Here is a 105,364-nt window from a genome sequence, read left to right on the forward strand (position 1 = left end):
CATGATGTTGACAAATCAAGAAACATGTCTTGTAACCCAAAGAGATGAACCAAGCACCTCTAACTACAGCACCAATACCAAAGGGATTTGGAGTTTTTGCCATGCGCTTGTCACTGACAGAACAGCTTCAGGGTCAGAAGAATCCATTAGTAAGTTGTTTTAGTAACATTTTTTCATAGCCTACTGTAAGTTTTACATATCACAATAGGCCCCAAGTCAACAATTTGCTAATAATGAATATAATCAAAATTAACTGTATACTTCAAACAAACATTGCTATAGGCCTATTTATTTTTCATGCCAGTGATTTTTTAATAGTTGTATTAACTTAAGTATTTTAATGCACATATCAAAATACTTAATTTGTTTTGTTCTGGTGTTTGCAGATACTAGTATCACAGACGAAGTAGAAAACTACCTGTCTTCTTCCACTGCTGGACACAATTTGAGCCCCATGACTTTGTGGAAGGACAGTAAATATCCACGTTTGCAACAGCTGGCAGTCAAATATTTGTCAATACCATCTGGCTCTGTGGCATCAGAGAGGTTATTCTCCACTGCTGGAACTATTTTGACAGATAGAAGAAATAGGCTGATTCCAGAAAACCTCAATATGCTAGTATTTTTGAATAAAAATTTGAATATCTAAACTCTTCCAACCAACAGTGGACTCTCAAGCTACATTATATTTGAGTTATTTTACAAGTTGAGGTGTAAAAAAATTTAGAGTGTGTTATTTGTGTGCATTTTAAAGAAAAATAATTATTATATGTACAACTACATATCCTAGTGCAGTAATACATAAAAATCTGATTACAGCATTTCAATAAAAAGGCATTCAAGTAGGAATATTTAGTAAAAGACTTTGTTTTTTATTTCAACTTTACGCAAAAACTGATAATCGGTAATCGTAATCGGTAATTGCAATTATTGGTGTAATAATCGGTAATCGGTAATCGTAATCGGCAAAGTATAATCGGTGCATCACTAGTTATAACCTTTATCAGTTCATCTGCGTTGCCGCGGTGTACCACTTATAAAAATGTAGTCAGCGCGAGTTGGCATCATTCATGTTTGGTTGTTGCTTGGAGTATAGAGCGCACACACATAGTTGAATATTGATATATCGCCGATTGCATGCAACGCACTTTCTCTGTCAAGTGCCGAGTTAACTACATTTGATGGCCCGCACTCTTTCATGGTGTGTACTACGAATATAGTTATGCGTTATGCCTTATGCGTTAGTTCAAGCTCACATTCACATTCACATTTTGTTTTTCTATTTGAAGTTGAAGAAAGGTTTTTGTTGCACGACATTAATTTAAATTGTTCAACGTGCTCTTGTACACTCCATTTTTAAATAAACGTACTTTCCATGAATGGGTTTTGATTTTATGAATAACTATACCTAACAAAATTTTTTTTTCAGTGTAAACGTTGCAACCCTACTTTTCAAACATGATTTTAGTATAAAACGTGTGACAATTATGCGATAAAACACGGTACTGCCAAAATGGATTCAATCACCCAGCACCTGAATGACAGCTATCAGGATTTACATGCCAAATGGATGGAAACACCCAGCATCTGCATGCTAGCAATCATGAGTTACATCAAAATGAAAGCTAACTCCTAGCATCGGGACTCAATCAGGAGTTACATGCGACTGCTACAAAACTTGGACATCATTTATAACGATCATAACACTATAATGTGGCTGTATTTACGTGTGTAATGCCTTTGATGTACAGGAAATCTTTAGCTATTAGGCTATTACTATGAAGCCATGCACGTTACTGCTGTTCCAACAGTGTTTGCTAATAGATTTAAATTTCTTAAAGCTTATATCCCTGCTCACATGGTTGGAAAAAACATGTTTGAAATTAAAAGTGTCCATTTTAAACAAAAGTATAAGATTATAGTTATCCCAATGTTAACAATTATATGGATGATTGTTTTGTATGAAACACATTATATTGATGATTGTTTTGTATAAAATAAATCAGGATGGTTGCATGAAGTACGATAAAAAATCATTTTTAATATATGTAATGTATCTAAAAACATAATTTTACAGTTACCATATAAAAATAATTTTTCTATAAGCAATAACAGAGAATAATTGTGCATTAGCTATTTAAAATAATCAGCTTCTTACCTTACAAATGTTCTTGGTCTTGTTTATACAACCAACTTAAGGATAAAACAAGAAGACGCTAGCCATAAAAAAATATTTCACAGTAATTTTAACCCAAATTTGTGCTGAGGACCTTGACAAGACACTGACAGCACCACACAGCCATTTACAAATGTCAATACGAAATATATACAAATGTAATAAACCAGAAACATACCATATTCACCGGCAGAAGGGTCGCAACTTTAAACTAGGGCATTTCACTGTAGGAGTCACCTCGAATATAATTCGCACCATATACCTGTATCCAGTAGAATACAAATCAAGTCTTTATGGCCCATGTCCCAGCTTATTACAGCGTAAAAAACACTGCACTGAAGTTGACCCTTGGTGCTTCAGTCCTCTGTCTTACCCCGCTCCATTCTTTATGGCACTTCACCCACCCTCCCCAGGCACTACCTAACAAAAAAAAATCTATTTTAATGCCTATGTTTCCCTTCCAGTGTATTGTTTAATTTTTTTTTCTGCCCCATTCCCCAAGAGAGATAAGACAGCATGCTATTTTCTTGTCAGTTCTTTTAATAAAAACAAGCATGCCCTTTACAACAGTTTTGTCATGAATGAAACAATGTTTGGGCACAGTTGCGTCACAAAAACCTGTTGAGATAGAATTATGATGATTGTATAGTGTGTCAGTTCACGGACGTTTAGAATGATGAGAGGGAGGGAACATAAAAACACTCTCTCACACACACACACACACACACACACACACACACACATGCACGCAGTCGTATACATGTATGTGCACACCCTCCCCTCTTGCTGGTTACCCTTCTCGTTGAGCAGCAGCGCTGCGGCAGACGGCCAGACCACTCACTGGCGGCCGAGCAGCAGCAGTGCAATGGCCAAGTCCACGCACTGCCCAGATAGCTTAATTAAACATATTTATTAAAAACCAAAAAAAAAGGCTAGTTATTTATGCACACAGTCAACCACAACAGTGCAATGTTTTTTTTTTTTTTTTACCCAAAATGAATAAACTTGTGTATGGATCGCAGTACATGTTATTAAAAAAAAAAATCTGCATAAAATGTGCTACCCATACGCAGGTAAATATGGTATCTCAGCTGGTGAAAATAAAACTGGATGCTAATCGATGCTGTTTTCTTGATTACATCAGTGCTGTAAACAAATAAGTTTTTTTTTAAATTGTTGCACAACTTTCTGAAAGACTATTATTACAAATTTACCTTTGCAACACAATCTTAAAACATTGTGCCAACAACACTGGTAAAGGATTTTGGGTAAAAGCACTCTCAGTTTGCAGGCTGGGGGGAATGTGCCTTGCAGAGAATTTTTAATACTGATTCTGTAGCGTTTTAAAATTAAATATAAACTAAAAGTACGATACAAATAATCTAAGATTGAAAAAGAACAGAAGTTAACATTGAATGGCATCATGTTGGCAAGTACCTAACGTACTGTCACAGCACTCAGGAGGCCTGAGCACGCTGCACGCACTCCTTGCTGCAGAACGGCCGGTCCTGCTTCACGACCATCTTGCCCCCCAGCAGCGACCTGCGACAGGCGTGGCAGCAGAAGCACTCTGCCGTCGCGTGCCAGTTCAGTTCCTTCAAGGTCACCCGCTGGTCTCCAGCAGCAATCATCTTCTCGCACGTGCGGCACCTCTGCAACCGACCGTTGACTCGGCAAGTTTTACAATTGGCCAAGTGTCCGTTGTAAGTTTCCCTGGTTCTCGGTTTGGTTCCAAGTCATAAAAATTGGTTTTTGATTAACATCTACACAATTTACAGTCACACCAAAGATACAGTATGTTCTTAAATATGACTTATCACTTTATCAGCACCGCACTTTACAACAATTGCTGCTTTCTCGTCCGACTAGGAGATTGGAACAGCACTGTACCAACATTCTGTGGTGGGGCAATAAATAGTAATATGTACATATAAAACACTTTGTTAGCTGGCTTACTATTTAAGGTAGGCACACAATAAATTATTTGTGAAAAATGTAAATTTGTTCACAAGAAATTATTAAAAAAATGTGAGGGAGTCCTTCAGTACTCACAGTGATGTGTAAACATCTACACTCGGTAACGAGCAAAATTTATGTGTTCTCATGTTGCAAATAAACTTATTATACAAAACTCAGACACTAAATTTAATATAGAAATCTTAAAAAAAAAAAAACACAGAGCATGATAAATATTCAATAATTATTCATTTAGGGAAAAACTGTAAAACTTTCCTTCTTTAACTATAATTCCTTTTAACAGGATAGTACTACTGATTTCTCAGGGCTAGCTGACTATCAGATGAACCGAATGCATTGAATGTAATTGCCTCAATGCTGAACATGTCACATTTCCTCCTAGACAGATTATCATTTACTGTGTTTTTAGAGGTTGTATTTCTTTAGGCACACTGAGGATGAAACTGTAGTATGCACCAGAAATGCAATGAAGCAAGCACACGCATTACACAATGGAAATTTGACACATTGGAAGTCCAATGTGCACGCATGCAGAAACTGCTATAGCCATGAGCCGAAGTCGTCAAGAAAGTAGACCCATGTGTGGCAACATGCACCAGTGCATATTAAGCGAATGTCATATATTATTAACATGCCCAAGTCAACTTTATGGTACTAAAACTTTAAAAATACCTATAATTTATAAGATAGTAAAACTGTTTTGGGTGAGGGGAGGCTATGATTGTAAAAATTAATGCTTGAATGGAGGTATAACCAGTAATAGTAAAGCTGGAGGATGTCTATAACTATTAATAAAGTGAATAGATCGACAACATATAAGAAATACATATAGTGGGTGGTATAGCCAATAGTAAAGGAGGAGGGAGAAGTAAGGCAGGTGACATATGTGACAGGGAAGGGGGTGTATGTTAATGTATCTTCCTCAGTAAAAGTGGTGGGTGTCAGTATGCTCTTAGTCCCTGTGGAGGAATGAATTATTAATTTTACCCGTTCTGGGTCGAACCCAGAACTCAAGACTTTATGAAGTATAAAAGAACTGTGTTACTTAATTTTTTTGATGTTCGAAAATATTTTTTTAAATTTTTTTCCTTAATTTTTTGGTAAAAATTAAATTGGGGTGTCTAATTAAACCCTTGGTATCAGGTTTAATTTACACATCATGGTAAAAGTCATTCAAGATGGCGGCCGTGACGTCACAAATAAAATGTGGCGGCCGGTGGATAACCCTCACCCTGCACTGCAGCCTGAAGCCTGTCCTGGACTCCATTCCTTACTACTCTCCATTTTGTTGTAAGAATATGCAGGCCATGCTTAAAATGTTTTAATAAATCACAGATATGGAATTACACTATTAAAAAAAACTCGCACAACGAAAACACATTCTTCACCCTTTTCGCAGTAGCAGCAGCAGTAGCCAACTGACCTTCCCGTGCTTCTCCTGATAGCAGTCCAAGCACACCGGCTGCTCGTCCTTGAGAATGTAGTTCATCCCGCCCAGAGGCACGTCGCACTCGTAGCAGCAGAAGTGCTTCACGTGGAATGCTTTACCTTCCGCCATTGTGTACTCCTTCACAAATATTAACTGAAACAATGATAATAAAACATTCCAAATAGAAACAGTGAAATATAAAATGTAGAAATGTAGAATTTTTCATCTACAAAAAAAGTATGCCATACTTCTCAAAACAAATTTACTAATAAAATATAATTGAGAAAATTAAATTTTAAACAAAAAGTGGTATATTAAATCAAAGATTTATAATCTAAACATCACAGGAATACACTTATGAATTTAGACTGAACAACAAATCTATTATTTGATTACAAATCCCTTTAGATAAAAACTAAAATACTAATTCTGATACTCAAAGGTTAAGTAAAATGAACAACTGGAAATAAAACCACATCAAACATAAGAAGAGCTTGCAATGTTTCAAATCAACACTGCTAAATACTATCTCAATTGACTTCAGTACATATTTTTTGACATGAACATGGGATAAGGAAAAAAAATTCTTAATTCTGGTAGCTTTTACAATGATTACGGATAATTAACGGTTGATGAAACGAGAATTCCAAAATTTAGCAAAAACTATTCTCCCCCCCCCCCCCCCCCTAAAAAAGTGGCAAGATACACTTACACCAAACTGTTCAAGACAGTTCTTGAAACAAACAAAAAAAGATTCACTGCCCGAACCAATAAATGACTATCTAATGTGTGTGCATGTGTGCGTGCGTGCATAATGAAAATGATTGTCAAGCATAATAATCAGCAGTGATTCATGATGATAATGCCAGTGACCCAAGTCCCTGGAGGTATATCAGCAGATTGCTTAGGACCACATGCCAAAGCTTGTGTCCAGTAATTTCTAAATAAATCGAGGAAGAAGTATGGCATGGCTTGGACCAATAATTATAAAAAATAGTCTACTAATTAACTGAAGTGAGCTGATGATCCACTGAGTGACATGCAAAGTGCTGGTTCAACAGTCAAGCGACAACCAACAATACCTGGCAAAGCCCTGCCCCAGGACACATCCTTCTAGAATATTCTGTAAGGATACAAGCACTGGATATCAGCACTGGATATCACGCAAATTCTAACATCCTAACATTAGCGCAATAAATTTAAAATTGCAAATAAAGGCCAAGAAAATTTTTTTTGTTAAAACAAACATAGCCATTAGGTTAGTACTTTAGAAAAAATTTCATTTGTTAGTTTCTTGGTTTGTTTCACAAAAAAATTATTCTTAACATAAATATCAATTTTGAAAAATTAATTTTAATCAAAAAGATTTGCATAAAATAGATTTACTATTAAAATACACATCAAACACACTAAAAAAAAAAGGCATTATGAGACCACCTCCCAATAAATTTTTTTTGGGTAAATACCTTGTAATATTAATTTGTTTATGTAATAATTATTTCTTTTAACATGTTAAAACTAGACATCTGCGAATTGTGATTTTTCAGTTCGAATCAAATTCGAATCAAATTTCAAAAAAATTCACGAGTTTCGAATTTTTTTCGAATCGAATTTGGGAATATTTTTTAAAATAACATAGATCATTAAAAATTTTTAACATACCATTTTTGAAAAACTTGTCACATAATTCACAGTTTAAATCAAGCAACTAAAATTAAAGTGAGACTATTTTGAAGAAGCATAACCAGATTCTCAAAAATTTAAAAAAAAAAATTAAAAATTATATGTCTATAGCACTAACATAAATCACTTCGCAAATCATTTGAAATTGTCATGGAGAAAGGTGAGTTCATCGACATGGTGCGGCAACAACAATTCTCTGCGGCTGGTAACTATGTTGCCTGCTGTAGAGAAAACTCTCTCACTTGCCACCTTGTATAGCATGTTTGACTTTCAAGGATCAAAATATTAATAAAAATATCACAGCATAAGAAAGTGGTACAAAAGAAAAAAAACAAATTTAATGTTTTTATCGCGTAAGCATAGCACATTTTATTCTAAAATCAAGTTTATAATTAGGGGTGAGACCGTGGGTTCACTCTTAGCTGAGTTTTGAAATAAACAAACACCGTCGTATCACTGCGCCGCGTCAGCAAGTGATAGGCTGAATTCATCTTGTGCGCCAAGCACTAGTTGCAACACACAAACTTCAGTACAGTCGGTGCTAATAAAATAACGGAGAAGTAATAGAACAGGAAGCACCGTAGCACTTTGTTCAGCGTAGGTGGTTCATTTTCGAAGAAAAAACTATGCACTTTATGCTTCACAAAATCATCACAAGTTTTGATAACAGGATACTCAAGTTTCCTTTTCTTCGCGGGAGTTGTTAATGTCCCAGTGTCCTGTAATTCTTTCCTTGCACGAAGCACATTGCTCTTCGAAACACTCGTAAATTCCGCAGTTAAACTCGCGATATCGTTCACACGACAATCCGGATATTTGTCTAAAAATGTTTTAAAAACATTCAACATAATAGTTTTCTGTGCACTTTTCAAAGGCTTTCCCATTCTGTGCTTTACAAAACCTTGTCCGGCGTCAGCCATAACAAACAGTGCAAATCCGAAATACAACTGTTGCGCCGGGCATCAACTGTACACTGTACACACGGCGTCTGCTAACATAATTGTAAGTAAATACTTGCTGACAAATTAAACTGTATTGTATATTAATGGTGAAACACCATAATGCTATATAACAACAATTGTTATAAAAAAGGCAGTGTAAAAATACTTACAAATGGTACGTAACCAAGGGACTATTTCTTGCGCACGAATAATGTGCGCGGCGGCCGGCAGCCAATGAAAATGTTTGTTTACAAGAGACTTTGTTTATTCCAAAACTCATGTAAGAGTGAACGGAGAATACTATTAAGCAAAAAAAAAAAAAAAAAATGTAAAGTAATCCATAAAAACAAAACCTATTCATGGAAAGTACGTTTATTTAAAAAGTAGACTTTGCGAAAGCAAGCTAAATAATTTAAATTAATGAGTGATGCATAGGGCCTGGAATTTTTCGCGATCGCGAATTTTGCATGAAAACGCGAAAAGTAAGTACATTCGCGAAAACCACAACATTTCTATATTACACTGCGAATATATCCCCGAAAAGTACCATTACAGTAGAATCCCGCTGATGCGAGCCCCCTCTGATGCGTCCATTCCGTTTATATGACTGTTTTTTGAGAAAACATGAAAAATTTGAGCAGAGAAAGTCGAAAATTTGAGTAAAATCGGCTGAAAAACAAGTCTGTTACACTTTGTTGGGCTCTATGTGTTCACGTTTATCTTGGCGAGAGCTGTACTGTAAGCAGCCAGGCATACAAAAGATGTCTAAAAATAGATACCACCCCTCTAGACTGTCCACACGGCAGTGTCTAGACGAGCTCGGCGCCTCCACTATCGCACAAAAAGCGCACAAAAAGCCGTCTCAGCTGTCATGTTATCTTACCCGCCCGGCGGCTTGACGTCATACGTGACGCGACGCTTACCTCTCCCATCCCCTGCTAATTCTTCAAGGCTCATCCCTCCCAGAGCCACAAACCATGTAAAACCCCCCCCCCCCCCCCCCAACCTCCTTATCTAACATTTCAACACATTCCCTCCCTTATTTCAACCTTCTGCGTGAGAAACTGTCAGCGTGTTTTTTTTCTCCTTTTTTTACGCTGCGAAGGGATGTGGAAAAGATAATTGCTTGAGCTGTCAAAATAAACATCGCTGACGGCAAGGGCAGGAGCGCATCCTGTCGGTCGGTCGCTGTGATTATCTACTCCAAAAACATGTCACAGCATTTCAGGATAGCATTGTTCTTATTTCTTTCGTTTATAGCCGAATGTTTTCTACTTGATCCACACAAGGTTAAAGTATCCTTTAACCCAAGTCTTGTGTTTCAGCATAATTACCTTATTTTTACATAAGCCGTGTTCGTGTATGGTTTTGATGCTCAAAATTGATCTGGGGTATAGTTCACACTAAGTTTCTTCTCATTTGTGCGCTGGGGTTTGTTCAAGTGGCAACCCCGTGTTCCTCCACTCCATTAAATACGAGCGTATCAGTATCAGAAACATGGGTTTTATTGTACTGACAATAGCACAGTGATGTGCAAATTTTGCAACTGTAAAGTTTAATGGGATAGAAAATATTTCATTGACAAACACCTAAAGTGGGCTAAGCATGTGGCATTGGCAGAAAAAAAAAAAAAAAAAAAAAAAAAAAGGGTAGTTGCCAACGTCTATAGCAACGTGTCTGTTTTGTGTAACTGTTTTGGATTTAATTGGCTGTTATTATGCATATTAGCCTATTCCTAGTATACATGGATTGTTTATTAAATATGTAAACTATTATATTCAATAACTGCACAATTTAGTCAACATTTAAAATACCGGTAAAATTTCCATTGCATAACGAAAATACCGACTTTAAACCACCGCTTTTCTAATTTGAAAGTACCGCTTTTTGCATACTGAAAACACCGAAATTTTCCAGGCCCTAGTGATGCAATAAAACCATTTTATTCAATGTAAAACAAAAACAAAAGAAACCCGTAACAAGAACGTGATTTTTAACTATACGCATAACGATCGTGCGGGTTAACTCGGTTACTGACAGAGCGCGCGCGTGCATGCAGTCTGCGAGCTATCGATATCAATTTTTGACTATGTGCGCACGCTCTATACAGGAATACAGGAATCAACACAACCAAACTGGCGCTGCTTACGTTTTTATAAGCGGTATAAAGCGACTCCCGAGACGTTAAAGATGAAGTTTATAACTTTTAAAAACGTCTTTAAAACACGATTTACACATAAGATTACTTTGTAATAGGATTAATTAAGTTAGTAAGCAGTTTTATCAGAACGAACGGCATAAACTGCGTTAAGCAATAGGCGCGTTGTAAACAACGGGAATTCATTGCATTACATCAAATGAGGTTAAAACGGGACAGAAATAAAATTGTTCAAATAACGTGAAAACGTAAATAACGGTAACGTAAATAAGGGGTTTCGATGTATAATTTTTTGTAAGTGAAAGATTTAATCGTCTTTTATATTTCTTTTAAAAATGGGGGAGGGAGATGTCTTATATTAGTGTACCAGGGCCAGATTTTGCAAGTTGAATTATTGTAAAATGAATTCATTCGAATTTACGAATCGAAGATCAAAAAAATCGAACTCAAATTCGGAAATTTCGAATACTCGCAGAACCCTAGTTAAAACACTACTACTAGATGTTATATGGCCACCAACTTTAAACGCTTTCATAAAACAAAATAAGTGTAAATTAAATAAAACTTCAAGCGAATTACCAAACATAAAGTATCTAGTAGTAATGTTTTAACATGTTAAAAGAAATAATTATTACATACACAAATTAATATTACGAGGTATCTACCCAAAATAATTTTATATATATATTGGGTGGATACCTTGTAATATTAATTTGTTTATGTAATATATATATATATATATATATATATATATATATATATATATATATATATCCATTCTAGAGATGTTAAAAATACTCACAATTCCGTACTAATATTTTATTTTTTAATTAATAAAGCTCTTTTAACTTGTTTTAAGTTTCTACCATACTATAATTAAGGTGTACTATGGTATGTAAGTAAGTGAACTTATAAAAGCACTATGATTAATACCATTCCACTCGTAAATCACGTCATGGCCACTAAACAACGTGTGCATTGCGAGAGTCAGCTGGGCAGTGTGTGCAGTGGGGAGGAAATTCTCTGCCGACGCGAGCAGCCGAAAGTTACAAGCAGAGCCACGCAGTGCACTGGAGCAGTGTATTCGGCAGTCCGTGGGGATGCCCCGAAAACTCCCCCAAACAAGCCTGAACGAGAGTGGTCGAGAACTACGAGCACAGCCTAGCAGTGGACTGGTGACAAGATTTAAAAAACACTGTTGTACACAATGAACTCAGCTGTTGAGCCCAATCAAGCTGCAGCTATTAGCTTCACTCGGCTTAACTTTCCGCTCTTCACACTCTGTTTTTAACATGCCGGTGATATCTACTTAAATTTATTTCAGTTACATTATTAAGAAAATATTATGCATGTTACAAGTATTTACACAGATCTAGATGCATTTATAAAGTACCTCATCACAAGCGAAGCAGCGAGGAATGTGAAGCAGATCCGCGTAGTGGCGACCACAATATATGAAGCCTTTGTGGAAGAAGTACATCAAGTCCACCAACAGTTCCTGTGAAACAAATAAAAAATAATTGAGATAAGGCATCCCTTCAAAAAAATACAAAGCACAGTTAATGATAAATTTTATCTTACCTCCGAATCAAAGCTAAACTAGGGCACGTATTTAAGTTGCCTTTTATAAAAATTAACAAATTTCGTGTAAAATAAATTTCAGAACAATCTCTCACTTAGCACGTCTTCAAATTGTGCGAATTCATTTCGCATTATGTTAATTTTACTGCCCCAGTCTTGAATAGCACGTCTGTAAACTTCAGTTGGCATGAAATTGCCACAGGCAAAAAAAAAAAAAAAAACGCATGACGCCACGAAGTCTGCTTCAACTCGGTAAACAACAGATGTGCCGTGGCATACAGTTAGCCATACGAGGGGGGACGCGCAGGTCTGACTATGCTATCGTCTGTTGTACAAACATCAGCTATGGCAAGTTCAGTTGCGGCTATTGGGTGAAAAGGACCAAATGTTTTTACGTCTGTGCGTATGCTGCCAGGCCTTACCTTACCGTTGTCGCCTGGCCAAAACCGGGCCGTGATGAACTTTAGTCTAGCCAGTGGCAGTGAACTAACACTCAAACAATACAAAGCAATGTCTGTCAATTCGTCTGCCGGTAACAGTACATGCGCAAACACCTGCAGTTGGAATCATGATTTCTAAATAAGAGCATAATGCATCGTGTTCAAGTATTTGAGACAAAACTAAAAGTACTATGGCGTGCAGAATGTCATGAAGGTCACAGTTATGTTGATTGCACTTTAGTATTAAGCAAGTTAACTGTGCGCACAATCGAAAATAAGGACTCTACAAACGTTCATATAAGTCTGATGCTGTTGGTTGTACTAGCGAGAATATATTTGACATTATATACTGGAACAGAAAATTAACAGATGATTTACATGGAAAAGGTTGTTAAATGAATGGTGCAATGAAAAAAAATACTGGTCAGACAGGATTGGTGTGAACCAAGCAGTAATGTGTGAATAAGCACTTTAATTTTTGAAAAATTAAAATGTAAATATCCTGACAGTAAAGTATGGTTTGGAATGTTCATGGAAAGGTACGCGACGTGAGTTGAAGGTAACGCCCGAGCAGGCAAGCCAACCAGCCGATTAACAAGTACATAACCACCTATCTCCCGTTTTGCAGTGTAATTTTTGTCATACAAAGTATTTGATGGTAGGCTTATAAAAATAAATGGTGCAACATATTCATCATTGAGTGTTATTCTACGCATTTCCCTACATATTTTGGAACACATTAAGTAAATTAGCCTTGCTATTTATTGAGAATAATGCTTCAGAATACACAATTATGAATAACATGGAACATTTTTTTGGAAAGCATTAGTCATGCTAAGTGAGGGATTGGTGTATTTGTTTATGGATAAAAAAAGTTAAATAACAATTACAGTAACAATAAAATTGTATTATAAAATTAATTTGTAGCAAACTGAAACTGATGGTATTCAAGAAGAAGCAGATATCATCTCAAGATCTCTAAACACATAACTGTTTAGAAGGCTTTTGCAAATCTTGTTTTTATATTTTAATTTAATTTTAAAAATTGAATGACTTCCCTAACTGAATTTAAGCATAGGTAAAGTGAAACTTTTTTATTGTACTTAACTGTAGAAAAAAAAGTGACACAAAATAAAAATTTTTAATCGTCATCTGCAGTTTATAATGTGTACTCTTCAAACCAAGAATGATATTACTTACAGACAAATCAACAATTTTAATACTCAAGATAAAAACATTAAAACTTTTTGAAAATCAATTTACTGTTGAAAAAAAACCTGTGTGCTGTCCATTAAGAAATAATTTATAATTTCTAACCTAAATCCTTCAAACATTCTAGCTTTATCTGTCTAATCTCTTACATTTATTGCTTTGTCACTGTTATTACTTAACAACTATGTTCACACAATACAGTGCTGAACTGATTTTTTTTATATGTTAAAACTTTTTGTATACTGTCTGAATAATGTTTGTGTTTGTATGTGTGTTGTATATGTTTGTTTGTTGTACGTATAATGTACGTATCTAACTAAAAAATTCTTCAACTGTTAGTAGGTGTTATCTTTAAAAGATTTGTGCAATGGGAGTGCATGACTTGATTTAAGTTTTTGGACATACGCCATTGCTAAGAACTTTTTCTGTTTGAAGAAAAACTAATAAATAAAATAAATAAATAAAAATACTCAAAAAAAAAGGTAAAACTATTGTGTTTGTTTGTCTTTTCGTTTTGTCATGTTTTTTGTCTCGCTTCAACTGTTGTGCTGAATTATTTTGGGTTTCAATATTTTTGTGTTGTCATCATTTGTGGGGACTTTTTCGTTCTCTTAGTACATTTTTCTTTGTTTTTCTTTGTTTGTTTGCTGACCATATTCCTGTTTCGGAATATTTTGTGGTGTTCATATCCTTGTTGACAACAGCAATTGTTTGCTTAATTTTGTGTGTTTTTGTCCTTTTTTTTTTTGAGTATTTTTATTTATTTATTTTATTTATTAGTTTTTCTTCAAACAGAAAAAGTTCTTAGCAATGGCGTATGTCCAAAAACTTACATCAAGTCATGTTAGTAGGTGTGTTATAAATAAATATATAAATTAAATAATTTCTTGAGATTCGACTGCCAAAATCACGAGGTTAAAAGGTGGCAAGTAAAGTATTTTTGGTAAAAGAATTAATCTCCAAAGAAAATTACGCGAGAGGTACGTACCTAAGCTAGAAATAACTTAAACAATTAGTTATGAAGGGCGTTTTTGCCATTTTTAGAAATTGGTCCAAAAAGGTAGTGAAACGGGAGTAAGTTAGTTTTTATAGTACATAGTAAATATATACTCCAAGAAAATTACGCAGGGGTTAAGAAACAAAACAAGAATAGCATACATTACGTCATGATTTATTAACATATTTTTTACCCTTATATTTTTTTTTTATATTTGACCACAAAAGACAATGTTTTCTTTTACTATTAAAGTCACATCTCTACAGCTACTCAAGTGATATGTAAGTTATTTGGTATGATATATAAACATACAAAATCAACCAACTCTATTTTACACTTGCTAAATTCTAATTCTAAAGGGGTCGAAAATTTGAAAGTATGGTTTAAAAATGAAAATTAATATTTATTGATACCATTTAATATAGTTTAAGATATTGGCAATAATTAATAAACAATCTTAAACTACCTTCTTGTATTCTACGTTTTTTGAGATATTACCTCTTAAGTTGATCAAAGGTGAATATTAATATATATATATATATATATATATATATATATATATATATATATATATATATATATATATATATATATATATATATGTGTATATATATATATATATATATATATATATCAGTAAAGACAATTTTAATTTAAATTTATTACAAAAAGTTTAGATTTCACATCTGTGGTAAAAAAAAATGGGATGAGTTGGTTTTATTTAGATTCTAGATACCGCCATATTTACTAAATCTATAGCTATGAATTTTCACATAGGCATTACTAAGGAAATAAAGTAGAGGGGCAAAATTTTTTAAATTTTTTTCTTTAATTAATACTAAGCATAGCTACTAATCAACTAATTCATAAGATAAGAAATGTGAACCTGAATACTACTTAAGAAATAAAATTGCAATTATTGTTTATTAAATTGTAATATATGTATCTGTTATAAAGTGAAATTATTTAAATATTCTGAGCATAGCTATACTAATAGTAACTTAAATAAATGCAAGTGTAAAGCTAAACGATGGCATAATCTTAATTAAAATGAAACAGCTGTGTGTTTCACAATGTTTTAAATTGGCTACCTCATAAAATGAAAAGGCTATAAGTGTGATTTCATCAAGGTAAAATATATGTATCCTAGAAAACACTAAAATGGCAATTATAAAACCGGATAATTAAACTATACTAAAAATAAACAGGCTTACACATAACCACTTAAAAAAAATATCATTCTGAAACATTTTGTTATGACCTAACCATTTATTCTGTCTATTTCTTTAGTGAAAAGATTTTGAATTAATCACATGCTATTCAGTAACACGCTAAAATTGAGCTAGCGAAGCCATGGCTTATAAGCTTACGGTGAAAATCACCTTATATGTATTTACCGTGTTTTATCGCATAATCGTCACACATTTTATAGTAAAATCAAGTTTGAAAAGTAGGGGCGCGACGTTTATGCAAGAAAAAAATTTTCAGTTAGGTAAAGTTATTCATAAAAACAAACCCATTCATGGAAAGTACGTTTATTTAAAAAGTGAAGCATAAAAGAGCACGCCAAAAAATTTAAAGTAATAAGTCGTGCTACAATAACCTTTCTTCAACTTTAAATAGAAAAACAATATCTGTGACCCGAATGCGAGCCTGAACGAATGCATAACTATCGTCGTAGTACACACTTACCACGAAAGAGTGTGGGCCAACAGATGTAGTAAACTCGGCACTCGACAGAGAGCGCGCATTGCATGCAATCGGCGAGCTATCGATATTAGACTACGTGTGCGTGCTCTATACGGGAAGCAATATACATAATCAAACACGAATGATGCCAACTAGTGCTTGCTACATTTTTGTAAATGGTACACCGCGGCGACGCAAATGAATGGATAAAGGTTATAAAGGTTATAACGTTTAAAACAATCTTTAAAAAGAAAATTTACACATCAGACAACTTCGTATTTCCGTTAATTAAATAAGTGGTAATATCCGAATAAATATTAGATTTCTACTTTAAAATACATTGTTTTATACAGCAAAAATACCCACACAAAGCGCTCGGAATCTAATAGCGGGACCAATAACATCATGCGATGTTTACATGAGAGGTTTTTTTATACAAGTTTCGACGCCCTAAAATATAGGTGCGACAATTATGCGCGTGCAACGATTATGCGATAAAAGAGGGTAAGTGACATTTGAGGCCTTCTTATACTATTGTTTTATAGAGCCTCTTTTTAAATACTATGCTATAATTTGGTTGAGGTAGTTCCCTGTTCAAAGTCAATTCTTACTATATGATCTTTAAATATTTCAAAAATAATCTTTATATATTTTAAACTCAGTTGTTTCTAACAGAAGTATAATGTTTACTTCCAAATAAAACAATTTTGATTTAATACAAACTCTTTCATAAACTGGTTTTCACTCAAATTATTTCTTATGGAAATGGAAAATAAGCTTTTCAAATTTTATGTCAGTTAACTTCTTGTTCCAACCAAAAAAATGATGTCTAGTGAAACTTTACACAAAAAAGTATACAGACTTATCCTTTATCTTAATAAATACCACAAAGAAAACAACAGCACGCCAAAAAAAGGTACTTTGAAAGTAATTTAAAATAAATCTATGAAGAAACACGTGAGCTGTGACCTTGCAGGTGTGGCAGACGAAGCACTGAGGGTGCCAGGGCGTAGCGCCGGCGCGCTCTGCAAACACGGCCACGTCCCCGGGGTTCAGGCCCTCCTGGCACTCCGGGCACGGCTGGCACGGCTGGCACGGCTGGCACGGCTCCCGCCCACACCGGTCCAGGGCTGCCACCTCCGCCCCGGCTCGCTGCATCACGTGGGCCAGCCGCGGCATGCCGTCGCTGCCCACGGCCCCCGAGCGAGCCACCTCCCCACTCCGTGGCAGCGCGCTCTCTTGGACGGCGTGGCACGGCCCCCCCTGGGGCGGAGTCTCCTCCGGCCGAGCCAGGTACACTCCGGGCACAACGGCGTTCCCTTCTCCATCCACACCGCCCAGGTAAGCCACATTTGAAGGAAGAATCAAAGGATCAAAATTGTTCGTATTGGTTTGAGGATACGGAGCACCGACATTGTGGTTTGATATATCCGAATGATCATTGGTTCTGTTGTTTTGAGCAATTCTACTCGGGCGATTATCTGTGTAAAGTTGGGCTTGTTGTGGAAACTGTGGCTGGCCGATCTCCGAGGCAGCCATGCCGCTGGGGAACTTGGACGCGGCGATGATGCCCTGCTGGCTCTGGGCTTCCCCCGCTCTGCCGACTGCTCGCTGGGAAAACAACGGGTTTGCTCCACTTGACGTTTCACATGAATGCTGGACTTGATGAGGAAACGTGCTGGTCAACACACATCCCTGGTGACGGGTACCGGCGGCAGAACAATCCCGCCCGTCGCCGGTCTGCGCTTTCTGCTGGCGTGTCTCCTGACTCCCAGCGAGCGATGCTTCCAACTGGCTCGACACATCACACGCTTGCTTGTGAGGGACAATTGTGTGGCCGGCTTCCAGCGGCTTCCAATGAGGCACGAAGGCACTTGGCATTTTAAGATTATGTATGGCTGTTGACAAAGAGTTTTCAGTCATCAGGGGTGGAGGAGGGGGGAAGTTGGCGTCGTGGCTGGGAGCGCTGGGGTGAAAGGGGCGTGGGGCAGTGTTGAAGGAAGGCGGGAGAATGTGAAGATGTGCAGGCTTTGACACCTGAAGTGCTGAGGCTGACATGGCACCGGCCACTGGGACAGCTTCAGAGCCACTAGTCTGGTGTGGTACAGCATTGTGCAGTAGGTATTCCCGATATAGTACAGGCACCTGCACAAAAAATAATCTGTAGTAAACAAATAGATATAAACAGTACTAACTCTGAGTATCAGCCTTTAAGTTCACTAGTTGGAGTTCTGAGACATTAAAGTCGACCCGAGTCAGAATTGGCAGTCACAGTCACCAAAACCAAAATATGCGCAGAATGAAAGTAAAATATGTAAGGCATCTGAAATGAAAGACTTGAAATATGATGAACCAACATTTAATTACTGTGAGGCAAACTGATTCACAAATAACATCACCAGCATGTTTTAACTTGGGCCACTAAAGGTAAAAATTACAAAGTGCTGCAGCACATATATACCATAGAAACTATAGAAAAAACTGATATGCAAGGTTGATTAAAGCCATATTTGAAGATATAAAATGTTTGGTGCATACTAGCAAATATAAAATTTTTAATTTACAATCAAGGCTAGAAGGCCTGATAAAAGGCAATGATAAAACCAATGCAATAAAATTCATTGATATCCACATTACAGGCGCAACTGTCCTTGCGTGTATAAATTTAACCTACACAAATCAGCAACAAGGCCTAAGATTACTAAAAATTTTAAAAATTTAAAAGGTTTTCTTCAAAGTTGAAAGACTCGTGAACAATGAGTAAGTTCACCATGACGGGTGTCAATAATGCACCTCCACCATCAATATCCCCAAACTTACCACATGACAGTGTCAAACACACCAATTGGCCAACCTTTGTCATAGTCGTTAGATACCTTTTGGCACGTCCAAAAAATTTAGTGATTGTTTTTTCACATGCATTTACTTCATCACTAGTTAACACTGAACTTGTAGGTTACTATTAACATTTCATCTATCTCATAATACCCACTGTTTCAATTCTCAGAAAAATTTTATCAAAATTCTCTTCAACAATCTGAATTTTCTTTAATTTATCTCAATACTCCTAGCATTAACCTTAACATGCAATCAGTTACCTCATTTTGATTTTTGACAATTTCATTTTGTATGCCATTCTGCACCTAATTTGTGAGAACAAGATTTTCCTGATTGTCGACAACATTTTGTTTACAGGTTTCTTGCCTAGTCTGCATGTATCCCTTCAATACTATTTTCTCATTGCTCAGCTTGTGTACCCTAACCTTATATGACTTACTAACTGCTTGTTTTACAATTAAAAAATTACAAGCAATATCCTCTCGCATTTCAATTAGCCCTTCTAAATTGTGTTTACTAACTCCTGGGTATTTTGCACAATTTCCTGCTTAAGTTATTGTGTAATTTCTCTGTACATGACTTTGAACATTTTAATTATTCCTTGATTTTAACCCCCCCCCCCCCCCCCCCCCCCCACCCCTCCACCACCATACTTTTAGTTTGAGTATCACTAGAAAGATGTTCCATGTTGCCCAACAGTTCAGGGTGACATGGAAAATCTCTCGTTTCCATCTCGCTAACATTCGTATCTTCTGAGTGGTCGGTATTTTCTGTACTTTCAGGAAAACCCAGCAGATTTCTCCTTCTGGACTGTTCAGAATGAGTCCTAAACATTTTTGTGGCTTTTGGCCTGGAAGAAACATTAAGTAATGATAATCTGTATTCATAATGAGTTGAAACTCTCTGATTTTAATAAATAGCTTGTATTTTCTAATTTTCTTTTATTATTCAAAGAACCCAAGCCAGTATCTGAACACTATCTTTACTCAAAGAAGTTTTAATATGTTTAGTAATTTAAGTCCAATCTAATGGATAGTTCATACCATGTAGAGAAAAGGGTTTATCATGCACACATAGTAAAGAACACATACCTACAGTGTTGATTTACATATTTCATAAAGAACAAATAGACCAAATAGTCCAATAAAATAAACTGTAAGTTGTACTAAAGTGAGTGGCTTGAAAGGAAGTCAGCTGGCCAGTGTATCGAGGACTTGCTGCCTCGCGGCTGGTATCATCCAAGCATCACAACAAAATACTTGAGCCTACAAGGAGACCAATAGTACGTACATATTAAGCTTTCAAAGCTTCGCAACTACGTATTACCATCCACAGACAACCTACAGTTTATCTTTGAAAACAAGTTTCTTTGGTTACTCTGGCTAGCATTTCATGCAAAACCATAACTGGTATAAAATATCGTTTTATAAAAATGAGTACCTGCTTACTTTTTTTTTGCTTTACAATAATAGTTTAGATACCACACCATAAGTGGAGGAGACACATACCTTCGTAACTTTACCTTGGCCAACAACATTGTTCCTTAGATTGTTGAGATACTGCATTAACCTGGAAAGAAAACCATGTTATACTCAATTAAAAATTAAGTATTGTACCAATATACGCAACATATGATATTAAGGCTAAGATCCTGAGTTTCTCGCGAGCGGGCAAAGACACGCGTAGTTATCTTTGTCCTCAACAGAGCGCATTAGCAGTACTGTTGAACGATGTAGCGACGCGCGGAAAAAGGAGGGGGGTGGGCAAGAGGACGCTGTTCTCAGAATTCTTATCGCCCAGCGGGGTGTCATGTTTACGACCGGTCTGGGAGAGGGGGGTGGGGAAGGGTGTACTCTTCCTCGGCTAGCATTAGATTTCCAATCCCTTTGCCTCTCTGTCCCTTTCCCATACACCCATCCAAGACTACTCGATCCTCAACAAAGCGCAAGAGAATAAATATTACTATTTTTGGTACATTTCAGTTAGAAACCCGTACGTAACCGAGTGCAACCCAAGGTAATTATAATAAATATTAATTTGGTGCACTACACATATACAATATACAAATTGTACGTTTTACTGCGGTGATTATGTGGCCAAAACTATCAAGATTTGGTCTCTTTTCCAAGAACGCTCGTTCACAACTAACCGCTACATTCAAATAAGTTGGCCAGTAATGTAGTTTTCCTGCCCCCGTAAAAAATATAATAATAATTTTTAACTGTGTACTACAAAGGTTTTGCGCTCCTACAAATTTTATTTCTTTACACATTTTGTCACGGGTGTGTGCGTATGTGTATTACACAAACAGTTGAACGTTGACCATCTAATAGCATGACGTTATGTTGCAAAGCGGTATTATTTGCTATATTTGATATCTCATTAGGACTGTATTTTTCTTTGCAACTATATATATACAGGTGAACTTTTTATACTATCGGAGAATATTTTGTAGCTGAATATCTGTCTTCAAAATATTGCAGGTTATTGCATTAATTTTAGTGTTTTAAATGTATTATGTTTTTAAGCATGTATACATGAGGCTAGAGCTAGAAAAATGTTTGGTTTCCGTTTTTAGCTGACCTGCAGCTTATGGCTTTTGATTACACTTCCTTTTTTTATATGTGATGTTTAAAAACGATGTTATTTGTAAATGTCCTGGCATTCGTACTTCTTGTAAAAAAACATAATCATATTTTCGAAAAATAAGCTATCATTTAGTAATTTATTATTGCAATATAAATACGTGTGTATGCCAGTCGCGTCTGGCGAAATGAGGAGCTCCTTCACGCTATCCCTACTGGTGACGTCAAGCATCACTGGTAGTTCGTCTTTTATGTATGAACTGGAAGTCAAAGAGGCTCGAAATAAACATCAGTTGTAACTAATAATAATAATAATTTAACTCTGAAAGGGCCACATACTCGAAGAATCGCCTTCTCTACGCAATCAAACGTGTTGGAAGTAAAATATCTAAGGAGTAGGCTACACGTCATAGGTTGTATAAGAATATTTCGGAGGGAGCTAACCAAAGGATATTTTATCAAGCATACAGATAAAGTGATATTTTAAGAGTAGTAATTTCCCCCCCCCCCCCCCCCCAACAACACCCACAAACTGACGGATTTATTGACACATCCTTACATAAAAAAACACTGCTCCAGAATCTGCACCTGAATCGTCTTAGTGGGGAAAAGGTGTACATAAATTACGATCACTGACTGAGGTTATACAGAAGGTAATCAACCAGAGTAAGTGATTAGGAGCAAGGAATACTAATCCAATAAATATGCCATTGATATAATTTAATGATAATTTTTACTCACGTTTTAGAATTTGATATTGCTGAATAGCAAATTTACATTTTAAAATATTGTAACAATGAAAAATTGTGAACCAATAAATATTTTTTGCTGAGTGTATAATTTGATTATGTCTTAAGACAAATAGAAACTAGATATTATGAGTACAAAATATTTGTAAGTAATAAAAATTTACATAATAAAATACTTACATTAATACAAAATACAAATATTTTTCTTAGATATACAAGTATAACTTCAATTCATTTTCGACCAACGAACATAAAGTTATGCTTTGGGCCCTGATAATAAATAATACCTACATAATTACATTTTCACTTTTCACCAAAAGTACATGAGGTACAAAAGTCAACAAACCTTAAAACACAATAAAAATATACCCGGTATACATTATATTTTAATACAAACACCAATACAATACTAATTTTAACTGAACATTTTTTGGAGGTATGCATAATTTTATTAAAATTAATCAGAAAGTAATGCAGTTACATGTTTACAACCTTGCGTACTTCACTTGCCTTTGACGAATCTGGATATGTTCAATGTTTAGCCAGCCGAAAAGGATGTTTGGATTTTATTTTTAAACACATGTGAAATTAGTCCTTTCTTTTAACACTTCATCGCTGTCACGTGAATTTAAGGCATCTTACATTATTATTGTACTTTTGTTTTGTAGTAACGATCGGTAAGCTAAATATATACATGTGTTTGTTGAAACTTCGTTTTAAACATCCATAAATTAATTTTGTCAATTTATTTATTGATACCAGTAAAATACAAAATAAATGATATTTATTTTACGACCTCTTAAATTATTTAAATGATATATAAAATATGACCAAATTTTTTTCAAATGAAGACGTATTTTCAACTGGAAGTACGCGAGAATTACACAGATTCATTTACTTGCGTATTGCATAGCATACTTCATGTCCATTTCTGACAGCCTTGCGAAGTCACTTCCAAAGTATCTACAAGTATATTCTTCAGGCGAATTCTGACACGGCATTATAATCTTCCATTATATCTAGAAGACGTGTTCTTACATTTGCTTGGAGTTTTCAATTATTTTTTTGAAATAATAAAGGCAATTTTAAAGTTTAACTCCATTTCAGAAACACTTACGCAATATATTTGGTGGTTCTCTGTAGTGGGTTGGAATTTTTATAGGCCAGTGTGTGAGCGAGTGAATTACTTTTTGCATATTCGAGCAATTCAAAACTTAGGCAATAAAGTTTATTCCAAATTTTATTATAAAAGGATGTGCTGTTATTCTGGCCCCTATACTTAACTTTATTTTCAATACTAGTATAAATAGCGGAATTTACCCCAAAAAATGGAAAATTGCAAAGGTAATACCTGTACATAAAAATAAGAGTTAACTTAATGTTGCAAACTACAGACCGATATCACTTTTAAATGGATTTGCTAAAGTATTTGACAAAATTATATGTAAGGATCTTGAATTCAATCTTAAAAATAGACTCTCTGACTGTCAACATGGGTTTAGAAAGGGGAAATCTACTACTACTAATTTAATTAGTTTTGTTAACCCAATTTATTCAGAAGTAATAACGCGGGGTCAAGTTGACGCATGTTACTTTGACTTAGCCAAGGCTTTTGACACGGTAAACCACTGTATTTTACTAACAAAATTATCAAATATAGGATTAAGCAATAAATATCTAAAGTGGTTTAATAGCTATTTATTAGATAGAATCTTTTATGTTTCAATTAATAATATTAAATCTGATCTACATATAGTTAGTTCTGGTGTACCCCAGGGTGGAACATTATCCCCTCTTCTCTTTAACATTTTTATAGATGACATTACCAAAGTATTACAATTCTCAAATTGCCTACTTTTTGCTGATGATCTTAAGATTTACAGAAAAATTTATCTTCATCTAGACTGTAAACTTCTTCAAAATGACATCTCATCAGTTTTCGATTGGTGTAAAAGAAATCTTGTTGACCTTAATTATGAGAAAACTACATCTATAACCTTCTCCAGAAAACATCATATCATTGCTTCTGATTATAAACTTGGTAATCATGTTATCTTGAAGTCAGTTTGTGTTAGAGATTTAGGTGTCTTACTTGATAATAAATTGTACTTTCATAACCATATTGAATCTCTTAGATCACAATGTAATAGATTGTTAGCGTTGATTAAATATATTACTTTCAATGCCACTAACTTAGATTCTATTGTTAGTTTATATTTAGCTTTAGTAAGATCCAAGATTGAGTATGCCTCCATGGTCTGGAACAATATCACAAAAACAGATAGTGACAAACTAGATAAATTACAAAATAAATTAATCAATATCATTAATCAAAAGACCAACATTACCAACAATTCTAATAGTCTATCCTCTCTCAGATCTTTAGCTCTAAGAAGAGAGCTATTAGATGTCCTTTTTATCTATAACTGTTATACAAATAAAACTAAATGCAATTATATTCTAGATAATACTGGGATTAAAGTACCCACCTATAACAGTCGACAGACACCTTTATTATGCTCCTTAGGCAAATCAAATGATATATTATACAGAATTATAACAAATTTTAATAAACATGGTTGCTATGTCTCTCTATCAAAAAATAATTTAAATATAAAACAATTTTTCTTATCTTAATTTAATTTGAATATTTTTAAGGTTAAAGATGCTACCATATTTAATTTTTTTTTTGTTTTATAATCAGGATCTGGATTATCATTACTGTTGTTATAGAATTATGAAACTTGTTCTTGTTTATCTGTTAGTTGCTTGCTGTATTGTCTTGTGTATGTGTTATTATAGTATTGTCCTCAATGTTATTCATTTTGTTTCATGTATTTGTTTTGTCTATGTATTTTTTTTTTATGTTTATCGTGCCTATCACCCATGGCCTTATGCCGTTGGTAGGCATGTAACAAATTGATAAATAAATAAATAAATAAATAAATAAATAACAATTTCACGTAAGCTAGAAAGCTCAAAGGCTGGTAAAACAATAGAATTTTATTTCATATAATTCTAGATAAATTTCATCTAAGTATAACACACCCATATAAACACATTTTATATACATAATAATTTTACTTCAGCAAGGTCTTTGGTTTCTTGTAACACAAATAAAATTACCTAAAAAATTACTGGACATACTTACAAAAGTTTTTAGATTGTAATATTTGCCAAATAATTTAAATAAATCTAACTGAAAATGTAAGAACACAATATAAAGGTCTTTAAAATTGTATTTTGGAAAATTACCTGAATGTTTATTTGCTAAAACTCCTCATTTCACTTGTTCAAAAGTATTTACATGTATACATATGCGTGCGTGTATGCGCGCACTTGGAACTTATGTTTCTTTGATCATTTATAGTTGCAAATAATGTAGCGGAAGTTAAATTGAAAAATATGTAATTCTTTCTGGCCAATATTTGTTTACAAACGTAATTTTACATGACCCCAGAAGAAAAATTAAAAAAAAGAATCACCACTGCTTTGTAATTGTGTTTCTAACGAACTTGTGTAACTGACAAAAATGTTTAACTGCTCAAGGTTAGTGATACAATAAATGCTTGGGTAGTGAAAAATCTATTGTTAAAAACCAAAGGTAATTTTAAACGACTTTTAGTTAACCATTGTTCAACGACAGCATCGAGAGATTGGCCCTTATTTTTGTATCGTTATATACATAACTAAACCATTACGGGAGGAAGTTGCCATAGGCGGCCGGTCCTTCAGTTACTATTTTTTTTTAAACATCTCTATAGAGTTGCAATAGTAACTATTAATATTTTGATCATAACTCATTTATGTAACATTACACCCAGAGGTATAGCCCATTCTACCAGAGCTTAAGTCGAGGTACAAATATAATTAAAGAAACACAATTAAATAAATATAACTAAAGAAATATAATTAAATAAATTTATAGAAAATCATTGTCATTTTGCAAATAATTTTTTTTTTACAATAATTGAAATATTCTAATAAAATCTTAAACATTATTTATTTGTCTTGAATGTACGATTCTTGAATAGAAGTATAAATAATAATTTAATAATTTAAATTGATTTTGGAAGTTATATTATTATATGAAACCATTTTGCTATTATTGTAATACACTGTGATTGCAGGATTCATTCATGTGTTAAGGTAAAGAGTCATATCAAAATACATAATGAAGTCACTAAGATAATATGTGAAATAATGTTGTAATAAAATGTAATGTGCGACGTTCACGTAGATGCCCGTAAACGAAACAGGTTAGATATTATAATCATATTTAGCACTTTAGTATTTCCAAAATAAGTTTTTTTTTTTTTAAGACGCCCAACTATTATAATAAATCTCTATCTACTAAAACAATTCAGTAATTGTAGTTAGATGATTTTAAATAAAAAATATTCTATGAATAAATTTGTCACGACAAGTGAAGCATATTAATAATAATTTACATCACTGAAAAGCTGACAAATATATCTATAGAAATTGTCGACGTGAGACGGTTTTCAATTCATTGATTACTATTGCTGATACTAGTGTTGTGTTTTGACCGTTTCGAAGCGATAATATTCCCGCCTGAACTCCTGCGATATTAGAGCCATCTAGTGAGTAAACTGGGAACTAATCGGAGCTCTAGCGGCAAACTGTTGAACTCGTTCCTTTCATCAGCGGCAAGTGACAGTTAAATCACAGTATTTAATACTCAGATTATTTAAATTCTGTACGTTGTATTAAAAAAATTACTGACAGAATTGTTCATTGTACCTCCTTTAAGTTGTGTGCAAAGTAACAGCCGTGTACTGTTAAAATATATACCTAATATTTAGTTTTGAAAATTTCAAAATTAAAATTAAATAAGAAAGCATTTTTTGAAAAAAATTTTATCGTCATATTTACAAAATTCAAAGTTTTATTTACAATTCTGCCTAGTATGTATTTTTTATCTACTACGATATTCATGGGAGAAATAATTTTCTTGGAGGCTGCAAAACTAAGGATCTTAGCCTTAAAATCCATCTAAATGTTCAGGTGTTGTGAAATGTGCAAGCTTACTATCAAACAAACTTACAGAATGTAGATCACTGAATATCACAGGCAACATAGAGAGAACCAAACTAACTGAAAAGTAAGTAACATCTATTTTAAATGATTATCACAACTGACTGGGACTCATGAATTAACAGCTTATGTCTCAGTTTAGAATTTAAATGAAAAATACTGCATAAATCTGAACTGTTCAACCTTCGCGGGAGACGTCTCGACACCTCGTCTTCGTGCCTCCCCCCTTGCCCCTCTCCCACTCTGCCTCCCCTCCTGTGTTCTGTTTGCACTTCGCGAGAGCGTTTGGATTTTGGTATAAAAAAAGGAGTTGAGTATGCTTCATCCTGGTACTTGGGAAATATCTTCTGATGTTAGTTCAGTGATTGTCCTGGCAAGTGGTTTGAGGTGAGTCATGGCAACATGAAACTTTAGTTTTCTTTTGTGATGGTGTGAGATGACCACCCTTAAATGTAAAGTTAGTTTTAACATTTGTTTGTCTAAATTGTTGTTCCAGCCAACACCATTGAAATTATAGCTTGGTTTATCTTTGTGTTAGGCTGCGAGCCATAATTTGAAGTGGTGCTATGATTATCCTCGATTCTCACACAAGGTTTATCATCACGTAAATTGTTTAGGCCTCTTTGCCCTGATGGTTTGAACTCTGTTGCTGGTTGATTTTGTAATTCAGCAAGGTGCTTCTCGCAAGAGCCAATAATCCCTGAGTAAAGAAGAGCTCTGTATTAACCCATTTTCTTACTGCTCCTAATTGTAACAATCATTTTACTGCTGTATTATCTTGCAAGCATGTTGTATTTCATGTTGTGCAAGTGCACCTATCCTTGATCTCTTGTTTGGCGCTACCATTTCCTGTTCAATGATATTGCCTATCACAACTTATGAATTTAATTCTTTGCTGAAGCACGTTGCAAATCTGTACGTTTTGTATTTGGCACAGATGCAGTTGCGCATGTTCGTTAAGTAAATTATTCAGTATTGTTTGTAAGTACCTAGCCAATCATAGATTTATAAAAAGTTGCGTACATCAAAGTTAAGAATAATATTGCAAGTTTCTGTCACTGAATTTCCTTGGTATGTTATGATGGTTAACAAAACTATACTTCACCAAATAAATTCCTTTATTGGCTCCTTGTAAAATAACAAGATTTAACAGTTCTCCATTGTTAACAACTCTACGCACAGCCTGAAGCTAACACAACACAGCTATAATCCGTCTCTTCATCCAGCTGACTGTCCCTATGTCAAAGACAAGTAACCAAATACCTCACTTAGCACGACTAATACATTCCTAAAAGTGTTTGTGTTATTCTAAATCGCATATTCTGAAGTATTAGTCTCCATAAATAGCAAGGCTAATTTACTTAATGTGTTCCAAAATGTGTAGGGACATATTCTTCACGTAATATAAATGTGTAGAATAACACTCAATAAATACGTCACACCATTTATTTTTATAAGTCTACCATCGAACACTTTGTATGACAAATACCACACTGCATAACGGCAGATAAGTGGTTACGTACTTCAAAATTAAAGTGCTTATTCGTGCATCACTGCTTGGTTCACACCAATTCTGTAAGGCCCTAGATTTTTTTTTTCATTGCACCATTCATTTAACAACCTCTTAAATGTGAATTATCTGTTCATTTCTGTTCCGGTATATAATATCAAATATATTCCCCCTAGTACAACCAATAGCATATAAACTTTTAATAGAGTCCTTATTTTGTACAATTGTGCGCACGTTGACTTACTTAAAACTAAAGTGCGACCAACATAAGTGTGGCCTTCATGACATGCACGCCAGAATATTGCAATAATTGTCACCAAATACTTGGTGCACTTGGGAATTACAGTTTTGAACTGGCCTGCATGATCTCCTGATAGAGCATTTGCGACTTAAATCAGCTTCAAATTGCTGTTAGTGAAGAATGGGATGATGTGCGGTTGGAGTACATTCAAAATGTAATTTCTTCTATGACCGACCGGGTGCAAGAGGGGGTAATACCTGTTACTGGGCCATCCATGTCAGAAAACCTGATGAAAATGAAGAGTTATCAGTTTTAAAAAGTGTAAATTCTTATTTTTATAATTTATTTGTTCAGTAATATTTAAAAAAAAATTATTTGTCTGAGATAAACTTTGTTTAAGTAACCTATAAAGAAACTAATTCTTATAACAAATTAAAAAAATTTCATATTTATTACAATTATGGGGGAAAATCAGTGTGTCTTTTTTTTGCTGCTGAGTGTATATATGAATGTAGTATATTGTATATATTGTCACGTGTACCTAGCCGGTGCCACCGCCATTTCTGTCACGATCCACCTTCAGAGGGGGGGGGCGAGAATCGTAGCTCTTTACATAGAAACAACTCGCTTGGCATCAACTAGTCTTAACTTCATAAAATACTTTACTGTACCTAGGATCATAGGTTCGTCATCCCGTACAGGATGTCTGGTGAGAGCTGAACTAAGGAGATTTTGCAAAATAACATAATACTTAATTAAAATTATTTTATTCTTAAAGTCAAATACTCAACATCATTTTAAAGAACATTTAAATAGCAGGATTACAATTTAAAACAATAATCTCTTTACTTCCTTAACGATTGAACGACCTTACAAGAGAGAGAATGAGAGAACTTCACTAAACACTTCCCTAGTCCTTCCGAATACCTCAAATCATAATTAATACTTAAAATTAAAACAAAGATAAGTCCATACTCACATTTTCCGAAAAGCCTTTCTTGATCGATTACTTTAAAAAAATAACGTAGGGGCCTCTCCTGCCCTTGAAATCCCGAACGAACATTACATTTTAAAAACTATGACGCGTGACCCCTGACGAGGGCCATAGCCTCCGCCCGAAAGCTTGACGACTACATTATGACCTAACTTAAATTAAACGACTCGTGGCCTCTGGCGTCGACCATAGCTTCCGCCCGAAAGCTTGAATTCCTACATCACGAACGAACTAACAACTCGTGACCACAGGTGAGACGCATAGCCTCCGCCTGAGTGAGCCTGAATTCCTACATCACGAACGAACTAACAACTCGTGACCACAGGTGAGACGCATAGCCTCCGCCTGAGTGAGCCTGAATTCCTACATCACGAACGAACTAACAACTCGTGACCACAGGTGAGACGCATAGCCTCCGCCTGAGTGAGCCCCGAGTCACCAATCACTTGCGCTTAAATTCGCGCGCCCTGCCGCGCCTAGCATAACAAAAGCTCGTTATTGAAGTCAAATTTACTAAACAACTAACTAGAACATCTGGGAAGACTACCCCCCCTCTACCCCGATGTGCAGGCCACACCGCGCGGCTTGTTACGACAGCGCGCCCCAGTAACTGCGGCCCGTGGCTGCGCCAGCGCGCGGCCAAACAAACAAACAAAATTCTGCAAGCCCGCAGCGCGCCGCGCCGGCCCCGTGCCCCAATTACATGGTCACGCCACTTGCGCTGACGAGTGAACAGAGCAGCCAGCCCAGAGTCCCGTCAGTAAAGTCCCTAAATTTGATTTCAACAACCCTGCAAAATTTCAACCCGCGACATAACCCTCCCCTCACAGAGCTCGAGCCCCATCGAGCTACCTCAAAATTACAAATTGTCTTTTTCCATTAAACCATAACTATAAATTCCTCATTTCACAAAAATAATAATTTTCTTAGTTCCTTGCTGTCTGAACATACATTTAGATTCTGCATAAGATTTATTTTAAAACAACAAGTATTCATAAAATTAAATGTAAAACTTTTATCTGGTTTGTTCTCACAGGAACCTTCAGAGGCTCGAGTTCTCAATTCTAAAAAAAATTGTTCTGTTAGTGAAGCTCTCTTTACAAATTAAATTACTGTTCTTAGTTTCTCAGTATTCGTTAAACAATGTGCAAATTCTTGATAATTATTATTATTTTTTTTTTTCGGTTTCCGTTTATTACCATACTTCTTTCGTTCTTCAAAAAAAATTAAGTGTCCTTACAGTGTTTCAATTAATTAAACTCTTATCTCGTGAAGGTTGGTGCAACTCCTCGAAGTCAGTGTTGTCGAGAAGAGTAGCTCCCTGGGCTGGCCATCAGCAAACACCACTCAACTCCAACAGCTACTGGACTGGCTTCCAGGGCAGCTCACAACTTCTCCCCACATCTGCTTCGGAGTTGCGCCATCCTCATCACGAACAGATTACAATTCTGAAACATCATCAACAGGCATTACCATCACGCCTGACAAATACAAAACTAACTACTAAACTGCAATCGATGGGCAAGGATGCAAACACACAAAAAAATAAAATTAATTAATTCAACTGCTAACATAAAGTATCCCACCCTTAGCATAATCTAATCAGGCAAATAATTTGATAGGAAAAACTTAAGGAAGGGAAACATGACCTCCAATGATTTTCCCTAACTCTTGAGTCTTGATCTTCTCTATACAGCAAATAGTCCCCACGAAGTAACTGGGTTGAAGGTCAGTTCACATGACCCACCCATAACCTCTTCTACTCTTCTTTTCTTCTGGGGGCAACCACAATGCCCACCAATCTCTCTCCATGGTGCCGAACCAGCTATCCCATGAGAGTAAACAACGTAGTCAATAGAAGCGCAGAGGGGAAACACCAATCTCTGGCTTGTCGAGTCATAAAACTGCTTTATCTTCTTCTTCTTCTGAGTAAAAATATCTGACTAACCTTGCTTCTATTCTTCCAAACAGTAAAAGTTCATCAGGTATCTTCATGAAAGAAACATTCTAACTAATAATTCTTCATTTTTCTTCTTCTTTATTTCTGTTAGTTGTAATAGAAGGCCATGTTAGGGAGGTTATAGGGAAAAAGAGTGGCCAATTCCCACCCCATCACCCACCTAGATCATGACTAATTAACTTTTAAATTTTCTATTTCAAACAAATAAAAAAAACATTTTTTTATTCAAACTTTTAAATTATAATTACTTTTACTTCATAACCTCAAAAGCTAATCAATAATTCTAAATGAAATTGTGATTTACTGCATCCTTGTTCCATCCGATCTGTTTGTTTATAACCTTTCTTGTAAAGTATAAAATTTTCAAACATTACTAATTAAAAAAAAAATTAAATTCTGGTGTCCTTTGAGTTACAATTAACTTTACTATTTCTTAGCTTGAAATAATTTAAGTTTTCAGAACTATTTCATTGTCTAATTCACAACACTTAAAAATCAACTCAAAACAACAAATCATCAAAATCTATAAGATCATCTGACCTACCTATCAGTACTGTGAACTTGAACTGTTCGTACACATTTATAATAAGCTATTGTATTTAAATTCCAACCTAAATAAGGTTTAAAAAAAACTACTAATCCCTCTGTAAATTAAGAAAATTAACTTTAAAAATTAAACTTAAGGTATTAGTTCTTTTTGACAGCTACCACAACTCACTAGTTCCATTACATTACTATAACCTAAAAAGTTCTGTAAATAATGTTTATAACAAAAAAAAAACTCCAGTTACTGTCTTCCATAAAAAAAAATAAAACTTTACATGACCTTATTAATCTCCACTTGTAAGTCCATGGCTGCCAGCTTTCTCTTCTCTTGAATCTTCAGTCTTGGCTCTTGTTTCAGTGATCTTGTATCTTGTCTCTCGAACTCTTGTCATCTTGTAAACTGGACTGCTACTCAGCTCATCTTAAGGAATCTGTAACAGTTTCAAAAATACATGTTAATTTAAATTACATAATTCCTGTTCTTTGGTCCTAAAAAAAAAAATTGTATTATTAGTACACATTACCCTGAAACAACATTATTATTCATTGTTTATTACTTAAAAAAAATGCTTTACCATAAAATCCTTTTTTTGTTCTTTTCATTAGGCCTATTTATTTTCCTTCTTCTTAATTAAATTCTGCTTCAAATGTTAATCCTAACTTAAGACCTACCATCTATTTATTATTCATTACCTACATTATTTATGTTACCCTAAAATTCCCATAAGTTTCTAATACTTCCTATCAAAGACATTCTCTCTCAAAAAAAATTTACTTATGACTCTTAACTTAACAAACTTAAAAAAAACTTTTACACTAGACTTAACTTATTATTCATTCTTAGTTACTAAATTTCTATATGTAAACTTTAGTACTTACAAACAAAAACTGCCTATTTCTCTCTACCTCTTAATCTCTTTCAATTATTACAATAATAATGTTACCTTGCATCTTTAAACTTTCTTCTTTTCAATTAAATTAGACATCTCATAACAATAAAAATTCTGCCTATACTCTTCTTATGGGTGTACAAACCAACAACAAAATTTCAAATTCTCAAGTTTCCTTATATTTAAATTATGCAATACAAATAACCTCTGTGGTGCCTGTACCCTTTAGGCCTACCACCTTCTCCTCTCACAGCATAACTCTTATTCCTCGGGGTCTGTATTCACTGTTCCAAATCAAATATCTCAAATAAATTAAAAACAAATTTATTATTTTAAGAAAACAAAAATTTACATTGAATTTACTATGGAGCCTGGAAATCTTAATGTCTCACAGCAGCTAACATGACTAAATCCCATGGAACCCCAGGTTTACATAACCTGTGCCCAAAAATTTAAGCATACCAGGCTTTCTCTGCACTGGTTTTACAGCATCACACACTATTTAGGGCCCCTGATCTGCCATCAGTCCCAAGGAGTTTTCCCACAACCCCTCTCTACACAAGCGCCTACCGCATTCCTCTCAATTGGCTATCGGTTTTACGGCATTCTTTTGGGATCCGACCATCAAGTTAGGGCTAATCGAACACTAAACCTCCATACTTCCAAACTAATGTAAATCAATTAAATTTTCTCTGTAATTTCTTAAAATCCAAATAAAAATTATTCAAACATGCCCAAGAAACTTTCAAAAAAAAAATTCATAATCTTATCTTCAAACCCTTAAAATAAAAATAAATAGATTACTCTGTTTTCTCCTTAATAACTGTAAACTGTCAACAAATATTATGTCGTAAATTTAACTATGCTTACTGACTCTAAATCATAAAATCTCATTCGTCCTAATTAATAAACAACCAATTTCCTTGAAATCTCACTGTATCTCTCATACTCAAACTCCACTGGCTGAATATCTCAATAAATTCAAAAACAATTATCTAAACTCTTAAAGAAATTCCTCCCCAATTATTCAAACTTCTTCACATTATTTTATTTCATTACTTAAAACACCTTACTCAAAAAAAATTAATTAATTATCTAGCTATCTTCCATTATTATTTATTTACCGAACAAAACTTTCTCCTAAATTAATTTAGTAACATTCAATTTCACATTAGGCAAGTACACTAACTCTCTACAGCAATGTTTCTCATTTCCCTCCTTCCTAACTGAATCCAATCTTACTTAACCTCCAGGGAATTTACCTCACAAAATAACCAAAAATTTCACTGTAGTGCCTATCTGCTATAGGCCCACTACACAGGGGGCTCTAACCCCACCAACAAACTTCATTGAAATGGTACCCTATCCCATACAGGATAGCCACTTCGGTACTACCATGGGGAACTCCTGCCCCAAACTACTCACAACTCTCAGGATTCTCCTGACCCTTAATTCCGTAGTCAGCCCATCTCCTATGGTCTGCGCTACAATTCCCTTTCTTCCCAGGGATACAACGCCTCACCTTAGGGTCCCTCGCCCTAATGAAAACATTAATTTTGTCTCTCTGTTCTTTTGGAGTAAATTCCCTCTACACACAAAATCTAGCCTTCCCAGTTTTCTTAATGCTTATCGATTTTATAGTGTACCTCCTTAATAATGTTTACAAATCCCAAAAAAATATTTTTAAAACCGAGGTAGAATTTAACTAACAAAAACATAAACAACTTACAACGAAACACTTCTAGCCTATACATCATACACTTCTTAAATTAAATTACTTACATACTGAAAGTTCCTCTTCTCCTAAAACACACTTAAATTTAAATGTATTTAACCAATAGTCTATTTTCTTATCGCTAAGTTACCGTACAGCTGATCAAAACAAGGTCACGGCCTGTCCACGTCTCCGTATGAGCCCGTGACGTCACCGAATTCCATCAGGTGCGCCAACCCTCGCTTGCGGTTCCTCCGTTCTCCGCTAGGTCTCAGCACCTCCCCGTCACGTGTTCATTCTGCCACGTCCACTGACGTGTCGTTCTGAAACAACTCTCAACATTTTTCTAATTAAAACAAAACATCACTATAAATTCTATAACTCTCTTTTACATAAACTCTCGTTTTCTCTTTAATTCCTTTCTAACGTTTATCCTTCCCTCGACTGATTTAATTCGTACGTCTCGTCTCCTACGCGCACGAAAACAAAACAAACTTCTCTTGAAAATAATTCCTATTTACGACAAAAAACTTTATTTTAAATTATAATTCTCTTAACCTACAATCTTAAAATGAACTTCAATTAAATTAAACCACTTGCATTATCTCTAATAAGCATTTAACTTATAACGTATTCTCCTCACGTAATAATCCCCGATATAAATCTACAATAAATTCAACGACTTAAAACAACTTATCACTATAAACTTTATCCTTACAAGTATCCTCAAATAAACATCTGTTACGTCAAAAAAAAATCTCAAAGACTTCCTCCACTTAGATTAAATTCCGTAATCCTCTCCTCAAGTAAACTCTTAATAACCTGCTATCAGAAGCTGAAACTAACTTAATAATAAACATAAAAATCTACCTCTCTCTCTCTCCAGAAATAGAACTTACCCGGCGCCTCCACCATTTCTGTCACGTGTACCTAGCCGGTGCCACCGCCATTTCTGTCACGATCCACCTTCAGAGGGGGGGGGCGAGAATCGTAGCTCTTTACATAGAAACAACTCGCTTGGCATCAACTAGTCTTAACTTCATAAAATACTTTACTGTACCTAGGATCATAGGTTCGTCATCCCGTACAGGATGTCTGGTGAGAGCTGAACTAAGGAGATTTTGCAAAATAACATAATACTTAATTAAAATTATTTTATTCTTAAAGTCAAATACTCAACATCATTTTAAAGAACATTTAAATAGCAGGATTACAATTTAAAACAATAATCTCTTTACTTCCTTAACGATTGAACGACCTTACAAGAGAGAGAATGAGAGAACTTCACTAAACACTTCCCTAGTCCTTCCGAATACCTCAAATCATAATTAATACTTAAAATTAAAACAAAGATAAGTCCATACTCACATTTTCCGAAAAGCCTTTCTTGATCGATTACTTTAAAAAAATAACGTAGGGGCCTCTCCTGCCCTTGAAATCCCGAACGAACATTACATTTTAAAAACTATGACGCGTGACCCCTGACGAGGGCCATAGCCTCCGCCCGAAAGCTTGACGACTACATTATGACCTAACTTAAATTAAACGACTCGTGGCCTCTGGCGTCGACCATAGCTTCCGCCCGAAAGCTTGAATTCCTACATCACGAACGAACTAACAACTCGTGACCACAGGTGAGACGCATAGCCTCCGCCTGAGTGAGCCTGAATTCCTACATCACGAACGAACTAACAACTCGTGACCACAGGTGAGACGCATAGCCTCCGCCTGAGTGAGCCTGAATTCCTACATCACGAACGAACTAACAACTCGTGACCACAGGTGAGACGCATAGCCTCCGCCTGAGTGAGCCCCGAGTCACCAATCACTTGCGCTTAAATTCGCGCGCCCTGCCGCGCCTAGCATAACAAAAGCTCGTTATTGAAGTCAAATTTACTAAACAACTAACTAGAACATCTGGGAAGACTACCCCCCCTCTACCCCGATGTGCAGGCCACACCGCGCGGCTTGTTACGACAGCGCGCCCCAGTAACTGCGGCCCGTGGCTGCGCCAGCGCGCGGCCAAACAAACAAACAAAATTCTGCAAGCCCGCAGCGCGCCGCGCCGGCCCCGTGCCCCAATTACATGGTCACGCCACTTGCGCTGACGAGTGAACAGAGCAGCCAGCCCAGAGTCCCGTCAGTAAAGTCCCTAAATTTGATTTCAACAACCCTGCAAAATTTCAACCCGCGACAATATATATAAATAATTGTGTGTGTGGAGGACCAGTAACTAAAGTGTTATCATACAATTAAGTGCTATATTCAAATCTCTCTTAGACTATAAAATCTTATGTTCTTTAGGAATAAATTGTATTAAATATAACATCTTAGTATTTAAAATTTCTTGCCTAATGTAAAATTTAAGTTAAGATAAAGAGATGTAGTAAACAGTCGTAGATGTGTTTTAAAGAGCCACTCTTAAATATTAATAAAAAAATAAAAAAATTAAAAAAAGGTAGTAGTAAAGTGCAGATGAGCAAGTGCAAGAGGAACATCTGTAAAAAATGAGAAAATGTATTTATCTCAACAATAAAATGGTAAAACCTCGCAAATCAACCATGACACTGCACATGAGTGCGTTTGAGTGCTAAGTTGCTGCTGCGTAGAAGTTTCAACACTCGAACAGCTGCAGCTGCTACGGCAATCAGAGACTGTCGCTGAGACTTCACGGTCTACATCTACACTGAAGTCTTGCTTCACGTAAGGCCACAGGAGTGATCTATAGGTACGCTAACAACTAGTAACGTGTGTTACTGACTGCTGCCGGTTGAGGTTCGTCCACTCCAGCTAACACACTGCATGATTACAGAGCAATAGTCCCATTAAAGAGGAGCAGTCTATAGTACCACCCAAACAATACTGCAACTCTAGTGCACATCGATAATGCATTAATTGGTGCCCATGCAGACATTTAAACAGAAAAAGAAATCTTTCCTTAAAAACCTGTATCATACAATGTATATCTTTGAAATGCATTTGTGTGGTCTATATATTTGAGAAATAAGAAGTTAACAGTTTGTTTATTGTTAGCTATCAGACAAAACAATTAGGAAAAGTTTGAAAACAGATTTTTTTGAACATGTGAATGAAGTGACTGTGTATCACAGGAAGCTACCTAAGTTGTGTCAAGTCTTGTATACTGTGTACAGTTCTGCAAGTGCTAGCACACACGTCAGTGCGACAAGGCAGCTAGGACTCGTCGCTCGGAACTCACCCCTCCACCTCCTCAGCAGACAGGTTGTGGCATCTGCCGGCATCCAGGTCATGTAGTGGCATTTGTTTCTCCAGCTGCTGGCGGCGGTACACAGCCCCGTCGCTGCCCGAGATGGGCAGCTTGCCAGCGGGGATGTGGTGCATGTACTCCGTCGCCTGCAGACCCACGCACACTGGGCTCAGCACTTACCATGACTACGCTACCCGGGCACTTGTGCATGGAGAGATGCCACGCAGCACTGAGGCAGAGAACTTCTTGTTTGTGGCCCCTAGTCAGCAGTGTGCACTGGTCTTCAATGGTTTCACACTTTTCAAATAACATTATTTTTAATGTAATGGCAACATATTATGTTTGAACCGTAAGTCCGTTATATTTTTTTAAGTGTTATTAGTTTTCAACCTTTATTGTAAGCTATGAAACTTACAGTTTATTAAGTTCGCAAACAAATTTAACGTTGGTAACTTGCTAAGGAATATGTTATATGTTTTAAATTTGGTTTTACACGTTTGCTATCAAGAAATAAAAGTAGTTTATGTCTACGTAAAGGAAGGGTTTAGACTTATTTCTACACCGTAAATAGTTCTTATAAGGGCCGCTACAGGTGGGGAAGTGAGGGGTAGTGGTGACCGAGTGTCGGCAACATGCCTTTAAGAGTTGTCTGCATAGGATGACTGACTGCAGCATGAAGGTGGCATGTGAAATGTAAGTTGGCTACATACTTTGTTCACATTTTGATTGTGGTAAAATTTCTCTTTTGGCCACGCCCATATAAATTAATTTCCTGATAAGTTTATTTAAGGAGACGTGGCTTACATAAGCTCTTATTTTGGATCTTCATGCAACTGTGATGTTAGTGCTTATTTGCATGTGGATGCAACAATAGTTCTGCAAATTTTTGCGAGCTGGCAATTTTAGATGGCTTGATTTATGTTGATTTCACTTGTTGCCTTTTCAAACGTGCAAATTGGTACGATTTTGCCTGGTAAACTAAACATGTGGTCCAACCACTTGAGCTAAGCCCTTAGTTCATTTTTTTGGGCTTGGGTGTGCTGTTAAATTTGCATAGGCATGATAGTTTTACTTTGCTTTCCATCGCTATGCGGTCGTGCGCTTGTTTTCTCTGTGGGTTGTACGTATGCAACTGCCCTTACAGCTCTAGGAGAATTCTCACTGTCTTTAAAGGCGGTCCAGTCCACTCGTAACATTTGTGAATGTCTGACAATCCATGTCACTTGAACTGTAAGCATATGGGAAACAGATGGATTGATAAGAGTTTTTAAGCATAAGAATATTAACGCCAGAGAAGTTTCTCTAAGCTAAAGTTCATGTTTCCTTGTTTAGTTGCTGGAGCACTTGTACTTTATTCTACGTAGTTTTGCTAGAGCAAACTTTTCTACAATGCTTGTCTGTTTTATGAGCTTACTAGCTAAACCCGGCCACGCTTTGCTGTGGCACAGTTTAATATTAATTCATTGTTTAATTTAATATTTTACTGTGCATGGCTGTGGAATGTAATAGAAGAAATAAAAATGTGTTTAGCTTAAATATTTTTATTGTAAAGCTAATGGAAGGACTACATTCCTTGTTTTCCCATTTTTTGCATAAACATATAGATCAGATGGTTTACCGACTCTGGAGCACCCGACATATAACTGTCCATGAGAGAAGCATTCATTTTCTAAATTCAAACCGCACACTTGCAAAGATTGTCCTTGTGCTTTATTGATGGTCATAGCGAACGCAAGGCGTATTGGAAATTGAAGTCGTTTGAACTCGAACGCCATATCTGTCGGAATAAGTGGCATTCGTGGAAGTAATACGTCTTCACCTTTATGAAGTCCAATCAAAATTGTTGCTTCAATAAGATTATCCATTAATTTTTTAACTACTAATCGTGTACCATTACATAATTTAGGCTGACAGATATTTCGAAGCAATATAATTGGCACACCAATTTTCAAATTCAAAATATGTGGTGGTAATCCTGGAACATCGAGTGAATTGAGAAATTCCGTTGGAAAGTTCACTGCTTCATTTTGGTGCACTACTGAATCAATAGATTTGTATGTCATTGTTTCACCTTCGATTCTGTTTATAATACTATTGTTCATATCGTGTACGTCAACATTTTTAGCCGCTAGAATGGCTCTTTCGCTCAACCATGCATGATTTTTGAATTTTGTTTCGATGTTTTGGAATACCTTGTCTACTAATTCCTCTTTTGAATCTACGATGTCGCATAAATCAGATGATAAGCTGATTTTTCCTGTTTCTGGATTTGTAGGTACAGTGCCGTTACCAACTTCAATTAATTGTCTTGAAAATATGACTGCTGTTGGATCGTTCTGAAGTTTAACTCGCATATTCGTGGTTAAATGCATTTTTTTTACTGTGCTCCAAAAATTTGAATATTTTTTTAATTTAAACGTATTTTTATCAATAGAGTCGAAAGAATATACTTTCAAATTAAATAAAGTTTTTTATTCTTTCTTGAAATATATATATATATATACATATATACATATTTGTGTAAATTATAGTCGTCAAGGCACAATGGTCGAGTAGCCTGATGTGCTTGAACTTCGACAATATGGTACAGCATCGTCGAGCGTGGTCACAACTAAGTTGGGTGACCATGATATTTAGTTATAGAAACTTTTTTTTCCGACTTTTCCGGTGGATTTTCCCAAACTTTTATTTCATATAAACACTCTTCTGTTAAGATGCAATGTTCTGTAAAAATTTCAATCCAAACCATCGTATACTTTCCGAGTTTTGCGGCCAAATACATACGGAAGCTAAATTTTTATATATATAGATTATGTTGTAATTAGAAGCTGTATTCAGTCAGAAACATAGTAACATTCTAATCATCAGACATGTCATTCATGTTCTGAGACTCCTATACTTCAGACCACGTAGATTGGCTAGCATTAACATCTTTAACTACGCTGTTCGTTGTGTGAGCTTTAGATGTTGTTGGCTTGCAGCTGTGCTTAAGTCATGTGTATTTGACATCAAAACCATACAGTAATCACATTTATAATGTGTTCACATATTGTGTATTTCCATTTTAATAGTATAATTTATTGTATCAGCATTTACAGTCTACCTGCATGCACTATATATATATTTATACATATTTTATGTGAACATAATATGATCTTAACATGTTACATTCAATGTTTTCACTCGTTGCCTGTAATTCTGTGATGTTGAGATGGGATTATAATGAAAACCAGCACCAATTTTTCTTGTCTGATATTACTACTCATACAGCTGTTTTAGTACATTTACAGTTATAAAAATATTCAGAATTTATGAATGAAATATGGCAAATGTACCTATACCAATATATTTAAAACAATAGACGAAATCAAATATTATGTTATAAATATAATAATAGTTAGTAAAAAAAGATAAAAATTTATAAGTTTCCTTTTATTTGATAGAATATTGTAGAAACCAAACTTTAATAATATCCTACGGAAGCCAAAAATTTTAATTTGTATCAAAATATCAAATAGTTGTGATGTATTTTAGAATGACTTTTAAAAAAAATTATTCTGTAAAAAAAATTAATAACAAATAAAATATATATTTTTGGTGTTTATACTTATACTTTCAAACAACTTTAGAGGCAACAGATGGAGAAAAGATATGAATTTGGTAAAGATCTAGTAATGATGTGGGGTATGCGTATGACAGTGTGTTTGGCAATCTATAGAACAAGCTGGGATTAAAGAACATTTAATAATCAGAGTGAGGAGTATGAGTAAAGGAAACAGAATCAGTATTAGAACTGGAAAAAGGTGTGAAAGGTAAATTACCCAACCCTCACTTTCATAATATAAAATGTTTATAATCTGTGAAAAATTTTTGTGTTCTGTATAATATATTAATTTATTTTGTTAAATTTTTTCAGTGATGTGTAGACTGACATATGCATGGAAAATCCACAAAAGCAAAATTGAAAACAGTTGATGGTTGAGCGCTCTATTGTATCAACCGATCAACCTTTATAAACGCACATGCAATCACACAATAGAGTGCAATACATATAAGGTACACTTGTCAACTGCATACATTCAAGTGCTGCAAACACCATCAGTAAACACATTTATGCATGCAATATCATACAGAGAAGCAAATGTGACGAAGGTTACATCAAATACTGGACTCTACAAAATAATTGAATGCTTGTACAGTAATGAGCTAATGTGCCCATTGAATAGTTTAAAAATTCCACAGGTGTAAAAACAATTAATGAAAAAAACTAAAATAAGTACCATGATTTATATTTGAAATACTGTAAGTTTGTATTCTTGTATCTCCTTGGGAGTAAATTTAATTCTGTAGCTCACCTAATAAATTGAATTAGATTAAACATAACTAGTTTTTACGTACATAACTTTAGCCAACAGCCGGTCTGCATGTGGGAGATTTATAGTACGAAATGCTAATGTGATACACAATGTTTCTAACGTGTCGTTAAGTTCCTGATTCTGTAATAAATAAACAACACTCAGTAATTCCGTAAATGCACACCTAATAATAAGTAATGATTATGAAAGATCCGTAATACTTGGTACTAACACATTTTTATCTTTCTTTTCTGGCTTGCTAACCAATTTCATGTTTATGGAATCCATTCAATCATAACACTTTCACTGCAGGGATGTCAACCTCACTTGTGCCACTGCTCATTTTTATTGTTTGTATGCCTGTTCACTCTGCTGCAGCCCAAAACATGCACTACACAACTACACAATGTGATGCACTCGTTGCCTGGACTGCATGAATAATTCAATGAAGAAAAATTTAGTTTGAATAGTACACTTATACTATGCTCATGCTTTCCCTGGCAGCTTGTAAAATATTTTTTGCGTTGTCTTAGTACAAATGTTGGCAGATTTATATAGCCTACATTTCAATAGAAGCATGGCAAGTTACAAAACAAACCTTTGTGAGGTGCCAAGTTTGACATCCATGTGTTTACTGCCTAAATAATTATATAATATTAAAGCAGAGTTTATGTACAGAGCAATTATCATATTTTTAAAAATCCCCAAACAGAACAAAATTACTTACATTGTGCATAGCTTTCCCTGCAGGCATGGAAAATGGATACATAAGTTATGAAAGGAAAAGTTGATTCTTATAATATAATGCAAAAAAGACAATTTGTTGCACAAGTATAATCATCACTACAAAAAAGCATCATAATTCATAATATTTCTTTATTTATTTGTATGAAAAATAATATTTAAAAAAATTATTAATTAATCCAACATAAACAACATTTTTTGTACTGTTAACATGCAAACATTTAGACATTATAAATATCACAAAATGAATACCTTTGTGATAAAAAATCATAATAAACATTACCAAGAAATTATTTATTTTGTAATGATAAACCATAAATTATTATATTCAAAACACTGTGACAACTCCACAAAAAATGAAATCTTAATGAAAGGAAACACAAAATAATGCAAGTGTAGAAATTTATTCTGATTACTTTAATATTAATTGATGTGTTTCAACAGAAAGATAGAGCAGAACAAAAATGTTGGTACTTGTTTTCTTATGTTTAATCTAAACTCAGATGCAAAAATCATTTTATCCATAATATAATAGATCACAATTTTTTTTATAACATTTCAGTAGCAGACTGTAAAAGTATTGTAGTTCTTTCCCACACAAAGTCAGTTTGCAGTTCCTGATACCCTCCACCCTTGGAGAGCCATAACCCTCACTATGCTGTAGCTTCACTACTGATTGTATGGATGAGGATAAGTAAGTGTGCACAAACATCCTTCATTCAGGTAATCTAAACTTAACAGACGGTTATTTTCCCAATTTATGCAACCCCTGTGCCACACTGAAAATACTAATCAAACACTTTAGAAAAGACTTTATGAAGAAGCACTGTACCTAAACATTTATTTTAGTGCAACAGGGGCATAACTGAAGTTAATAACCAGAAATGGAATCATTTTGCCCCCAATGCTACTGCAGTTGAGTTCCAAGTAGGTAATGGTTCAAAAACCTGTACGCTGAGACTACATGCACATGAATATTGATGGTTTGCATGACATGATAGCAATTCAAGAGTAACAGAACATGCTTGTCTAGGTCTCTCATGATTTTCCCTCCAGAAATCCCTCTATCGTTTGTAGTCATTAATCTTGATAATTTTTTTTTATTTTAAATAGTTCATCACTGTCAAATTTGATGATGTTCTAGATTATTGTTCTATATTCTATTTCTTACTAGTGTAAAATAAAATGATGGTATTGAATCAATGCTTGAAGCATAATAAGTAATGGATTTGATTAGGGCCAAGGTACGGTGTGAACCAGCATACATGGAATTAATTAGTTTTGGAAATGTATTTTATAATGTAACATGATACAGAGATCTTTAAAAATGGGTTGGTAACTACTATTTGTAAATTACTCAACTAACAATTATACATTAGAAAAAAGATTGCACTATTTAGAAATAGCTGAACTAGCATGACGTCGACCAGGGGTACGCCCCCCCCCCCTCCCGCCGAAGAGTGCGTGTGTGCGTGTGCCCGGCAAGAGGTGCTGTGTTACGGCCTCGTACCATTTACAATTTAGTCAAATTAATAAGTATGTTTTTTTTACTATTACTATCTTTTTTTTCCAGGGTAGTTGTTTTCAGATAATAATGAGGACAGAGCAGCACCATGCATGACCTTCTCAGTGGAGCAAGACTTCCCCTTTAAACATAATTAACTTTAATAATTGCAATACATAGTAATTAATCCTAAATTAACAGGTAATTTTTAAAGGATTTAAACATGTTATGTATATTAGCGTTGCTATATTAATCGTATAATGGTAAATTCACCACTTCCTGTGGCCATGACATCCTGGCCAATACGCAGCCTGTTCCGTTCACCGTCATGAGCAGGAAGCATCTCCGCACCTCGTAGACTTCAACCTGTTGCTCGTTACTGATCTGTTAACATCCGCCATCATTAAGTAGCTTTAAACTTATTCAATTCATCTTCGAGGCTTACCCTGGCAGAAGACTTTTTACCTAATTGTTTAAAGCTCCCCGGAGCAATTTAAATAGCACGGCGATCTTTGTACATTCAAGGCCAGGCCATGAAAGTGTCCTGGTCGGCATTTAAGCTGGACTACGTGCCGTTGATAATATTAACTATTTTATACGTAAAAGCTCCTCATTGTGTGATTACTCATTCTGAGTCTTGTCAATGTACGTGATGGCACCAATAAAACAGAATAGTCACCCTGACTCGTTCGTGTTCATCTCTCGACCACGAGCTTCCCAGTACAGAGACTGGGGTGTGTGGGGCACCACAAGACCCCACTGGCAGTCGTCTTCGCCGCTGAGAGCGTGCCGGTAAGTCCTGGTGTATCCGCGCAGGGGGAAACCGAGCCTAGCTCCCCATGGGCCACGTCACGGCCCACAGTCGATAGCCAGATCCAAGTGCCCATCCACGTGGTGGCGCACAAGATTATTCTGTCTTCTCAGTTCCTTATGCTTTCATAAAACTAGCACACAGAGAAACCTGTGCCAGGCTGAAGGAATATATAAGCAATCCTCCGAGCTGTGCTCTTCACAGGACTGACACAGGAAAGTTTCCATAAATCAAAGAAGGCTGCAGCAATAAGTGAGCATCTTGTGTAGCCGGGCTGCAGCGTTCGTCATGAAATGTTGCAGTTACCAGCATGGGAAATAAATAGCATCAGAAAAATATATTGTTGGCATCATGAATACCTGTCGTAGTACACACCTGAAGATTTCTTCCCTGTACATTGCTAATTCTGGGTTGTTTACAACGACTGAAGAGAGAACGTTAACTCACCACTTCTGAAGATAAGATTGCTGTGCTGTGCTGTGCATACATAAATTCTGGCTAGTCAACCCCTCCCGAACCCCAGCAGAATGCCAGCCAGTCACGTCACTGGCCAGGCGCCTGTCGGACTGACAGGTGGCGGGCTGAAAGTAACGTAACGGCAAATGAAACAAACAAGGTGGAGATTGGAGACGTGAAGCAGCAGTCAGGGCATTCTTCTCGGGTTTCAAGTGTGACAGGTGTGACAGATGTGACTGATGACAGATGTGACAGCTGAGGGGAAGGGCTGCATCAAACAGTTCCTGACACAGTAACAGGGTGGTTAAAAGCATAGAACTGCCAAATGAAGAAATGCACCAGAGCGATGACATTACAGCTTCAGAATACACAAACTAATAATTAATCTAAACTTTGCACAGGTAACTCAAAAACCTGATAATCTGGGCCCAAGAGTTTACTGAACGTCGAAAATTTTACTTCCAATGCTGCAGTTCTTAAAGGAATTTAAAATTATGTATAAAATTACGAGTCACGAGTAAACACTGCTTGTTTCAGTTTTTAGCTGCATACATTTGACAACCAACAGTAATATTAATTTTAAATAATGAAATCTAAAGTTTATGAAAACCTGAAAACCAGAAAACTGAACCTAGAGTTCGACCTGCCTCCTACCAAATGACAGTTCAGTGTTTGACCAGCAAGCCACCTTGCTCTTTAAATAACAATGGATACAGTCATCAGAATAAAGAAGAGCTGTAGGTACAGTACTCACCAAATCTTCAGATACATCCGGCGGAACCCAATCAAATATCACAGCTCCTGTGTGCACATTTGCCTTTTCAGCATTGACAAGCTTTTCTGCTCCTGGGATTTTGAACTTGAGAACTGCAAACCATAACCAATATATGTTTATATACCTTTCCCCATATGGGCATAACTTGTGCCAGAACCAGAGTCACTCAGATTAGTGTTGTCAGCCATAGCACACACAATGAGGGTACACTCACCTTTACAGTTTATGTTAAATCTCATACTAGTGTGGCAACATAGTTTAAATGCAATATTGGCTCTACTGCTAAGGTCTGTGCACATGATTTTAAAATTTGATGTTGGGTGATTGGGAGGTGGGATAATGTAAACGTTGAATTGCAGTATTCCAGTCACATGTGAAAAATGGTATTTTCGGGTTAATAGTTGGTGTAAAATAATTGTAAGTAATACCTTTAATATAAGTATGGTGACTTAAATTTGTGTTCTGCTTTAATAGTGTAGCCGATACTGTTTTCAACAAGTGATATCCCTGATCCGGTTGTCACCGCTCTTACAGTTTACGGCAGTGTTGTCGGGAGTGGGACTGACTGATTAAGGAGAAGGTGACTGTCGTCTGAGATGTCGGAGCTATTGCCAGTTCCAGTTATCAGAGACATGATCCAACAGACCTGCGAATACATACCCTCTCCGCACTCATTACAATCCTCTGACTCCTCATAGCACCAAGGGGTGAATGCCGGGCATATCCCTGCCCCAGGCATCCTCAGCTTGTCTGGATGGGAACCCGAAATGGTGAAAGGGCTGAATCTGCTGGCAACAGCAGATGCAACTGAAACCTTTCTGGGGGGTTCGACTACTGAGCCCTGGTGGAGAATCCCATAGGCCCAAGGCCAATGGAAAAGAGTCTAGTGTGCCGTGGGCGGGGCCAAGAATACCCGCACCTAAATGGCTGCAAGCCCCCCAGATTCGCCAAAGGGTGGTGGGGGAGAGACTGAGATAACTTCCGAGGTCCTCCTGCACATGTACAGTAATGGAACTTATGGTTAGCCTAGAAACACCCACGTTGGTAGTAGTGCGGATGATCCTTTATGTGAATGGATCCGGCAGAGGTTTCCTTTGCTTGGGTAGAGCTCGCACTCGGTGGTGGTGCTCGTATCGCTTGAACAAGCTTGGAGGTTCCCCACTCCTTTCTTGCAAAAAAATTTATTAATAAATTTGTATCCAAAATTTACAAATACTTCTCATAGATTCACTGCTGTTGACTTCGGTACAACGCAACTGTGCAAGCGTACTGGTCAAAACAGATGTGCCCCCATGACTATGCAAATAATGAGGGCTGAAATTTTTTTTTTAAATTTTTATATTATTAACATAAGGTTATGGTGAACACAGACGTAGCGTTATTTTTCCTATTCCGAAACATGGTATTGTTTGTGTGAAAAGCGAAAATTGCTCGCATAGTGTAAGTCATCCCAGGTATCAGCAGTAGGCTGGGGCGCATCGAAGATCACCAGACAAAAATCTGTTGTTGTCTCAACTGTTGGGGACATAAACCAGAGCAGTTGGTAGACTCAGAGTCAGATAAACACCAGACACAGGCGGCTACAAGCGATACAACAAGACTACCAGCTACGATGAACGAGCGAGTGGAAGATCTGCCCGGGCGAGTACAGATTCGTCATACTACTCGCTAGGTGAATTGCTGAACAAGTGGAAACTCATTATTGAAGAACAATGGTCGCAAGTGCGACTGCTAATGAGTCGTCGGTAGCTGAGTGAATGGGAGACTAGCGAATAAGAGACTCACTACTTCATGACGGTCTGTAAGCGAGTAGGAGACTCGCAGCTTCACGGCAGTTGCTGGTCGCAGAGCGAGTACTACAGAGACGTCGGTTGCTGAGCAAGTTGGAGATTCGTACCATCTCGAAGGTTGGAGAGCGAGTGCGAGACTAATTGCTTGCATGGAAGAAATGAGGTGAGTACTGGCAGACCGTATGTTCAAGACTAAATATTTTAAATAATCGTGTATCAGAGTTTGTATTTTGCAAACTCGTAGCTTTTCTTAGAGACAGTAAATAATAATAATATAAGAGTAACAAGAATATTAGAATTCACTATTATCTTGTGAACTGCAGAATAATAAGTATATTTCATGAATAAGCTTTTAAGGCATTTCAATTTGTGTTCTGGACTGAAGCCGAGCAAGTTACATAACTGGAGGCTCAGTATTATAATATAGATTTTGTTCAGAATTTTACATCAAGGTAAATTATTTTGTTTGTTTTCGTTAAATTTTTGTACAGCATGTGTCGGATTGCTACAGTCTGCTGGGGAAGGAAGGAGCAGTCTTCTTAAAGCGTATTCGGGACTATAGTAATTTTGTGATTGTCATAAATTGTTTTGGTATAAATAAATATGTTTAAAAGTGCAGGTGCCTTGATGGTTTTCTACCCCTGTCTATTTCCTGGTTATCATACCAACAATATATTTCTCAACTTGATTTGATTGGCTATACTAGCTGGTTTGTCAACATATGTTGTGGGTGTGATTTTGTTCCTGATGTATATCCTCAGGCAGAGATTCTTTCATTTAAATGTAAATATTAAAAAATAAATAAAATAATTAGCTAACAATTTTGAAGTTACAATTTTTAAAATTTTGTAGTAACTATGTTCAATTCTTAGCACTGTTATAATTTTGACTAAATATAAAAAATTCTTAACCTTCAGAAAATGAAGTTTATATAGCTAGTGAACTCTACATTTTACAACAGCTAATAAGTCTGGCACAGTTCATAAAAACCATGGGTCTTCATTCACCATACATCTTAAACGGAGCATGCTGCTAATACCCACACAACTACAGAACATTTAAAGCCAAGCATTTCTTATTTCTTGAAAAAGGTTAGCTTTCGTTATGTCTGTTACACGTGGTCTGTTGCAACTGGAAGTTCACAGTAAAAAAGTTTAAATAAATAATGTCGCCAACCATCAAAGGCACTGGAATCATTGAAGATTGGGAGAAGTACAAGTAAAGATAAAACTTGAAGACATTCAGACAGAAGGCACATAACGACCTTTGAAAGCTGAGCGACACCAGAGAATATAATGTTCACGAAGCAGCGAGGAGCTCTGCAGACCCACCTCCCCCGAGTTTCCTCTTCTTGGCTCCGAGCAGGATCTCAAACTGCACATAGCCATCGTCATCTTTCACATCATGGTCTTCTTTCTTGCACTTGCAGTTGCGACACAGTTTCCTGGCAAAATGAAAAGTACAGAATAAGACTAGAAATGCAAAACCACATGCAGTGCATTCACAATAATATGAGGACTTGATTAGAAATATACAAGAGACAAGCAAATGTATGCTGAAAGTGGGCAACGCTGTGGTTGACTGCCGACTGTTACAAGGTTGCCTGCGTGCCAGTCCATGTGACTCGAGAGAAGTTGCTTAGTGAAGAACACAGCCATCTGGCAGTTAGGGCTAGCAGCTAAAAGGCCAGGTTTACGAATGGCGACTCGGACAGCAGCCACCTGTGTAATTTTTTCCGGACACAGAACTTTTGTCTCTTTCGCTGTAGGTCACCAGGAACGTATTGCAAGTGCTGAAAAATAGTGGTAAAACTTTTCTGAAGTACAGCTGATTACCCACTTAAAAATCTAAGTCCACACACCGAATTGTTTGTTAGATGGTAGTGCAAATGGCCACATTACACCATATTGTACACAAGAGTCTTCAGCAAAATGCAATAACACCAAAGCAATGAAAACGTACAAATATAAGAAAAAAAATATGCAAAAAACTTTACAAAATAATTATAAAAAATGTAATTTTGATAAAAAATATTGTTTGCAAGATGCTTATGATGAAAGTCCAAGTAAAATGTGAAGCAGTGCATGAAACAAGAAGAAATGAAACGATAAAAAAAAAACCACCTACAATAGCCCAAACCCAAAAGCATTTACAATAAGCTTGATGGAATACAGAGACCACAAGAAAAGTTAACACTTAACGCTACCTCTCCGCAACTCGGTGGATGTGCAGTGTCGGTGTTCAGCACGCGGCAGGCGACGGTAACACTGCCGTGATAACAGGTGATTGGCGGAAAGCAACAGCCAGAACACCTAGCCCTCAGATTGCCTCTCACATACCATTTCTTTTTCTTGTCGTTGCTACTACTTTGTAACTTTATCATTACATCTGTCCTGCAAGTGGTGTTTTGCCAAACATTATTTGTGTCCAGTAAAATGTCATGCAAGTGATCAAAACAAGCACTTGCATCACTATTTACCATAATCTGATTGCAATTACTCAATAACTGGTGAACAAGTTTGTGATGAAAATTGAAATATAAGAGGGCTAACAGATCAATTTAAAATAATAGCTGATAAATAAAAGCTATTGCCAGGAAATAAAATAACCAATAAGGTGGTGGGCCCGAGCCTTAAATTACAACTGCAAGATGTTTCCTAAGTAAATCAGTGTTCGCCAGATGACCAAGGACTGCACGTGGGGTATGGTGACAGCTTCATAGCTTCAAGTCATTTGCCTCCAGGAGACCCAACTGACACGATTGTTTTCAACTACAATCACCTCTCCATTAGTTATTGCATTTATTTATGTTCGTTATCATGCCCACCAACAGCCTAGGGCTTCAGCGGAGGGCACGACACACACGGACAGGTACAAAACAGAAAATAAAAGACAGTACAAAAATAAAACAAAGCAAAAACGAGAACGTAAATGGTTAATTAGTAGCTGGCCACTCAACCAAAGCAGGCGAGCTCTGCCTGAGGTAAAACCACAGCAGGTACACATCCACAGTCGGCCAACACACCGAGCCAGGCACACCAGGTGCAACAGAAACAAACAATACATACACAATGGAATATAATAAAATCAAATTTATGGACAGATGAATTAGAACCTTAATAATCAACAATTATAATGATAGCAAAAAACACTAAAAGGAAAAACTCTCTTGGCAGAAAAGACAGGTAACTCCAGTCCCTATGGTTTGGCCGAGTGCATGGTCCCAACTGCCGCAAGTGTTTCAAATTACAAATATAATTATAAGCATATACAGAAGAATAATATCAAATACATATATAATGACAGGGTAATAAAATGTACAAACAAGGAACATTACAAAAAATAAAAATTCAAAATAAAGACAATATTAACACAACTAGAAAGTATTTATTGTTGACACAGAATTACATATTTGGAAATATTAAAAATTAAAAAAAATTAAAATTATATTTGTGAGTGGAGTAAGTAGAGTAATTAATTTCTAGATTTCATGATTTGTTTACTGTGATTTGAGATGAGTCTATAGAAAGGTCATTATAGTTGTGAGAAGTACAAAAAGTTGGAAGTAAATGTTTATTAAATTGAGGAATTTTTAACTCAGTATTATCAAGGAAATATGTACAATTAATTTTCAAACTAAAACTATTTTTAACAAGAGTGAATCTGGTTAATAAGGGGAATCAGATTAGTGGAGGAAAGTTCTGGTGATTCATTAGTTGGATTAATCTATTTTGAATATTTTCTCATTTATTTATATTCGCCATCTTGATGCCATTCCAGATTATTGAACAGACTAGACCCTGAAAGGGTCAACATGTTGGTTTTTGGTCACAAGAATTTAATGTATGTACACAATAAGTCTAATGGAAAATTTCTTTTTCTTTTTTTTGAACGTTTACCATTTTTTTATTTATTTCCATTATTGTAATATTTTTTTTATTTCATTCCTATGTTTTAAAGTAGGGTTGTATGTAAACTTCTTAAGGTAATTGCTAGATTAATATAGTAAACTTTAGTTTTATTATGTGTTCTCTAAATAAATTTAAAATTATTTATCGCTAATATATCACATTTGTAGTAGGTTCGTTTGTTTGCTGTAGCTTGAAAACTATACTAAAACTTTTAATTTGCTTTGATTACCTATTTAAATAATTAAACATTATGCCAATGCATTTCTTTGTAAAGATACAATAAAAACATTGAGAACAGAATAATACAAACAAATTATTATTTTCAGTGTTATAAACAGTAAATTGTTGAAGATGTAAGTCTGGATACAGGCTTTTTAGTGCTTTTTTTGTAACTGAAACAATAAATAGTTTATTACTTGAAACACCTCATAAATAATGTGTAAATAATGCTTTTATTTTTTAAGTGAGAACCAAGAACCTATTTTTATAACTGGTACAGGAATTGACCCATTACAAGAATTTAGTGTCTTTCTTAAGCAAAATTATTGTTCTTTGTAATATTGGTTGTAAATTGAGAAAGTGTAACATATTACTTTCATAATCAGTTTGCCTAAGGCAGGGGTTTAAAAAATGAACTAGTATGATTTTCAGAATTTTTAAGACTGTAGAGTATTCTGGAAAATCTTTATTGTGAACACTTTAGGTATATTTTGGGTGTGATTCCAGAACTTGATTATACAAGATATGAATTTATTGCTCTTACTACATTGTGAATATAGTGATAAGGTCCAGAATCTTTTTATCATGAAATGAAGGTAATTACTATGTTTGGAAAAAAAATTATTTTAATATTGTTTTTGAGACATTTTCTCAATTTGACATATTGATTCGGAAAGCTAGTGTCTGAGTGGTTGAATGTAGTGATTGTGCTCATTCGAAGAGCTGGCAAAATACAACACAAAACTACATACTAAACCTGAAATGCGTGAGGTTAAACGCATTAGTAAACTATTAGACATTTCTAGACAAAATTGTCTGGGCTAAGTACATTCAACATATTGAAGTATAAACATACAAGATTATAAATCAAACACTTGCTGAGTTTATAAAAATACATGTAAATTATATCAAGTGGTCTTAATGGAACAAATTTTTTTCTTCAATAAAAACAGTTTACAAAAATTTTATTTTTAAAAGCATTTTCAATTTGCATGCCATTTACTCCGAATAAGCTATCAATACCCAGAACTTTTTACTCTTTTCTAAAACTGACAAAGCAGAATATCTGATAATGTAAACCCCATTTAACTTGTACTAGAAGGTTCAATAGTTTAAAGACAAATGTCACTAAAAAAAAGGCCAGAAAACCACATGTAAACTTTTCTGCACAAAATAAAACAATCCTTGTTCATACTCTGAACAATATCCAGAGTTATTAATACTGTTTACCTACAGCTGCACTGCAACCAACAAATTGTGAGTCTAAAACTTGTTTCTCACAAGAGACAGGAGACAAGCTTAAGCCAACAAGCTACGCTTATTCCCAGGGTTCAAACTTCATACGAGATGCCGTTACTCGTTACTACATGGGCATGCACATACAGCTTTAAAAACATTCACAAATCTGTTATGCATGTTACAGAGATTCAATACCGCAGCTTTGTCAAGCATAAACAGTGAAAAGGAACACAACAGGAATTACAATTGCATCACAAATAACCAACTTAAAAAAAAAACAACCTTGTAACAACCCAGATTACACAGCCTTCCCCATGCAAGCCAGTAATAACATTTTGGTATAAATTTTTTATCATATTTCAGGTTAGATGTAAAGTTTTTCCTTTTATAAGTTATTGTGAACGTAATTCTCTGGGTTTATTGTTTTTATTTTTAAAATTTATAAGTTTATTTTTAAAGTAATTTTTTTTGCTGGCCTCTTTGTGCGGGAAGGCATGCTGACGTAATTCTCCTTTGTTATTTCCATCGACCGAGCATGCGCCATGATTGGCTGAGAATTACCTCAGCGAGCCACGGTTACTGCCCGCACAAAGGGAAGGAAGGCTGTAAAGTGAGTCATTGTTCGAACACCGGGCCGAGCAGACCGTGGTCGGGCGATAGCTCCGTGTTTTATCTTTTCTTGATGTACATTAAAAATGATTGTTGTGTTCTGTTGTGCGAAAGATATTGTGATTTTTACATGAATAAAAAAAACAGGTAATACATCGAAAATTGCATGAGAATTTCTTCGTGACCTGCTAATAACCCGTATGTTCACTCATCACCTGATTTTGAGCTAGCCGGAGGTGGTGAGTGGTGACAATCTATGAAGATATTCTATTTCAAAAACTAGGTGTTCACATGCATTTTTATTTCTTTCATACCAGTTGCTACTGATCAGTCACGAACGAACAACTCAATGTTATAACAAGCAAACATATTTGGGTTGGTCACTCTATATTCAGGAAAACAATGGAGGATATTTAATTGGTTGAATTGGTCTGAAAAGATGTTTTCTAAGTACCTAAAATTACAAACACACTCACGATGGCAGCTCAAGATAGCCACCAGTCAGTGGTTCACCTCTAATTAATGACAGTAAGCCCCCCACCACCACCGAGCGCACGGCAGGGCAGCAACGCTGGCGTACCTCCAGAAGTGCAGGTCCAGTCCGGGACAAGCCTCGCCACACGTCAGACACGGCGCTCCGGCACCGATCTCGTGAGCCAGCCGTTGCTGTGGAAGCACATGGTGTAATGAGAGTGTGCAAAATAACAGTGGCATTTACAGTATCTGTCTGCCCCTCATACTAGATACCTTGAAGCAGATCGCAGATTGTCATTTATCTCAAATTTAATGACACACTTATACAAAAGCTAAACAGTTAAAAATTATAATTTCATATGAACACCCCAAGGAGTGTCTCAGCAGAAGTTGGGACCACAGTTAGTTTACTTTGTGTACGTGCATGCTTTGCTTACATAAAATCAATTTTGGTTAAATTTGATATGGCTATGATTTTAAATTTTTTTTTATATTTGACTTTTGTATGTTTGGTCAAAATTAAGTTAACAAACACCATCATTTTAACTAGGCCCTAAATGATGAAATCTGCAGTAACTAGCCAATTTATTCACTCCTTAAAAAAAAGTCTCATTCTATTCTACTTCAAAATAACAATTTACGTTTATCGCGGAAGTCCTTTTTCAAATGGGTTTAGGCCCGTTCCACGATGACACAGAAACGGAGACGGAACACGGAAACGAAGACGGATTTCACGGAACAGAGCTTCTACAATAGCTCGCAAACGGAGACGGACCCTTACGGACCTGCTCAGCAGTGCTGAAGTCTTCCGTTTACGTTACTCCGTTAGACCAATAGGAGCACGTTATTTATTCACTGCAGTTGTCAAGCTACAGTTGGGCGTTCATGTTAATTAAGATATAGTTTTGACTAATGTTGGTGACGTCCCTCGGCTTTAGGTCCCTGTTTCCCCGTTTGCGTAATTGCCCTGTCTTGCCCGTGCTGCTCTCGTCGGTGAGGTGTGGGTCTAGGCCAACGTGGCCGGGACCGGGAAATGTGGGACCTGGAGGGAGTTTAGGTGAGGAGGAAGAATGGTAGGCAGTTACAAGGATAACTCGGTGTTGAATGTTTCATGAGCCCCTTTTACTGTCGCTTAGAGAGCCTGCCGCAGCCTGGCGGATCCGTCGCGGAACGAGCGCCCTCCCCGCTACGACCCGGACTCCCGGAAGAAAGTCTCGCCCGCTAACACGTCCCGACACAAACTGGGAAGTTACTCCCGTAACAATGGCCCCGATTAAGATTGCTCCGCAATGATGCGCAACGCGTGCGCGTTCCGTCACGTAAAAGTCTCGTACTGACGGCGAGGTTCGGCAGTCCGTAACCGCGCGTACACGGCCTATGACGGTCGTCTGGTGACGTCCCGGAAAACTCGTAAAACTCAACAGGGTGAGCAATTCAACGGATGCAGCTCTGCTGCCGCGACAACCCGTGAAGTTACACTGTCGTCGGACCACGAGCTCAGAAGACGCGCCTCACGAGCAGCGCGGAGCGGTGTGCACGTCTGTCTTCGATCGCGCCCTGAACACCACTGCCCTTCCCCGCCCGCCAGCGGGCCACGGAGGAGGGGAGGAGGGGAGGAGAAATCGGCCGGCATGGGAGAGGCCCACCCCGCAACGCGCCAGACTGCGATTACATTACTAGCACTGCGAAACACTTGAGAAAAATTACAGAATTATTTACACAACTTAGCGAAACATTAATAAAAAAGTGAATTTACACATCAGTTAATTAGTTACGATTACAAAATATACACAATTATCGAGGCTCGTGACCATTTAAAAATATATATAAAACACAGAATTATTTATCACACAAAAGAAGCTCACTGGCATGCTAGGGCGCACGCGGGTGCGTCCCTGACCGTCGCACTTCACAGGCGGTGCACTGGGGGGACAAAACTCCCTCAGGCCCACGTCGGTGGCCAGGTACGGCCTCTGCATCTGGGAGGGTACGACGACGACTGTCGTCATTGGTTTCCGTATTTCTCGACTACTTTTTTTATGCGTGGACAACAAAACAAGATTTGTTTTGAAATTTGAATTGTGCACGTGGGTTTCATCATAACGAATTTTGATGAACTTTAATTTTCATGGTTAAAGATATACCTGCTATATATGACAAGACGGAGAAGGACTACTTTACCACCACCACAACACAAAAAAAAAAATAACAAATCGACTTAGTACATTACCAAGTTAACAACCATACATTTCGATTTAACAGGTATGTAGTTCACTTGATACTCGTAGTTTTCAGTTACGTCACGCTCGCTTTTTCTTATTGGCCAAGATTTCTTACGGGTCCATGTATTGTAGAACGAGAAAAATACGGACGGAACGGAGCAATACTCCGTTTTCGTCTCCGTTTCCGTCTGTTACGTTTCCGTGTCATTGTGGAACATGCCTTAGAGCAGTGTCTCGATAATCCAGACTTGTCGGGACTGGACTCTGTCTGGATCACCAAAAGACCCGATTAACCGTAATCAACTTTAAAATGTATCAAAAACAAAAACAACAGCCTTCAAGAACAAATTTCCTTTAAACAGCATGTCACTGGCCCATTGCCTATCAAATTATTACATATAGCTGATTACTTTGTTCCCACTTTCAAAACAATAACCCACCTTCCTTTTCCGATTTTCCAGCCGTGGCAACCACTCCGGAGTCTTCTCTTCTTCTAGGTCTGACATTTTTCTTCAAAAAAAAACTACAAAAATTACCTAAAACAAATAACACCTTCCAGTGTAGATACAAATTCAAGTTCGTTAATTCATAACTTATCTCTGATTCATTCAAACATTTTTCTTCTTCTTCTCACCAAAGTACACACCCCATTTTGGCCTACTTTGGCATTGCAGCCATAAGCAAATATAGTATTCTGTATTTTATTTATTTATTTATTTATCAGCATAGACTGGGCGTTACATATCTGATTATTGAATAAAATTAGTGATAAATCTTTTTATACACCACATTAGATCCAATGACTTTTGGAAACTGAGTGAAACTCGAATTTATTTAAGCTATTCTTATATTAAAAATCAGAAATAAATGAAATTATCTTGGGTCATTTCAAACTTAAAATGATTAATTTAATTTGTGTTCACATAATGGTATATCAGTGTGTAATAAAACTGCGGAAGTTCAGAGTGTTTAATGATCAGAATTTAAGTAACAAAAACGTGATATTTTTTTAAAACCTTAAATAATGTGAAACAAATGCAAATATTTAACAATATTTTTGGAATTTTTAGAATAGTGTTGCTTGGATTTGTGCTTCTTCTTGCGACTTGTATTGTGTTTCATTTGTAAACAATGCAAGTTGCAAGGCTATTCCGAATGATTCTAAACGAACATATTGTTCTGGGTTCTGTTTATTAATTCACGGTTTCTTGGCAACCCGCTACCATTTTATTGTTTCGCACTTTGTCGATGTGGGATTCCGTTCTATAGCTCGTTGGTTCGGTTGGTTCTATACTAGCCTTTCTCTGTGGCCCATATGTATGTATTTATTAATGAAGATAATGGACCCGTGGCTTTTGTCTTCTTCTAATAATGCGTTTGGTGCAGAAGTTGCCATGAATTTCGAAGATAATTTTGAACTAAGAAATACATTACCGGAATCTGTTGAATATTTGGCGTCGTTAGGTGAGTTTTGCATGATCTTAATGTCATAAAGTAATAATTCTAAAAACTCGGTGCTAAATAATAGTTAACCTCAAATTTACTGCCTTTTATTTATTTATTTATTTATTTATTTATTTATTTATGCACTCCGTTTGGTCCCAAATTAGGGACATGGAGCAAGTTAAATACAATTTATACAATAGAAGTTAAATATAAATCAACAATACAAATCATACTATCATATTACAAATGGTTCAAATAATAAAAATTAACTGTATATAAACCTATATCAGTTATAAAATAAATAAATAATAAAATACACACACACACACACACACAGTAGGGCTATAATACAATCAACACCAAGCTATAATTATGCAGAAATCAGAATTAAATTTGTACATACTAATATCGGTGATCCAAATATTCAATAATAGTATAAAAGGTATGGGTATGGAGAAATTCCTATAATTTTTTTTTAAATAACATACTGTTCTGAAAACAGAAAATTTGAAGATGTTTGGACAATTTATTAAATAATTTAACAGCTATACACTCTATGCCTTTTTGAGAAGCCGACAGTGACACAAATTTAACATGAATATTATTTTTTGATCTTGTGCTATACTCATGAATTTGACAATTTAATACAAACTTATCGTTATTATTTGATACGTAAAATTAAATTCTCAATATTTACCTACCTTATCAATTGCAACTGCATATTCAAGAATGCTGCTTAATTAATGGATTTTTAAAAGTTGTTTAGGCCCTTTTACAACAGTGTGAACATGTGGGCGGTCCGTGTCCTTGTCATAATGTGAATGACGGTACAGTCGTACGTAAAACTGCTCTGTATACAATTGCGATGTCCGAATCCACCGATTTCTAATGTCACCAGAGCGCAGGTAATATATTGCGATAATATAATTTGTGTTTTTCAATTGCAATTGTTATTTTTTGATTGTTTTCATACATTTAAAATGTAAAATTTGTGAAACTTGAACAGGAATTAGAAAATATCATGAGTATTCTTATTCTTTTTCAATGCTACCAAAGGACCCAGAGACATAAAGTTCAAGTTGAGTGTACTCGGACCAGAGGGAATCTGAACACTGTTCACGCCATCTTTGACTTCAGAGGATGACGTGGATCAGTCAACGATTAGAGACTGTCGGACACAATTTGGGACATTCAAGGTCATGTACGAGTGGCTGATAAGTAGTCAAAGCCCATGGTGTGTTCTTAAGGCCCCTTCTACAACAGTCTGAACCTTTGGTGTAGTCTATGTCCTTATTCGTATGTGAATGATGTCATTTGGTCACATGGAAAACTGTTGTGTTTACGTTTGCAGTGTGATCAGTATCCACTGATTTCTAAAGTAGTCACCAGAGCACAATAAATGTACAGTGTCAAAATAAATGTTTTTTTTTTTTAATTATATTTGTTTATTGTTTTCATGCATTGTAAATGAATATGCAACTTAGTTTTAGATATTAATTTAACTTGTGCAAGTTGTGGGAGTTCAATAGTATTTAGTTATTCTACAAGGCAAAAGTATATCCTAATTAATGAATTCTTATCACACTGCCAAAAATGAATTCCTGTGTTTGACCATTGGAAAGCGCCGGTCGCAAACGGACAGCACTAATCAATGTTTTGTCTTGGTCTTCTTGGCTTCCGTTCCTACCACATTCAGTTCTTTTCTGCTTACCTTTTTGAAACGGGATTCGGAAACAGCAAATATGAGTACCTATGCAGACCTGCCAACTCTCACGATTTTGGTGTGAGGCTCACGATTTTAAGGTCCATCTCACGCCCTCACGCCAAAATAGTGTTTCCTCACGATTTTTCGGGGCCCCAAGATTTTGTTTGTAAAAGTTACAAAACAAGTTTTACGAAAGCTTACAGTAACGAGTTTCCATCAATACTCAAGTCACGTAAAGGAAGCAATGTTGCGTTTTATAGCGTGTGCCGTGCTGATTTTTCTATCTCGCATAGTGGAAGAGGAGACATTGTGAAACATGTTGCTACAAAAAAACACAACTAACACGTGAAGTGTATTGCTTCCAATAAAAAAATTAATTTTGCTGTAAACAGTGATAATAGTGTTACACGAGCAGAATGTTATTTTACATCTTTTTTAGTTGCGGCCCTGCATGATCACTACATGACAGCGCTAAAATATGTTCAACTAAATTAAATCTGCAACCTATAATTTGTTGAAATAAATTTTGAAACAGAGACCATGTAACATATGTACAGGTATGTCACTTAAATTTAAAGATTCTCATTTGTTGTTTTTTATATCTAACCTCTATTTATGGGCCTGAAATTTTTTATCGAGGACCTCATGATTTTTTAAATTTGAATGTTGGCAGGTCTGCCTATGCTATCACAGGACACATATTGGGACAAAAGTTAGAATTTGACTAATGAATTTGGAACATTGACCATACCACCCATGATGTCACGTCGACCAATCAGTGTCCATTGGACATAATTTAGGACAACACAATTGTAGACGGGCCTTTATAGCGGTACACACTTTCACATCATAAAACTAGTTTAGTGACAAGGCTACAATGAACTTAGGCTTAACCCTATTCCTTTGTTTATTTTGGTTGTTGTAACCTTCAATAAAAAATTGTGCTCTAGTTGGTAGTGTGTAATTATGAAGAAAAAATTACTACTAATAGAATAAAATCCATAATAGCTTAGGAATGGCAAAATTAAATGCAGAAATAATTTTTTTTCTCCTTTTGAAAATGGATCATGTTGATACAGCTTCATTCCAAACAAAAATAATATTCAAGCAATCTAGTCATGTAAGACATATTTTTATTATTATTTGTTCTCAAATAACGTAATTGGACGTTCAGAGCTTCTGATTTGCCAAAAACATATTTCAGTTTTATTAATGACATAGTACCTATTAACCCTGGGGTAGTCGCGTTCCTTTATGTTACATCGTAGGTCGCGTGGTTGACAGTTGTCACCCGGAATTACATTACATATTTAAACATATGAACGAATTAATACATCAACAGTACATGTTCTATACATTTACAAAGCAAAATGCAGTGAGAAAAAAATATTTTTTATTAAAATTATATAGCAAACAAATTTTTTTAAAGCATTTTACAAAAATATTCTTGAAATAATCTAAGCAAACAAATTTTTTTAAAGCATTTTACAAAAATATTCTTGAAATAATCTACACTTAGACCCTTTTTACATTTTTGGCACTATTTTCAAAGTTTTTGCTGTCGCTTCGACTTCAATATGCAGAGTAATGTTCTCTGGAGGCCTCTTTTCCTGTTGCTCATATTATATCTAACTGGAGATGATAAGATGGGCACATATTATGTCGCCCAATTTCAATAGGTATTTGTGTCGCTGTGGACTTGAATTTAACTTCTGTTTTGACTATCTTCAATTTATATTTTACATTCATTTATTAATTACAATGTGTTATTAATAAACTAAAGCACAACAATATTATTTACTTAAAAACTTAACTATTACAATTATATACTATATAAAATAGAGCATATAAAGCATATAAAACATAAAATAATTGGGTCACGTATCCTTTTATTTGCAAATATTCTTGGATTATGCTAAAGGCAGCACTGGAGAAATTTTTACACAGTGAAAAAGACCATCGTTGGCCACCTCTTCATCAACTGACTGTTCAGACTCAGTATTATGATCACTTTTGGTAAGGTGATCACTGTCTTCTGATGTATATTCCGCATTGCAAGTATCATCACTGGACACTTCATTCAGCCACTGCAGCCACACATTTACATCAGTTGATGTTTCCGGTTTTCTTCTCTTTGATAGTGACATAGTCTGTTAGAAAAATAATTGAACAAATAAGATATTTACAACTGACAAGTTTTTTTTAGAGTAAACATCATGTGGCATTATGGTTTAAAAAATCATCAAGAAACATTGTACATGATAAAAAATAAAAATCACAGCTTATTTTATGCAGATAAATATAATATACTTAATGGTAAAAGTTAAAAAAAAAATTCTCAGATATGAAAATTCTCACCTCTCAATGTAGCATGCAAGGTCGCATGGGGGACAGCAGTCAACCAGCACTTTAGAATGTACTTTAACTTCTCCACTTGTGATCCAACTGATCCGAGAACAAAGAGAGTGCTTCAAGTAGTAAAGCCTGAAAGGTACTGAAGGGCGTGGGAAGGTATGTTGGAGGAGTGGGGAATTCCGAGTAAACAAAGTGGCATGGGTGACATTTGTCAACCGCGCGACCACTCCAGGGTTAAGTAGAACTCAAAGGTAGAACTCTGCTTTGTACTTATACCAGGTTTGTGGAAATTCTTATCACAATATATAATTGTAGCAAGTCAGATTAGTTCCACGTAGTAAACTGTTACGAGTAATGCTGTGTAGTGCTTTTCTTTAATGAAAATACATAATTATTTCTTTGTAACTTAATGAGGTTGGTGGTGGTTGCGATGGAATTTTCGAACTTAAAAGAATTTTGCTGGAGCATTGTTTTTTGGGGTTGCATCTTTATCAATCAAATTGATGAAATGTGCTTATGTAATCAGGTTTGAGTACTGAGCTTTTACAAGGTTATTTTTAGGTAGATTTCTAAAACTTTTTCTGAAACAATTTTTGATAAGATGAACCATTGTTGCAGGGGGTTGAAATAATTAAAGGGTAGAATTTTAAAAAAATTAATAATTTTCGTACCATGTACTTTATTAAATTGTTCTGTTTTTTATTGATTGATTGTTATACTTGCAATTGGGCTTCCGCCTGGTGGCAACGAGTTTCCCCCACCCCCCTACCCAACCCAATTAATTTTATTGTAAAACCTTAAACTATCATTTTCAACATTTGTCTGAAATAATTTTTTATACGACCAACTATTACTGCAAGGGGTGGAATAAACAGGGGTTGAATGACAAAAATTGCATAACTCCCTTAGTAGGCATACCATCAAATCCATTGGCATTGTTTGTGAATCTTTTAATTTTTATCTAAAACTTTGCTTGAAACAATTTTTGATAATACAAACAATTACTGCAAGGGGTTGGAAAAAATGTAGTTGAAATAAGAAAATAAATAAAACTTTCCTACCATGTACTCTATCGAATTAATTTTTTATCTTTGTTTAACTTTTTAAATACCTATTGTTGAAAACTTTTGTTAAAGTAAATTATATGTAACAAACCATTACTGCAAGGGTAGCAAGACAAAAAAGTAATTACTTTTTTTTAGTAAATGTAAGTACTAAATCCATTACAATTGATTAAAACTTCTAACCTTTATCTAAAACCTTTGGCTAAAACAATTTTTGATGAAACAAACTACTACCATAATAACAGGGGTTGAAATTAAGAAAAAAATGAAAACTTTCTTAGTATAAAATTTGTCTTAATTCATTTTTAACTAGTATTTTTATATTACCTGAAACCTTTGTCCAAAAAAATTTTTTATTTGACCACATATTAGTGCAAATGATGAAAAATAATGTTTGAAGGTCAAAAACTATTGCATAACTATCTTAGTAAGCATAATTTGAAATTCATTAAGAAATTCAATGCTGAATGCATTGAATTAAAAACATTCAAAATATTATTGCTCCATGGAATATGAGAAAGTCGTTTCATTTTTTGACTATTGGTGAACATATAGAATGTTACATACATTAAGTTCTTAAAATGTTCCAGGAGTTTATAGAAGTTTCTAAAACATTTCCAGAAGAAATAGGTGCTTCGAAATCTACCTACGCCTGTAGGTATTTTTGTATTTTGTCTTAATTATCAGGAGACGAAGCAAAAGGCTGGAAACAATTTTATCATTCTATGAAAATAGTCAATTTTGTAAATTAAGTCTTGTAAGCTATTATTACGTGAATACATTAAAGAAATATTCTATGTTATACATACATACTTACAGATGTGCTGTATTTTTCTTCTATTTTTTTAATGGAATTGCTAAGAAGTTCACAACCATATACAATTGTTTTCTTTTCAATTCCATTATCTACTGAATTTAGCAATAACTCCCCTTTCCTGAGTGACCTGCTAAAGCAATGATTGGATCATTTTATTACAGATGACCACCCATCTAACTTGTCAATCACTGTTGGCTTTCTGGGAAGTACATTTTTAACCTCTGCATATACTTTGTCCAGCAACTCGTTGGCAACTGGGTCTGTAGGTGTTATAGACGGGGCACAGAACTTTAAAACTAAAATAAGAAACTGCATTTAAAAACAACTTATAACTAAGTCAATAGTTGGCTCGTACAATTTACTATTTTATGCAAATTGGGGCCACAGTGTTGCCTCTTGCCAAGGCAGTTGTGATTCCATTCCTGGTTGGTCACACAAATTTTTTGTTAGTGGAAATTCAAGAGCCAGATTTCCTCAGGGTACTGTTGTTTCCCCATCAATTTATTAATTCAATTTAACAAAACATATATTTCTTATAATTTCTCATGACTCCTATTTTGACGAGAACATTAGTCCTAATAATTCACTTATTCTTATTCAAAAATAATTTTCTAACATTGCCATTAAAATCACATTCAAGTGGATCATACTTATGTTATTTGTGTGTTGGATGTGTGTAATTTATTTATATCCATTGGATATTGGTCAAAATTCGGGAGCCTGGGGAAGTAAATCGTAGAGTGTTTCAGGAATCTCAGTAGTGTATTGAAATGTTTCACTTGGCAAACATGCTGGCTGCCATTAGCAATGTGTGTGTTCCAGAGCGCAAGTTGGCAGCCCTGAAGGGTCGGAAGAGCAGGCAGGACCTGGTGCACTCGCTGTCGGAGAGACACCGCTCCTGCATGGAGCAGCTGCTGGGATCAAGCACGGAGCTACAGCACGAGGAACACGGCACGCTGGAGCAGCACAGTGTCTGCGCACTGCTGCGCCGCATCGCGCCTGAACGACAGGCCGTGTACTTCGACGAGCTCGTCCAGCTGCTCAAGGCCGACTCGTTGGCCCAGACCGTGGAAGACCGGCGCGACGCACAGTAGTCGACAGTTGTGCCTAGAGCGAGGACCGCAGTCTATTGGAGCAGCCTGCGCATCCCTGTGCTATCGCGCTCGTGCTTTACCAGGTGCTCAGGGTCTACTTGTTGGCCCAGACCGTGGAAGACCGGCGCGACGCACAGTAGTCGACAGTTGTGCCTAGAGCGAGGACCACAGTCTGTTGAAGCAGCCTGCGCATCCCTGTGCTATCGCGCTCGTGCTTTACCAGCTGCTCAAGGTCTACTTGTTGGCCCAGACCGTGGAAGACCGGCGCGACGCACAGTAGTCGACAGTTGTGCCTAGAGCGAGGACCACAGTCTGTTGAAGCAGCCTGCGCACTGCTGTGCTATCGCGCTCGTGCTTTACCAGCTGCTCAAGGTCTACTTGTTGGCCCAGACCGTGGAAGACCGGCGCGACGCACAGTAGTCGACAGTTGTGCCTAGAGCGAGGATCACAGTCTGTTGAAGCAGCCTGCGCATCCCTGTGCTATCGCGCTCGTGCTTTACCAGCTGCTCAAGGTCTACTTGTTGGCCCAGACCGTGGAAGACCGGCGCGACACACAGTAGTCGACAGTTGTGCCTAGAGCGAGGACCACAGTCTATTGGAGCAGCCTGCGCACTGCTGTGCTATCGCGCTCGTGCTTTACCAGCTGCTCAAGGTCTACTTGTTGGCCCAAACCGTGGAAGACCGGCGCGACACACAGTAGTCGACAGTTGTGCCTAGAGCGAGGACCACAGTCTATTGGAGCAGCCTGCGCACTGCTGTGCTATCGCGCTCGTGCTTTACCAGCTGCTCAAGGTCTACTTGTTGGCCCAGACCGTGGAAGACCGGCGCGACGCACAGTAGTCGACAGTTGTGCCTAGAGCGAGGATCACAGTCTGTTGAAGCAGCCTGCGCATCCCTGTGCTATCGCGCTCGTGCTTTACCAGCTGCTCAAGGTCTACTTGTTGGCCCAGACCGTGGAAGACCGGCGCGACGCACAGTAGTCGACAGTTGTGCCTAGAGCGAGGACCACAGTCTATTGGAGCAGCCTGCGCACTGCTGTGCTATCGCGCTCGTGCTTTACCAGCTGCTCAAGGTCTACTTGTTGGCCCAGACCGTGGAAGACCGGCGCGACGCACAGTAGTCGACAGTTGTGCCTAGAGGGAGGACCACAGTCTGTTGAAGCAGCCTGCGCACTGCTGTGCTATCGCGCTCGTGCTTTACCAGCTGCTCAAGGTCTACTTGTTGGCCCAGACCGTGGAAGACCGGCGCGACGCACAGTAGTCGACAGTTGTGCCTAGAGCGAGGATCACAGTCTGTTGAAGCAGCCTGCGCATCCCTGTGCTATCGCGCTCGTGCTTTATCAGCTGCTCAAGGTCTACTTGTTGGCCCAGACCGTGGAAGACCGGCGCGACGCACAGTAGTCGACAGTTGTGCGTTCAGAGTTTTGGCATGTCACTCAACTACGCAATAGTAGAGAAAGTGCAGATAAGTTTTCCTTCACTAAAATTAAGTTTTTTAGTCAACACTGTGTGAAACATACAAGAAACTTATATAATTTAACATATAAATAAATAAATAAATAAATAAAACTGCAACAGTTCGGCAGCTGGCAGCCTGAAATTATATCTATACAGTGTTAACTATTTTGTTTATGTAATATTGTTGTATTTAAAATGAATGTTAATTTAAATTACCTTAGAAGTTAACTTGTTATTTTTGTTTGTTCCTTCCCTTTTTTTTTGTGTTTATCTTTATAACTGTCTGAAGTTACTCATGTATTGGCTAATATTTATATTGCACTTTGTCAAGTAGCTTTTCAGACTTAGCTGTGACTTCAAGATATTTTTCTTATGCTGGAAATGGACTGTCTTATTATAAAATAACCTTTTAAAAATGTAGGATAGTGTGTGAGTTTGCTCATTTAGTTTAGATATTCTAAGCTGCCTACTCTGAGTTATAATTTGAATTCTTAAATATCTGAACATTAAGTATATTTTTATAGACTGGTGAGAAAAGGCATGCATCTAGACGGATTTGTGGAAATAAATGCAACTATTTTTGTTTTAAGGTCATTTGACAGCTTTCAAGGGCTACAATTTCAAATGAAACAATGAAACAGTGGAATTGGAAGTACGTATGCATGTCCAGATAGTGCCATGGTAGTAAGTAGCGAGAGCGTGATGGTTCTGGAACCAAATGTAAACAAAGCAACAGGTATTTGCTTGAGAACTACAGGTGGGCGTGGCACCATGTGGGGCGTGTCCGCCCGGCCACATGGCTGCGCCTTAGATGATTGTTCTTTAAATACCACGTTGTAGACGTCACAGTCGGTGGTGGCCATCTTGGTTCATATTTCGGTAACTAGGAAGTGCTGGTGTGGAGTGCTAGTGTTATTTTTAAGAACAAAAATCTGTATTGCGGCGACATAATGTGGCCTTAATGAAATGCGTTGTCGGTAGTTGTGAACGTGTGGCCAGGCATTCAGGAAAATGTGAGATGGAATGAAGTTAAAAACATTCTGTGACATACCTACTCTATGCCTCAAGAGATTAAGCAGCATTTGGTTAGGGATACGTAGTAAATGTTTCAAAGGGAAGGGGAAAGTATGTGTGAGTTCGTGCAAGTGTAATTGAATTCGACAATGTCCTGTGGGTAGAACTGTCTAATAAAAAATTTTCAAAGCAGTCATGAGGACTGCCGACAGAAGTGAAAACTATTTCGCAATTTTTATGAAAAAATATTTTCACACAACAAATTTGTTTTATCATTTTAATAAAATAACTCCTAAATTACTATAAAATATGCATTGCATAGTAATTGAGTAATTGTAGGTATTAAAAAAAATACTGATGTACTTAATTTTTAGGTTATATTGCTACAAAGAATCTGTTTTCTTTGTTATTCAAACTGTATATCTATATTAGAATATTAATATATTTTATACTCACTTTTTACTGCACAGTAATCATATACCTACTTAAGATTTATAATAAAAATTAAACAAAAACACAATTTGAACACTATACCTACACACATTCGATTCACATATGCACAGCACTGATGTACAGGGACTGAAGACGTGTACTGGCTGCGCGCGTACCACTGAATGTGTGTGTCACGTGACCATGTCGATGACGGCTTACATGAATTTACTCCCTATCCAAACCTTCCTATAGAAGTTTTCACTTCAAAAAGTTGATGAATACATTGACTGAAAACATGAGCGCAGAAATTAGGCAGGAGTTGGCCTTTATAAATAGGACAGAAAATATAATTGAATAGATGGGTTGGGCAGTCCAGGTAGACATTCGATGTTATGTCAGTAAGGACAATAAGGAATATAGCCAGCATAATGTGGAGAGGTCTGATAAAGGTGAACAGAAAGTTTTTGATGAATGCAGTAATAGTAATGAAAATGAATGTAATGGTGGGGAGGACTTTGAAGTAGAATAGGGTAGATAAATTGGAGTGATTGCTAAATGTGGCAAAGATAGAAAAATCTTTATTTGTGATTTTTGTGGTAAACTAGGACACATGGAAGCCCTCTGTTATCAGAAAGGGAAGTCATGCAGAAATGTGAGGTGGAGAATGAGGGATAAATTATTGTAAAAGCTAACAAGAAACTTTTTTTTGTTAAGAGTATATGCATGTGTGGTGGCATTGTAAAAAAGGCGTTCTGGCAGGGACATACGGTTTTGTGGCAAAGTTGGGCATGTTGGGTGAAAGCAAAGTGACAAAAAGCTATGTTTTATAGTAAACATAGCCTAGCAGTTATGTGGGAAGCTAAGAACATTTGTTTGTCAATGGACGTTTATGGGAAAAATATTAAGGCATTGGTCAATATGGGAACTAACCATAGTTTTGTCAGCCAGAATTTTTCAAGTGGTTTGGTTGAGGAAAGAAAGGAATTGAGACAATGCATTAATATTGATTAAGGTTTTCAAGTGCAATTGGTGGATGGTAAGATAAGGACATTGGGAACAAACATTTGGCTGCATTTTAAGTTAAGTTTTCCTGGAATATAAGTTTTTAGGTTATATGTACCCTTGCTGGTCTATAACATAGTTTTAGGAATGGATTTTTTGGAGGAATGTCATTTATTTATTGAAAAAATCAGCAATTAAGATTTCTGTTTGACCCAAAATATAAGATAAACTTGGAAAGAAACACCAAAGGTAATAAGGTATTGTGTGGAGGGATAGACAGAGCTAAGGAATACTTAGTTACAAAACACGTGGAGAAAATTGATGAAATGAGTAATCAATTTTGTGATGTGATAAACAACAAAGTGGGAAATTGTAGTTTTTATACCTTATAAGATAAAAGTTACTGACAACATACCAGTTAAATGGGTGCTTTACCTGTGTTCACCCCCGAAAATGCTCGCTTTTCCTGAAATAATACATAATTTGGAGAAGGAAGACAACATATCTCGTAGATCGCTTTAATTATACATTTTTAGTATTTCTAGTTAAAAAGAAGAAACCAGGAGAATATTGTTTTATTTTGGATTACTGCTTCCTTAATGGGAAAATAAGATTGGAATTATTTCCAATGCCCAAAATTGATATTGTTTTTCAGTACTTAGTGTAGCAGCAAACCACGGTCTGATTACCATTTTTGTTTTGCTGGGTGGATCTTTAGGTTTCACAATGTTATTAGTAATGAACAGAAACAAGGTGTGATTCCGTCTGAATATATTCACGTAAAATTTATTAAAGGAAAATTTATAACAGATAGAAGAAAATATTAACGTACAATATTAATTACATTCTTAAACAGCTCTCAGGTATATTCAGAAAAAAAATTATGGGCCGGCCGTACATGAAATTATCAAAAGTTTCATTTACTAAAAATACATAAACCAATAAAAAAATACAAATATATTTAAACTATCCCAGTTGAGGTATGTACTTAAAGTCCAGAAATTATGTTTGTATGATTAACTTTGTTTGACGGCGTAATTTAGGAAAGTTACAAAAAAGGTTGAACAATACAGTAGCGCCGGAGGTCGGGGCTTTGTTTCCCGGAGCTCACGCGGGAACATGATGCTAGGGCGCTTGTGTCCTGTTGAGGAAGGGAGATGAAAATGCCAATTTGGCATCCGGCTCTCGGACCCTGTCTGGAACAGTCCGAATCAAAACTGATCAGAACTTGTACACAGACGGTATACGGGGCAGAAAATGCCCGGAAAAGTTAAGGGGAGGTTGAGGAAAGTCGTGGATCGTCACTCACCAGACAGGGGAGTTGGCTTCTATTTACCGATGCGTCTCCAGCCAGGAACTGGATCCCGCGAATGCGCAGCTGGGCGCGGATGTTTTCATTATTTCAAAAAAAAAATTATTTAAAAGAAAAATAACTATTACTCTTTGTACTACGCAAACGGACTAAACTACTTGAAAAAGATTATAGGGATAGCATCCCTTATTTAGGCGACTACATAGTCGGTTGCGGCCGGATGGAAGTCTTGCAGTGTCTCGTCGACTCGCCGATAATCGCAAAATGGTCCGTCTGCAGTCGCGGCGCGAAGTGTCTCGCAAAGAACCACGTCTCGTAATTAAAAGTAACTGTTCTATCAAAAGTTGGGGGGGGGGGGGGGGGAACTGGGATTCCGGACCGAAAGGTTCAGAAGTTCCCCGAGTAGGCGTCATAAAAAAACTCTGACTGATGTCTCAAAGTTGGTAGCACTGGCCGACCTTAGCACTACCTGTTGAGGGGTGTCTGAAATAAAAAAGAATCGACTCGCCCAAGGTGTCTGCTTTAACAAGGGAATAAAGGGGCAGTCAGGTGCTACACTCTGGCGGCCAAGATAATAAGTTACTGTTTCTGCCACGAGATGTCGTGGGGTTGTCCATCTTGGCACACACATTTTTTATGCCCGTCGCCCTTGGAGACGGTCGCTGTCTGCTGGGGTTTATGACCGGTCATTGGTCTTAGGCGAATTCTTAGAACCGAAAGGGAAGGGGGGGTGAACAAAAGTGCAACGACGCTGGGAACAAGCGTACATGACGTGACTCTCAAGGAGTGAACCTAATACGTTTTCGTGACGGTAAAGGCTATGGTCAGCTCGCCTCTGAGAAATGGTAACAACTCGTCCAGAGCTGTTGTATGCAGTTTTAGTCATGAAGTGAAGTAACTTACAGGCCTGGGACGTGCCTGTAAGCGAGGGAAATTTTAAGCGAGCTGCCAACAAAGTATTAGATCTGCAAAAGATCCTATAGGTCTCTGGGAAAGGTGCTTCAGACTACTTGCACAAAGTTAAACTTAGGGGAGTACACCAGCCTAACAAAGTGTAAATCGCCCTTTAGTAACCAAATTATAGAGCAAATAAAATTTCCAAAAATAATTTAAAATTATAATAAAATTTAAAAAAAAAGTGTCGAAATACCAAATTTCCGGCACATTAGGACAAGTATGGTCTTTGATTCAAATACCGCCTTCCATCAGTGCATTCTGGAGCCTGAAAACCAGTTAATATTAAGGGTTGTTACCCCATAGTGACAATTTGAGTGGAAATGGGTACATTTTGGGGTTAATTTCAGGATGTCAATGTTTATCCAGAATTTTAGGTCATATTTTCCAAGAGTACAAACTGACACGAACCCCACTACCTCCGTGTGAATTTAGGAGTATTATGTACTGTCCGGGATCTCAGGGTAGGTTCGGCCTTGTGGCGGGAGGCAGAGGTTCGACGCAGTAAGGCCCCCTGAGCTGTTTAGGCCACTCGGGACGCCTGATAAGTCCAAGAAAACACAGTGTTATAACTTATTAATTTAATCTGGCACAGCCCTTTACATGGTGCTACCCCTCCTGGCCGTAACGGTATTGCCGAAACGAATCGTCACAGGCGTGGCCACTCTCTCAGTGGCGGCTCGTGATTTTAATACGCGGTAAGGTCATTCAGTTCTGACACGACACTATGATTACATAAACGAACCCTGAACATGACACAACTATAACCCTAAGCAAGATCACACTTCACAATAACATTTACGTATTACACTAGGCTAGGATCGTGTAGGCCCGCTACTCCGGTGACGCTACGTGAGTCCTGGAACTGTCCCAGATACTGATGCGTTAGAAAGTTGGTTACGTATTGCCGACTGGCTAAGATATCGCGTGAGGCACCGACGGACCATCTCCCAGTCCTTACACAGTACTTGCATATGTCGTAGCACGCTCGTCTTGGAGCACTAATTAATTAAGTTACATACCACACGGTAAATCGAAGCAGACCACGGGACTGAAGAAAAAGGTTTTAGAATTGCTTAACTATATTAAACTACATGTCGGTGAAACTAAAGAAAATGCTGGTCCCGTGACGCGCGGAGGCTGCCGGCCTCTGTGAGCTTCGGAAGGATACTGCCGCCCTCACCACGCGCGACCCCCTCCCCGCCAGACCTCCTGCGGAACGCGTGATTTTCGCGGGAAACTGAATCGGCCAGGTTCGGGACAAGGCGCACGGTGAAACATAATTTTGGAAGATATAAAGTTTTAAACAATGAAAATAAAGTCTAATACGTTCCTGTGGGAAAAATACATAAACACACTTGCAGTTCGGCGGAGGGATATGCCATACCTGGCCGGTCTCCTCCGCCGACGTGGCACTAATTACGTGGCGTTCGCCCCGTTGCACTTCCTACACTCTGGTGCGCGCCCGAGTGCGTTCGGTGCACACGCTTTCGTGAGACGTTGATGAGGCATAGCGGTCTATGCGACATAGAGGAGCATTGGCGGTCGGCATCAATACCAATTAAAATTTTTAATAACTTTTCTTGATGATATTTGTGTGTGCTCTTACTCATTGAGGAGCACATGGAACATGTGGATTTTGTTTTACAAAAATTGTGAAGTGGGTTTTATGATTAATCCAGAGATCGTTTGCTGGATCCAAAAAGAAATACAAATTTTAGGGTTTATTATTGGAGAAGGTGCTTTGAAAATGGACCCAGCTAGAGTGGCTCCAATTGTGAACTTTCCTATCCTGAAGAACATTAAAGAAGTGATGAGATTTCTTGGCATGTTGGCACATTTCAGTCGGTTCATTCCTGACTATGCCTGTTTGTGTGCACCTCTTGATTCTCTCAAAAGAAAGGGGGTTGACTGTTTGGGGGAAGGGGGGGGGGGGTAGAACACCAGAGTTACAAGAATTTATACCATGGAATTTCTCATACTCTGATTTTAGCCTTGCCAGACCTTAATTGCAAGCTTATTGTGCAGGTAATTGCATCTAGTCCAGTCTTGAAAAAAAAGGGGGGGGGGGGGATCAGGGATTAGGGATTATACTATCATGAATGCCAACAGGACATTGAATCAACACGAACAAAAATATATTATTATTATTATTATTGTTATGAGGCATTGGCATGTATATTTTCCATAGAAAGATTTTAAAATTTCTTGGAGTTTGATACTTTTGAATTGTGGACGAATAGTCATGCCCTTACCTGAATTTAATCATCTATGCCAATTGGTTAAAATAGGGTGCTGAATTATGCATGTGAAACTGACAAAACTGAAGAACTTGAAGTTTTGAAACCAAAAAGGTGTAAACATTGCTATAAAATAAATGGAAATGATAGTGTTCATGGTTATGATGATGACGACTAGATTATGATGTTGGTGTCAAATGAAGACTAGTGTTTTTAAAAATATAAATAATAAATGTGTAAGGATGATAACAGCAGTGCTGTGGAAAGAGCAAAGCACTATAAGACTTATGCTTGCTTCGCCAAATGCTAAATATGATGGTGGCAATGATATTATCTTAATAGTAAAGGTTATGCATGACAGTAGCTTAGTGCTGTGTGTTTTAAGGAGTTTTAATTAATTTGTGTTACTTTAAAAGCATAAATATTTTGAAGCCAATATAATTTTTAATTTTTGAATTTTTATCATAATTTCCCCCAAAACATTTTTTAATTTTTAGATTTTTTAATAAATTGGGCGGAAATATTTTCCTAAAAACTGGCATTTTTTTTAGTCATTATGGCTAATTTCGACAAACTTTGATTCATTTTTGGCAAATATTTAATATTTTGTAGGTAGGTCAAGGTCAATTACATCCAAGATGGCCGCCATGATGTCAATCCAAGATAGTGGACATCCACACCGACACCACACCTTAAACCCTGCACTCGGATGCTAAATGATATACTACTAACACCTAAACTGGCCATCCAACACCTGAGTGGGTCATAACACTTAAGCAGACCATTAAACATCTCGGCTAGTCTTCCAACATGTCATCTGGCCCTCATACACATCAGCTGATCCATTTAGAACTTCTCCTTTTCCTCAACATCTTAGCTGGCTCATCAAAACCTTAACTAGCCATACAACACCTTAGATATTCCTAAAATTTCAGCTGTCCACTTCACACCTTAGCTGGCCATAAAAAAAACAGCTGGCATTCTAACTCCTCAGCTGGCTCTCAGCAATTCATCTAATTCTATAAAAATTCAGCTGTCTCTGTCTCCAAACCTTCAGTTGTCTAACATCTCAGCTATATCGCACCCCCAGAATAATACTGTCGTAACTCCCAAAAATGCCATTTTGAGGTAAGTGCGCAGCCTGACTCACCGTTTTGACACGCATAGAACAGTAAAACTGTCGTATCTCTAAGTACGAAGGACATCAGTCAATGAACAAAACCACAGTATAGATCTAATCGTTTTACAGTGGGTATAAACACAAAGACTGTGGTAACTCCAGTTACAACAGTTTTGTTGTTAAGAGAAAATATATTTTGAAGGTTGGTACTGTATGTTACAGCTAGTGACCGCCATTATTAACCGAAAGATGTTATATTAGATGGGATTCGCAGCCACATAAAATCCTTCCCTGTGATAGAAAGCCACTACTTACGTGCTCAAACAAGGCGATGCTATTTAGATGGGAGCCTATCGATTTCTCACATGTACCGACTGTGTAAATAAAAATGTGGCATATCAAATGAGGTATGTGCTAAGGAACATACGTATGCAAGAGTGTTCAACAACGAATTTAATTTAGGTTTTTTTCACACCAAAAAAGGACCAGTGTGTACTTTGCGAGCAATACAATAACGCCAGTCTTGAGGAACGTGTGCAGCTCGAAGATAGATATCAAAACCACATTAAATGAAAATAATGTCATGTGAAATAAAAAGGGCTGATGTAGAAGTAGCACTCAAAAACAAGCAAATAAGAGTATGTGACTTTGATTTACAGTCAGTACTCCAGACACCTTGTGGGAATGATTCTGTATTGTACTATAAGAGGAGACTAAATGTGTATAATTTCACAATATTTGACAATGCATCAAAGGATGGCTATTGTTACCTGTGGAATGAGGCATCTGGAAACAAAGGAGCAATAGAAATTGCATCGTGTGTGTATGAATATATATAAAGTGTACAGACTGTACAGATTTCATGTTCTACAGCGATAATTGTTGAGCTCAAAACAAAAACAAATTCCTAGCTACAATGTATCTGTTCGCCACCCAGACACTACAGAAGGTAGAATCCATTACACGCAAATATTTGATTGTAGGACACACACAGAATGCTGGAGATTCGATGCATTTTTGTATCGAAAAACAAAAAAAGAGAGCCTTGAAAAGTGGTCTTGTTTATGTACCTTCACAGTGGACTGGGATTGTTCAGTGTTCCAAAAAGACAGGAAATCCTTATCATGTGAGGGAAATGACTTTACCGACTTTCATGACTTTAAGACATTATCTGCAGAAACGGGAAGTAATTTCACTGTAGATGAACATGGCTATGTCATGAAATGGAATGACATTCGCGTACTAAAAGTCAAGAAAGATCACAAATATGTGCTGTTTTGTAAGACAGATTTTGAGAGTGACGAATTCAAATCTATCCATATTAGGCGACGTCGAAGAGGTCGTCCGTTTTTTGAGGGTTTTTCACTCACTCCTGCCTACATAGCAAGGCCATGCATCTCTTCTGAAAAGAAGGACCTTTCATCATTATGTACTGATGGAATAATTCCAAGTGTATATCACGAGTTCTATCAGTCCCTACCAACAACTACTGATCACTTGATCAGTCAAAGCGAAGCAACAATCCCAATGAGGATACTTTTGAATGTGAAAGCGAGTAGCTAGTGTTTTTTGTTGTTGATGAAAACTCTTTACAAACAACTGCAATAATGTGTTGCATTGATGATACTTGTATTTTAAGTGTAATTTGGGACAGTGTAATTAATGTTTGTTCTCTATAGTAACTACGGTATATTCAACCAACTTGAAGTATTTAAATAGTCACTGACAATTAACTTGTTGTATCTACATTTTTTAATGTTCAAATTCGACTGCAGTTGTGTTGAATTAACTTTTATTATAAGTATTATAAGTGTAATTAAGGAAAATGTAACATTTAGTTTTTGTTGTCTTTACTAACCAGAATGTCAATAATCATTCATAATAAACATTGTTGTAATTATTTATTTGCACCTGTCACCAACAGTTAAACTGTTGTAACTTCTTTCATTATTTTTTTAAAATATTTATATTCAATTTCAGATGTCTTTTAGAAGGTATCTTCAAAGCATTGCAATAACAACACATGCCACAAAAATTACGAAAGGGAGGTAGCTGACCCTGATTTATCATGGCACTTTCAAATTTTTAAACCCAATTTACTCAAAACACTGAATTCGTAGTTACGACAGTCTTATTCTGGGGGTGCGATATGTCCAAAACATTAGCTGCCTATACAATATGTAAGTTAAGAGTGTAACACACAAACTGTTCCTCCAACCAACTGCTGGCCTGTAATATCTCAGTTAGCTCTCCAACCCTTCAACTAAGGCTCCAACTTGTCAGCTGGCCTTCAAACACTGTTGCTGTCATTTAATCACGACCTTGGGCCTCCATAAACATAAGTAACCCTCTAGCAACTCGGATGTTACTTCTAACACCTCTCAGTTAATCTCCAACACATCAGCTGGCTATTCAACCTCTCCGTACAAGCCCTCAAACAAATCCCTTGACCTTCTAAAACATCGGCTGTTTATACATCTTAGCTGGCTCTATAACTCCGCAACCAAAACACTTCAGCTGGTGCTCCTACATATCAGGTGCCCCTTAAACCACTTACAGGTACTTCAACCATTCAGCTGTCTCTTCAACCCTTCAGATGGCTCTCCAGGACCTCAACTGGTCCATACGAATTTCAGCTGGCTCTCCATCACTTCAGCTGGTCCTCTAAACTATCAGTTCACCTTAAAAAAACTAATACCATAATAAAGCTGCTCAGACACGACATTCAAGGACTCATCATTAGAATACATAATACATACTTACATGCAGTTTGAAGAATTCTGTTAGTGATAGGTGTAAGTTATTGCATTAATTAAATTTTAACAAATTGTGTTCTGTAAAATAAAACTACAATATAATGAGTATAAAACATTTTTATTTTGATGTTAAACCAAGTTTTTTGGCTGCAATAGAAATTATCATCTACGAATTTAAATGAGGTAAAGAGTAGTTGTTGCATGTTGCAGTTATTTAAATACATGCATAAGCCTTAGCCAGAAAATATAAAGTTTGATGCTTATGTTGACACGATATTCATAGATGATGCACTGTGAAGTACAAGTCAGCATGTAGGTAGTAAAATTCTACCACGTGACGTCACCACCAATAAGGGTAGCCATAGCCATAGCCACCGTAGCCGTAGAACCTATTGCCGTACCCGTAGTAAGGATATCCTGCACAGAAAATAAGTTATGTGATTTATTAAGTTTTTACTTTTTAATAATATACAAACCAAAGCAAATCATTCAAATTGAACAGCATTAAAAAAAAACTTTTACAACTGAAAAGTGATTAAAAATATTAATAAGTACAAATTATTTTTAAAATATGTTTTAGATTTCTACAATAAATATTTTCAGTTGATTAGTTGTAAGAAAGTTACGTTGGCAGAAACGACATTATTCTTAGCAAACATACATACCTAGTAGGTATATGTTTCTAGTTTAATTCTTTGTGCATGGTCTCAATTGTAAGATGATTAGTAATACAGCAATGTGAAATTGAACACAGCTATTATATAATTTATTCCATATTACCTATATTATTTTTATTAAATATTATATAGACTTCCGTAAAAACATTTGAGAAGGGCTTAAAAAAATTCTAAACGATTTGTTTGATAATGGTAGGTAACTGCTGTTAAAAATTCAGATTTTACACTAAATATATGTGCCAGCAAAGTCTCCATCGATGTTAGTGTAGGACTTTACATCTATACGTGTTGCTATGCTTTAGTTTGTGTGCTCATGAAAATATAGGTACCATCAAAAGTGCAAAGTCCAACTTTTATAGTTTGGTAAATATGTCATATCTGTTGGTGTAATTTTACTCCGTGATATATAAATTTACATGTGCATGCACGTGTGTATTAAGACCTACCACAACTGTCAGTTAATTGTATTGTATCTTGAGTACCTATATTTACATTGACATTTGTAAACTAACGAAAATTAAATTATATCTTGTCAGTATAAATTGCAAAATACTTTTTTTTGCAGTTACTTGGTAGCTGTAAATTTATCCTGATAATTTTTTTTTAAATTTTAATGATGTATGCATGCACCTTCAATGACTGTGTCTAGGCGTAAAATGAGGACACTGATTAATTTAACACTCTTGTGTATGTTTGTCTAAAAAACCGACCGTTTTGACCGAAGAAAAGTCACGGATGAATCTGGAATGTCTTAGACTGAACCTGCAAGTTCAACTAATTACTTACCATAACCATAGCCGTATGGGTAGCCATAGCCATAACCATAACCATAGTATCCTGGGTAGAAGCCGAGTCCATAAGAGCTGTCACTCTTAAGTGTCTCCTCTTTGTCGGCTCGCTTGTATCGACTGTGATCGAGAACTGGGGTGAGAGGGCCGTCTCTAGAGACACTGTCCAGTGACTTGGCGGTCACTGCCGTCAGCAGAACGACGAGTATCACTGCGAATACCTTCAACATAGATCACGCAATCACGTCACTGCCTATCAGTGACTGAAAGCTTTTTATTCATGCACAATACCAGATAACATAGGTATAATAAATATAATAAAATGTGATATAATACAGAAAAAAATAATATAGTAAAATATGTGTCCTAATACCAAGCAAACATCCTTGGAAGTTGTTAGATAGCATCTTAAATTATACAGCATGGATTCTCAAAACAAAATATCGTAGTGAAAGGTTTGCAAATATTTAATTTTAAACCTATGTTTGATACTGAAATAATAAAATCTCAAAATTAAACCCAAAATCACAGATACTGTTGTCATGACGACTCACAGAATGGAGGACATATGCGACTGAGCAAACAACAAGCAAACTCTACAAGTTGGTGTTGCAATGCGTATTCGGAAACTCATGCATATTTAAAATACCACTTGCACTTAGAAACAATCATGGTCCAACCTCTAATGTCTGACTATTCAGGGCAGGTTTGCTAGCTTGCAACGTGTTGGGGATGTTACCAACTCTAGTATCTGAGTTGCTGAATGGGTGCGCTAAGCTTCAACAAAATTAGGCATATCAATAGCAAGACCTAGCAGGCATAGCTAATTCAGCAGCCGGGCGATGGCTTTAACTGGGGCCTAGAAGCAGGCAAGGTTCCTGCCCTGTGGATCGCGAGATACATTCTGGGCGATAGTCCAGTTCTTTCACGTGGGCCAATACTAAATGTGGCTTGATCACACAAGTCAGGAAACGCACCGTGCCTTGGCAGCCAATCCCATGACTCGAGAGGAACCTGCTGAACGCCCAGGATCAGATGGGAGTTCTCATGGTGGCAGTGGTAGGTTACTGTGCCTGGAGCAGCCAATCAGGGATCCCCATTCCAATGACGGCTGGGTACAGCTAACTACTCTGGAGAGCCAGGAGTTGGTTGGTCCTAGGTGGACCAGAAGCCTGTTGGGACCTGGGCGTGTGGCCTGGGTCCTAGGTCAGCTTCCTGTCAGCAGGACTGTCACGACCACGATGCACATGCTTACCGCTTGGGAAAAACACAAATGCTAACAGCGCTGCATCAAGGAATGTTTCAGTAGTCTACCCTCGGAGTCAGCAGGCCCAAGAAATCTTCCCCATTTCTCCCACGAGTTGAAACTCAGCAAATCAGACGCAGAAATATACCTCCAGTGGAGCCTACTGATTGTCTCGTAACATATCGCGTCTCCTTCTTGCAGGGACAATCTAGATTTGCGCTCAAGATAAATATATTCTGTCTTCCGGAAAATCCATTTTGGTTTTTGTGGTTAGTGTGTGGGAAACAACAATTTTGTAATTAATGACGTCTATTGATATTTACTAAATTTTCATATAATCTTTTTTTCTTTTTCTTTTTTACCAATGACCACAAAACCAAAATATTATAGCCAAAATAAAGAAAAAAACATCAAACAGGTGATAAATTACTATAAATTATTCTCAATTTCACAGCTTTTGTTCAATTAATTGTAGTTTTTTTATGTTGGCAATAGTGTCAGCGGCGTGGCGCTGAGATGCATGCCTCGCAGTTCTCGGAGTCATTAAAAATAATTTTTTAAAATATTTGTTTACCACATTTTTAAAACTGACTAAAAAGTATAAAATTATTTTTCGCAGCTCCTAACCCTAATGCATATTGCCCTAAAGATTAGTGTTTGTGAATTTTTAATAACTATGAAAATACGTGTAAGATTTAAGTCAAGAAGTGGGATGCATGCAATGGAATATGAATAGTTCGCCTAGGTCGCTTCACATGAAATGTTGTGTGAGTTTTCTCGACAGCTACTCCATAAACTCCTCACTATTATCTATTTCATGCGCGCCGCGGGTTTTCGTTATAAAATTACAAGTTTTTTCATAGCTATTAAAAATTGACAATTACAAATATTCAGGACAATCTGTAATGGGGTAAGGAATCTATGTGGGATTATAAATTTGCATGGGGCTAAAAATAATAATATTCTTTTTATTTCGTTTTAAAAAGACAGTATATTATTTTTTATATGATTATTTTTCGCTTTTTAGTCTTGTGCGTGTAAAATTTTTCAGTCGGTGATGTAGGCATCGCTGCGGTGTGCTGTTATGCGCGTAGCCATATCGTAAAGAATCTAGTGGGGGGGGGGGGGGGGGGGACAAATACATTTTTACTAGACAGAAACACTAACTAACAGACAAGAAAGCGGATTATTGTAGTGTAACCCAATTTTGAGCTATGTTTAAAGTTTCAAGTCTCTATCTCATCGGGAAGTTAGTTTAAATCGATTTCAAATATTGTACCGAACATACAGACAAGAAGCCTAGTTAATAAAAACGTGGTAAAATATATAACCTGGCCACAGCTTCGTGCTGCGGCAACCCAGGATGCACAGACAACCAGTAACTTTGCCACACTGTGCGCTTGAACGAGTGCGAGTGTCACTTTGTGCTCCATTTTATTTTCCGAAACATTATTGTAAATATTTATAGTATTGCTAAAAGACCTTTTAACATTTGGCCAAAATTTCTCTGGATGTGGTTTATACTCAATTTTTGCTTTGTATAATTTGTGTATTCCCAAATAACACAAGACAAAGACGCGTTTGGTCTTTTACACAATATGCTTTCTCTGAATAGGTACATCTGCAACTACCACGAAATACTCTGCAAAGATGTATTTGGAAAATAAATCAGCTTTCTCTTTGACGTTTATAAAATCAAAATTCTCGCAATTATTTGTGTGTTTTATTTTAGCAGAGCTTCTGCAATTTATTTTACTATTTAAGGAATTTTATTGATAAAATCTGTAAAATTTAATTATTTATACTGCATTGTTTTGACAACTTTACATTTAAATTTACTGTTGTACTGGTGTTTTTAAATGAAGATCAAATCAATAAAATATATTATACATTATACTTTTTTTACTTGGTGTGTCTACAATATTTCATGAATTGTGAATTTGAGATGTAATGTTAGCAATGTACTTCTGCAGCCTTATCAAATTGACACAAATAGCAATTCCTCAACTTGAACAAAATTAGTATATAGATTATAATAATCATCAGTAAGAATACAAATATTTTACTTTACTTAAAATATCTTAATGTTGACAAGAAAGCAGCGAGTACCATTTCCAAGTGGTCGGAGGTGCTTCCTACAAGGAAAATCGCTAGCTCTAAGAGTCCTTAAAATAAAATATTCTTTAAAGCAAATATTTTTTCTAGTTCATGTGTGTATTAATTACGTGTATCTCAAAATCACATTTTATAATAACTTCTATCGACTTGTAGCTTTTTCACATCCCCCCTCTCACACACACCCTTTAACAATAAAAACTGTGTATTCCAACAAACAATTCACAAGTTGTTTTGTATTTTTATTTAATTACTTGTTTCCAGCCAGCCAATTCAAGATTTTTAAAGTTATTATGTTAATTCTCACATCCTAACTTAAACCAAAAATATCTTCCCCATTGATCCTGTAGTTTCTAATTGCTTCTCTTTCGTTTCCCTGTACTCTCCTTGCCAAACAGGCGGGGTGTCAAGTACATGTCGTGTTTGACAGGAAAAGGGTAACACATGCTGGTCATCTGGGTAAAACCGCGACCGGGTTAGCTGCAGCGAGAGAAACACATGGGAATCACCTGCCTCAAGCAGTCATGAAGCACTGCGAGCACAGTGGAACAAGAGGGAACAACCGAGGCTCCCAGCAGCCGGGGACTCACCGCTCTGCACTCGCCCATGCTGGCCTGGAGGCGCGGAGAGACTGGCGCTGAGCGGAGGGCGCGCTCTTATATTGCACACGAGCTGCAGCTGGACACGTGACCTCGCCTGGGCGGCCTCGCACGAGGACTCCGAAAATATATCCTTTACGAAATGCACACAGACTTTCTCCCCTGACTAGAGCTTTCGGAAATTACTATGTCAAGTTTTCATCTTACTAGTAATTTTTTTTATACTCTTAAACAATACTACACAGAAAAATATGGTTATGTTTTTCCTGAAATTAATTTTAATTTTAATACGAATAGTGTTCAAATGATTGGCTGTTTACAATATTTTACTACTTTTCATTACTGATGAATATTTTTGAAGTCATATTTCTTTAGATGCGTTGAGGGTGATATTTTCGTAAGCAACGGAAATGCAATGAAGTGTTCGCGCACCATGGACGGAAGTTTAACATGTTGAAGTCTAACGCACGTGGCATACACGTTTCTGCTCTACTCACTGGCCTAAGTCTTCCAGAGAGCCAACCGCGTGTGGCGACATTAACCTATGTACAGGATGTTCGCAATTTGTGGGGCATATATAAAATGGAAAATACCAAAACAATTAACGTCAGTTAAGGAAGATTTATGGCCGGAAACAAAACCCTGGAAATTGACAGGCATGAACTGTAGCGCGTAAATTTGTATTTGGCGGGCTGAGAGGACGAGCGATCGCAGCATCGATGTTTAAATTCTTCGCGGGAAGCACAGAATATTATTTGTACCTGCCAGCAACTCTGCTGTATGCTCGGCTATAATGTTCCACGCACGACTCTACTACCCCTAATGTATTCCCTATTCCCCCTACAAACACCCCCTTCCCAGCAGGAAGATCTGCAGAACTTCCAGGAACTGAGTGCACGTGTTCACTTACTTGACCAGGAGTCGGTCTTCAGCCTCGTATTGACGGTTCCTTTGCAAATGTCAGCCAGGGCAGCTCCCCTATACACCGGCCTTCAATCACCACTGCACGAAATTCAAACGATCAACACTAAAAATAGACTCAATTCCTAATCCTAAACGACAACTAATTTTAAAAGTGAAATAGCACTCATTTTTACCGAAAAGGAGATAGTGGTCACACGGAAGAGAGAAACAGCAAAAATTAGATACTTTGAGTTGTTATTTTTCACTCAAGTACTCTCGGAAAATCATCACAAAATCTCGTTCAGATCTGTAATGAATATTGAGCAGGGAAACTCATTCATGTCTCTGAATAAAATAAAAAGGCAAAGGATATTAACACAATCAAATTGTCACTCTGGAAATTATGTTACAGCAAAGATGAACGAATATAAAAAATTGACGTTTAAAAATACCGAGAATGTTAGTGTGCAATCTAAACTACCATAGATGCGTTACTTTTGAAAAAAGATTTATTTATCTGGAAATATTTGTACTGCTGTTTTTGTAGAAGCATTAGAAAAAAAAACACTTCGTATTAAAACCTTGACCACAAGAAAAAGCTATCTGAAGAAAGAGTCTAATTTTTCAGGAATAACTTAACATACTATATATTTATTTCCGGTGCAGAAAACTAATTAACTGCAACGATGAATGAGACAAAATAATGATCGATAATCATAAAATTGCTTGTAACAGTGTACCTATATTTATATATATTTTTCAAGAAAATTGCCATATAGACATATTTATCAAACAAAATCATGTCTCCTCCAATATTTTTTTTAAAATAGTGTTACGCGTCTTTATATTACTGCAACCCGAAAAGAATAAAAAAAAACATTTTGCCAAATTGCCTCCATTCCAATTTATTTTTAATGGAAAACAGTTTAAAATACATGTTTCACTACATATAATAATTTTATGCTTTTGAATTTTTTAGGATGCGCAAGATTTTTAAATTCCGAGAACACAAAATCAAAGTAATGTATACATCTATACATAGTCAACATTTTTTGGGAACTAGATACCAAAAATATTTTTTGTATTAAACAAGCATAATTTTGTTCATGTTAAACTTTTTTATGAGATTTTCATTTTCCGAGATCACAAAACAGTTCATTTTTAGAAAGCTTATCCTATTTATTTTGTAGATTTACAACATGAAATTCTACCGAAGTGTGTTCTAAAATCTAAAATGTTTAACTGTTTTTAGAAACTAGATTTCAAACACGTTTTTGAATGCACACAATTAATTTTACTGTGTATGCGCATAAAAAATATAAACACTTAGGAATACTTTCCAGCATAATAATTTTTATATCCTCGTAAGCAAGCAGTAACATTTCCTTACAAATTTTGTACATATTTATAAGAAATTTTAATGTACCTAAACAGCCAAGATACCAACAGAAAATAAGTGTCGTGTCGGTTTTGCTAAGATACAAAAACTTTTTCTGCCAATTAAGCACAAATTTTTAATTAATTTAAATGTTTACTGCCTGCATAGCCTAAATCCCAAAACAAGACAATTATCTTCATAGTCATAATAAGAGACCGATCATGCACACTTTATAAAACCTTTCCTGTAATAATCATGCCGTACTTAATATAACAGGAATAAAATGCTCAAATAAATTAAAGAGATATCACATAAGTTCCCACATGTTTTGCTAATAAAAACTATTTATGTACATAACATAATTATTTTTAAAAAAAATATATAAATGTACAAACAAAAATAGTATTAATTAAAATCAACTATTCGCCAAAATATAGACCTGGAATGTTTATGGCAGCAGATGAAAATTCTTGACACAGTTCATAGCACTTGTAACAAAACCTTTCTTTGCTCTAATAGTTTATAAATAACTAATTCCATTTTGATAAAGCAGTTGTCTGTAATTATATATTTTAATTTTGTTAGTACTATTCCTAATATAGCATAATTTTTTGTTAGCAGGGCCTTATGCTCCCTTATTTACAATAAAACCGTAATCCTTTTTAATATTGTTTTACTTACCACTCTTTTTTTGTGCTTCTAAAATATATTTTCGGTCTCAACATTTCAGTTTCATGCGGTTATCTATTATTTCAGGCATCATGCATTCTAAGCAGAATCGCGTCAGCTTTGGAAGTATCTTGTTCAGCCTAAACTGTTCATCTTAAAAAAGGTTTTGAACAAAAATTTCATTACTGCTGTAGGCCACGAGTTCGCAATAATGCTTGTTTGAAATGTGGTCTCTGAATTTGGTAATATAAACTGTGCTGTTTAATACCCTAATGAAAAGTAGTTTTTTAGTCTCCATGACAATAATTACACCCTGTAATAATAATGTAAGTATAAATATTTTGTATTTTTTTAAAACACAATACGAACTGTCTTAGTGTTAGAGGCTGACTTGAGAAAAGAGGCTGTTTAGTAGGGGTAATTTTTGAAAGCAGAATTTATTATGTCGTTAAAATTTGTGTGTTGCAGTTTTTTGAAGAAGCGTTTTAAAAAGTTCTTTCTGTTGTATGATCAATAATTTTTTTCACGCGATGATTTGAGTGCAAAAATTAATTTCATATTTACTAATTTATATTTACTGCTCAAAAACTATTAAAAATACGACTGATAAATACTTGTTTGCAACCCTCAGCAAGAAAAATAATTTCGAGATGATCGGTACGTACAACTTATCGAGTTCGAGGCGAAATAGTCATCAAAACAACAATTACAATTACATATAATTGTCTATGACTAGGTGATATGATTTGTGTCAACACGTGTTCAAAACACTGCAGCGATCTGCTGCTTTTTTCTCTCGATTGAAATGGACTATTATATACTTATGACACAGATTAGATGGTTGCAGACTAATCATATCCACCTACTTTAAGCATGGTGTAGCTAAGATTACGTTAGGAAAGCGGTAAAAACGTGTTCAGGAAAATGACACATGTAAAAAAAAATGAAAAGGATGAGGGAGGGGTGAGGTACACACATGTTTGTAGGATCCGTCACCCACCTGCCTAGCGAATGTCGTTGACATTCCTCAGCAAACACAGGTTTGATAAATACATTCAGTTATTTACTTTTAGTTAAAATACTTCAATCCAAATCCCCCTTCTGGCCTCTACTCCCGTGATTGTTAAAGTCTCAGAATTATTTTTAGTTCATTCAAATAGGAAAGTAAACAGCCAACAACGAAATAATAAATTGGAATTCTGCTAACCGTGTGTTATAACCTAAGAAACATTAAAGAAAATTTCCCCCAAAATACACAACCATTTATAGCCGTGTTGTTTGAGCAGAGGTTAAATCAATCTTCAGCGGACCTTCAAGTTACCTATCTTATGTGAACGACTTACCTATTAACTTAAACCGATGACCACAAAACAACTTGACCCAGCCGGAATTCGAACTCGCAATCTCCTGCATCATAAGCTGGCATTCTACCAAGTACGCAATGATCGCCAGTTTCAGTATAATTATAAAATTGTATTTATTAAATGTTAAACTGAATATACATAACTCAGCAAACAGCAAAGTGAAATTCAGAATTTAAAACTTTGTTGAATCTGCACGGGGAAGTAAGCTCTCACTTTAAAGTTTGAAGCAACACACAGCAATACTCAAATTGCAAAATATGTGTTTTTAAATTTACTTTTTCAAATACAATTTGCATTGGGTAAGATATTAACTTCAAAATATTTAAAATTCTTACTTCGACTTAACTCCAGTACATAAAATATAAATATATTACTGCAAATACTAAACTGTATTGTTTCATGTAATATTAAATGATATGATTTTTCCATTAAATTCAGCTTGTTAATATAATTTCAGTTAACCCTCTTTTTCATCGCAAAAAAATATATACTTTTTCATTTATTTTGTTTGAAGCTTTCTTTTTTTATTTATTTCCAAGGAGGAGGTGTCCGAGGTTTTTTGGAAAATTGTTTACCTATCAATACTTCAATATTTTGAAAAAAATTATAACCTCAATGAGCGACTTAATACATAACATACATTAAAGTTTTCACTTCTTACTGATTATCACTTTGTCCCTTGAACCTTGACAATATATTTCTTTGTGACCTGTCTTCAAGGTAACACTAGTCTGCTGCCCGAGAGAGAAGCAGTTCTGCGCGGGCTAATGGCAGTGGGTGCGTGCAAGACAGGCCGACTGCTGTACAGTCCAAGAGAAGAGTGTTGTGGGCAACTGAACTATAGCAAATTCAGTGTTGCAAAAGTGGGTGTTGAAAATTACTAAAACTATCAAATAAAATTGTATTTTATAGATGAAGTTTCAAACCATGAAATAAATAAATTTGAAAATATAGATTTGATATTAATTACTATAATACGTGAATTCTATAACGTACAGCCTTCTATTTGTTAGTACCATTAAAATAAAAGTGGAAATTGAAAGTCAAATTAGGCATTCATTATGTTAAGGACATGCGTGTTCAAAAGAATTTCTTTTGCGAGAAAAACCAATACAACTAAATTGAGTAATTTAAAGGATGTAACTTTTGCCATGTAATTTATTTAAAGAAATTAAGTTGTTTTTAAATATCTAAATTTTTTTATAAGGTGTTAGATGTAACATTTGTTCTTCATGTAACGTCCATATTTGTGCACTAGTTAATGCCGTGCATTCGTTGCTATGCCTCTTTCAATATTTTTTGTAACTTGTTTAAAGCAGATACACATACATATAAAAATAATCTCTCTATCTCTCTCTATATGTTCCCATAAAAATCTCACTATATTTCTATATATAAAAATCTCTCTATCTCTCTGTATCTCTCCCTAAATGTATCACTATATTCAAACCATATCTTTTCATATCACTATCTATGTATCTATGTTTCTATATATATATATCTCAATCTACCACCCTATATATCTCTCTACACATGTATATATCTACATCGCTCTATCTCTCTATACCTCTATCTCGATATATCTAAATCTATATATATCTTCATATAAATGTTTATCTTTACTCAACAAAAGACGAATACACAAACATTTATTTATATATATTTTTACCTCTCTATATTTTATCTCTTTTTACCTGCCACATGTGTGCCATTGGTATATAAAAACACGCGCGTAATCGAATACAACGTTATGTCAAATTTTCAAAGAAATCGGTGAAGAACTTTCGGAGATTTAAGACTTTGAATGAACGAACATTTAAATGATTTATATAGATGAGATACCTTATAATAACTTCATTAAAAAATATAAAATTAGGTAATATTTTACTAGTGCAAGAATATTGAATTACGTACATTAGAAATAATTATCCTAAATAGAGAAAATAATTATAAATATTAAATTATTTAAATCATCAAACAAAATGAATTTAGGTACTGTACTTAATTGCATTATATGAGCTCTCTTGACGAAAGCTTATTTCGAACTGAAATTCACAGATGTAGTAAAGTTTGCAGTAAAAGGCGTCTTCTAACAACATAAATGATTCCCGAATGAAATGGTAATATGATAGGTTTGAGGATAACTATCCGTGTGTGGGAGACACGCGGCACTGCCTCGGCCCGCACCAGCGTGACGGCGGGCTGGAAGGCCGCAGTGCCGTAACACGCGACTCCAGGTCTCCTTGCTGGTCGAGCGACTCTGTCCACGTCGTTACGGCCATCCGATAACCATACAGCACGACCCACTTCGCCGCAAGTTCCTCTCAGAGCCGTCTAGCCTCGGCGCGAGGGGCACCGTCTTTGGCTGTCGTCCCCACGGTCGTATGTCGAACTACCCCCCCCCCCCCCCCCCCACTCGGCGCTTGTTCCTACCAGAGCTGGTCGACAGCCGTTTAGCCACGGAAGTAAGGGACATTATAGTAATAAGAACCTCGAAGAGGTGTCTCTCGTAACCAAGGTGACACGTCTTCTAGCAGAACTGATTTGCCGCCTGGGCGTACAGTCTGTGCTACCAGGCAGGAAATCGGGTCGGTTGGGTCCCACGCCTCCTCGGGTACGTCCCAAGGATCGTTTGAATCTGCTATCCCGAGAGTCGTCAAATCGTCGCATCCTCCCAGAAAGTTGGCTTCAACGTGTGTTGGACAGTTCACCTCCTGCCCGCCTCTTTTGGCCCGAGTGAGAGTTCCATCGTTATATTGTCCAAGAGAGAGGGTTTCGTCGCCTAGTAAGCAGTCCAGCTACCTGCCTCTTATGCCTCGAGACAGACCAACATTTTCCTTCGCCAGGTATGAAGTCGAGCTGCTTGCCTCTTCTACATCGCGAGAGTCCAACATCTTCATTTTGTCTCAGTGAGTGGGTTTTGTCACCTTGTGAGCTGAAGATTACAAGCATATAATCATTCATGCAAAACTAGAGCTCGTTCTGCTTCTAGCCAACACGCACGTTAATGCAATTGTCGCTGCTGCAGGTAACCCATAGGATATCTACCTAACACTACAGTCTATCGAGTGTATGCTGTCTCACATCCAAGTGAGCACGATTGAACGTATCAAGATGCAAAAACATTGACGTACCATTCAGATCCTGGAGCCTGGAAATGTATCCAGGCCTGCCTCAAAGTCAGCGTATCAATTGGATAGTAAAGTCCAGCTTCGCTACGGAAAAACCAAGTTATTTCATCGTCGGACTTCAGATTGGAATACAGCTAAATGCAGGAGTGCGCAGCTCTGCGTTTGATAACTCTCAAATATGCAATGTAAAACTTTCTTTAAACAGCGATAGTTACCCGTATGAACATCGACTTCGAAAACGGAAAATTTCTTCTCACATATCAAATGTATGCCAAGTTTCATCAAGTATATATGGCCACGGACAGTCACCGATACTGAGTCCCGAGAGTTTCAAGAAGAGGGTTTTAGTAATGGTGTTTGACGTTTCCAAACAGGACAATCAAATAAATTCTCACTTTATCGACTGTAGGATCGAGATATCGATGAGCGGAAATATTCCACCAAACACCTATGCTTTTGTCTGATACTTCACGATCGACTTGCATCGAACAACTGTAGAGATAAGCTTGTGAAAATCCTATCACAAATAACGGTGCATTTTTCGAGATTAATTTAATTAGGGCGAGAATTGCTAGCGTCAAGATGTACTGCAACCTGCAAGGTTTCCAGAGCTAAAATGAATCCGTCCCTAAGGAAATTGCCATCACATACGAGGATGACGGCAGGACTCTAGCCTTCGTATCCCTGGAAACTACTGGGCGAAAAAAGTAAATGCTCGAATGAATGGCTATGCAAATTTTACCATCGTCTGGAGTGGGACAAAGGTAAATATCCGTACAACCATCTGAAAAACACTCTAGATGATTTGCTACTGCAGAATCTGCGTGACATCATTTGTGTCATCGGGATTTAAATTAACTTTTTTTTGTATTGATAAATGATTGAACTGAGGATAAGAATCGATTGACTCAATCAGTAAAGTGATTGATGATTTTCGGAACGTTTTCCCAAATTTCTAGCACAATAACTATAGATGTTCAATATGGTGGTCAAAAGGCCGACAAGGTTGTGTGTGGGCGCCCTGGCAATAAATAATTACTGCACTCTAGCAGATAAAATTAAAAATAATATGGTGACAGCACCCTCTAGCAGAAGAAAACAAGATTCCGGATACAAGATGGCGGCGTCCAGCAGACGAAACAATATGGCCACCATGATGTTGTAGCCAATTTCAGCAAGCCCCGGCGGCCCGCCAATACTTTCCCCGCCCTCCCCTTCTTAAACTTGCCCGCCCCACCTCTAGTCCAGCTATGCCGCCCCTCCTTCCCCTCTTTTCTCCTCCTTTCCCCTGTGTACCGCGATTTTAGCGCCCCTATCGGCTTAGTTTTTGCTGGTATTTAAGCCCCTGGCCTGAGGCTATTCCTTGCAGTCATCGCTCCCTCTGAGCAAGGCTGTCCACCGACATGTGCACTACGAGCTCGTTCTGACACCGTTACTATGCCCGTCGGCTCCTTGATCGCCCTTATGGCAGTGGTTGTAAGCCGTTACTATGTTTGAACATACAGCCGCGTCTTTATTAGCTGCGCTTTATTAGCTGCGCCTTTTTCCTTTTGCAAACACAGCAAGTGTTCTGTGTTCGGGATTTGCGGATTTCTTCGGACGCGTTTTCACTAGGTGTTTTTATTTTGAGGTTAGTAGGTGTATTTGGTTCATATGGTGACAGGGGAGGGGGGAGGGGGATTCGGGGATTCGAGGCGGCCATCTTGGATGACGTCACTTCCAGCGGCCATCTTGGATGACGTCACTTCCGGCGGCCATCTTGGATTACTTCACTTCCGGCGGCCATCTTAGATTGCGTCACTTCCGGCGGCCATCTTAGATTGCGTCCCTTCCTGCGACCATCTTGGATTACGTCACTTCCGACGACCATCTTGGATTACATCAAGTCCGGTGGCCATTTTGTTTTCTACAACATTCCTCTATTTTGAGTTTCGTCCGCCATCTTGAAAATCTTTATTTATTATCCGATTTTAATGAAAACAAATTTAAATTTTAAAAAATTAAATAATCAAAATTTTAAAATAAAATTAAAAAAATATTATTTAATAAAATTTTAATTAAAAACCTACGTATCGAACACCCCACTCCTCTAAATTACAAGTACATCATCTAGCACCCCCACCCCTCTGTTACAATGGCATCGTCATCGAACACCCCACTCATTCATGTTACAATTTTTCGTTACATCCACCATCTTGGAAAATCATAATTATTAACTTAGAAAATCAGGGAAAAAAATATATACCATCGTTGTCTGCTGGAGGGACCATCTTATTTAGTGGAGACTGCCATCTTGATTTCATCTGATGGATGTCGTCATCGGCTGTAGGTTTATAAAGTATGTTAGTGTATGTAAGGTCGAGTTACAATTCTCTACCAACATTGTTATGAACCTTATAGACCAAAATCCACAGAATCCAAAAAATCCACAAAATCCACAGTCATTTTGTTGTTGTAACCGACAGTTTTTTCTTAAAGTCTTATCACTTATAGGTTTTAACTAAAATATATGTTATCAATACTATCGTTGTGGATGCGTTAGTTAAAGTAATGATAATTTAAAAAAACATTTATTACTCCATCTTAGCTGGCCAAAAAATTTTCAGAGTCCTAACTCACAAGTAATAATCTCTTCTCATGTTTGCGTACACGTGTTTTAAAGCTGCATGGAAGCAGATATTTTTAATGTCTGCGTTCAATTTCACTTTTATAAACAAGTTCATGTTTGCGTACATGTGTTTAAAAGCTGCACGGAAGCAGATATTTTTAATGTCTGCGTTCAATTTCACTTTTATAAACAAGTTCATGTTTGCGTACTCGTGTTTTAAAGCTGCACGGAAGCAGATATTTGTAATGTCTGCGTTCAATTTCACTTTTATAAACAAGTTCATGTTTGCGTACTCGTGTTTTAAAAGCTGCATGGAAGCAGATATTTTAATGTTTGTGTATAATTACATTTCACCATTCTGTAAGACATTTATAAGTATCAGTACCTCGTGGGATATAGGTTCTATATTAAAAATAATAAACAATATGTAGGTAAAATTGTATTTATTAAATTAAGAACATATTTTACACAACAAAAATGGAGCAAAAACAAAAACTACACATAAAAAAACTGAAACTTTACAACAAAAATGGAAACTATAAATCAAAAACATAAACTGTACAGCAAAAACAGAAAAACTATACAACAAATGGAAACAACTACCAAACTGCCAAACTATTTAAATCAAAAACTATTTACAGAAAAAAAATTATTCGCCGCCTCCAACATATCCGTGGGGTACTGTGTGGATACCATCTTCGCAGATCAGCCGTTTGTCGTCCTCCCACGTTATGGCCAGCTTATTGCTGTACTCAGTATAGAGTATGTGCTGATGGGAGCGAATTGCTCTAACGCCTGCCCTCATTGTGCGGTGGTCTTGCAGGGCTTCCAGGTAGTCATCGAATGTTATGTGGTTTTTGACCACACATCGCTGGATGCCCTTGGCCTTTTTCTCGCTCTTACCACCACACCTGTAGGCGTAGAGTTTGGCCCGTAGGCTTACAAACTCCTCCATCACTTCTCCCCCACATTCATCTTTGAATTTACCGACAACTTTCTTGTTGATGGGGGAGAAGCATGGGTGGTCGGAAAGGTAGCAGCTGGTGTCGAATTTAGCCATCAGTGTAGGGTCGGCTTTGAGGTCTGAGTAAAAGTCTGTTGTCTGGATCTCATACACAAAACTGTCTGTATCCATATACATCAGGTGAATATTGTCATGGTAACGGGGTTTCATGGTATTGTAGTGGAAGTCGTACATGAGAGTCTTTGATAGATCTAGTACGGCCAGTCCGGCATAGATCGGCTTGTCGAAAATGATGGTCTCGTGATTAAGGTGGACTAGAGACAAATTCGGTTCGTACATTGTACGGTCCTTGAAGGACGGACGACACACCAACTTCTTGAACCTCTTCTCAGAGCACACCAACTCCATTTTGAGCCTCCACCTTTTATTTTCCATCAGTTTACCAAATGTCGAGTTCACAGCGAGCTTAAAGAACTCCTTCGCGAACTCGTTGGCTGCTGCTTTCCGCTTGTTGGTATTCAGCCGAATATAGGGCTCCAACCATGCCGACTGCTCAAACTGCAGGACTCGATGTATCTTAGTCACTCTCAGCCCATGAGATACCGCTTGCTGGAGGTTTTTGTAGTGGACAATGTAGTGCTCTTTATTTTCAAGTGTTGTCATCAACTTTGATTGATTTGAGCCGGGCGGACACTGATTTATGGGGAGAAATGACAGGTCTTTATGACTTTCATGGAGCTCCGGAGGGTACTCCACATCACACTCAATAATGTAGCCTGTAGGAGAATCATCTGGGACAGACACGACATCAATTGATGTGTCTGCCCATTGGAAATGCCGAATTGGAAGCGGCAGAGACATCGCCCACCCGTACAAATTATTTGCATCAATGTACTCCAGGAATGTGGATGGCTTGGATGCATCATATGTCTCAGGTATGTAGGAGTTATTGGCTACGCAATGACGTTTAATGCATTGCGCTACTCCCCCCCTAATACCAGCCTCCACAAACATGTACATATCATAATCAGTAAGAAGCTCTAGCTGTACGCCTGTGGTTCGAAGCATCGCATCGAAAGCGAACCCTGGACAAGAAACATAGTGAGACGGATCTAGGCTGTATGTCTCCAAACATATGGAACGGAAATTCTCGAATACATCCGCCAAAATCAGGACATCTGTCTTTAGATACAAGTCAGCGTACTCCCCCAAAGTAGCACACTGAAACTTGTCCCAGACTTTCACTGCATGAGCGTACTCCATATCTGAAATCATGGAATCAGTCAGACTATTGTAGAAATCATCGATGGATGGAAGACGAGTATCATCTAGTCGAGCAAAAGAATCCACAAAATCATACGGGAAGACACCCTTGCGGGTAACCAACTCCAACTCATCAGGCGCGAAAAACTCAGTAGTACTTATAAACTTGTCTGCAGGCAAGAACTCAGCGAGCGAAGCAAGACCCCGACTCATAAAATGGAACGTATCGACAAACTGAATGCTGAACTTATCATGTAACTTCTTGGAAAAAGTTATCAGCTTCTCCTCTGAATTCGGAATGATGAAGATGTCTTTACTATCATACCCCAACTTCCTGATAATGAAGTTCTGATCGTATGCCAGGTTGTGGAAGAACACAATCAACTTTTTCGGTCTGCGCCTGAGAAGGTTGCAGTCATTACATGCAGGCCCAATAAATTCGCCGGTGAAGTGATTGTGGTCACGAACTTTCTTTACAGTTCCTCCGAACTTTCCTCCACAGTAGCAACAACACCTTGCTTGCAGAAAAGCAGTGTTTTGTGCATGTGTGAGCGGAGTCATAGGAACAGACGTAGAAAATATTTTCTGTACGTCATGTCCAATCTCCACAATGCGGGATATGAACTTATCCTCTGCGTCACAACCGCGATACAATTCAGGCTCTGATGGAAGTGCTGAAGTGAGGTGTGCAGGAATGATGGTATTATCAGCTTTCACGTAAATACAGTAGCTGTATGCTTTATGCTTTTGGTACTGCAGTGTGTATGACTCATCAGTATTCGGGTGACATGTATGGATTTTCTCTAGAATAGCTTCAAAGTCGCAATATATCACGATGGGCATCTTATCACTGTGATGGAAGTTTTTGAACTTCAGAACAGGTGGCTGGCCGTTTTGATCGGGCGATGGCATCTCCATGCTAACAGCAGCATGCTGTTTGCAGAGCTCACGGTGTTTTTCCAAACACTGAAGACCAGTGAGCCCGCTAACCCTACCCCGATCATCGTAATGCTTGAAGCATCTTTTACAAACATGAATAGCATCATGATGTGTAGTGATTTGGGACCGAACCAGAGCAGAAAAATTAGTGATGTAGGTGAAATGGGATGAATCGTCATTGACCAAGAGCAGAAGATCGAAATGATGTTCTTTTTCTTCAGGAGCGACTCGTGCAGGAACAACATTCAGATTCTCGTCGATACTGTAGATGTTGATGGAGACTCCGGGGTTCTGTTTTTCAAACAGTGGTATTTGCTTGATTGGAGTAGGGAAGTCAGTGTTGTTGAAGTTGAACTTCCCCTCCAAGTCTAGGTAGCACTGGTTGACACGTTCAGGATGCTCACCTTCCACGTACTTCACAAGAATCGACCACTTAAAGCACATGTGGTCTTCGAGGTTTTGCGGATTTATCACTGCATATTTGTCTTTGATGGAAGTAGGTAATTCGATGTAGGAGCTGGCACGGAGTGGATCGAGCTTGTTGATTCTCAACTGTAGTCGCTTAACGGCCGACAAAGTCCATCCGGACCCCTTACCCATGTAGTCTTCCTCCTCCTTGCAGATCTTAGAGATGGACTCGGTAACTGCCTCCTCCACCTCATGAACTGCGTAGAGGGGGACATTCATGGTTTTGAAGGCCCTCTTGTCTTCACAGGCATCTACGGGTTTTTTGTAGGCGCACTCGAGCACGATATTGAATTTGAGAGGTCCGTTCTCTTCAATCTCCTCCACAAGTTGGTTGATTATTTTGTTCTTGATGGAGTTCAGGTACGTACAAATATCCTTGGCAGAACTTGACGTATTTTCTGCCACGTACGTCTTCAAGTTACCCTTGAAACCCACTTCGGCGGTGATGAAGCCGTGGGTATTGGCCAAACCAGTCCCGGTCACCACCTTTGTTCGGCTGGTCGAAGGCTTGGGCGTAACTGCAGGCTTAACTGCTACCATCCTCTGCTTCTTTGTTGGAGGCGGAGCAGGCCCCTTGCATACCTTGATGTGGGCTTTTAACTTATCAGCCCTGGCGAACTCCTTAGCACAGTTGTCGCAGGTATGTGATATGCGGTTTGGGTTAAGACCGCAAGCCGACTTCTCATGGCGTCTTGCAAAATCAGCATGGGCGAAGGCCTTGTAGCAGAAGCTACACCGCATGCCTGATGTCGTAGCGACAGCTCCAGCACATGATGCAAGGTGCTGCTGCATCTTATCGCTGCGTGCGACCATCTTTCCACATAGGTGGCACTGTTGGTGGTCACGATTCTGGTTCTCAGCACACTGACGCTCGTGCCGGTAGCGGTTGTGGCCTGCCGTGAATGTAGCAGAGCAGAAACGGCATTTCTGAACGGTAGACGCCATCATCACGACACTCGGTAGACTGGTCTCAACGTACGGAACACACAACGGTAGCTCGACGCACGGAGAACTATAACAAAAGAATTAAGAATACAATGTAGCTAGATGTTAACACGAAAAAGTTGCAAACATAACCTCAAAACTCTATCCCTCAAGCTTATTAACCTAAACTGATAGCAATGTAACTAAATAAAAAAGTTACAAACATAACCTTAAAGCTCTAGCACTCAAGCTTACTAACCTAAACTACTAGTAATGTTACTAAATAAAAAAAGTTGCAAACATAACCTCAAAGCTATTCCTTCATGTACAATCCTAAAAATGGTAGAATATTTAAAGTACCTACTCATAAAAGTTAAAGCTGAAAAAGTATTCAATGTTAACTCAAAATGATTGATTACATAACCTCAAAACTACACTAATGCACAACTCAAAAATGCTAGAATATTTAAAGTACTGTTAAAAGTTTAAGCTAAACAATTCCTGGTTACCCATACATAAGTGTACAGAGAAAAAACTAGCTATCAGATAACCTAAGAAAAAGCTGAGAAACATAAAAATATTAACGAAACATGTAGCATACCTCAGAAAACGATGAAGTGGAGCTGCAGAAGATGATGTATCGGTGGCGGTAGGAATCGTGGTAGCAGCGAAACTCACACACGAACTAGCTCACTCAAACTCCAAGAACACAATGAAGCTCCGACAGTTAATCCTGGCCTTTTATAGCCTCGGACCTGTCTGTTCTTGGAAAAACATTAGGAACAGAGTATTTCTGTTGTATCCGCCAATAGGAATGTAGTACATGGAAGTACCATTGTCTTCGGAAAAACCCAGCATGACTCATGTGCATGTCGTAGCAGGTCTGTGAGTGGTGGTGGTAGAAATGTAACCTGACAGCCAAACATGGGAAACCACACTCGGGTAAAACTACGAATGACCTAGGTGATTAGAGATTAGGGCGCGAGGCACTGCCTGCATCGTGACTCATCACTCAGGAATGTCATCTCACAGTGTCCAGGGGACCCAAACAATAGACTTGACCGTGCATGTCACAACTGGTACATTAGTCCGCGACTTTGTGGCGCCATGAGGCGCTCATGAATGTCTGAGCCTGCCACCAACTGATCGTCAATGTGTCATCACGAAGCACTCGAGCTGCAGTCATGACGCGCATGCTACAACAGGCCCGTTAGTCACCGACTTCGTGGCGCCAATCTGACACTCGGGTAGACAGGTAGCTAAATGGTAATACTAGTAATGCAAGGAAATAAAAAAAATCGGGTATGTTTAATACATTTATTAAAAGTAAGAACACATTACAAAACTAAAACATTAACAATTTATTCTACATTTATTATGACCAACATTCGTTTATAAATTTTTAGCATTTCATTGCGAACAATCAGTTGAACATCCACAGAATGACACATTTTGCTGATGTTCCAGGAACAAACCCTTTTCACAAACATTTAAGGAGACTTACCTTAAGCTTTCTTTTCATTGGTCAAATAAAACATCTCCCTCTCTTCCCCTTTTACAATGATGCTGCTTCACCATTACGCTAAAATTCTGTAAGACCAAAAAAAAAATATACTTCCCTTAAACCTTACGGTAGAAATTTCATCCTAGGATGCTGTTACTGCATCTAGAAATTAAAAATAATATTATCTCATACAGGTTTTATTTACATGTTAGGCTTAACCATCCTACCACACACACACACACACACATGCGTGCGCATGCGTGCACTGAGTTGAAATACATACTTGCCCAAATAATGTACTTTTATTTACAAAGGCAACATATTAAAACACATAATATTTAAATTTTGTGTAGATTGGATGGTACCAGAAACCATACTACAAAACGAGCGGACAACACTTGATTCTTTACTATGATTGGGCTGACGGATTGCCTCTGGAATGCCCTTGTTACCTTCAACGACTCAGAATTAATACTTTTATCCATCAAAAAACAGCAACAGTTTAACTAAGCAAACATACACCCCACACCCCTCAAAAAATTGTTATTACACAAGGCATTATTTACATGGTAGGAGACCGCACATACGAAGTGCGAAGCTTCAGGTTAGAAATATTGATTAAAATAACTACTAAAGATGCTAATTTGTTTATGAAAAAATTGCACATGAAATACAGACACTTGCTTATTTACACACACACACATACATACATACATACATACATACATACACCCTGCATGGCTTCAGAAGTAAGTACGATATTTTGAAAACCACTCAAGACATATCTGTTTATGAAAAGGAGCTAAATATTAAAAAAAATTCAAAGTTAATTTTAGAGATGAAATATCATGTGCAAGTCCTTGCATGCGAGAAGATTTTATTACGCAATTATCTTCATTTTCCCCAAACCATAGGTCTGATGTCTGGATACCACACAAATCCCACACCTAACATATGCAATACGAGATGACTGCACGCCAGTCCAAGCCCCTGCGCTTAGAGACGAATCTGCACTAGAAGCGTTAGCAAGCATTGCAATTATCTCGCTTCACTAATGCAGATTCACCTCTGACTAGGTAGACCTCCTGAAACAGTAAACATAGGACGGTGAAACACATTAAAATAATGCATTTCAAAATAATTGAATAATATAAAACACTGCATATTTCACGAAAATCACCACGCAATTGACAGCCCTTTCAGTCACAATTCTGCGAATGCTATCACAGAATGCTAGATTTAGAAAGAAAGGATCATTCATTCCTTCATTATGGAACAAAGTAATACATCACATGAAGAGAAACAAAAAAGGCACACACTTCGTTCTTAGACTCGTGCCACCTCCTTGACAGAGAGAAAAGATTGTACACATAAAATAGTATATATTTCATTTCCAGCGATGAAGCTGTACTAATATCACATTGACGACAAGCTTAGATGATCTAGGGAGAGATAAAGTAAATATATTAACAAAAAAGGTCGACTAAAATTCATTTACAAACAAAATACTTAACATTCCTTCGATTACATATTTTTCTCAATTTAATAAATGAGAGAACACAAACATTTGCTTAAATCACTATTTATCAATTTTAAACTCTCTTGTACATCAGGAAAAAATATATTGTATCATTCATTATTAGTTGTAATGTAAAAAATGCAAAACAGTTTCTTTGTGGGATGTGGAATGCTCACTCACGATCGAAAAAAAGAGGGGCTTCGCTGTAACTCAAGGGGAGGGGGGGAAACCATCTTGAAAGTTGAAGTTTCTCATATATTTGGATGTATAGTAATCAAGTAAGTAATAACATTTGGTGGTATAATATCCGTCTGATTAAAGTTTATTTGCTAACATGAATTCACAAATTAAACGAATCTCTGAGTACATTTGCTTATCTTTTTTAAAAAAAAATGCACAGATTGATTGTTTTATCATGAATAACCAGGAGCACACTAAAAAAACAAACGAAATTCTCGCCAATAATAACCAACAGCACACAAACAATAAAAAAAAAACCATGTGTCAGTAATAACATGCAGCATGCGGAGAAAATCACCAAAATATTGTCAAGAATAACCATCAGTACATGTAGAATACCAATAAAGTCTTGACATGAAAAAGGTTGAAGTGCACGGAGAAAATCATCAAATTCTCGTCAGGTAAAAAAAGCAGAAGCACATGAAAAAAAACCAACAATATTATAACACAGTAATGTTGAAGCACACGTAGAAATCTATCGAAATTTCATGTGAAAAAATAGGAGCACTCAGAGAAAACTATCAGGGAGAAGATTAAAAACTCATAAATTATCAATTTTTTTAAAAAAGTTCAATTTAAATCCTGCCCAAACTCTCATGTTGCTTAAGCAACATGAGAGTTCTAGCACAAGTCAACTTGTGAACTCTTTGCTTAAGCAACATGAGAGTTCTGGCACAATTCGGCTTGTGAACTCTTTGCTTAAGCAACATGAGAGTTCTAGCAGGATTTAAATTGAACTTTTTTAAAAAAATTGATAATTTATGAGTTTTTAATCTTCTCCCTGATAGTTTTCTCTGTGTGCTCCTATTTTTTCACATGAAATTTCGATAGATTTCTACGTGTGCTTCAACATTACTGTGTTATAATATTGTTGGTTTTTTTTCATGTGCTTCTGCTTTTTTTACCTGACGAGAATTTGATGATTTTCTCCGTGCACTTCAGCCTTTTTCATGTCAAGACTTTATTGGTATTCTACATGTACTGATGGTTATTCTTGACAATATTTTGGTGATTTTCTCCGCATGCTGCATGTTATTACTGACACATGGTTTTTTTTTTTATTGTTTGTGTGCTGTTGGTTATTATTGGCGAGAATTTCGTTTGTTTTTTTAGTGTGCTCCTGGTTATTCATGATAAAACAATCAATCTGTGCATTTTTTTTTTTTAAAAGATAAGCAAATGTACTCAGAGATTCGTTTAATTTGTGAATTCATGTTAGCAAATAAACTTTAATCAGACGGATATTATACCACCAAATGTTATTACTTACTTGATTACTATACATCCAAATATATGAGAAACTTCAACTTTCAAGATGGTTTCCCCCCCACCCCTTGAGTTACAGCGAAGCCCCTCATTTTTTCGATCGTGAGTGAGCATTCCACATCCCACAAAGAAACTGTTTTGCATTTTTTACATTACAACTAATAATGAATGATACAATATATTTTTTCCTGATGTACAAGAGAGTTTAAAATTGATAAATAGTGATTTAAGCAAATGTTTGTGTTCTCTCATTTATTAAATTGAGAAAAATATGTAATCGAAGGAATGTTAAGTATTTTGTTTGTAAATGAATTTTAGTCGACTTTTTTTGTTAATATATTTACTTTATCTCTCCCTAGATCATCTAAGCTTGTCGTCAATGTGATATTAGTACAGCTTCATCGCTGGAAATGAAATATATACTATTTTATGTGTACAATCTTTTCTCTCTGTCAAGGAGGTGGCACGAGTCTAAGAACGAAGTGTGTGCCTTTTTTGTTTCTCTTCATGTGATGTATTACTTTGTTCCATAATGAAGGAATGAATGATCCTTTCTTTCTAAATCTAGCATTCTGTGATAGCATTCGCAGAATTGTGACTGAAAGGGCTGTCAATTGCGTGGTGATTTTCGTGAAATATGCAGTGTTTTATATTATTCAATTATTTTGAAATGCATTATTTTAATGTGTTTCACCGTCCTATGTTTACTGTTTCAGGAGGTCTACCTAGTCAGAGGTGAATCTGCATTAGTGAAGCGAGATAATTGCAATGCTTGCTAACGCTTCTAGTGCAGATTCGTCTCTAAGCGCAGGGGCTTGGACTGGCGTGCAGTCATCTCGTATTGCATATGTTAGGTGTGGGATTTGTGTGGTATCCAGACATCAGACCTATGGTTTGGGGAAAATGAAGATAATTGCGTAATAAAATCTTCTCGCATGCAAGGACTTGCACATGATATTTCATCTCTAAAATTAACTTTGAATTTTTTTTAATATTTAGCTCCTTTTCATAAACAGATGTAAGTCTTGAGTGGTTTTCAAAATATCGTACTTACTTCTGAAGCCATGCAGGGTGTATGTATGTATGTATGTATGTATGTATGTATGTGTGTGTAAATAAGCAAGTGTCTGTATTTCATGTGCAATTTTTTCATAAACAAATTAGCATCTTTAGTAGTTATTTTAATCAATATTTCTAACCTGAAGCTTCGCACTTCGTATGTGCGGTCTCCTACCATGTAAATAATGCCTTGTGTAATAACAATTTTTTGAGGGGTGTGGGGTGTATGTTTGCTTAGTTAAACTGTTGCTGTTTTTTGATGGATAAAAGTATTAATTCTGAGTCGTTGAAGGTAACAAGGGCATTCCAGAGGCAATCCGTCAGCCCAATCATAGTAAAGAATCAAGTGTTGTCCGCTCGTTTTGTAGTATGGTTTCTGGTACCATCCAATCTACACAAAATTTAAATATTATGTGTTTTAATATGTTGCCTTTGTAAATAAAAGTACATTATTTGGGCAAGTATGTATTTCAACTCAGTGCACGCATGCGCACGCATGTGTGTGTGTGTGTGTGTGTGTGGTAGGATGGTTAAGCCTAACATGTATATAAAACCTGTATGAGATAATATAATTTTTAATTTCTAGATGCAGTAACAGCATCCTAGGATGAAATTTCTACCGTAAGGTTTAAGGGAAGTATATTTTTTTTTTGGTCTTACAGAAATTTAGCGTAATGGTGAAGCAGCATCATTGTAAAAGGGGAAGAGAGGGAGATGTTTTATTTGACCAATGAAAAGAAAGCTTAAGGTAAGTCTCCTTAAATGTTTGTGAAAAGGGTTTGTTCCTGGAACATCAGCAAAATGTGTCATTCTGTGGATGTTCAACTGATTGTTCGCAATGAAATGCTAAAAATTTATAAACGAATGTTGGTCATAATAAATGTAGAATAAATTGTTAATGTTTTAGTTTTGTAATGTGTTCTTACTTTTAATAAATGTATTAAACATACCCGATTTTTTTTATTTCCTTGCATTACTAGTATTACCATTTAGCTACCTGTCTACCCGAGTGTCAGATTGGCGCCACGAAGTCGGTGACTAACGGGCCTGTTGTAGCATGCGCGTCATGACTGCAGCTCGAGTGCTTCGTGATGACACTTTGACGAGCAGTTGGTGGCAGGCTCAGACATTCATGAGCGCCTCATGGCGCCACAAAGTCGCGGACTAATGTACCAGTTGTGACATGCACGGTCAAGTCTATTGTTTGGGTCCCCTGGACACTGTGAGATGACATTCCTGAGTGATGAGTCACGATGCAGGCAGTGCCTC

At 36.8% G+C, this 105,364-nt stretch overlaps 3 protein-coding genes across 3 annotated transcripts; 1 reads left to right on the forward strand and 2 right to left on the reverse strand.

The window, feature by feature from the left end:
- Positions 1-3,613: 3,613 nt before the first annotated feature.
- Positions 3,614-58,333, reverse strand: LOC134538903 (testin). Its single transcript, XM_063380513.1, has 10 exons — positions 58,144-58,333; positions 55,588-55,673; positions 50,361-50,473; positions 47,219-47,331; positions 38,586-38,740; positions 20,630-20,690; positions 17,253-18,428; positions 11,758-11,862; positions 5,577-5,735; positions 3,614-3,828 (listed from the first exon to the last, which is right to left on the reverse strand). The coding sequence occupies exons 1-10, from the start codon at positions 58,207-58,209 to the stop codon at positions 3,634-3,636; spliced, it is 2,229 nt and encodes a 742-aa protein (XP_063236583.1). The 5' UTR covers positions 58,210-58,333; the 3' UTR covers positions 3,614-3,633.
- Positions 58,334-58,789: 456 nt separating this feature from the next.
- LOC134538905 (uncharacterized) lies at positions 58,790-67,869 on the forward strand. The gene is made up of 2 exons (XM_063380517.1): positions 58,790-59,167; positions 65,913-67,869. The coding sequence occupies exons 1-2, from the start codon at positions 59,023-59,025 to the stop codon at positions 66,182-66,184; spliced, it is 417 nt and encodes a 138-aa protein (XP_063236587.1). The 5' UTR covers positions 58,790-59,022; the 3' UTR covers positions 66,185-67,869.
- A 10,736-nt stretch (positions 67,870-78,605) lies between these two features.
- LOC134539098 (heterogeneous nuclear ribonucleoprotein A/B-like) lies at positions 78,606-83,915 on the reverse strand. The gene is made up of 3 exons (XM_063380828.1): positions 83,888-83,915; positions 79,935-80,157; positions 78,606-78,888 (listed from the first exon to the last, which is right to left on the reverse strand). The coding sequence occupies exons 1-3, from the start codon at positions 83,903-83,905 to the stop codon at positions 78,812-78,814; spliced, it is 318 nt and encodes a 105-aa protein (XP_063236898.1). The 5' UTR covers positions 83,906-83,915; the 3' UTR covers positions 78,606-78,811.
- Between the last annotated feature and the right edge of the window lie 21,449 nt (positions 83,916-105,364).

Source organism: Bacillus rossius, chromosome 14 (genome assembly GCF_032445375.1).
Source record: "Bacillus rossius redtenbacheri isolate Brsri chromosome 14, Brsri_v3, whole genome shotgun sequence".
Classification (NCBI taxonomy): Eukaryota; Metazoa; Arthropoda; class Insecta; order Phasmatodea; family Bacillidae; genus Bacillus; species Bacillus rossius.

Excerpts from the sequence above, each read along its gene's own strand:
- LOC134538903 (XM_063380513.1), bottom strand. The coding sequence starts at position 58,209 with ATGTCAGACCTAGAAGAAGAGAAGACTCCGGAGTGGTTGCCACGGCTG. Across the intron at positions 38,741-47,218 it reads CGGATGTATCTGAAGATTTG|GCGACGGAGTACATGCACCA; the intron begins GTGAGTACTGTA and ends GTGGGTCTGCAG. Across the intron at positions 3,829-5,576 it reads ATCAGGAGAAGCACGGGAAG|AGGTGCCGCACGTGCGAGAA; the intron begins GTCAGTTGGCTA and ends GGTCGGTTGCAG.
- LOC134539098 (XM_063380828.1), bottom strand. Across the intron at positions 78,889-79,934 it reads CCCATACGGCTATGGTTATG|GATATCCTTACTACGGGTAC; the intron begins GTAAGTAATTAG and ends TTTTCTGTGCAG.
- LOC134538905 (XM_063380517.1), top strand. The coding sequence starts at position 59,023 with ATGTATTTATTAATGAAGATAATGGACCCGTGGCTTTTGTCTTCTTCT. Across the intron at positions 59,168-65,912 it reads TGAATATTTGGCGTCGTTAG|AGCGCAAGTTGGCAGCCCTG; the intron begins GTGAGTTTTGCA and ends TGTGTGTTCCAG.